This window comes from Amblyraja radiata, chromosome 41 (assembly GCF_010909765.2).
Source record: "Amblyraja radiata isolate CabotCenter1 chromosome 41, sAmbRad1.1.pri, whole genome shotgun sequence".
Taxonomy (NCBI): Eukaryota; Metazoa; Chordata; class Chondrichthyes; order Rajiformes; family Rajidae; genus Amblyraja; species Amblyraja radiata.
Window position 1 is genome coordinate 9,025,533 of NC_045996.1, and position 144,179 is coordinate 9,169,711.

Below are 144,179 nucleotides of genomic sequence, written 5' to 3' on the forward strand. Positions count from 1 at the left end.
CCTATTTCAACGCTGTATGACTCTACAGTATATACAGGGGATTATGGATCATGTTGACAGAGGTGTTTAGTTTAATCTGGCATCATGTTTGACACGGACATTCTGGGCCAAAAGGGCCTGTCCTATGCTGTACTGTTCCTATCTTTGAATGCTAAATGCAGATTACAATAACCATTGTGTTACTAAATAGCTGACAGACAGAAGGAAAGGAGTAGCCTGTTCCAGCTCTTCATTTGTAAATTCGGAAAACCCAGGGAGAGAAACTCTGCAACCTTAAAAAATGACCACTGAAATTAAAGTAAAAATAAACTTCTGAGGCACCATAAAATAAACGTTGAAATTCAGGATAATAAACACAATGGACGAAAAATAAACGGTGGAAATTTAGACACCATGCCTGGTTCCTCACACATCCCAATGCAGGTAATTCTGCAGGAGTTTTAGGGGAATGCAAGAACTATTCGACCTCAAAGTTTGAATGAAGTTGAAGAGTGCAAGGAGTGGGATGCGTTGGGAAGTCGGGGGGTGATAAAGTTGGTTGTGTGTGTGTCTGCCTCGCTGCTCTGTGCTAGCCAGAGCTACAGACACAATGCACCGACTCCTGCTATTCTCTGCAGACAGCAGGGACCTCGCGTTCCCGATGGTCCCGACAAAAGTGCCAACAGAACAGGGACTTGACTTTGAAGGCGGAGTGATCAGCCACTTTGCATGGAGGACCCAACCACCTTTGTTTCCAAATATGTAGCGCTCCTCGTCTCCTGATTATCTTTGTTCTGTTCATTGATGTTTTTGCATCTTTAACCTGTTCTGCAGGGCTATTCACTGCCCTAGGAGGATGCACAGGGCACAATGCACAGGCAGCGGCATAACCGGCCGCCTTTCCAACTATTTCTCACGGTGCATTCGTCAAGTTAATGTTTGTCCCCCAGATCTGACCTCACCTCTATTGGTGACGTCTCCATCAAGTAAATCTGCAGGAATTACGATTAACCCTTTGCACCCCGGGCACACCCCGGATTTAAAGCTGTACCCCCGCCACTCTTCCCCATCAAATGCAGAACTTCCAAACATGTCCCCCCTATTCACAACTTTGGAGCAAAGGCTTCCATTTGTTCCATTTTGCCTTCAGCACTCCAATCAAGATAATAGACAATAGAAAATAGATGCAGGAGTAGGTCATTCGGCCCTTCGAGCCAGCACCGCCATTCAATGTGATCATGGCTGATCATCCCCAATCAGTACCCCGTTCCTGCCTTCTCCCCATATCCCCCGACTCCGCTATTTTTAAGAGCCCTATCTAGCTCTCTCTTGAAAGCATCCAGAGACTCTGCCTCCACCGCCCTCTGAGGCAGAGAATTCCACAGACTCACCAGTCTTTGAGAAAAAGTGTTTCCTCATCTCCGTTCTAAATGGCTTACTCGTTATTCTTAAACTGTGTCCCCTGGTTCTGGTCTCCCCCAACATCGGGAACATGTTTCCTGTCTCTAGCATGTCCAAGCCCTTAACAATCTTATATGTTTCAATGAGATACCCTCTCATCCTTCTAAACTCCAGAGTGTACAAGCCCAGCTGCTCCATTCTCTCAGCATATGACAGTCCCGCCATCCCGGGAATTAACCTTGTAAACCTACGCTGCACTTCCTCAATAGCAAGAATGTCTTTCCTCAAATTAGGGGACCAAAACTCATAGATCATAGAAGGCTAGTATCTTTGCTTCCAATGTCTGCTTAGTTCTCTTTCAGTGAAAACATTCAGGGCATCTGGAAGAAGGGGTGCTCCTCATAAGCGAGGTGCGAGCCAGGCAACAGTGGCAAGGATTCAGAGTGCTTTATTGGTTGATATTCCAAAGTACAGGTGCGCCACCTTTTTTCCGGCACCCTTTCTGGATTAGAAAATAGGAACAAAAAGTTGGAGTAACTCAGCGGGTGACCCTTCTTGGTCTCGACCCGAAACGTCACCTATTCCCTTTCTCCTGAGATGCTGCCTGTCCCGCTGAGTTACTCCAACTTTTTGTGTCTATCTTCGGTTTAAACCAGCATCTGCAGTTCCTTCCTACACCTTTCCGTTTTGCTGTTTCACAGAGGTCACGGCCTCCGAGAGGAGTCCAACGGTAAGAATAAGGAGTAGGCCGTTTAGAACTGAGGTGAGGAAAAACTTTGTCACCCAGAGTTGTGAATCTGTGGAATTCTCTGCCACAGAAGGCAGGGGAAGCTAATTTACTGGATATATGCGAGGGAGTTAGATATGGTTCTTAGTGCTCATGGAATCAAGGGATATGGGGAGAAAGCAGGAACGGGGTACTGATTTTGGATGCTCAGCCATGATCATATTAGATGGCGGTACTCCTGCACCTATTTTCTATGTTTCTATGTATTCGGAACAGTCCACCTAAGGACACCGACAGTCCTTACAGGTGAGGAAGAGGTTCATTGGCACTTCCTCCAACCTCATCTGCTCAATCCAGTGCTCCCTGTGTGGGCTCCTGTATATCGGCGAGACCAAGCGTTGACTTGGCAATCGATCACTGAACACCAACACTCTGTCCACCTTGGACTATGTGATCACCCAGTTGCCAAATATTTTAACTCCTCTCCCATTCCCACACTGACCTTTCTGTCCTGAGCCTCCCCCACTGTCAGCTGTGGCTTTGATGAGCAATGTGGTGGGGACTGAGCATAAATCAAAGTGCAAAGACCTGACGTGTGTCAGAAAAGGCATATTTTGGTCACTTGATTGGAGACCTTCAGACTACCTTTAATTGTACTTTATTTAGCACTAAACATTATACCCTTTATCCTGTATCTGTACACTGTGGATGGCTGTGGACTGTAATCATTGCTGACTGGATAGCATGCAACAAAAAAGCTTTTCACTGTACCTCAGTACACGTGACCATAAACTAAAGTAAACTGACGAAGGGCTTCGACCCGAAACGTCACCTATTCCTTTTCTCCAGAGACGCTCTCTGACCCACTGAGTTACTCCAGCTTTTTGTGTCTGAACTAAAGCAAACTAAACTTCAGTGTGCTTCATCTGGAGCAGCTGAATGTTTTGTTGAACTGGATTGATAACGTGTTGTTGCAGCTACCGGAATCAGTCAGATAGGCAATTCTCTGAAAAAGGGTTCTGACTAGAAACGTCACCCATTCTTTTTCTCCAGAAATGCTGCCTGACCCGCTGATTTACTCCAGCACTTTGTGTATATCTTATGCAATCCTCGCAGACTGCAATATGCGCCCTGCGGAGAAGAATATTCTGTGAGACATCAGGAGGGGAGGCACCTGCCAGGATGCCAGGCCTCTGACCTGCTCTTACCAGCTGTGGCTCGGTTGGCAAAACTCAGGAAGGATATTCCTGCGACACGGGCACACGTGCAAACAAATCTGAGCTGCAAAATAGTGCAGGCATCATGCATTTCAGCAGTACAGACTTGTGGAGCAGCAGTGGGGGTCACCAACGGCTAAGTTTGACCAGGCCGACCCTGCAACGCAGCAAGGACAATGAGCCATCACGGTCAATTTAAGAATTGTACACCGATAACAACTGGGACTAGAAAATGGTGCAAAATCTGGACTCTCGACTCTGTATACTGTCTCATGCAACGTCGCCAGGACAACAGACCTTCATGGTCAGGTTAAGAACTCTATTCCTTTTACAACTGGGACTTGAAAATGATGCCGAATCTAGCAACTCTGTGTACTGTCTTAGTGTTCTACTTCCGTACACATGGTCTGTACCTGAGATGCTTATCTAAGATGTATCTAAGTGTTTATGTAGTGATATTTGTACTGAATTGTATTCAAAATGAATTTCACTGCACCTCGGTATGTGACAATAAAACACCCCTGAACTATTGTTGGGGTTGCAGTAGGTTGCATAAGATATGAGCTGATTTAGTTTCTAAACTAGTTTCGAGATACAGCGTGGAAACAGGCCCTTCGGCCCACCATGTCCGCGCTGACCAGCGATCCCCGCAGTTAAAACTATCCTACATATACAGGTAATAGGGACAATTTACGTTTATACAAAGCCAATTAACCTACAAACTTGTACCTCTTTGGAGTGTGGGAGGAAATCAAAGATCTCGGAGAAAGCCCACGCGGTTACAGGGAGAACATACAAACTCCATACACAGCACCCGTAGCCGGGATCGAACCTGGGGCTCTGACGCTGAAAGCGCTACAAGGCATCAATACCACTGCGCCACTGTGCTGCCTCAAAGAACCTGCAACTGTCCGTCAAAGATGAGCAGGGGAATTGTTCCCAATGCCCTGGCCAATATTTATGCCTCATTTCTGGAAAGCAAGCAGATTCTCTGGCCGTGATGAGATTGCCTGTTGTGGGAGCTTGCTGTGTGCACATTGCCTCTGCATGTTCTACATTACAAACCCAAAGTATTTCCTTGGCGGCAAAGTGCTTTGCAATGTTCTGACAGTGATCTGCGATATGCTATCTTGCAGAAGTCTCTCTTGCAGCCACAGCGTTTATGTGTCTGTTCCAGTTGAGTTCCAGATGAATACCAGCTCACAATTTGATACCGTAAAGTCGATTAATAGCATATAAACCGAGGAAGAATAGTGGCACAGCTAGTACCTCTTACTTCCAGTAATCTGGGTTCAGTACTGACCTCTGGTGCTGTCTGTGTGGAATTTAGTTTAGTTTATTATTGTCATCTGTACCAAAGGATCTGTACCGGGTGCAGTGTTTTGTGTGCTATCCAGTCATGTTGATTCACCCTGATTACCTGCAATTGATCTACTTACGTACTTACTGCCTATTCAGCCTCCTGGCATGTTATGGCAGCAACAAAGGTCCTCCCTCCTGTGTGTTCGGGCCAGCTTCTGGACACTACCCCAGGTCAGGTCCATTGCTTTCAGTTCCTCCTCTACAGTTCGACGCCAGGAGGTTTTGGGTCTCCCTCTTTTCCTTTTCCCTTCCGGTGTCCAGTGCAGGGCTATTCCTGGGATGCTGCCTGGTACATTCATCCAAGCATCTGTCGATAGCCCTGGAAGTCCATCACGCCCAGTAGTGTTGATTCCTTCAGTTGCTGTTTCCGTAACATATTTGTTTTACGCGACAGGGTTGTTAGCCCTGTGCTCAACCTCCAACCTGGAGGAACAGTAGATTGCTCTTCGTCTCGCCTCTACCCTTCGACCTGTCCAGCATGGGGGACCCTAACAGGAGGTGAATCTCCCGCTGGCATAGCTCTAGGGGTCACTGAGACACACAAGCTCTCTGACCACGACAAGGTTGCATTCCAAAGAGCAATTGTTCTAAGTCTCCTGTAATGCTGTTTTTAAACATTTTCTCTACCACTTCCTTCTGATAATCATTGAAATTTCTGGTTTGTGCTCTCCTGTTTTCTGGTTCCCACTCCCTGATTGAGAGGTGTTATATTTGCCATTTTCCAATCTCATGGAACTTCCACTGAATCTGAGACATTTTGTAGAATTCAAACCTAGGTTCCAGGGACTTTGCCAATGTGGGGCTCCAACAGTATGCTCAGTACCACGTCATTCTTAGGCCCCCCTCGGTCAAGGCTGACCATGGGTGTCTCCAGGGTTGGAGGATACCTTCAGGTGCGTGACTTTGTTTAACGTGGGGAGACTGGTGCACAGACAGCCGCCCCACGGTCCTTGACAGATCTGGGTCAGGATCCAGTGGCATGGAGTCCACGACGACCAGAGACCCTCTTCTACTGCAGCCTTCATCCGCCTTCCCAGCCGTTGTGACGCTCCACTAAGGTCAGCCATCATCCTCCGCCTGTTCCACCGTTGAGGTCTTGGTTGGTGAGGTCTTTGTCAGAGTCCTCCCCTTCGACTTTACTGCCATGGGTGGCCCTACCAGGAGCATAGCTCCAGACGGCATCGCTTTCAGGATCTCAGATCCACACAAGCTTCTCCACCACGACAAGGCGACAATCCACGGAGAAAGATTTATCCACCACTTCCTAGTGAGTGCCATTTTCTCCAGATCAGAGGGTTACACCATTGTCCATTCCATCAGTATCACACGGATACACATCGCTGATGAACTAGATACAAATGTCCTCACTTCTTCATAAGTCATAGGAGCACAATTGGGCCACTCAGCCCATGGAGTCTACTCCACCAGTCATGGCTGACCTATTTTTCCCTCTCCACCCCATTCTCCTGCCTTCTTCCCATAACCTTTGACACCCTTACAAATCAAGAACCTGTCAACCTGTCTGAAGAAGGGTCTCAACCCGAAACGTCACCCATTCCTTCTCCCCAGAGATGCTGCCTGTCCCCGCTGAGTTACTCCAGCGTTTTGTGTCTACCTTTGAAGAACCTGTCAACCTCTGCTTTAAAAATACCCAATGACTTGGCCTCTAAGCCAGCTTTTGCGACATAAATTAATTCTGGTGTTCTGTGAATTCCTATCTCCTTTCTGAATCCCATTTACAGTTGTTTTTCTCTGGGATGTTTGTTCTATCTTCTAGCTGACGAAAGACACTGTTAAATTTACCTGCCATTTTCTTCATTCCCATTATTCATTTCATTGGGTCATTTGTTGTCGAAATAGTTTTAGTAACATTTTATTTTTTTATGTACGCAGGGACAATGGCATGTATTATCCCAAATGTGGAAAAGAAGTGGTGGAAATATAATGTGCACAAAATGTAAGGTTATCTACCTTGGTCAAGAGTGGAAGAGCAACGTATGTTTAGATTGAAAGGAGTTGCTGTTCAGAGGGATCTGGGTGTTCTTCTGCATGGTGACCGTTGGTGCCATTGTGGGAACCATTGATATTTTGACAGATAGGATAGTAGGTAAGTGACAGGATGAGCGGGTAAATTATGAAATGGGGCTCTCATTTCCAGTATGTACTCTGGACTTGGGATAGCTCTTGATCCTGATGCATAGATTGAAGGTTTCCACTCTGTATGGTGATATCCAGGGATCCCCAAGATTCAGTGAGAATCGTGAACTTTTTCAGAGGCTTTGAGCACATCCTTAACCACATCCTTTGGCGGCATCGTGAGTGTTTCTGCTCTACAGCACCAGAGACCCGGGCTCAATCCTGACAAAAGGTGCTGTCTGTACGGAGTATGCAAGTTCTCCCTGTGACCGGGTGGGGTTTCTCGTTGTGCTCGGTTTCCTCCCACTCTCCAAAGACGTACATGTTTGAAGGTTTATTGTCTTCGGTAAAAATTGTAAATTGTCCCGAGTGTGCAGGATAGTGCTAGTGTGTGGGGTGATGATCGGCGTGGACTCAGTGGGATTGTTTACACGCTGTATCTCTAAAGTCTAAAGTACCTCTCTAACACCCCAGGAGGCTTGCTGCATGTAGCCCCGGTCTCAGAAGGCTGTAGCAGGGCAGGAATCCTGCTGTTTGGTAGACCATGTGTTTATGACAGGTCCAAAATCTTCAAACATCCTTCTCAGTTGGTTTGGGGCAGGAAAGTGGAAGCATAATGGCAAAGGTAGTGCAGGCAGAAGGGGCTGAATGGCCTGCTCCCACTTTTCTTTCTTATATATCCGGCACATATAGGTGGCACAGTTCACAGAGCCAGAGACTTGGGGTTGATTCTGACTTTGGCCGCTGTCTGTGTGGACATTGCACATTCTCCCTGTGAATGCTTGGGTTCCTCGGGGTGCTCCGGTTTACTCCCACATCCCAAAAGACATACGGGTTTGTCGGCCTCTGTAAATTGCCCCTAATGTGGATGAGAAAGTGGAATTACACAGAACTCCTGTGAAGAGGTGATCGATGGTCAGCATGAACTTGGCAGGCCGAAGGGCCTATTTCCATGCCTTGCCTTTAAACTATAGCGCAGAGGAGTTTTGCCAGAATGATGCCTGGATTAGTGCGTTTCAGCTATGGGAAGAGGCTGGACAGACTTGGATTATTTTCTTGGGCACACTGAATGTTGTGGGGAGACCTAATAGAAGTATATTACATTATGAGAGGCATAGATAGGGTAGACAGTCAGACTTTTTTTCCCAGGATGGAAATATCAAATACTGGAGGGCATAGGTTTAAGGTGAGATTGGGAATATTTAAAGGGGATATGTGGGCTTGTTTTTTCTACACAGGGGGTGGTGAATGCTTGGAATACATTGTTGGGTGTGACGGTAGAGGCAGATAAAATGGTGGCATTAATAGACATTTGTGATGTGTATGGAATGGTGGGATATAGATCAGATGCAGGCAGATAAGGATTGGGCTTTGCATCAAGATCGGCAGACTTTGTGCTGTGCTTTGTGTTCTACTCACGTCAGGGGGGCACAATGGTGCAGCAGGTAGAGCTGCTGTCTCAGTGTCATAGAGACCCAGCTTCAACTCTGACCTCCGGCAATGACCGTGTGGAGTTTGCACTTTCTGCTTGTGTTTCCTCCGGATGCCCTGGTTCTCTCCCACATCCCAACGATTAGCCTCTGTAAAATTGACCCAAGTGTGTTAGGAGCAGATGAGAAAATGGGATAACACAGAACTAGTGTGAACGAATGATCGATGGTCACGTAGACTCGGTGGGCCGAAGGGCCTGTTTCTATGCTGTATCTTTCAATCAATCTGTCTGAAGAAGGCGTAGAAACAAGGAGTTACAGATGCTGGTTTACAAAAAAGCCATAAGGTGCTGGGGTAACTCAGCGGGTCTGGCAACATCTCTGGAGACATTTTAGGTTTGGTCTGAAGAAGGGTGCTGACCTGAAGCGACACCTATCCATGTTCTCCATGGATGCTGAATTACTCCAGCACCTTGTGTTTTTTTTTTGTAAACCAGCATCTGCAGTTCCTTGTTTGCATTTTGTGTATATTTTGGGTCTGAAGAAGCAAAGGTCCTGACCCGAAGCAGATTCTGCCTGACCCTCTGTTACTCCAGCACTTTGAGGTTGGCTCAAGGTTTCAGCACCTGCAGTTCTTTGCCTCCCCATTTTTCATCTGTGCAGCATCTGCAGTTCCTTGTTTGCATTTTGTGTATATTTTGGTCTGAAGAACCAAAGGTCCTGACCTGAAGCAGATGCTGCCTGACCCTCTGTTACTCCAGCACTTTGTGGTTTGCTCATAGTTTCAACCCCTGCAGTTCTTTGCCTCCCCATTTTTCATCTGTGCAGCATCTGCACAGTTCCTTGTTTGCATTTTGTGTATATTTTGGTCTGAAGAACCAAAGGTCCTGACCCTCTGTTACTCCAGCACGTTGTGCTTGGCTCAAGGTTTCACTTCAGCACCTGCAGTTCTTTGCCTCCCCGTTTTTCATCTGTGCTTGGAGTTCATTCGCAGTTCTTTGTGTCTCCATCTTTTATTTCCCCAGTCATTCCTTGCAATGGTTCGAATCGAAGACCCTATAGCTTGGGATCTTTGGTTCGAATTGAGGTTGTGCACCCATTGATGGGACGTGGGACAGGCCGGCTTTAAGGCGTCCGCCGGGCGGGGTTTCCATGGAGACGGGAAGCGCTCGGCGGGAGAGGCGCTGACTGACTGACTGAGGGACACGGACGAGGGAGGAAGGCCGCGGCCACCGCCACCGCCACAACGCGGCCATCGCGCCGCCGGGAACCGAGCCTGAGCGGCCCGGACCGATCCCAGGCCCCGGGGGCGGAGCCTGGCGACGATCCCAACTTTCCCTCCCTCCCCCCTCCCTCACAACTCAACACCATCACCTCCTCCTCCTCCTCCTCCTCCTTCTCCCCGGAGTCGAGCGCACACGGAGATTGCCGAGCGGCGGCGGAGACGGCGACGGCGGTGGCGGGGCGGCCTACTCACTCAGCCACACCGAGTAGCCGAGCCGGAGCGCCAGGCCGCGGGAGCTCTTCCCTCCTCGCACCGCCCAGGGCACGCAGCGAGATGGCAGCCAACATGTACCGGGTCGGAGGTGGGTGCCGAGACGGCTCGCTAGGCCTCCGAGTCTCACATATACATATATACACACACACACACACACGCTGCGGGCGGCCGGGAGAATGGCGCCCGGCTCTGACCCCGGAGGCGGGCCTGTGTGAGGGTCGCGGCCCGGAGCTGGGCCCGGTGGTGAAGCCTGGTCGTCGGTGTCTGAGGAGAGGGACCGGACCGGCAGCGGTTCTTGCCTCTCTCCCCCCCCCCCTCCGCCGGCCAGAGTCCGTTCTCCTTTCATTCACTGCTCCGGCGCCGCTCTTCCCCTTCCCTCTCCATGCCCCGCACTCTCCCTTTCTCTAGGAACTGTGTACTTGTACTTACTGCCCGCTTTAGCACCACAGCCACCACAATCCCATCACATGGGGCCATACCCCCTCTGCTTGACACGCTTCTCTCCCCTCTCTACTCCCAACCCAGCCCCGCCATCCCCCCCCAGAGACATTTTGCCCCTTTCTTGTCCCCCTCCCCTCTCTATACCTGGGCTCAGGGCCATCCCGCGCTTTCCCTTACACACCTGATCGTGTCCACTTTCTCCACACCCCCCCCCCCCCCCGGGAGCCCATGTCCACTATCCCTTCCATTCTCCACCGCCATCCCCTGCTCTTTCTCCCAGTTCACAATTCCTGACTGTACTTTGTGAAGTTTTTGTGCACTTGAATGAAGTATTCAGCTCATGCACTCTGCCTGCTCGTGAGATGTGACGGTTGTGTTTAACGTTGATCCCAGAGAGGATGATGCTGAGCAAAAGGACTGCTACCCTTTCTTGAAAGCAGAGCGATATGTTGTAGCAGACACTACACAATGCAGTCGGGTATTAGTCAAATTACCCTGGCGATAGATATCATCAACAGTTATCTGTGCAAAGAGGTGCATATTGATCTAATCAGGTCTCGTGTGTGCTTCGGAAGAAAGGGATATATTGTCATTTATGAAATAATTTAATATAACTATAATTAGAAGTGTTAGTCATATATGAGTGGCAGTAGTGGGTTCTCTAGTAAAGGATATATGAATTTAGAACAACTGGCAGTGGTCAGAAGTTCACATACATCACATCTGTACTTTGCATCTAATTTCTTTGTAAGTTCAAATGCCATCCCTCTTTCTGAGTTCCCTGGGCCATAGTATGAATAGTGTGCCCACTATTGACTTGAAGTGCTATGCTGAGAACGATATTCTGCACTCTGTACCTTCCCCTTTGCTCTATTTTATTACACGCGAGTGATTGTGCTTATTTGTAGTATTAACTGATTGCATGGCATGCAAAACAAACGTTTCACTGTACCTCAGCATAGGTGACAACAATAAGCCTAAACATATTTCCGGGAAATGCAAGGCTTATACATTGTTATTGCTTATATTTGACACAGTATTTGATTTCGGAATGATAAATAATAAATTCGTTTTTCCTTTTGCTCATTGACATAAGAATGCAAGTAGAAGGAATAGGTTTTTCTTGCAGATCTGCCATTCAATGTGATAGCTTTTACCTCAATGCCACTTTCCTGAACTGACCCTATATTTCTTGGTTCCCTTCCCTTAATATCAAGTAGTCAAGACGCCTCTGTCTTTTGCATATTCAGTGACGAAACCTTCACAACTTTTGTGATGGAGAATCCCGAAGGTCTACAAGCTCTGGGTGAAGAAATTTGCTCTTGTCTATCCTGAAAAGTCGCCATTCACTTTGAGGCTGACTCCAGAATCTAGCTAGGGGAAAACATTATATTTTGCTTGGGTAGCTTACAACCTAATGGTAGTCATGGTGGCGCAGCGGTAGACTTGCTGCCTTACGGCAAAATGCAGTGTCGGAGATCCGGGTTCGCCCCCCGACTATGTGCGCTGTCTGTACGGAGTTTGTACGATCTCCCCGTAACTTCCGTGGGTTTTCTCCGAGATCTTCGGTTTCCTCCCACACTCCAAAGACGTACAGGTTTGTAGGTTAATTGGCTTGATAAATGTAAAAATTGTCCAACTTCCAGTATAGTCCCTGGTGGACTCTTTGGAAGGTACAAGGTATGAACATTGAATTCTCTAGTTTTATGTAACCAACCTAAAAATACTGCTGCCCACTTTCCCCACCCCACATTTTTCCTCTTCTCTTCCATGTGCCCTACCAGGATGTGCACACATTATTTCCCTTCCACCTGACTTTGTTATTCGTGCTCCTTCTATCCTGGTCTCCTTTATTGCACATTTTGTCTTTTCATCTCTGGCTTTTGTCCAACTGTCTGCCAATCAAAACACCCCTCACCTCTATCCAACTATCACTTACCAGACTTAGTCTTGCCTCCATCTTTCTTCCAGCTTTTTCCACCCCCCATTACAATCTGTCTGAAGAAGGGTCCCGACCCGTAACGTCTCCTATCCATGCCTCCAGAGATGCTGCCTGACCTGCTGAGTTACTACTGCACTTTGCATTTATTTTTTGTGAACCAGCGTCTGCAGTTCGCTTGTGGCTACATAGTTGCACCTCCTCTGTCTAGCCCAATAAGAATTTGAAATCCTTTAATTACATAATTTATAATTTCCAAAACTCTGAAGAGTTTGTGGCCCCATCTGCTTTCTCTCATCTTGTAGGAACAAAATCTTCAATCCAGTGAAGCGTTGTACACTTTTTATTTGCAAATATATTCTTCTTTTGCAAGGGACACCAGTTCTGTACACAATACTTTGGTACTGCATCACCTGGCCCTTTCATAATTGCAGTACGATGCATACTCAACTCTTGTTATGAAAAACCATCATGCTGTTCACTTTCCTAATTACTCCATGTTCCGTAGCTTTCCGTGACCTGTGCATGAAGATGTTTGAGCCCCTCTGAATACCTTTCTATCACCCTCCAGTTAAAAAGAAAACTCAATTTTTCTATTTTTTTCCTACCAAGATTGAACTTTCTCACCCGTGAAAAATTCTGCTCAGTTAAATTGGGAAATTGTGATAAAATACAAAAGAGCCAAAGGCTCAACAATAGTCAATAGGTGCACGAGTAGGCCATTCGGCCCTTCGAGCCAGCACCGACCGCCATTCATTGTGATCAAAGGTTCAAAGGTTGATTTATTGTCACATACACCTAGATGTAGTGAAATTCTTTTTGCCAATGCAGCACATTAAAAAAGGAATACAAACATAACAATAATAAATAGCTTTAACATAAAAAACATCCCCCCACAATGGTACCCATTATGGGGGAAGGCACAAAGTCCAGTCCCATCCCCAATGTCCACCCATAGTCGGGCCTATTGAGGCCTCCACAGTTGCCTCTACGGAGGCCCGATGTTCCAGGCCGTCCTCGCCGGGTGATGATGTTCCGGCGTCGGGAGAGTCCTCCCAGCGGCCTGGGAACCCTGGAATGGCCGCCTCCCTACTCGAGACCGTGGCTTCCGGAGCCGACAAGGCCGCGCCGAATGGAGCTCAACTGGCGATCTCGGCGCGAGATCCCAGGCTCCCGATGTAAAGTTTCAGCGCCGCCGCCCGCAGCTCCGCGATGTTTTTAACGCCGGTCCCAGCTCACCGGAGTTCCAGCGCGGTGACCCAGGCAAGGCACCGCCCGCCCCGCAATGGCGCTCCAGCGCTGCACCGCCGTCCTCAGACCCGCAGCTCCGCCGCCGATGCCGCCGCCGATGCCGAGGCTCCGGACGGCCCCGTCGCTCCTCGGACCCGCAGTTCCGCAGCCGCCGCCGAGGCTCCGGGCGGTCCCCTCAGGAAATGCCGCTCCAGGCCCGCTGGTAGGCCGCGAGGACGGGTCGAAAGTGCAGCCCGGAGAAAAGCTGCATCTCCGACCAGGTAGGGACCCTGAAAATTAGTTTCCCCCTTCCCCCCCCCCCCCCCCTCCCCACACATAAAAAAGCTAGAACTCCTTAAAAACAAAACACTAAACTAACTAAAAATAAGAAAAAAGAAATGAAAAACAGACAGCTGCAGGCTAGGCAGCCATACCCCCTACAGGTCGGCGCCAGTTCTGATGGCTGATCATCTCCAATCAGTACCACGATCCTGCCTTCTCCCCATATCCCCTGACTCCGCTATCTTTAAGAGCCCTATCTAGCTCTCTCTTGAAAGCATCCAGAGAACCTGCCGCCACCGCCCTCTGAGGCAGAGAATTCCACAGACTCGGTGGGTATAGTTTCCTGGGTGGTTTGCCTCCGATTGAAGAGTCAGCGATCCTCTTGGTGGTAATAACCTTCTCCATCAGTATGAGCGCTTCTATTCTGAACCATTTCCTTCACGTTTGCAACCCGTAAAACATGCTCATGAGAGATACAAGTTGGACCTCTGTTGAACACTGCTTGGCATTTTATCTTAAAATAATTTTGGATGTGAATGTTATTGGAAAGGCTGATCCTTGAGGCCCATCCAAGTTATGCCTATAAAGATTATAATAGGTTGACACCTTAAATCGTAATAGCTTAAGAAATGTGTAAGAAGGAACTGCAGATGCTGGTTTACACTGCAGATGGACACAAAATGCTGGAGTAACTCTGGAGCATCTCTGGAGAGAAGGAATAGGTGACGTTTCGAGTCGAAATGGGTGATGTTTTGGTCTGAAGAGGGTCTCAACCCGAATCAGCACCCATTCCTTCTCTCCAGAGATGCTGCCTGTCCCGCCGAGTTACTCCAGCATTTTGTGTCTACCATAGTAGCGCATGTGGTTAAATAATGTTCGGAAAATAATATGGCAGTGAAAGAATGCCAATATATAGTAATTTAGGGAGGTTTCCTTGCCGACTGGACCCATATCATCCATCCTTCTTAAGGTTGCTGGTGCTTGTGAAGATGTTTTGACGGGCTTCTGTGGTGCCTCTTGTAAGGATACTACACTGAAACCACAGTGTGTGGGCAGTGGAAGATATAGAAGGGGTGCAGACCAAGTGATAATTTGTCCTGTTCTGTGCCAAGCTATTGGATGGTGTAGCTATGCCTATCCATGCAGTCGCAGAGTATTCCATTACATATCCTTGGCACTGATCCAGATCCTGCTGCCTGTGGGCAAGGACTATTTCTTTATCTGAAAAATTGCAAATGGAGTTGAAGACTGCAGCTGTCAGTGCTCAATCCTATTTCTGATCTCATAGTGGAGCGAAAGTTAGTACTGATTCAGCTGAAGACTGTTGCTTTAGATGCAAGACGTCAGTGCAAACTAGAATTAGGGGGAAAAAAGCAAATTCTTGCTGGTGCAAGAGGTCTATAGTGTTGTGTTGCCGACGTAGTATTCAGGTTGTGTAAGTTAGTTCAAGAACCTGATAATTTTAGGAATGTAGCTGTTCGTGACCCTGGTGCTGTGGGACTTCAGACTTCTGTACCTCCAGCCTGACAGTAGCAGTAAGAAGAAGGCATGACCTGGATGGTGGGGACCGTTGATGATAGATGCTCTTGTTTTAATTTGGATTTTAATCAGATACTAGACCAAGTGCTCCCCCAACGCACCCGTTCCCTACCCGTAGCCCCCACGGGAGACGTGGTCCTCCAACTCAAGCCGTTCCCGAACATAAGATTCCAACACTCAGCAGTGCGGCTGTTTTTAAATGGCGTCTTTGAGGCGAGAGGTGGGCGCCAGCAGCCGTTATGGTCGCTGGCCAGCAGGAGGCGACAAAATGAGTGAGTTGGGGGTGTATGATTTTATTTTTAAAATGGGTACATAAAAAGAAAAAAAGTTTTGAGGAGTGCAAAATCGGATGTAAAATGAATGAGCTAGCGACATAGAAAAAATGACAGAGTTTAATGACGGAGTGCTGGCATAGCATGGAATCAAAGGCCGAATGTGGCAGAAACACACACAGCCAGATACGCACACACAGTTTTAAATATAGATAGATATTAGGATGGAAAATGCTGTTGGGGATGAAATGATTGTCAAACAGTAACCTCCGCCATATTATTTTTGTGCTGACTGTACCCCAGTCATTCGAGATATCCCCCTGTTTCTCATGGACCTAGAATACCAAAAAATAATGGGAGCAAGTGTGGGCCAGCTGACTTCTCGAGCATGTCCTTCCATTCAGTATTACCATGGCAGTTCTATTCCAGACGCTAACTCTTCCTATGTGGAGGGCCTCCGTGGCCCTCAATCTCTTGATTTTTCAAACATTTATCTCCCTCTACTCTAAATACTTCTAATGAAGCAGCCTTCATAACTCTGGGGCGGGGAAATTTCAGGATTCACCACCTTCTGTGAGAAGGAGCTACGATGTCCATCTTTTTTTTAATAAACCGGTCTCTTTTACTGAAACTATATTCTACTCTTCAAGGCTCTTCCACTGATGAAAACATATTAACATTTCCCCTGTCATGCCCCCTAAATGAGGCGCTAGCTCCAGCTCATCTCTGCCTGTCCGAACTGGGAGCTTTGCCTGTCTGCCTCTGCCTGTTCCGCTGGGAGCTTTGGACTGGCGAGGCATCGGCGCGGAGGAGGGGGCACTGCTCCGGCTCCCGGGGGGGGGGCGTTCCCCGGTGGGTCGGGGACCGTTGGCTGCGCCTCTTGTATTGTCCAGTGGCTGTCAGTTGGCCTCCTCGGTGCGGGATTTTGTGTGTATCCCCGTTGATGGCTGGTGCTTGGCTTTTGCATGTGGTTAAATCACATGTGGTTAAAGTGCACATTGTCAGATTTTAATAAAGGCCATTTTTATACGTTTTGGTTTCACCATATAGAAATTACAGCTGTGTTTATACATAGTCTCCCCATTTCAGGGCACCATAATGTTTGGGACATGGCTTCACAGGTGTTTGTAATTACTCAGGTGTGTTTAAATGCCTCCTTAATGCAGGTATAAGAAAGCTCTCAGCACCTAGTCTTTCCTCCAGACTTTCCATCACCTTTGGAAACCTTTATTGCTGTTTATCAACATGAGGACTAAAGTTGTGCCAATGAAAGCCAAAGAAGCCATTATGAGACTGAGAAACAAGAATAAAACTGTTAGAGACATCAGCCAAACCGTAGGCTTACCAAAATCAACTGTTTGGAACATCATTAAGAATCGCAAAGGGACTGGCAGGTCAAGGAAGACCTCCACAGCTGATGACAGAAAACCCCTCAAACACCTGTCCGACAGATCAGAAACACTCTTCAGGAGTCAGGTGTGGATTTGTCAATGACCACTGTCTGCAGAAGACTTCATGAAAAGAAATACAGAGGCTACACTGCAAGATGCAAGCCACTGGTTAGCCGCAAAAATAGGATGGCCAGGTTACAGTTTGTCAATAAATACTTAAAAGAGCAACCACAGTTCTGGAAAATGGTCTCGTGGACAGATGAGACGAAGATTAACTTATATCAGAGTGATGGCAAGAGCAAAGTATGGAGGAGAGAAGGAACTGCCCAAGATCCAAAGCATACCACCTCATCTGTGAAACACTGTGGTGGGGATGTTATGGCCTGGGCATGTATGGCTGCTGAAGGCACTGGCTCACTTATCTTCATTGATGATACAACTGCTGATGGTAGTAGCATAATGAATTCTGAAGTGTATAGACACATCCTATCTGCTCAAGTTCAAACAAATACCTCAAAACTCATTGGCTGGCAGTTCATTCTACATCAAGACAATGATCCCAAACATACTGCTAAAGCAACAAAGGAGTTTTTCAAAGCTAAAAAAATGGTCAATTCTTGAGTGGCCAAATCAATTACCTGATCTGAACCCAATTGAGCATGCCTTTTATATGCTGAAGAGAAAACTGAAGGGGACTAGCCCCCAAAACAGGCATAAGCTAAAAATGGCTGTAATATAGGCCTGGCAGAGCATCACCAGAAAAGACACCCAGCAACTGGTGATGCCCATGAATCGCATACTTCAAGCAGTCATTGCGTGCAAAGGATATGCAACAAAATACTAAACATGACTACTTTCATTTACATGACATTGCTGTTTCCCAAACATTATGATGCCCTGAAATGGGGGGGGGGACTATGTATAAACACTGCTGTAATTTCTACATGGTGAAACCAAAATGTATAAAAATGGCCTTTATTAACATCTGACAATGTGCACTTTAACCACATGTGATTTTCTTTATTACAAATCTCAAATTGTGGAGTACAGAGGCAAATAAATAAATGACGAGTCTTTGTCCCAAACATTATGGAGGGCGCTGTACATACACCAACCTTGGCAAGAAGTAATTGGCCCTTAGGTCGCTTTTAAATCTTTCCCCATTCATCTTAAACATACATTCTATTCTGGATCAGTTTACTCTAGGGGAAAAAGATTGATAATTCACTTTACGTCTGCCTCTCATGGTTTTTAAACCTTAATAAAGGTCTGCATCCTTGCTCCAGCCTATCCACATAACTCCATTCTTTGAGTCCTGGTAATACCTTTTGTAAGTCTTTTTAGCTTTTTATTCGTACGGCTGTATGGTGACCCCATATTCCACTGTACCAATTTGACAATAAATGTCTCTTGAATCTTGAATCTCAGGCTCTGATTATCTTTCTACAGCTAGCTGACCAGAACTATAACATAGTTCTGGTCATTGGCCGATACATAGATAGGAAAGGTTTAAAGGGATATGGACCAAACGCAGGTGGGACTAGGATAGATGGGGCATCTTGGTCGGCATAGACAGTTTGGGCCGAAGGGCCTGTTTCGGTGCTTTAACAGATGTTAAATGTGTCATAACTGCACACAATACTTAAAATGTCCCATCAATGTCTTGCATGGTTATGGCACGGTGAGCCCAACCCCTGTACTCAATAATCTTCCTGATAAAACCCAGCGTACCAAATGTCATTTTTACCACCTGTGATCGTTTTCAGGGAACTGTGTACCTGTACCCCTCGATCTCTGCTCTACAATACCATGTACTGTGTCAGTCCTGCCTTGCTTTAATGTATCAAAATGCATCACCTCGCACTCATCAGAGTCAAATTTATTCATTCGCCCACTTCACTAGTTGATCAGATTTCCTTGGTGACTTTTATGGTGAGACCTGATTTATTTGTTGAAGAGACCAGAACTACGTAGTACTCCAGGTGTGGCCTCGTCTGCATCCTGTGCAATTGAAATAAACCCCCCCCCCCCCCCCCCCCCCCCCCCCCCTCTGAATTCCATCTCTTTGCAATAAATTCCAAAATGACATTTGCCCTCTTAAAGACTTGCTGCAATTACCTACTAACATATTGTAATTCAGATATACCGTACATAAATACAATCACTTCAAACTCAAGTATATAGTTTCCTACCTTTTGACTTATTCCCTTCTTGAAGAAGTCATATTTGCCGTTTCGAGTATTGAAAAATTTCAACAGTGCATCCACTGTCTCTTTAAAACCTATGGATGTACGCCTATAGGTCCCGGCAAGGTATCTATTGTAAGTCCAGTCAGTGTTTCTAATGACATGACCCTCATGATTGGAGTTTTCCTGTTCTTTCATACTCTTTGAAACTAGCTCGTCTGTTATTGAGTTTATTGCAGTATCTTCCACCATAAAGACCGTTGCAAATGAAAATGTTTCATGTATCATCCATTTTCTTGTTTCCGGCTACTAACTATCCAGCCTCATTCATCGGAAGTCCCACTATAGCTTTTGCAAAAGTTTTCATACCCCTTGAACTTTTCCACATTTTGTCACGTTACAACCACAAACGTAAATGTATTTTATTGGGATTTTATGTGATAGACCAACACAAAGTGGTGCATAATTGTGAAGTGGAAGGAAAATGATACATGGTTTTCAAATTTTTTTACAAATAAAAAACTGAAAAGTGTGGCGTGCAAAAGTATTCAGCCCCCCCTGAGTCAATACTTCTTTGTAGAACCACCTTTCGCTGCAATTACAGCTGCAAGTCTTTTGGGGTATGTCTCTACCAGCTTTGCACATCTAGAGACTGAAACTTTTGCCCATTCTTCTTTGCAAAATAGCTCAAGCTCAGTCAGATTGGATGGAGAGCGTCTGTGAACAGCAATTTTCAACTCTTGCCAGAGATTCTCAATTGGATTTAGGTCTGGACTTTGACTGGGCCATTCTAACACATGAATATGCTTTGATCTAAACCATTCCATTGTAGCTCTGGCTGTATGTTTAGGGTCGTCGTCCTGCTGGAAGGTGAACCTCCGCCCCAGTCTCAAGTCTTTTGCAGACTCTAACAGGTTTTCTTCCAAGATTGCCCAGTATTTGGCTCCATCCATCTTCCCATCAACTCTGACCAGCTTCCCTGTCCCTGCTGAAGAAAAGCATCCCCACAGCATGATGCTGCCACCACCATGTTTCACAGTGGGGATGGTATGTTCAGGGTGATGTGCAGTGTTAGTTTTCCGCCACACATAGCATTTTGCATTTAGGCCAAAAACTTCAATTTTGGTCTCATCTGACCAGAGCACCTTCCTCCACATGTTTGCTGTGTCCCCCACATGGCTTGTGGCAAACTGCAAACGGGACTTCTTATGGCTTTTTTTCAACAATGGCTTTTTTTCAACAATGGCTTTCTTCTTGCCACTCTTCCATAAAGGCCTGATTTGTGGAGTGCACGACTAATAGTTGTCCTGTGGACAGATTCTCCCACCTGAGCTGTGGATCTCTGCAGCTCCTCCAGAGTTACCATGGGCCTCTTGGCTGCTTCTCTGATCAATGCTCTCCTTGCCCGGCCTGTCAGTTTAGGTGGACGGCCATGTCTTGGTAGGTTTGCAGTTGTGCCATATTTCCATTTTCGGATGATGGATTGAACAGTGGCTCCGTGAGATGTTCAAAGCTTGGGATATTGTTTATAACCTAACCCTGCTTTAAACTTCTCCACAACTTTATCCCTGACCTGTCTGGTGTGTTCCTTGGGCTTCATGATGCTGTTTGTTCACTAATGTTCTCTAACAAACCTCTGAGGCCTTCACAGAACAGCTGTATTTATACTGAGATTAGATTACACACAAGTGGACTCTATTTACTAATTAGGTGACTTCTGAAGGCAATTGGTTGCACTGGATTTTATTTAGGGGTATCAGAGTAAAGGGGGCTGAATACTTTTGCACGCCACACTTTTCAGTTTTTTATTTGTAAAAAAATTTGAAAACCATGTATCATTTTCCTTCCACTTCACAATTATGCGCCACTTTGTGTTGGCCTATCACATAAAATCCCAATAAAATACATTTACGTTTGTGGTTGTAACGTGACAAAATGTGGGAAAGTTCAAGGGGTATGAATACTTTTGCAAGCCACTGTATATATCTGTAGAAACGTTTATTGTTTCTTTGGACATTGCATGCAAGTTTTCTCTCAGTCAATTTTCCCCTTCACAATTTTTTTAAAACTCTTTCTCTTCTAAAAAAATATTCCAATCCTGTGTTCTACCTGAAGCCCTGCTGCTTCTCGATTTAATGTTATCCTCAACCTTTATTAACCATAGATGGTTGCCTTTTCTCATGGAATCTCTTCAATTTGGGATAGGTTTCTGCTGAGAATTAGTTGTTTAAATATCTCACTGGCCTATTTCTTAGCTTACTAACCCTGTTCACCTACTCTACTTTCACAAGATTGTAATTGCCCTTATTTGAGTTGAAGATACGGGTTGTAGACTTGGGGCATTCACTCTCCAACTGTGTCTGAAATTCTACCGTGCTTTTGTCACTACTTCATAGGGGATCCTTAAACACAACATTTCGTATTAATCCTTTCTTGTTACACATGAATAAATCCAAAATAGCCGATTTCTAGGTAGGTTTGTAATATACTGCTCTCCGAAGCAACCCCTGGCATATTCTTCAAATTCTTCCGAGTACCCTGCCAGTTTTATTTACCCAATCAATATGCAAATTAAATTCTTCCATCCTTACTGCAATTCTCTTCATGCATGACTTTGATATTCCATTATTTTATCCTTTGTCCCTTGGAGAGGCTGGCGTATGGATTATTCCTCCCTGTCTTCTTTCCTTTGCTGTTCAAAACCTCCACTCAAATAATTTCACTTTCATTATCCACCTGTCTCCGTTCCCTTTTGGGCTATTCGTTTGAAATATTTAAAACCTGGATTATTGAGCACCTCGCCCTGATCACCCTGCAAACATGTCTCCATTACAGCTATTCGATCATATTCCTGTCTATTTCTTCTGTCAACTCATCTATCTAATTATTAATGCTGCGTATATTCAAATGAAGAGACCTAAGCTTTACTTGTTTTCTTACAATTGTTTCTTGTGCCATATTAAATATGCTACATACTTTTACTTATGTGTTTTGCTTCATTCCAACACACTTTGTCATTCTCCCCATCATTATCCTGTTCTACATTCCCATTTATTTTTGACTTGTTAAGTATCCAGTCACCGCACCCCCAACCCTCTAGTTAGTTTAAAGCCCTATCTGCAAATTTGTTTTGGTAGTTCTCCCAGCTTGGCCATCATATCTGGCTACCTGACTTGAACCTGGCTTTGACTACTCAAAATGTACCATGTTTAGGCCGAATATGCAACAAAGTGCTCATTTTGGAACAGGCCAGCTCATAATAAATAATTGTATAATTTCCAGAATCCATAGCATGGTTTCTTCAAATAAGACAGAAATGGACAGTGTATTGCATATCCAGCTCTACTGTTTAAAACATTGACTTCAGTTAAAAGTGGAAGCAAAATAAGAGCTGCATCATATTCTCGGCCCTTCTTGCCCTCACTCACTGCTGAATTTGTTGTGCATTTTATAAAGCTGCTTTACAATGTAGCAAGATTCTGACTGGGTAAGAATTGTTGATAAATTGTTCTCTTTTACAGCAATGGTGAGACTTGGTGGAATTGACTAATAGCCCTGTCCCACTGTACGAGTTCATTCAAGAGTTCTCCCAAGTTTGCCCTGATTCGAACTTGGAGATTTACGGTAATGCAGGGCTCGAAATTAGCGGTTGCCCGGGTGCCACTGACCACTCAAAGCGCCGCCGGGCAACCCAAACACCGAGTCATTTTGCCCGGCTTGGCAACCAGATACTGGTTTGTACCGAAGATGGACCCAAAAAACTGGAGTAACTCCGCGGGTCAGGCAGCATCTCTAGAGAAAAGGAACGTGACGTTTTGTGTCGGCGGTGACAGCTGTATTGCGTGGGAAAGATACTAGGTGCGGGGTGAGGAAGGGTCGGAGCAAATGATGGGGCCCGAACAGCGGCGGCAGCGGCCGCGATAGCGGCTCCATCTCCTCCTCCTCCCGCACCCCGCCCGCCATGACAGCGGCTGCTGCTTGCAAACCCGCTAACGGCGCTTTCAAAACAAACCCTCCCGCACGCCGAGGCCGGGAGGAGGGAGGGAGGGGGAGATGGAGCCGCTATCGCAGCCGTTCCCCCCCCCCTCATCCTGCGCTGATCCCCCCCCCCCATCCATCCTCTACTGATCCTCCCATTCAAGAAGAATGGGGGGAACAGTCTGAAGAACGTCTAAACCCAAAACGTTGCCTATTTCCTTCGCTCCAGAGATGCTGCCTCACCCGCTGAGTTTCTCCAGCACTTTTGTCTACCCCCATCCATCCCGTACTGAACCCCCCTATTCAACACCACTGACATCCCCCGTGCTCTCCCCTCACAATTTTATCCAACCAACACATACTAATTCACCTGCCTCGATCTATCCATTCTGCACCGACTGCCTTCTAACCCCCCCCCCCCCCCCGCCATCTATCCACCCCGCACTGATTCACACACACACACCCCTCCCTGACCCAATTGTGCTGGAAATGTCTTCAGAGCGAACATTGACATGTTTGATAATGGAATGCAATCAAATGTGTTTTAATTCCCAATGTTATTATTTGTTTTAATCCATAAAGATGGATTAATTAAATTGTGAACACGTGAAACATTAAAACCGCAGTGTTCGATTGTCACTGCTACCATTAACACATTATTACAGAATTTATTTTAACGGCAAATCAATGCTCTTAATATGGAGTATCAGTACTGTAGTTATTTAATGAGCAACATTCACAACTATACGTACGCATATATGTTACCATGGTCCAGGATTTATTGACACAGGTTGATCATACGCTGAATAATCCAACCACATTTTAGTTTGGAAGTGGAAAGAACTAATAGAAATTGCATTAATTGCAATGTGTAGAAAGAGTTGAGATACCGTCTTATAATTTTGCTGCATGTCATTGTGGGATATATCATGTCTTGATTGGTGAATATGTTTAGTTTGTGACTTTATTTGAAGCAGAAATAATATGTGAATGCTTCATTGAGTAGAATTCCGACTGGTAACTACGCACTTCGTCTGACACATTATCGCACGCGTCATGCAAGCCATCTTAAATGACATCCTAAACTGTAATTTGGCAACCTAAAAAGCTGCCAAGGTTGCCCAGCTGGCAACAGGGAAAAAAGCTAAGCGAGAGCCCTGTAATGGCCGCTCGCAGGTACAACATGTTGAAAAATCTTCACGAGTCTTCCCGAGCTTACCGCGTTTCCCGAGTACCTGCCGTTAGCGTTACGAGCCGCTAAGAGACGTCCCCGAGCTCCGACGTACCCTCTACGTTCATTCTACGTGCTTACCACGAGCTTGATTTTTTTTAAACTCGGGAGAGCTCTTGAATGAACTCGTAGAGTGGGACAGGGCTTTTAGTCTTAACAAATTGAATCAAGACCATGGCATGTGGTTCAGGATAGAATGTTCCCTGAGGGTGGGCATGTGAGCCCTGTAGGCAAACTGTAGTAGTGTGACATTAAACGTTTGCATGGTTGCTGGGGGTTGGTCGCGTTTCATTTAAATTTTGTTGTGCAAGCTACCACATAGCTTTGTGGGTGCCGTTCTGTATTTGTTTAAAGCTCACCTTTGCTGCTTTGCTCTAATGTGAATCTATTCATCTGTGCTCGCCCTCCTTGTGTTACAAAACAAGGCCAGTGATGTTCATTGTATTTGATTTCCTAACTTCAGTGATGAGGTTGAAAATACACTTCTAGCTTCTCGATGTCAAGGTACTCATGAGTGGAGCCTAGTATTGATGCAAGCCTACTAGTATTGGGAGACTAATTGCTCCAATTGGAATTTAATCTTATTCCCAAATAGAGCTCTGCATGGCCATTGGTAAGCCTACTGACCCTACTGGTCGACAACGATTTTTCCCCCTTGCTTCCCCCTAGTGTGTTCAGTATGAAGTCATAGAGTTATGGAGTCGTAGAGTGAAATAGTGTGGAAACAGGCCCTTCGGCCCAACTCGCCCACACCGGCCAACAATGTCCCAGCTACACTAGTCCCACTTGCCTGCGCTTGGTCCATAACCCTCCAAACCTGTCCTATCCATGTGCCTGTCTAACTGTTTCTTAAGCGATGGGATAGTCCCAGCCTCAACTACCTCCTCTGGCAGCTTGTTCCATACACCCACCATCTCTCTGTGTGAAAATGTTACTGCTTTGATTCCTATTAAATCTTTTCCCCTTCACCTTGAACATTTGTACTCTGGTCCTCGATTCCCCTACTCTGGGTAAAAGACTCTGTGCATCTACCCGATCTATTCCTCTCATGATTTTGTATACAAAAATCATCATGATACAACAACTGGTAGGGCATCAAGTTGTAAGTTCCAAGCCAATTCCAGATATTGAACCACCGGGTGGCGCCCGTAATGACCGCCTCGCCAGCAGTCTGTCTTGTCCCTTCCCTGTTTTATTATTTTAAGTATGTCTTGAATGTTTGTTTTAATGTCTCTTGGTATGTTTTATGTGGGGTGGGGGGGGGGGGGGGATCGGGGGAAACATTTTTCAGTCACTTGCCTCGATGGACATGCGATTTTTCTCCGTGTCGCATTTCCGCCCCCCTTTGTGGCCTACAATGTGGAGTGGTGCGGCCTTTCCTGGAGTCCGGCCCGGAGCTTCAAGCCGCGGGTGCGGCGCCGACTTACCATCGCGGAGCCTGGGATCTTTTGCCGAGGATCGCCAGTGTTGGAGCTCTGACCGCGGAGCCTGTGGACTTTAACACCGTGAAGCCCGTGGCCGACTCGGGAGCTCCATGCTCCAAAAAGTGTTCCAATCCGTCCCGATACTGGAGTTTCGATCATCCCGACGAGAGGGCTTGAACAGTGGACCGTCGGCAACAGCCCTGTACAAAGGCCCTGACCACGGGTGAACAAAGGAGGAAGGTGACTGAACTTTATTGCCTTCCATCACAGTGAGGAATGATTCCACTGTGGTGGATGTTTATGCTAAACTTTATTTTATGTGCTGTGTGTATTTTTGCTTTTTACTTAGTATGGCTGTACGGTAACTCAAATTTCACTGTACCTTAATTGGTACATGTGACAATTAAATTGAATCTTGAATAAATGTTTGGTTTCTTTTGGATGCTCTGTCGAAAATAATTTGATCGAAGTGGGATGGGAAATAAATCCAGGATTTGCTGGAAGAGTATGTTTGGAGATGCATCTTGAGTTGAGGAGTTTATTGTTGCGAGGTAAAGTTAAAAACTTTTGTTATGTGATGATCAGTCAGTGGAGAGACAATACATGATTACATCCACCGTGTACAATTATATGATAATGGGAATAATATGAATAATGTTCAATGCATGGTAAAGTCTGATCAAAGTTAGTCTGAGAGTCTCCAATTAGGTAGATAATAACTCAGCACTGCTCTCTCTGAAGAAGGGTTTCGGCCCGAAACGTCACCTATTTCTTTCGCTCCATAGATGCTGCTGCACCCGCTGAGTTTCTCCAGTAATTTTGTGTACCTTCCTGCTCTCTCTTTGTTGGGAAGATGATTCAATTGCCTGATAACTGCTGGGGAAAAAAAGTCCCTGAATCTTCGGCAGGCGTGTAGACCAATGGGAGCATCCACTATCTACCCAAGATTACAAATAATCATTATCCCTTTATTGTAATTAGCTCAAGATTCTTGAACTTCCTACGATTTGCAAATTTGATCCACAAGTTCACTTTATAATTGGTGACACAGGGTGGTATGAAGGATATCCTCTGTGGTGGGAAGCCTGTGACCAGCACTGTACCACATCGGCACGGACCCCTGCTGTTTATCATATGTTAATAGTTTGGATAAAAATGTAGCAGGTATGATTAGGAAGTTGGCAGATGACTAAAACAAATATTGGTGTTTATCCTGAGAAGGATAGTCCTTCTGTAAGGTGTCCACTTCCTTTACAGTTGACCTAGACCTAACTTTAGTTTACTGTAACTTTATACAATTACTTTGAAAATGCCTTAAATTGGATGGTTAGAAGTCGAGAATTGGCTTGCAGGTACAATTCTAATTATTTTAGGAGCTAAAGGTATATTGACCATTAATCGTGGGATGTGCAGTATATATTGGCACGTGGGTTATGCTGAGAGTGAGTGGAAAGGGTGGATTATTACAAATGGTGAAAGTGTTTTGTAACTGTCAGAGGCCCAGTAAAGATGCATAATGGCTGATTCTAAGAATATTTGTATTTGCATACAGTTTTCCCAATAACATTTCCTGCTGAATACTATCAACTACATTATGCATCACTCTTTTCTGTTGTTCATTTTAGCTCTTCTGACAACTCTGGACTCCATTGCTGGTCCAGTTGTGGATCTCTGCTACATCACTATATTAAAAAAAAAAAATTTCCTCATGGGCTTTATATGTTCCAAGCAAGATCAGTGTCCTCAGAACAGAGTGGTTTGTTTTCAGAAACAGTTGGGCAGAGAAATGGCAGGTAGAGTTTAATTTGGGGAAGTGCGAAATGTTGCACATTGGAAGGACAAATGTAGGGGTCAAGTATACAGTTAATAACATGCCCCTTAACAGTATTGATGTATGGAGTGATCTTGGGGACCATGTCCGTAGCTCTCTGACAGCAGCAGCACAAGTGTATGGAGTGGTAAAGAAGGCTTATGGTATGCATGCCTTTATCAGACTGGATAAATCAGGAAGTCATGTTGCAGCTTTAAAAAAAGTTTGATGCTCTGGACTGGAACAGTTCATGGTGAGATCAGGGAAGCGGCTATGTGTCTGTGAATTTACACATTGTTAAAGGCCGGAGATGAAAAGAAGACAAAAGAGTATCTGATGAGGAGAGGTGAAATGTAAAGCCAGAGGGTGGGATATAGGTGAAAGGGGACGGGTGGAGGGGGGGGGGGGAAATAAAAGGGAAAGGATGGGGAATAAAAGGGAAATGGAGGGCACTGAGATGGGAATAAGTGTACGGAGGAGGGGATAGGAGTAGGATGACTAGTTGGTGGGAAATGAAGAGAGAAATGTGTGCACACCAGGTGGGGAGAAAGGGGGGGTATGACTTCAATTTGGAGAATTGTTCATACCATCGGATAGTACACTATCCAAGTGGACATTCACAAAAAGCTGGAGGAACTCAGCGGAACTGGAGAGGAATGGGTGACGTTTCAGGTTGAGTTCTGTACCTGTAACCCACATGTGCTTGGTTTACGAGTGCTCTTGACAGCATTGAAGAATCAACACCATTATCAGCAAGTTGCTGGATCGACTTATTTTCTTTTCACTCACCGTCTATTCTTTATGTGAAGAGTCTACTTTGCGACTGGTTGGCTATTACTGGTGGAATTTGACAAAGTATTGAGCTGTCATTCTTGATCCTTTGCGCCCTGTCGTTGAATCAATCCAATTTATCACTTTCTCTTGAATTCAAAGAGTTTTCACTTTATGGCCAGCCTGCCAATGTAGCACTCGTGTACAGGTCGTTCTGCCATAATGTGTGTTTCCATAAGGGTAATTAGATATAATGCAGTTGAACAATAATACAATAAACAATAATTTAACAATAACACAATAAATTATCTGGTTACCTAGTATAACTGATAATTTATTGCAATATTGTTTATTGTACTATTATTTGTTGTGTTGTCATGTTAATGTGACTGCAAAGCTGCAGCAAGTAAGAATTTCATGGTTCCTGCTTATTACAATTAAATACTCTTCACTTGATTAATTTGGGAATGTTATTTGTATTAAGTGGGCTGAATTATTCATAACTATTTTTATCGGGAAGTAGAAAGCCACTTAAAAGTTACTTTGGAAATTGTCAAGCTGTATTTTTTTTTATGGAAAAAAGCTGTTGTGGGGAGTGTCTAGGGTGCAAAAAACCTTTCCATGTAGCCTCCATGCAGCAATCAGTAAGTAATGTCCTTTAAGAACACAGCCTGCCATTTTCACCCTGGGTAGCCATTAAAATTATCAAGCTATTACTTCCATTGACACTTGTACTGTATTAAACAGAGTAACATTCAGCATTTAGTATTTTTAGCTTGCAACAAAAATAAACTTGTAGCTATTAAAAGACCGTTGTTTTTGAAAATCCCGCAGGGAAAAGTAACCTTGTTATTGTAAAGTTTAAAACACTATCGACCCTAACCCCTCTTTCCTCATTGACATTGTTTTTATCATACGATTTTATATAACGTGAGAAATGCAATTATTGGGAATGCAATTATTATGATATAACAAAATTACCTGTTTGTAACATATTATCACTAGTAACTTGCAAAAATGTGCCATGAATATGGTCCAATGTGCGAGTCATATCCAAATATTTCTTCTTTAAAAAAGGAAAATGGAAAAACATGAATGGTATTGAGGAAAGGGCAATGTTGTAGAGATGAAGGAAAGTAGGTTTGGAAATGGAGAAAGAAAGTGTGGGAACTGAGTTTGGTTGAGTCTTGTGCAGATATTTGGCAGGTCCTGGGAAATTTGAAAATTCAATCCACAGAGCAATGACCACTATAAGTTGCCAATGTTTAGGTGAGTTTTAGATTCTTGGAGAGTTGATACAAATCTATGGAGATTAAAATGGGATTCATGTTCATGCTTGTTGGTTTTCGAGGATGGTGGGCCAAAGCACCTCTTTCTGTGCTGCATGACTTTAAGGTAAGTAAGTAAGTAAGTTTTATTTATATAGCACGTTTTAAGTCAACTCGCATTGACACCAAAGTGCTTTACATAAATTAAATAATAAGTTTCCATACAAACCATAGAAAAAGGTTAAAAAAAAAAAAGGTGGCACCTACCTGTTAATGGTAGTTAATTTAACTTATGGCTGCCTCAAAATTAGAAGTTATGGGTTCACATCCTATCATGGAGACCTAACCATGACCTAACCCAATAGAAGAAGTGACCTGAAGCTGAAGAAGTGCTGCACTTTTTGAAGTGATGAGGTACATTTTTTTTTAAATGGGTGGAGTCAAATGGAAAGTTGTTAAGGGTTAGGACCAGCTCCGCTAGGCGTAGGAGAGTATAAGTAGACGGGGTTCTGCGGTCAAGGAACAAACGGAGGGCTTTAAGACCCTTCTGGTGGGGGATGGAGGTGTACCATGTCTGAAAGACCCTCCTGTTGGGGGTGGAGGTGTGACCCAGTCTGAAGAAGGGTCTCGACCCGAAACGTCGTCTATTTCCTTCGCTCCGTAGATGCTGGCTCACCCGCTGAGTTTCTCCAGCATTTTTGTCCACACACTTTTTGAAGTGTTAAGTCATCTGTGTTCAATGATATTGTAAACATTTCTAGGATGCTCTTTTAAAGGAGAGTAGGCAATCTATCCATCTTGTGGCAGCATGAGAGTGACGGTTGTAAAACAAAACACTTGATTGGGTATAAAACATTTTTAGGTGGGGGGGGCGTCTTCCTGAATGGTGCCCTATAAATGCAAATCTTTTAATGCAACTGATTCTATTCTCAGAATCCACAAACTGCTTGTCGTGCTGAAGGAGGCCATTGAGTCTCTACTGTTTCTACAATGTAGCCAGTTAGACCCATCTTCCATCTGCCCTACAGAGCTGTAGATTGTTTCCTTTTAGATATTTAATCGGGCTTCCTTTTAAATGCTACAATTGAATCTCCCTGTACCACTACATTTGTGTTTCCTCCTGGACCCTAACCAATTGTCATGTCAAAACAAAGAGGGGAAAAACAAGTCCTCTTGTTAGATGAAAATGTTTAAGTCTTCATGTCTGGGCAAATTTTGAACAGTAGTGAGCAGCTTGTTTTGTGAATAGGCATGTGTCTTGTAGATAGCACCTTTAATTTAGTCATAAGATGCCCTTTTCTAATCAGTGCTGTGGAAACTGTATTTTGTGAACTTCTGACACCAGTGGAATTGAAAGGATTGACTGATCTGGTGGGTAGATGGAGGGTAAAAGCCTTTTCCTGAATCAGAAAATCTGGTGTTTTCTAACAATTTGTTAGAATTGACACTGAGTTCCATGGCTTTGGCACAGATTCATTCTTAAACACTGCTGTGCTGTCTCTGAAAGCACCGTTTCAAATCAGTACACAGTTTCATCTCTACCTGTTTGGAGTTAAGTCAGTTGGAGATTTATTTTGTTAAGTAGGAGCTATACAGATGGATGTGACACAGCTGATATTCTTTTGAGGACTACAAAGGAAGATGAACATTTGCAATGCATCTGTCAATCTAGATCATGAAATTGAGCTGTGGTCACTTGTAAGCAAATGAAACCTGTGTGCACAGAAAAATAATCAAGTGGCAGCGACCAGGCTATTCTGCTTAACTGATTGGTGTGAAAGGAGGAATATTGGAAAAGACATAGAAACATAGAAAATAGGTGCAGGAGTAGGCCATTCGGCCCTTCAAGCCGATGGAGGGTCATTGACATGTAGTCAGCAGATTGGGATGGAGAGTAAATGTTTCATCTGCATCACTGCACATGTCTGAGGAAGGGTCTCGACCTGAAACATCACCCATTCCTTCCCTCCACAGATGCTGCCTGTCCCGCTGAGTTACTCCAGCGTTTTGTGTCTTCTTCTTGCGTATGGCGTGCACAGCCTAAAGTTGCAGGACAACATGTTCTATTTGACCTTATTTGTTTGTGTACGCCGGGTTGATTGCATTCGTCGAAACAGAGCGAAGGTTGCAATCTACCACCCCATTTTGTGTCTTTTTCACTGTACGTGCAACAGGGCAGCAATACAGTATTGAAGAGAGACATCATATTGCCAATCATTGGGTTCAAATTCCCAAGCAACTGGCTTCTGGTTTAGAGATTGTGATTTGCTGTCTTTGCCCGTGCTCATGTCGTGCAACGTTACTTGTCCTGTACTCATTGCCAGCTTTCCCATACAAATCTACAATTGTAACATTCATCATTGTGGAGACTCCACTTCTTGGTTCAGGGAGTTCATGTTTGATATTTGTTTTTTTATGCATGTTATTTTCTATCTGTGGATAATTGCCCAGGAATTGCCGGCTCTCTGGTACTGTACCTAACTGGCCCTTTTTTCATGTTGGTATACGCAGATCCATTCAGTTAATTGACTTAACTGACATTGCAGCTGCGTCAGTCTTGTTCAGGTCATTTGACACAAAAAGTTGGAATAACTCACCAGGCCAAATAGCATCTCTGGAGAAAAGGAATAGGTAATGTTTCTAAACGCTGAGTTATGCCCCTGTCCCACTTAGGAAACCCGAATGGAAACCTCTGGAGACTTTGCGCCCCACCCAAGGTTTCCGTGAGGTTCCCGGAGGTTTTTGTCAGTCTCCCTACCTGCTTCCACTACCTGCAACCTCCGGCAACCACCTGCAACCTCCGTGAACCACACTGAAACCTTGGGTGGGGCGCAAAGTCTCCAGAGGTTTCCGTTCAGGTTTCCTAAGTGGGACAGCGGCATTACTTCAGCTTTTTGTATCTATCTTCGGTTTAAACCAGCACCTGCAGTTCCTTCCTACACATTGTCCACATCGATGTTCATGGGCATGCACTGTCCAGAAACAATCAGCTATAGCTGTAGTTATTCTCCCTAAACCAAAAGATTTGACACAAAAAGCCTTGATTTCATGCTGCTTCTGACTTGTTTCTTAATTTGCAGTGTTTTTAGATCGGGTTGAATGTGGAATGAATCTTTAGTTTGCCCAATCTTTACACTGCATGTCGTTTTGAATGTTGAGGGTGTTCTTTTAATTTGGGTATTGATGGTTTTGTTTCAGCAGTATCTTCCTCTTTGATTATCCGCTATAACGTTGACAGGGCCAGACCTTGTGCATCTCGTTTGTATTCAATCTCCCTCTTGCTAAATTAAAGAAAAAACAATTGTTTCTATTGACTGCTTTGATCATTTGTATTTCTGGCAGATGATGTTAAACGTACAGATGGAACATCCTGTTATCTGCTGATTTTGTTCACTCAGCAGTGTGGCAGGATTTGGAGGTTTTGCTGTTTGGTGCATTATTAATAACAGTGACTTATATTGTTTACGGAGTACCCTCTTCAAAAATTAAAGTGTTAGTATTTTTCAAAGCAAACTACAAGCTGCCGACTCCCCCTTTGCTTGGTTACAAACTACGACGCTCTTCGATTCAGTGAACTCGTTAACATAAAGCAATCAGTCTGAGGAAGGGTATCGGCCCGAAACGTTGCCGATTTCCTTCGCTCCATAGATGCTGCCTCACCCGCTGAGTTGCTCCAGAATTGTTGTCTACCTTCGATTGTCTAGCATCTGCAGTTCCTTCTTAAACAAGCAATCAATGGGGTTGAGACCTGTGCAGCTCTGGAAGACGATATTGCACAGGTTTCTCTGCCACAGAAGGTAGTTGAGGCCAGTTCATTGGCTATATTTAAGAGGGAGTTAGATGTGGCCCTTGAGGCTAAAGAGACCAGGGTGTATGGAGAGAAGGCAGGTACAGGATACTGCGTTGGATGATCAGCCATGATCATATTGAATGGCGGTGCAGGCTTGAAGGGCCGAATGGCCTACTCCTGCACCTATTTTCTATGTTTCAAATCCAGATATAAATTTATGTAACCGGATCGTATAGTTTACATCACTTGCAACAAAAGGCGATGAGGTAAACTGTAGGATTTGGACAGTCTGTCAACAGATGGATACCACAGTTCCAGGAAATGGCCCTCCAAAGACCTAGATTCAAACTTGATCTCCAAGATTCAAGATTCAAGAGAGTTTATTGTCACGTGTCCCTGATAGGACAATGAAATTGTCCAGGACTGTTCATATGGAGTTTGTATATTCTCCTTGTAACTGTGGGTTTCCCCCCAGGTCCTCGAGTTTCCGCTGGCATCCCGAATATGTGAGGGTGGCTATCATAGTTTGCTATTGCAAATTGTATTATGTGCAACTGAGTGATACAATCTGAGAAGATGAGAATACGGGGAGAAAGAAATTGTAGGATTAGTGTAAATTGTTTTTTGATGTTCAGTGTGGATTAGACTTAGTTCCTCTCACACTGTTGAGTGCATTGGGCATCAAGCATTCGCCATTCTGTTTAGTTATGTGCTACGTCTTCCACCCTCGATAGGCTTGCCTTCCGGAATGTTCGCCTCCATGTGAGTTTTGGTCGGCCTCTTTTCCTTCTTCCGTCAGGTTGCCATGTCATTGCTATCTTAGGTGCACGCTCTGATGACATTCCGAGTACATGTCCTGCAAATTTCATCCTCGGTGTGGATTAGAGGGCCAATTATAATTGGTTCTGTGAAGCATCACTGTATTAATTCCTTTAGTGAAGACAAAAGCAGAACCTTCACCGTGGTTGAAAACAGTAATGGCTCTTTCCTGATGAACTCAAAAATTCGGATATTTCTTGAATAATTGTTTGTAGTTACTTTTTCATTATGGAAACACAAATTAACTTATGGGAAACAATGAAGAGTAGTGTATTAGACCTGTGTAACATCAAGGTCATTGATCAGTAACGTTGTATGCTGCCTGCCCTTTCCTGAGTTGAGTTTAGTTTATTGTCATGTGTACCGGGGTGCAGTGAAAAGCTTTTGCTGCGTGCTAACCAGTCAGCTGAATGACAATACATAATTCCTGATATGGTACTCAGCAGAAATAACGTTGTAATTGCATCAGATCATTGTTGCTCAGCTGAGAGTTCAAAATTGATGGGAGCTGAAGATGCTGAATTCTTTATTTAAGCACTGTCGCAGGAATGGTTATTTTCCTCAGCGTGATTGTGTATTCTCTGAAAACAAGATCAAGATATTAGACCTAGCACAAAACATATGGTCTACCAAGCAGCAATGATCCTTGTTCTTCTGAATAGTTTTGTTTTAATGTGGACTACCTCCAAAGCATTTGAAAGGTGCTATCAAGGCTGTCTCCAGAAAATTCTTCAAATCTTCTTGAAGAAATAGCAAACCAACAAGAGTGTTCCTCTCTCAGGCCAATATCCCCAGCAGTTAGGCCCTAGTGCAGGGGTGGGGAATCTTTTCATGTTGGAAGGCCCATTAAGTTAGCTGTAATCTAATAAGGCCTCATCCAAGAAACTTCAATTAGATATAGGATTATTTTGTTGAATCTTCTTGTACTCTTTGGTATTTTAAATACGTTCATTTTACGATTAAAATAAAAATAATAAAAGACGAACAAAAACATATTACTAAAAATAAAAGGATTTGTTCTACAAAATTTGGATTCATTCAAAAGGCCGCACTTAATGGCCTAGAAGGACGCATGTGGCCTTAAGGCAGCGGGTTCCCCACCCCTGCCCTAGTGTCATTCAAATATCTGACATCAGATTTCAAAAGTAGGAATGCTGTTCATAGTTCTGAAAAGATTGTCAGGTGAACAGAAGAAAAAAATTCAAGGGATCAAAAGACAAAGTGCTGGTGTAACTCAGCGGGCCAGGAAATATGGATGTTTTGGGCCAGGACCCTTCTTCAGACCTTCAGGAAACATTCAAGGGTGCACTCGGAGCTAGTTGAGGAGTGGGGAGGAGGGTGGAATTGCAAAATGGCTTCTGATACCTGGAAATCCACAACTGTTCTTTGCTGAAAGTGGTGAAGGATCGTACAAGATCATATCGAGAAGCTCTGATCAATGTTTAGGGAGCACACAGATGCCTCGCCTCTTCACCACCTCAAACTACCCAGCCATCTATCCTGTTGACCACTTCCTACCCCAATTGTTGAAGAATCTGGCCTCTTTTTGGCTTCATCACACACTTTAGATTTGCAAAGCTAAATTCTGAGGGGCTCGTGGGGAAAAAGGGGATCAAAAAGTGCATTTTAACAAATTATATTCTGAGGGAGTGTTTCCATTATTGCAATGTGAAAAATAAAGCAGTTAATTCTTACATGGGTTGATACACAGCCCACGTGTGATGTGTAACAGATAATCTAATTATCAGGTCTATTGATTAGGCAGTAATTATCGGTCGGATCATTGATTCATTGGAAGTAGATTCTCTTCATAAAACAAAATCTATTGTATCCATTTCGTAGTTCCATTCTGTTCTCTGCACCTGGAATTCTATGCCTCTTTGTTTTGAATCTTGTTAACACTTTTCAGAATAGTGTTAGATGTATTTCCTGCTTTATTTCTGTGAAATTTCCATTGTTCAGTTCAAAATAGTAGATTACAGATATGTTGCATAATTAGCATACTAATGGTGTGAATAATGCATTTGAGTTTATTCACAATTGTTATTGGACTTTTGGGATTAAACGATGGCCATATAATCCGTATGGGAATGTTGAAAGGAAGGTGAGATGTCCTAAAACCAGATGCTCAAGATGGCTAGTCTAACAAGTAAAAAAAGTGTAGATGCTCAAAGAAATAGTCACCTTGCCTCTTGTCCCAACTATGGATGTCTGCTCAGGGCAATAAGTAGGTTTCAAAGTCACATGCTAGGGACTTCCAGTATATTCCTGGATATCATTGGTCCTTATCATTAAAACAATGTAACTCCTAAGGGCGGCACTGTGGTGAACCACAGTGTTGCCTCACAGCACCAGAGACCTGGGTTAGATCCTGACCTCGGGTGCTGTTTGTGTGGCGTTTGCACATTCCCCTATGCCATGTGTATTTCCTCTGGGTGCTCTGGTTTCCTCCCACATCCCAAAGACCTGTAGGCTAGTTGGCCTCTGTAAATTGTCCATAATGTGTATGGAGTGGGTGAGAAAGCGGGATAACTAAACTAGTGTGAATGGATAATCGATGATTGGCATTTACTCAGTGGGCCAAAGGGAATGTTTCCATGCTGTATCTCTAAACTAAATCCCCAACACTCTCAAATCCATCCCCCTCAAAATCCAATAACTGAGAACACACTGTTGATGCAGGTAGTGCAACTGTTTCACAGCTCCAGGGACAGGAGTTCAGCTGCGACACATCAAGTTATGACTGTGTGGCATTTGAATGTTTTCCTGAGATGCCGTAGTTTTCTCCTGTATGTCAAAGATATGATGATTGACGGGTGAATAGGCTGCTTGGGTCTCATTGGATGGATGGAAGGAGAATCGGGGGAGGAGCAGATTTAATAGGGAAATGTGATAGAAAGACATTGATTGGCAAAAGGTATTTCTCTGAGAACCAGCATAAACTCAATCGGACAAACGGCCACTCCCGCACAGTGAGGAGCTATGAACATCTAAAATTCTGAGCGCAGAGAAGCCAGGTTAAAACCTGTATCTTGATTCCTCACATATCCAGCACATTCTCAGCCCTGAGACTCTTCAAGCTTTGCTTGTTCCTCTAATGTATTTTTGTGATTTTCATCTTTGATTTTACAATCAAATCCTCACCAAATCTGCTCCTATGTAGTGCATTGGGTTTTTGGTGAGAAGTGCTATATAAATGCCAAACAAAAGCCCAAATGGTCAGCCCTGGTCATACAATACTTGTGAATAGGAGGACCCTTCATCAGTAGCTAGACAAAAATGCTGGAGAAACTCAGCAGGTGAGGCAGCATCTATGGAGCGAAGGAAATAGGCAACGTTTTGGGCCAAAACCCTTCTTCGACCCGAAACGTTGCCTATTTCCTTCGCTCCGTAGATGCTGCCTCGTCCGCTGAGTTTCTCCAAGATTTTTGTCTACCTTCCAGCATCTGCAGTTCCTTCTTAAACAACCCTTCATCAGTACGTTAGGAGTCTGCTCTGTAGAAATGCCAGTTGTGTTGTTGACTGTAATTGACCTGCACATTGGGGTAAAGAGCAAATACTGAGGCGCACTCTGATATGAATTGCATTTTATTGGCTTTGATTGTCCGTTATGTCTCCTCTAATCACTTGGTGAATATTTGTGTGAAACGTGACTTGGGTGAAGTTTTGGCCACTGTTGCCAAAGAGCTTGTTTAGTATTTAATTTTTTATTGTCACGTGTACCGAGGTACAGTGAAAAGCTTTTGTTGCGTGCTAACCAGCCAGCAGAAAGACAATACATGATTACAATCGAGCCGTCTACAGTATACAGATACACGATAATGGGAATTATGTGAATAATGTTTAGTGCAAGGTAAAGTCCAATTAAAAATCGTCAGAAGGTCTCCAATGAGGTAGATGGTCACACAGGATGGTGCAGTTGCCTGACAGCTGCGAAGAAACTGTCCCTAACTCTGGAAGTGTGCTTGTAATTTGGTGGCTGCATTTTAAAGGGAAAGATCCATTTTATCAATTCTATTGGTCAAATTGCTGCTGAATAACATAGAAACGTTTTGTATGGTGAATTTCCTCAGAGCAGGCTGAGCCAAATTAATGGGGTACAAAATCTATTCACGTGGATTTATGCTATGAATTGTTCTTAGTGTTTTTAATGGGGAAAGTGATTTATGAAAGGGATGCATTCCTGGAAAACATGTTAAGTGAAATTTTATAAATTGCCAAGGCTTAGGGAAATACATTCTGGGAATTTTGGTACAATGCATTCCTATTCACAAAGAGTGCTGTGCTAGTCATTTTGGTGAAAAACAGCTCTGCAGATCATGGATATTTACCCTAAGGAGTCATTATTATTATAGCGAATGTTCATAAATCATGGAAAAGGAACTTTTTTTTTTTTAGCCTATTTGTTCTTGAGCTGTGTGAATCGGTTGCAAGCTCATTTATTGCCATTGCCATGTTCTATCCAAATGTTTTTTTTGTCGAAACGAGGAAGTGCTGGTTTGCCAAGGAAAGACACAGAATGCTGGAGTAACTGAGCAGGTCAGGCCGTATCACTGGAGAACAGGGATAGATGATGTTTCGGGTCGAGACCCTTCTTCGGTCTGATTGCAGTGGTTGGAGGAAAGAAAGCTAGACGTGAAGAGGGGCAGGATAAAGTATGGCAGGTCATAGATGAACACAGGACAATTCTCAGGAACAAAACCCTTGCCTAACCCATGAACTGTCTGTGTGCCTGAAAAGTGCTATCAGTATCATCTCAAGGCCAAAAGTAGTCCCAGTTTTATGCTGCACGGCTCCTTTGTACTCATCTTTTCCTTCTGTGTTTGAACTCAGAATTGAGGTTATGCTAAAGATAGACACAAAATGTGTCTGAGTAACTCAGCGGGTCATGCAGCATTTCTGGAGAGACAGAATGGGTGACGTTTAAGATTGAGACACTTCTTCAGACTTTAAGTCAACTTTGCCATCAGCTGCCAAATGTTGTGCCTATCTTCGGTGTAAACCAGCATCTGCAATTCCATCCTACACACTAAGGTTATGCTAGATGGCACAAGCATGATCGGCCAAGTATCTTCCTCCAGTGCTGTAACCTTCTGGTTCCGCAGTTAGGATTGTGGTCCACAATAACTGTGCCTGTCTAAATTCAGCATCCACCCGGCAGTGTAATTATTATATCCTTGGAAACTGCAGAGTTTATTTTGGGCTGTGTAATATTAGAATGAAGTACAAGTAGGTATGGCTGCGAATATTTTTGCAGGAGTAATGTAATGATGAACGTCCAAGAATCTAATTTGGAGGACATGACTGACATTTGTGCCTCTTAGAAGGTACTTACTGTAGCTTATTGTTAAATAACATTAGTAATGAAAGTAGTGCTGACCCTTCTCTCTTTTCACCTAACTCCAATCAGATGATTACTGTTACATTACATTAAGGACACGGAAAGAAGAAAATGAAGAGCTTAAGTATACTGTCAATAACTGAAGATCTTTTTCATTTCCAGATTACGTCTACTTTGAGAATTCATCAAGCAATCCTTTCTTAATCCGAAGAATCGAGGAACTTAATAAGGTATACAACTAGCATTTAAATGAAAATACAGTCATAAATAACAGCCAGTTTGACCGAGGCATGAGAAAGCAAGGCAGCAGCTGATTAACGCTTCACTCTGCAATTCGCCAATTTTTTGAGGTGCACTTATTTTCTGGGATTTCTATTGTCTCTTTGTTATTACTCAAGACCCTTTGATTACTCTGAGCAAAGAGTGCGCAACAAATCTCAGTACAGTTGCATTTTCCAATACCTTTAATGTAAATATTTTTATAGCAGTGATTTCCAGCGCAGGCGCTGTGGCGGTGGAGTGAATATTATGATATTAACATGCTCGGTTCCCTTAGCTCATTCATTGAAACTCTCAAGAGATGAGAAAAACATTTTTCACACAGAGAGTGGTGAATCTCTGGAATTCTCTGCCACAGAAGGTTGTTGAGGCCAGTTCATTGGCTATATTTAAGAGGGAGTTAGATGTGGCCCTTGTGGCTAAAGGGATCAGGGGGTATGGAGAGAAGGCAGGTACAGGATACTGAGTTGGATGATCAGCCATGATTATTTTGGTTCAAAGGGCCGAATGGCCTACTCCTGCACCTATTTACTATGTTTCTATGTTTCTATCCTATGTCTTTCATAACTCTAATCCCATCCTTCCATTGCTGTCCCGGACAGCTTCCGATAACCCATCCAATCCAAACTCAGGCGTCTATAGTTCCTTTATTAGCCATTCCTTTATTAGCAGTAGTGCTGATAACATTTGTATTTTTAAATCTCATCTTTCTAGATGGCCTTTAAAATGTCCTCTTTTGACAAGCTTTTGGTCATCCTCTCTGACAAAATCAAACCACAAATTTGACACTGAGTTTCCTATTAAATGTCTAGGACATTTCTTACAGTAGAGTCACGACAATTGCATAATTTTGTCGCCTCTGTCTTGTTAGCGTTCCTCTACCTTGCCTGATCTATTCTTAGTGATTCCTGCTCGTGTAATTTTATGTACATGTTGGGTTAGTTATTTCAGATTGGCTTTGGAGGCTCTGTTTGATGATTTGTGTGGAGTTTGCTAGCTGGAACTTACAGCATGTCCATTTGGATGAGGTACTCGAGAGAGCTAATGACCAACATCCCCATACAAATTGTCTGAAGAAGGGTCTCGACCCGAAACGTCGCCTATTTCCTTCGCTCCACAGATGCTGCCTCACCCGCTGAGTTTATCCAGCATTTTTGTCTACCTTCCCTGTACAAATTGGACAGACAGCTAATAACTTTATAATCACACACCTGCTGCTGTGAATGTTCTACATTTTAAATTGGATTTTAAATTTTAAAATGTTTCCCGCATTGGAATGTTTTTCCTCTGGTGGTGAAACCTAAGGGTGTGATGTATTTCCCATTTATCAACTTGTTATTTTTGAACTCTCTAAAGGATTGCTTAGTTTCAACCTAACCACCCTCTTATTGGACAGTTTTTGTGCCTGTTTGCTGAACAAGCTAAGTAGTCCCTCAGAATGCTGAAAGCATTGAGGAGTCCACAACAGGCTCTGGTAGTTACAAAAACAGACAATGCTGGAAGCATACTACAGATCGGACACATGTGAGGAGAAAGAATTAGAGTTAACGTTTCATCTTCTTTTACAATATCAATTTGAAGCATTGATTTCTGTTTCTCTCAGTAGTTACCACCTGTCCAGCTGAGTATTTCTAGCACTTATATTTTTATGTTTCTGGCATTGCAGCGTTTTGCCTGTGGTGATTAACCCATGATGATTTGCTACTTCTAATCCTCCCTGCTTAAAGCAGTTGCAAATCTTTATTGGGGGGTGTGTGCGTGTAATGGTGTGGGTGGGCGTGGGTGGGTGTCTGGGTGGGGGTGGGTGGTTGTGTAGGAGCGACCTGGTACATGTATGCAAAATCAAGAGGGGCATAAAAAGGCCCAAGTAGATGGTACATTTCCCCTTGTCAGAGTTATCTAAAAGTAGAGAGCACAGCTTTGAGTGAGGAAACATTTCTTACAATCTAAAAGTAGTTTAAGACAGATACTCTCAACATTTAAGAGGTATCGAGACAAGCAGTTGAATTGCTAATATGTGCATGGCCAAGTGCTGGGACATGGATTCAGTATCAGTGATGGCCAGCATGGAGATGGTGAGCCAAAGGACCCTATTCCGTGTTGTATATGGTCTTCAGTCATGCTGGTCTTCAAGACTCCCAAGAGTGCCATTGGCCATTGTATATCGACTCACCTTTGGGGATCCTTCTGTTAATGCTGATTCACTTTAACTGCTAGTTCTGAATTATGCAGTCTGCTACGTAAAGGAAGTTTCAGGCCTTTGCTTGGAATTCCATTTCTGCTTGTCCACCGAGGCAAGATTAAAATCAGGATTTCCTTGTGGAGAATTGCTAGGCCAGTCAGTGTTGCAGGATTCCCTACAATAACTCTCAAGTAAAAGTTCAGTTGTGATCATGGCCTCCTGTTTCCTTTAAGTAGCATTTTCTCCATTCTCCAAAAGACCACCAGGGGTGCCAGGGAGATGGCAGCCCTGCCAGCAGTCTGTTTGTCTTTTCACTCTTTTTGTTATTTTTTAGTTTGTTAAAAGTTTTGTTTCAATGTTCTTTGGTTTGTTTCATGTGGGGGGCGATGGGGGAGGGGATCGGGGAACCTGTGTTTTAATATAATGGAACATCTGCAACTTTGAGTGATTATCAGACAAGAATTGGCACAAACTGAGCCTCAATGTTTTATTGTGAGCAGTTAGCAGATGCCTTTGTTAACTTCTTCTTCCCCTTTTGTCACTTGTTACATGTTCAGTTGGCCTTCTGACCCTCCATTCCATGAACCTAAATGGTCAGATCTTACTAAAGAAGTGGCTTTATCCCTCGATAGTTTTAAATCTTCACAATTATCCAGATAATATTATTGATGATGCACAGTCTCAAATTGAAACATTGACTATCCCCTTGGCCCACAGATGCCACCTGACCCACTGAGATACTCCAACAATTTATTCTTTGCTTCAGATTACAGCAGCTGCAGTCTCTTGTGTTTCAATCTTGATAATATTAAGAACTGTCTATGAGAAATGTTTAAGAAAGAACTGCAGATGCTGGAAAAATCGAAGGTAGACAAATGCTGGAGAAACTCGGTGGGAGAGGCAGCATCTATGGAGAGAAGGAATAGGCGACGTTTCAGAGTCGAGACTCTTCAGACTGATGTCGGAGGGGGGGGGGTGGGGGAGAAGAAAGGAATTAGGCGGAGACAGTGGGACTGTGGGAGAACTGGGAAGGAGGGAGAAGTTTATCTAAAATGAGAGAAGTCAATGGTCATACCGCTGGGGTATAAACTGCCCAAGCAAAATATGAGGTGTTATTCCTCCAATATCGGCTAAGCCTCACTATGGCGATGGAGGAGGCCCAGGACAGAAAGGTCAGATTGGGAATGGGAGGCTGAGCAACCGGTCGATCGGGTTGGTTAACATGGACTGAGCGGAGGCGCTTCAGCGAAGCGATTGTCGAGCCTGTGCTTGGTCTCGACGATGTAGAGAAGTTGACAGCAGATGCAGTAGATGAGGTTGGAGGAGATGCAGGTGAACGTCTGCCTCACCTGGAAAGACTGATTGGGTCCTTGGATGGAGTCGAGGGGGGAGGTAAAGCAACAAGTGCTGCATTTCCTGCGGTTGCAGGGAAATGTGCCCTGGGAGGGGGTGGTTTGGGTAAGAAGGGACAAATTGACCAGGGAGTTATGGAGGGAACGGTCTATGCGGAAAGCAGAAAGGAGCGGAGATGGGAAGATGTGGCCAGTAGTAGGATCCCGTTGGAGGTGGCGAAAATGTTGGAGGATTATATGTTGTATGCGATGGCTGATGGGGTGGAAGGTGAGGACAAGAGGGACTCTGTCCTTGTTACGAATAGGGGGAGGGGGAGTAAGAGCGGAGCTGCGGGATATAGAGGAGACCCTGGTGAAAGCGTTATCTATAACAGATAAGGGGAACCCCGTTCCCAAAAGAATGAGGACATATATGAGAAATGTCAGTCCAACCAATTTCTCAAATCAATTGGATAAGGCACCATCTGTGGAAAGACAAGCAGAGTTACGATTTCAAGTCAAACTCAATTTATCAGTCTTTAATCTTGCAATCATTCTGTATCATGTGTTCAACCCAGCTGGCTGTTAAACCTGGTGAGTAAGGAATTTTGAAAAGCAAAAAAAAACTAGGTGCTGGAAATCGAATAAATGAAATGTTATAAATATGCAACAGGTCAGACAGCATTTATGTTCACATTATAAAAACAGTTAATGTTTCAGATAGATGCTTTGTACTTCAGGTCCGATTGTTTTATATTTATTGAAGCAGAATGTGTGGGCAAATCAGATTAGTTCATCGTGGCATCATGTTTGGCACCGACATTGTGGGCCAAAGAGCCTGTTCTTGTGCTGTACTGTTCTATGTTCCAATGTCAGTGCGCTGACAAGTCTTACCTTCCCTGAAATACAATTTTTCTACAAAGCAAATAGTCACCTTTCTGGCAGTATCTACCTGCAGCGTGTGGGGTTGGCTAGGGACTGGTAAGGGGAGAGAAGGGTTTCATTCTTTTTGATTCCGGTTCTCCAACCCCACCCCCACCCCCTCTAGTTTCTACATGGTGAAACCAAAATGTATAAAAATGGCCTTTATTAAAGTCTGACAATGTGCACTTTAACCACATGTGATTTTCTTTATTACAAATCTCAAATTGTGGAGGACAGAGGCAAATAAATAGATGATAGGTCTTTGTTCCAAACATTATGGGGGGCACTGTATAATGAACATTTCTGGTTGTTAAACTTTCATATGTTGAACGGTTATAATTCTGAAAGGACAACCCATTCTTTCCCCAACTGTAGCTTGTACTTTTAGCATCTTCTGTTTTCACTTGTTTTTTTTAGCAGTTAAGAAAAAGGTTCAACAGATAAAAGAGGCAGAGGCAAAGGTCTACTCTCTTTCCAACCTACTCTCTGTTTGCATTGACTTCTCATGCTGCTTCTGGCCTGACCCAGAGAACCATATTTAACTTGTTTCCAATGTTCTTTTCCGTTTCCAGCCTTAAACTTCTAATCTCCTCTTAAACCATGTCCCCGAGGCTATGATTCATTGACATCTGTCACATGCCCACTGAATCTCTTTTAACCTTGTACTATATACCCCACTGTTTATTTTTCCATCCTCTTAAATCCAGTTCCTTGTTTTCATTATCTGTCCTAGCTTCCTGAGCTGGACTTTCTGAATTATGTCCCCTTTGGGGGCATAAAGAGAACTGGCAGTTCAAACTGGGTATGTTTTTCAAACCCAGAGGAAGAGTGGGGGTAGAGAGGAGAATTAAATATTGAACTATTGTAACAAATTGGTGACTGACACAGAAATCAAGTTACCTTGTTATATCATTCAATATTGAGCCCCAAGTGCTGGTTCTCTGAGTAATCCCATTCCACTTATTTCCCAGCCACCTATTCATTCTTGCATATCAGCAAATTCTCCTGCCACTCATTTAAACGAGCAGTCTTGGGCAGCTTACACCCCGGCGGTATGAACATTGACTTCTCTAACTTCAAATAGCCCTTGCTTTCCCTCTCTCTCCATCCCCTCCCCCTTCCCAGTTCTCCCACCAGTCTTACTGTCTCCGACTACATTCTATGTCTGTCCCGCTCCCTCCCCTGACATCAGTCTGAAGAAGGGTCTCAGCCCGAAACGTCACCCATTCCTTCTCTCCAGAGATGCCCCCTGTCCCGCTGAGTTACTCCAGCATTTTGGGTCAACCAGCAATTTACAATTGCCAGTCAATCTACCAGCACGGTGGGAAGATGCTGGAGGAAACTCGACAATCAAAGGGAGAATGTCTAAAACCTGCACAAGATGGAACCTGAGGACTGGTTGCTGAAGCTGTGTAGCAGCAATGCCAAATGCTTGCCACTGTGTTATCCTTTTTGATTTCTTGCAATAATCAAGATGATTTTAATTTGAAAGCACAGTGAGCATTCCTTTGCATGTTGCAGTTTGGAGAGCAGAAATGGAAGGCTGGCACAAATCAGGTGGGCTGAGATGAGGCTTCAGTAGGTGATATTAATGGAATTGGTAATTGACGGGGGAGATTATGGTTATTAACGTGCAAGTTCAGCCTGGGATGGTGGCTGGGGAGGAGTTTGAAATTAAGTGCACATACTTCAAGATTTTCAATATTTAACTGGAGAAAATAGCAACTTTCAAGTTCTGAAACCTGGTCTCTTTTATGATTAGCAATAATCAAGGATTGAAGTTTTCTCCCTGTCTTAAAATGCCCTCTCAACTTTATTGCTCTTTCTACTCACTTAGAAAACTAAATATTAAAAGAGAAATCTGATGACATGATCCGTCGAGGATTGGGAGATTATGTAGTGGTAGTGCTGGGAGTTTTTTTTATTATTTTTTTTTAATCATTATCATTATCATCCTTTATTGTTATCTTGCAAAGCAACAGTTGTACAGTGCAAAATGAGAAGACGTTTCCCAGGGAATACCGGAGCATTGCACATGAAAATTTAAACATTTCACGCATAAAATAAAAACGATTTAAAAAAAACAATCCAGTTCCTGATAAAACAGTACGAATAGTTTAAAAAAGTGCAGGTAAAAACAGCAACATTAAAATACAAGTAAAAACAGTCATAAAATGTCCAGGGCAGCTGATTTAAGTGGCCTGAGCCAGTGCCAGAGTTATTATTATTGATAGAAGACTCTGATTAACAATATGATCTTGAAGGATGGATAGAAATTATGAGCATCTTGATGAAAGTCACCAGGATAGATCACAATCTGGTAGCAACACAGCTTAAAACCAACGTTGAGAGAAACGTTGGGAGAAGGAGATGGAGGAGAATTGAAATCAATACGACAGGCATAGAACACATATTTAATGAAAAGTGGAGAGCTACTGGAGGAATTGAAATTGATTGTTCGCACAGTTTGCCATGGAATAAGATTGATCTAGTCACTGCGTATTTCTTGAACAACAAACCGACAAGCTGAGGAATTGGGAAACATTGAAATCATCATCTGATTTGACCTAGACAACCCGTATTGTTGGTGCAGGAGAGTCCAGAACCAGAGGCCACAGTTTAAGAATAGGGAGTAAGCCATTTAGAACAGAGACGAGGAAACACTTTTTCTCACAGAGAGTGGTGTGTCTGTGGAATTCTCTGCCTCAGAGGGCGGTGGAGGCAGGTTCTCTGGATGCTTTCAAGAGAGAGCTAGATAGGGCTCTTAAAGATAGCGGAGTCAGGGGATATGGGGAGAAGGCTGGAACGGGGTACTGATTGGGGATGATCAGCCATGATCACATTGAATGGCGGTGCAGGCTCGAAGGGCCGAATGGCCTACTCCTGCACCTATTGTCTATTGTCTAAAAGTGGGTGAAGAATGGAATAGAAAGATATTTGAAAAACATCATGCCACCCTGATAAATAGCTAACTTTTAAGGATTTATAGAAATCTTAACTCTCATCAGCCAGGTTTAGTTAAGAGGTACCGCGCGGAAACAGGCCCTTCGGCCCACCGAGTCCGCACCGACCAGCGATCCCCGCACGTTAACACTATCCTACACACACGAGGGTCAATTTACACATTTACCAAGCCAATTAACCTACATATCTGTACGTCTTGGGAGTGGGGGAGGAAACTGAAGATCTCGGAGAAAACCCAAGCGGTCCCGGGGAGAACGTACAAACTCCGTACAGGGAGCACCCGTAGTTGGGATTGAACCCAGGTCTCCGGCGCTGCAAGCACTGTAAGGCAGCAACTACTGCTGCACCACAGTGGCCGCCCTTAGGTTAAGTTCTCTTAGTTGAAGTAGAGTCGGAAATGTTGGTGAGTATAGGCCTTGTGTCAGTGGCAATGACTTCAGATCAATTGGTGTTCAGATAAAGAATAAGGAATTCATCCACCTGACACATAAACTGCTGTACAGTCTCGCATTAAGAAAGTTAGAGATGTCTCATGGGTGTTGAAATGAAAGGTAGACAAATACTTAAACTGTGTGTGAAATATTGACACATCCAAATTCCACGTGACCCTGTCCCATTGAAAAACATTTTGTCATCTTGCTTTCTGCTAGTCTTTGATTTAGTAATTATATTCTAAATAACGGATCTGTTTTTATTTCACTAATTTTAGACTGCGAATGGCAATGTTGAAGCAAAAGTGGTTTGTTTCTACAGAAGACGAGATATACCAAGCACCCTTATTGGACTTGCAGACAAACATGCAAGTAAGTTTTCATTGTTGCCGTACTGGATCCTCCTTACCGTCTTTATTCGAATCAATTTGCAATGATTTTGATCCAGCTTCAACATGTGGACCAAATGATTAGATATCAATGCAGAGAAGTGAAATGTGTTGTGTTTGGGGGTGGCAGGAGGCATCTGGGCAGCCAAAAGCTGTGTGCAAATTGAGGCAAAGATGTTATACTGACGGTTTTAAATGTTAACATTCACTGTCAGGAAAGGTTTAGAGCTAAACACGGCATAAATGGGGCTAACTTTGGGCATCTCAGTTGTCATGTTGGGTCGAAGGGCCTGTTTCCATGCTGTATGACTAGATTGGCTGTTTAAAAAAAATCTCAATCTTGCTGTTGTGATTGGGAATAGACGATGACTTTGAATATCCACCCAGCAACAGATAGTGTGAAAGATGGAAAAGCTAGTATTCTCAAGAGAAAATGGCAAAAGCATCTGAGCTGGACAAGGGAGAGGATGTTAGGAGAGAAAAGCCTCCCACAGGCAATGAATGAAAAGATTTATTTTTGTGTTGCAGCTAGGAACATGCTGCTCATGAATGAATGTATAACTTTTAAGACAACTGATGTCTTGTATTCGATGTCTTGTATTAAAATTAAATTCTAGTTGCTTTTCTTGATAAACTGACCATTGCATGACCCTCCTTCACCCTTGCAGCAGGGTATGCTCCAAACAGTCCTGATACCTTCAATGTGAAATGCCTTTTTCTCATTGGAAGGGTCATAGCACTCCTTCAGTACTGCGTTAAAGATGTAATTACTCAGGAGGGAATTGTATTATTAAGTGAAGGGTGACATCTTGACAGCAACAAACATAAAGATTCACAAAAGTAATAATATAGATATTTCCATGCTTTGCTTTTGACAATGAAGGACACCACTGGGCCTACTGCTGTTAGTCAGAACAATTCCATTTCATTCCCCAAATTATTTTCCTACAACCAGGGGCGGCACAGTGCCGCAGCGGAGGAGTTGCTCGGGCTGAACTATCATTGCTTTCAATATGGGTTACTGACATAGACACAAAATGCTGGAGAAACTCAACAGACAATAGGTGCAGAAGTAGGCCATTCGGCCCTTCAAACCAGCAGCGCCATTCAATGTGATCGTGCTGATCATCCACAATCAGTACCCTGTTCCTGCCTTCTCCCCATATCCCCCGACTCCGCTATCTTAAAGAGCCCTATCTAGCTCTCTCTTGAAAGTATCCAGAGAACCGGCCTCCACTGCCCTCTGAGGCAGAGAATTTCACACTCACAACTATCTGTGTGAAAATGTTTCCTCATTCCCGTTCTAAATGGCTTACCCTTTATTCTTAAACTGTGGCCCCTGTTTCTGGACTCCCCCAACATCGGGAACATGTTTCCTGCCTCTAGTGTGTCCAAACCCTTAATAATCTTATATGTTTCAATAGGATGCCCTCTCATCCTTCTAAATTCCAGAGTATACAAGCCCAGCCTCTCCATTCTCTCAGCATATGACAGTCGCGCCATCCCGGGAATTAACCTTGTGAACTTGTGCTGCACTCCCTCAATAGCAAGAATGTCCTTCAAATTTGGAGACCAAAACTGCACACAATACTCCAGGTGTAGTCTCACTAGGGCCCTGTACAGGACCTCTTTGCTCCTATACTCAACTCCTCATGTTATGAAGGCCAACATGCCATTCGTTTGAACTCAGCAGGACAGGCAGCATCTCTGGAGAGAAGGAATGGGTGACGTTTCAGGTCAAGACCCTTCTTCAGACATGATGGGTTGACATGATTAGGCAATAGAGTCAGAGAGGACACTCTAGTGATGAAGGTTTATGGTAATGGAACAAGATTAAAAATTGGCAGCGCCAGCTACTGTTTGGAGTGTGTTTTCTTGCTTCTATCTGGAAAGATCTACACATAGTCCTACACTACATAAACACAAGAATTTCTGTCCACCCAGGAAAGTCTTCAACGCCATGACAATTTACATTTAAAAAAACTGAGCCAGTCAGTAAGATTATGAGCCACAGAGTACATTGAGGAAAATTATGAGGTTATCTAATTTGATAGAAGAAAAAAAATCAAAACTTTGTAGTGCAGGTCATCCCTACTTTACGCACACCATACAAACGCTACATGGGGAGATTAAAAAGATGGGAAATTGTGAGGGTCATTTAGTCCGTCCTGCCTCAGTTTTCTATGTTTCAATCCGAGAAGATGTGGTCACAAATTTGAAATGAAGTGGAAAGCCATTTAGGACTGAAATGTCTTCATTCAAAGGGCGGTAGATCTTTGGAATTCTCTATCACAGAAACCCTCGGAAGCTTTGCAATTGATTGTATTCGAAACAGTGGTTATGGGGATTACGCAGGTGAATGGTGTTGAACTAAACAATCGGTGTGATCTTGCTGGATGGGGATTGAGGGGCTGGATGGCCTACTCCTAGTTCTTATTTTCTTAAATCACTCTTCGCCTTCCGCATGCTAATTGCATAATTTCTCATTACTTTTGAAATTCGGTGTTATTAAGCATGTTACATATCTTTATGTAAGCATGAAGATTATCTTGATTTTACCTTGTGGCGTTTATTTTGTCAACACCTCTTTTGAAGCATCCTATAATGTATTACTACTGTGAAGATATTGCACAAGTTGAAGTGTTCTTTTAGCTTTATTTCCTCATTCAGCTCTTGGGCCTGGATGGTTTTGGGTTAAAGCTGTTATGTAATTAGTTGGTAATGTAACATCTTAACTAACTAGGGTGGCACAGCGGTAGAGTTGCTGCTTTTATAGTGCCAGAGACCCGGGTTCAATCCTGACCACGGGTGCTGTCTGTGACCCTAGGTGCTCTGTATTCTCCCACACTCCAAAGACGTACAGGTTTGAAGGTTAATTGGCATTGGTAAAAATTGTACTTTGTCCCTAGTGTGTAAGATAGTGTTAGTGTACGGGGATTGCTGGTGGACTCCGTGGGCTGAAGAGCCTGTTTCCGTGCTGTATCTCTAAACTAAACTAAACTAGATTTAGCCATAAATATCAAAGCCAGGCTGGTACCAAAGCATTGTGGCAGGAGAAGTAATTTTATGAACAGCTTCCGATACCATTAGTTTCATTGGTGATGAAGCGTTGAATTCTTGCTTTGTTTTACCCACAATTGCTGGGTTAAAAGGGTGGCAATTGGTGTTGCAGCTCTGCTATGTGTTCCTGCATCTAGATTATCTTTTATTAATAAACTAAAGAGTTAGTTTTGGTGTGGAGATCTGGAACTCGCTAGTCGCTTGTCAATTGTAAGCTTTTATCTATCTGGTTCTATCTGCTTAACATGGCTGCCTGCAGGACCGCTGGCAGCTGGTGCTGTTGTTCGGAGGGAACGCAGAAGCTTATTTTGTTGTTCTTATTGCATTCCCTTTGATTACACGGGCAGAGATCATGTGATAATGTCTCTGGAGTTTTGGGGATAGACCTGGCAGTTTGCCAACCAGTATGGTAGGACTGGCTTGGTTTCTGACAGATTACAAACTGCCAGAGAGAGAGAGAGAGAGAGATCTTACAAACCATCCTTGCCTTTTGTGAAAATAAGGCGTATAGTTTAGTGATGAAAGGGAGGAGTGAATGACTGCCAGAGCAACATGCACCAGTAAGCTTCTTTGAATGTCAGTTGAGTGGAGGACCTGAGGAAAGTTCAGTATTATTGCCACTAGTTCCTTGCATTGTACAAATCTAACTACACCACGGGTTAGCCACATGGTGTGATGTTTTTGGCACTCTTAAATATTACTGCTTCCAGCTAGGAGTAGATGGCTTCGAAGTCCTAGCGGAATGGACCACTTCCATTCAATAGATTGATCCATTTGAAAACACCTTCTGTACAAGCTGAAGCATAATTTGGCTTGATCCCATTTTTCTCTCTTTACGATGTCAAAGTCAAAGTAGCCTTTATTGTCATTCAAACTGTTTACATGTACTGTTTCATGACGCCTACTCTTTGGTAAAAGTTACACACACTCACTGGTAAAGGGTCCGCCCCACTTACGCAATTTTTTTCGGCGACTGCCGGACCCGTCATAGTCGCAGCAGGTGTCCGAAAATGTTCAACTTGTTGAAAATCCAGCGGCGACCAGAAAAAGGTACGACTCTTTGGGCGACTACTCCCGACCATACAGGCATCACGTGTCGACATGTCGCGGAGTGCCGCCTGTATGGTCGTGAGTAGTCGCCCAAAGAGTCGTACCTCTTTCTGGACGCCGCTGGATTTTCAACATGTTGGAAATTTTCGGACACCTGCTTGCGACTATGACGGGTGCCAGCAGTTGCCGAAAAAAATTGCGTAAGTGGGACGGGCCCTTAGGGGTCACACATAACAGTTGCTTGGTTAACTTACCAGTGAGTGTGTGTAACTTTTGCTGCCTTCAATTAAAACTCCGCATGCTACATAGGAACAGCAAACATGGTTACTCAGCTTATTTTTCTAAAACCCCCCCACCCCCATTAAACACAAACAGACTGAGAAGCTTTCTTGGTAGTGCCATCCATGTGGCAGCATGTTCTGAGGCCATCTTCAAGAACTTAACTAAGTTCTTCAAGTGAAAATTATTAACTTAGTTTTGAACCAGACTTTGTGCATTTTTTAAAAATCCTTCAGGTTCTTACTTTCAGGACCAACAGAGTAAGTTGAGGCTGTCCTGTTGAATTATTTGCACTTTGAAGACTGAGAGCACAATTTCAAGTTTGATTAAAGTACGAGACCAGACTTGCTGCAAAATAGCAAATAGTGTTTTGTGATTTGTTAATTGTTCATTTCCCACCGACTTGTGCAGGTCAAGAATTGGATAATTGTGATCCGACACTATCAGCTGAAGTCCCTGATGTTCCACAAGAAACGCTGCCTAAAGTCGGTGAGTATTGTCAGTATTGTCCTCGACAATTCTTGGTTTATGTGTAGATGGCGGCAACGTTTTCTTTTACTCTGAACCAAACGAGTAGACTGTGAGATGGGATCTACAAAAATTGCACAGTGTATCTATTGTGTATTTGGGTGTTTGGAACAGACTTAAAATAAGGCTCGGACATGGCAGTACACTAACAAGCTTCTTTATTCCAGGACGCCACCTTGAGTCTCCCTCGCGCATGCGTCCTTGCACAAGACATCACATATGATCATTATATCACATACCTAACACTCCTACCCCTTTAACTTGGAGGCAGGTAATACCATTTCTATTTACATACACCTCAGTATCTGACATAAAAGTCTGCACAATGGGATTCTGTTCTTGTCGAGATATGTGGGGAATTTGACTTGCTTTAGAATTAACCTGCAGCATGGATCAAGTAATCGGGTTCCCATGAGTAGCCCTTCTGGGTTTTCTGCACTTGCTTCTTTTTACTTCCTGTCAATCCACCTTGCACGTAATAATTCTGGCCTTTTCTGCTATTTGCCTGGTGTTTGCAAGAGTTGGTCATCTAATCGCGCACAATGTTGATATGCTTCCTTGTCCGATTGTGTCTTGTCCTCTTGTATACCTGCCTCAGTGTCAACACTACAGATTCCTTGTGCTTCTTTAATAACTGTCTTTACTCATGCAATCTGGCTCAAAGTGTAAAATTCAACTATTTTCTGTCATCCTGTCTTGTGCCGAATGGGCTCGAAGGGCCGAATGGCCTACTCCTGCACCTATATTCTATGTTTCTATGTGCCCCACCTTTCAATCGAAATAAACATCGACAGTTTTTAAAAAACCATTTGACCTGTTTTAAGCTTTGCTAAAGTCACCGTTGTCCTTACTTTCTTGATCGCATGCCGTATCTGAGATTTTTTCGATCAGTATTTTTACTGCTGGAATTAAAATTACATATTAGCAAAAATAAAAGCCTCTGAGCTATCAATATAAGTTGACCTTCATTTGATTTCTGGGTAACCAGAATGATGCTAATTTAAGAGTTACATTATGAAGGTAGATGACTGAAACCTGGCCTGTATTCACTTGAATTGAGAGGGTTGAGTAGTGATCAGGTAATGTGTTTAAAAGTTACAAAGATTCTTGAGAGTACCAATGGAAAAGTTTGTCCCCAGCAAGGAATCAAAACCAAGCAATTTTAAGAATGAAATCGGAAAGCACACTATTTGAAAGAAAAATTGGAAATCTTAACTGCTTCACAATGTTTCACTGTGTGTGGTGGATTTTTATTGGTTAAATATAGGAGTTAAAATTGCCTTCAGACACGATTTGTTTAAATCACAGATAGACTTCCAAGAACTGCGCAGCCACCTTCTGTTCCTTTCATTCTCTGAATTTCGGATTTTGTGTATACTCCAAAGTAGACAAAAATGCTGGAGAAACTCAGCGGGTGCAGCAGCATCTATGGAGCGAAGGAAATGGGCAACGTTTCAGGCCGAATCCCTTCTTCAGACATACTCCATCTCCCCATTCCTCAGTCTGATGCATCCTAATGGTGCAGCCAGGAATGGCTAAATTATCTCAAGGATGGACACAAAATGCTGGAGTAACTCACCAGGCCTGGCAGCATCTCTGAATAGAAGGAATTCTTCAGAAAGGTCTCAACCCGAAACGTCACCCATTCCTTCTATCCAGAGATGCTGCCTGTATTTTGTGTCTATCTTTGGTGTAGACCATCTTCTGCAGTTCCTTCCTACACAAATTATCTCTGTTCCGGATTCTAATTGGAGCTCCTAAATGTATTAGGGGGGCGGAGGGGTGGGTACAGAAGAAATATTGTGTGCTAGTCCCTACCACCACCAATATACACTGTATGCACAAGCATGGCAAAGGGGGTGGGTGGTGTTGGAAGGAATGGTCGTCTTAACTTCACTCCAAGCTGGTTGTGAGTGAATCAACATGAACCAAATCCAGGGGTAATATGATTTAGATGCAGATGAAAGTTTGCACAACCTCCAAGGCCAGCCCTTCCATACTTTATTTCCTGTATTATCCATACTGTTACATTGCCAAATGAAGCTTTGTGTGGTTGCGTATATTTAGGAAGTTTAATAATTAGAATCTAACAAAAAATAATGAATTCTGGAAGAATGAAAGGCTTAATTTTTTTGAATAGGATTTTAAACTCTAAAAGCTGGTGATAGCACTGAAAGCATTGCATCACCTACTTAGCTAATTTTAATTGAGTGTTTTCTATCTTAACTGAGCAATACAGGTTTCTCATCTAACGATGGACATCCATCAGAACATTGAAAATAGAGCTTTCAGTTAGACATGCGTTTTTAGGCTATTGAGGTCTTTTTTTGGTGGCTGCCTCTCGAGAACTATCACTTTCCCTAAAGTGAGCTCATCCTCATTTATTCCTGTACATGGTGCACATCACTTTTTTTTTTGTTGCAATCTTGGAGCTGTCATGCATGTCCAGCTTTATTTCCATGAATTATTGTGATGAATGCGTTCTGTCATCTATTCAAATCGATCCTCTAGTTAGTAAACTTTTAAAGTCTACCCATTCCTTCAAAATTATAAAACGGTTAATGAGCATCAGCGAACAGTGGAGGCATTTTCTCCTCCCCCCCCCCCCCCAGTGAAGGTACTTGTTGAAGCAAGCTTGCGCTTCTAGTCTAAAATTTCCCGTACTTGTATTGTGAGAAGTGCGTGATATTGTGAGCATGCCCTGGGTTGGTTTAATTTCAGTCTGTCCATCGTTCGTAGAAAACTAGCTGCCAAGAGATGGGAAGCGTTAAGGGCCTGTCCCACTAGGCGACTGCTGGCGACTGTCATGTTCGTAGCAGGTCGCCGAAAAACCAGCGACTGTACTTATGGACCTGTCACACTTAGGCGATTTTTTAGATGACTGCCGGCGACTACGACAATGGAATTCACCGAAGTCAGCACCGGCGACAACCTACGTCACGTGGCGACAATCTACGTCATCCTGGCAATATCCTACGACAGAACCTACGTCAGGAGAAGATAAGCCCCTGGTCGCTGACTGTCGCCGAAAAGTTTCGAACATTTCAAAATCCAGCGGCGACTAGAAAAACGCTACGACTCTTTGGGCGACTGAGGAGACGACTCACGACCATACAGGCGACACCCCGGTGATCATGTGGCGACAGCCTAGTCGCCTAAAAATTTGCCTAAGTGGGACAGGCCCTTTAATGGCCACTGGGAAGCTCCAAACATGACTGGGGATTTGCTCTTGTCTTTTGTTCCGTGCCCTGAAGTATTTTTCTCTGGTATCTTCCTCAGGTGCACACAGTATGTCATTGTCAAGCATTTTCAAGCACTTGGAGATAGACACAAAAAGCTGGAGTAACTCAGCGGGTCAGACAGCATCTCTGGAGAAAAGGTATAGGTGACGTTTCGGGTTGAGACCCTTCTTCAGAAGGCTTCTTCAGCTTTTTGTGTCTATCTTCAGTTCAAACTAGCATCTGCAGTTCCTTCCTACACTTTCAAGCACTCTATGTGCGGTAGCAGCCGATGTAACTTTTCTTTTAAACTGTAGAAGAGCTGGAGGAGGAAATGGAAACGGAAACAGAAACAGACACGGACAACCCACAGCATTTGACGGAAAAGCAGCAACACCAGTTGAAACATCGAGAGCTGTTTCTATCACGGCAACTTGAGTCTTTACCAGCAACGCACATAAGGTAACCAAATTCTTGTATAATTTTTACAAGAAAAATGCCAAACCTTGTTCATGAATACCACCTGCATGCTTCCTTTTGGAAGCCAAACTTAAATATCAAGTCCTTTTGATGTAGGCAGAAATTCTCGTTGCAGCTAGACTTTTATGTAAAATGATAAAACGTGAATTAGATGGCACAATGGGCTAAGTGTTCGGCTGTCAACCGGAAGGTAGCTGGTTCGAATCCTGCTTGGAGTGCATACTGTCGTTGTGTCCTTGGGCAAGACACTTCACCCACCTTTGCCTGTGTGTGTCCTTGGGCAAGACACTTCACCCACCTTTGCCTGTGTGTGTGGATGTAATTATGTGAAGCACTTTGGGGTCAATGCAAGTTGACTAAAAATGTGCTATATAAATAAAAAATAAAATAATAAAATAAATACTCCACTACTTTCCTGAGTCAATGCAAACTAAACTCTTGTTACCATTGTGTATAGCATTTACAGGACCAGTGTGGGCAGCCTCCCCCTTTGACTCTGGCATCTACAGATAACTATACCACAGCGGCATATCTAGTGGTGCACTAGTTTTGGAAAGCAAGTCTCTGTACTGCAGCTAGCTTATTGGCTGTCCCAGTAACTGTTGCTGCATCCAGTGTTCTCACCCTTGAATCAGATTGGCCGGCAAATGGCTTCTGTGATGCTGGGGTTCTCAGAAGGAAGTCAGGATAGTGAAAGGCCTGGATAGATTGGGCGTGGAGAGGATTTTTCCACTAGTGGGAGAGTCGGCTGGTTCCCCCGCTGCTTTTCACCATCCTCGCTGGCGGCCCGCAGGCTCACTCGGGATCACGCCTGCCCACTCCCCCCTCCCCCCCATTTGGTCTAGTGTTCCTTAAACATAAGATAGACCCAAAAAGCTGGAGTAACACAGCGGGATAGGCAGCATCTCTGGAGAGAAGGAATGGGTGACGTTTCGGGTCGAGACCCTTCCTCAGACTTTCTTTAATCTTTCTAATCTTTAAACTTAATCTTGTTTTACATTTCTTATATGGTTCTTGTTTCACTCTGAAACCATTCTTTGCAATTTTGTAATGTTATAACTGTTTTCCAACACACACACACACACACACACACACACACTTATTTATTTATAACATAGTTTGTCTTACTATGTGGTAAATGGTCTCAAATAACTATTTTATGTTTGTAGGAAACAGGTGAGACAATAAAAATATAGATTTTTTAAATATTATTTCCTAACTCAGATAAAGCCATATTTCACATCTTCTGTCCTTCTGGCAGATGATATATTGTTTATTATCATGGCCGTGAGCAACACAAGCATCAATTCTCTTGAACGTACCATAAAACAATAAGGTATCCCCTTGTAATGGCAGTATTTATAACATGGGTAAGATTTAACTCACTGTATTGACATATTTGACTGGGCCATTCATGATTTAGAGCAAAAGAACTTGCTGTATCCTAAAAGAGTCTTTTTTTTCTACTTCTCTGCTCGTAAATTTAACAAGTTGTCTGTCTCCTTGTTTCTTGGCAGAGGTAAATGCAGTGTGACTCTGCTAAATGAAACTGAAGCAGTCTTTTCATATCTGGAGAAAGAGGTGAGATTTATTGTTACTTCCATCTTTCGCACTTAGGAAGTCCAGAAGCTCAAACCATTTGCTGAATTCTCTCTATGCCCACCATGTGCCACACCCACGCCTGTTTTCGACGTTGAACTTGTGCACAATTACCTTAAACGTTATGCTCATGCATGTGAACCCGTGTGTGTGGGCCGTATATGTACATATGTGGCAATAATGTATATGTACATATGGTGCAATAATCATACGAGTTGGTGTTTCGTAATGAGACGTTATTAACAAATCTATTAGGGACTGCTGCAAAGAAGAAGCACAAGACCTGTCCCAAGTGTTGGCACATGCAAGCCTTCTGAAGGAGCTACAGTGCCCTCCATAATGTTTGGGACAAAGACCCATCATTTATTTATTTGCCTCTGGACTCCACAATTTGAGATTTGTAATTAAAAAATCGCGTGATTAAAGTGCACATTGTCAGATTTTAATTAAGGCCACTTTAACCGCATGTAATTTTTTTCTATTACAAATCTCAAATTGTGGAGTACAGAGGCAAATAAATAAATGATGGGTCTTTGTCCCAAACATTATGGAGGGCACTGTATGTGGCACGTGCAATAATCATACGAGTTGGTGTTTTGTAATGACACGTTATTAACAAATCTATTTGGGACTGTTGCAAAGCAGCACAAGACATGTCTCAAGTGTTGGCACGTGCAAGCCTTCTGGACGAGCAATTACTTGGTTCTTGGTTTCTTGGTCCTCCAAAATATTCCAAATGGAATTTAAACTGGAGGTGGTGAAGGGAGGACTTAAGCCAGAAAGGGTTATTGGGAAGAAAGAGCTACTTTAAATTTAGTTGCATCTGGTTGGGTAACTATAGTTGGGTGGAGATTATTCCATGCTTTAATTGTGCGGGGGAAGAACGAATTGCTGTATACATCTGTCTTTGTAGCTGCGCTGTACCTCGGGCTAACGTAGACAACTGCCATCAGCCTAACCCTATATCATCGCATGCTATTCCCACGTTCACTTCCTCATCTAGGCTACTTATTCATGTGGCTAAGTGCATGCACACACCACAATGAGACCATGGTAGGTAGTTGCTTCTGAATGGCTTTGCAGTCAGAGATCAGTTTTTGCCGATCACATTTAAGGACTTAAAACAAACTGTTCACAGAATGCCAGCTGAATATAGATAAAAAATCACTGTTGCAAACATGTTTAAAAATATTTGAACATTTACTCAGCATCTTGGTAGTTCTCTGTGGCAGGTGTATCTAAATGCAATACTGAGAGAAATAGAGGCTCCTTTCCTCTAGACGGAGAAAGAATGTTGGAGCTGATGAGCTTCATTCAGCAGAAGGAAGATTTTATCTTGACCTGCTGAGTATCACGAACAATGTGTTCTTGCTCACGATTCCAGCATCTGCAGTCTCTTGTTTCTCTGAGATATTCTGATGTTGGGCTTGCATTCTGAGTGACTGCTATTTTTTTTTTTTTTTTTTTTTTCCAGGATTCCTTTTTTTATTGCCTAGTTTATGATCCACAACAGAAAACTCTGCTTGCAGATAAAGGTGAGATCCGTGTTGGTCCCAGGTACCAAGCGGATATCCCTGATCTGCTCAAAGAAGGTGGGTATGACAATACATAGTTAAAGTTTTGCATTTATTCTGATGAGGATTCAAAGTTTAGTTTGACATCATTATTGCGTCCTTCGGGTATAGGATACCAGGAGTGAAATGGGATAAGGGAGACCAAACAGATGTGTGAGTGTAAGAATACACCATTCAATTGGTCCCATATATGGTTTCAGTCTGAAGAAAGGTCTTGACCTGAAACGTCACCCATTCTTTCTACCCAGAGTTGCTGCCTGTCCCACTGAGTTACTCCAGCACTTTGTGTCTATCTTCAGTTTAAACCAGCATCTGCAGTTCCTTCCTACAACATTTGTCTGCTCCACTGCGAATTCTCCTCAAGGTATGTCTACTTTGAAGAAGTTCTCCTCTTTTTGGCGGGGGTTCTACGAAAATCCTCTCTCGCAGCTCCCCCCCCCCCCCCCCCCCCCCTGTGATTCCTCCTGCTCTCCGACCACGTTTTATCCCAGACTCACTGCCACAGCCACGTTTGTTTTCACGGTGCTTGCCTGCGCCTCAATCTTCTACCTCGGGGATTCCAACGATTCAGTCTAAAGAAGGGTCTCGACCTGAAACATCACCCATTCCTTCTATCCAGAGATGCACCCTGTCCCACTGAGTTACTCCAGCATTTTGTGTCTATCTACATATACATAGTTAAATCTCAGTCAAGCTCACTTCCACGCCCAATGTTGTCTTTAATTTGTGTGGCTGAGGAAGGGAAGAATCCCAACTGGATTTTCAGATGTTTTTCTTGAATGCTGTTTTATTTAGAAGTAGAGGTCAGAATCCTCAATGAAACTAAGCAATCGTTACACCCAGCATCGGCTATTGAGTACTTTTGACTGAATAATAATGGTTTATTCAAATTCTTACACCCTGTTCATAAATCCAAGTGTTTGAGAATCGTATGTTGGACCTTGTCAAAGGCCTTACTGAAGTCCATATAGACTACTTCAACCACACTACCCTTGGCACACATTTAGCTACCTCTTCAAGAAATGCATTCAATTTATGTAGGCGGCTCGAAACAAAGGGGTGGCAGTTGATCAGCAACCCAAATAAACCACTTTTGGATAATGGGGAGTAGATTATGAAATAATTTGTTTGCATGCAGACCTCACCCGAGCACTGCTGTCACATCAGCAAGTTTTATCTTTCATCCCCATGTCCTAACTACTGTACCTTTGATAATGAAAGTTGCAGTCATGGGTCCTTAACCAGCAGTTGTTCCTTTGACAATTTTTACTCCCCTGCCACTCTTATATAGTACTGTAATTATTCAGCGAGCCAGGCAGCAACTGTGGAGAATAGGTTAAAGTTTCTGGTCGAAGGCTGGGATGATTGACCTCCATTAAGGACAACCACTGTCTTGGGTGTTGAGTTATGCCTCCAACAATTGGGACTTATTATCCACCCAGATACCTATTGACTTCATTTTGACCAAGACTCCTTGATGCCGCACATAATAAAATGCTGACCTTGTGGCAGTCCTTCTTTCCTCTACAGTTAAATTCTTTGGCCCAATTTGGTCTAAGACTACCATAATCATTGAACGGGGAAATTTTTGAACTCTGCCCTATTTTAAATTGCAAAGAAGAACAGGAATGCCTAAAATGGAGATGAAGATGTAAGTTTAGGTGATATGCACCCCTGTTTTTGTATCAATACAGCTGGTTTGCAGTAAGATGGAAGAAATGAAACACATTAGAGTAAATACCTTTGATGCCAGTGGTATGATTGAGCATTGCCATAAATTCAAAACCAGAGATTTTACTTTGGAGGAAATTAGAGACATACTCACTTCAGATCTCGCCACATTGGCACCTTTCGAAGTTTGTTAGCATTAACGATGCTACAGGTGAGGTATTACTTGTTTGAAAATTAAAAAAATGTATTCCTTTTTTGTTTCTCTGTTGCCCTTGCTACAAACCATCTGCACTTGTATTAAAGCAAAGAGCTGCACTTTCCAAACTCCTTGCTGGGTCTAATCCAGTTTGGCACTTTCCAAATATGATGTGGAGTTTAGTCCTGTTTGTGGCTTTCTGTCAACTCATGATCTTTCCTATTTTATTTCCTTAGATGAAGAAGATGAAAGAGACCATTTAAAACTTGAAGTAAAAATCTGGGACCCAGACAGTCCGCTGACTGACCGACAGATAGACCAGTTTTTAGTCCTCGCACGGTGAGCTGAATGGTTTTGCGGCACCCACCTTTTTTTCATTCATTGCTTTAACATAGAAAATAGGTGCAGGAGTAGGCCATTCGGCCCTTCGAGCCTGCACCACCATTCAATATGATCATGGCTGATCATCCAACTCAGTATCCTGTACCTGCCTTCTCTCCATACCCCCTGATCCCTTTAGCCACATGGGCCACATCTAACTCCCTCTTAAATATAGCCAATGAACTGGCCTCAACTACCTTCTGTGGGAAAGAATTCCAGAGATTCCAGATGTGTGAAAAATGTTTTTCTCATCTCGGTCATAAAAGACTTCCCCCTTATCCTTAAACTGTGACCCCCTTGTTCTGGACTTCCCCAACATCGGGAACAATTTTCCTGCATCTAGCCTGTCCAACCCCTTAAGAATTTTGTACGTTTCTATAAGATCCCCCTTCAATCATCTAAATTCCAGCGAGTACAAGCCGAGTCTATCCAGTCTTTCTTCATATGAAAGTCCTGCCATCACAGGAATCAGTCTGATGAACCTTCTCTGTACTCCCTCTATGGCAAGAATGTCTTTCCTCAGATTAGGAGACCAAAACTGTACACAATACTCCAGGTGTGGTCTCACCAAGTCCCTGTACAACTGCAGTAGAACCTCCCTGCTCCTATACTCAAATCCTTTTGCTTTGGTGCTGAAGATTTGAGATATGACCCCAATTAAAAATTAGTGGCAAGGAAACAAAGTGTAATATATCCAAGCTTGTTGAGTGAAGGATTTAAAGAGGTTTCAGAAGGATACGGACAAGCTCAGTGAATAGGTGATGGCATGAAAGAGAAAATAAAATGTAGTGAAGTAATTAGAGATCATCACATTGGTACCAGAAATACAAATCTTCGATTTCTTTAAAAATGATTGTAGATTGAAGTATGTTGGTGTTTGCAGGGATCCAAGTACCATTATACTTGTTAATTATGCAGATAGTGCAAGCAATTATCAAGGTATCCTGTGACAGACAGATTTGATTACAAGAGTAAAGAACTCTTGCCATCGAGCTCTCGTGAGATTGTATCTGTGACAGAAAGATTTGATTACGAGAGTAAAGAAATCTTGTCATCGAGCTCTCGTGAGACTTTATCTGAATATTGTGCGCATGTGTGGTCTTGTTTGAGAAAGAATGTGATCATGATGGAGTGTTTAAGAAGGAACTGCAGATGCTGGAAAAATCGAAGGTAGATAAAAATGCTGGAGAAACTCAGCGGGTGAGGCAGCATCTATGGAGCGAAGGAATAAGTGACGTATCGGGTCAAGACCCTTCTTCAAGCGAAGGGTCTCAACCCAAAACGTCACCTATTCCTTCGTTCCATAGATGCTGCCTCACCCCTGAGTTTCTCCAACATTTTTATCTACCTGCTCATGATGGAGGGTCTGTTTGCTGGCTTGATTTGTGTTAGGGAATTATTTGATGGGGAGAGATTAAACAGACTAGGCCCACATTCTTATGAGTTTTGAAGAATGAGAGGTGATCTCATTGAACTGTATGGGACTTGATAGGATAGATGCTTGAATAATGGTTCCACTGCAGTGTGGGGAAGAGTAGGGGAGAGGATGAAGAGTCAGGAATCAGTTGAGTAGAAATTTAATCACCCTAAGGTCTGTAAGTGTTATTGACCAGAGAAGTAGGTAGGCATGAGGAACAATTGGACTGCCTCTATTATTTCTTGTTAATGGCTTAATTTGGCACTGACACCTATGTGGGCTTGTGTTGGCCTGGGTGAATTGATATGAATAAGACAAGAGCCTGTGCCCATAATCACAGTTTGTTGGGGGAACTGCACTGTCGCCTCCAATTGCAAGGTCTATAAATTGATGATGATATTTTGTATCAGTTGCCATTTGGAAGCTGGTACACCAATGATGGTGCTTTTAGCGAAGGAGCATCCTCCTGCAAAAGTGGGGCTTGTAGCTGCATGACCATATAACCATATAACAATTACAGCACGGAAACAGGCCATCTCGGCCCTTCTAGTCCGTGCCGAACACTTACTCTCACCACGAGCGGAGACGGCGTTCCGGCTTTCGGCGGCGGCGACATCACCACGGAGGTCCGCTGGACTGGAGGGCGGCATCTTCGGCCTGGATCGATCGCCTCAGCGCAGAGGGAGAACAAGGAGGGAAGAGACGGAGACTAAGACTTTGCCTCCATCACAGTGAGGATGTGCTTGGTGAACTCACTGTGGTGGATGTTTAATTTGTGTTTATTGTATGTTTTGTTATTATTGATTCTGTGTATGACTGCAGGCAACATAATTTCGTTCAGACCGAAAGGTCTGAATGACAATAAAGGATCTATCTATCTATCTATCTATCTATCTATCTATCTATCTAGTCCCATCTACCTGCACTAAGACCATAACCCTCCATTCCTTTCCCGTCCATATACCTATCCAGACCCTTCCCTAACCTGCTGCTTCTTTTGGGAAGCCAATGTAAACCCTGAAAGAAAAATTCTATCTGACCATAATATGTCCTGCATTTAAAATGGCTTAATTAGCAAATGTCAGTACAGATACAATCATTTCCCATTTAGCTCGGCTTTCCAGCAGCGCATGATGTACTCAGCAAATAATGCAGCTAATTTAATTATTTTATCAAGGATAACATCACTGTCTCCTGCAGTGTTACCCTATGTTAGTGGAATGGTCATCTTCATATCGTAGGCCCCCCTCGGTCATGACTGACCATGGTGAAGCATCCTAGTTGTTGGCTGCTTGCTCCAAACCTTGGTTGGAGCAGCGTCGCTTGTGGCTGAAGAGACCAATGCGGGCGGGAGTGACAGTCTCTGTGGCAAGGGTCACATTTGTGTGTGTGGTCTCTGGTTTGTTGAAGTTGCTGCGCTCCTTTCTGCGTGCCCGCTTGTCTGCCGCTGCGTTCAACAGTTTCTCTTCCCCCCGTTTTGAGATGTTGGTTCAGGGTACCTCTCCACCTCGTGCAGTCAGCTTCATATTTTGCGTGAGTTATCACTCACTTGCTTGGGTGGAGTTGTGTTGCTTTAAAGGAGAGATTTAATAGCTGTTTGTATTAGACGTGCAGTCTGTTTGATTACTATCTCACTCCCTCCATCTTTTGCAGATCTGTTGGGACGTTTGCTCGGGCCTTAGACTGCAGTAGCTCTATACGACAACCAAGTTTACACATGAGTGCCGCTGCTGCCTCCAGAGATATCACGTTGGTAAGAATGGAAACATTCATGGATTTCCACTGTTTTGTGGCAGCACACTTAAACTGTTAATTTATCAAGTAGTTTTTATGTGATAATGTAAGAAGTAAGTCTAAAGGCTATTTAAAAACGAGTGAATACTTACCACCATGCCCGCTCTAACCGTGACATCCACTGACCCGCTTTGTGTCTCAACATACTGCCATTGTGCTTTTTTCGGTACCTTCGATCCACTGAATTTTTGTCAAAATCCCTGATAAGCTAACAGTCCCTTTACCAATGTTCCTTAAAGTCATGATCCAGTGAGAATCAGATCTCATGAGCTCCATAAAAATAACTCAATGATACTTTATAGTCGCATGTCCCTAGTTACAGAGAAATGCATTGTTGAATAAAAAAAATAACTGCAGGCTATAGATATCAGAAATGAAAACTAGATAATTCTCAAAACACACAGAAGACCAGGCAGCAACGGTGATTATTTCGCGTTGGGATCCTTTCTCTGTTCTGGGAAATGGAGGTCACAGAAATGGGCTTATCACACTCTACCCATTGCGATGTCACACCGCTTGCGAGGCCTGTACATCTTTGAAGGTTGACGCGGACAATTTTTTTTATTTGCTACTAGTTGTTGTCAAATTGACTTTGTGGAAAAATTCTCCTGCTGGAATTAAGAAAATGAATTCTCCAGTAAAGACACTTTTGATTATGGAATGCTTTGTTTTGGACGTCAGAGCCTTTCTGAAGGGACTTGTATAAACATCAATCGCCAGTCCATCTGTTAGCTCCAGAAATCCAATTCTTCAGCTCATATCATTTGCCGCTTGCACGATCCTACTTTGCACAAATTGTCTTGTGTTGTGTTTTCCCTGTGAAACTTCAGCCAAGTCAAGTTTGTCATATGCACAAGTACAGGGAAGTAATGAATGTTGCCAAATCCTGAGTGCCAAAACGCGGCGTAATATTATTTATTAAGGGCCTGTCCCACTTACGTGATTTTTTTCGGCGACTTGCCGGCACCTGTCATATTTGCAGTAGGCTGCCGAAAATGTTCATGTTGAAAATTCAGCGGTGATCATGTTGAAAATTCAGCAGCGACCAGAAACAGGTACGACTCTTTGGGCGACCACTCACGACCATACAGGAGTCACCCCGTGACATGTCGCAGGGTGACTCCTGTATTGTTGTGAGTAGTCGCCCAAAGAGTTGTACCTTTTTCTGGTTGCCGCTGGATTTTCAACATATTGAAAATTTTCGGTCACCTGCTGCGACTATGACGGGTGCCGGCAGTGGCCGAAAAAGTCATGTAAGTGCGACAGGCCCTTTATGAGCACTTTCTAACTATATTTCTCTGCCCTCCATTCCTTATTCTTTTATGTAAGTATTCACATTCGAGATGGTCAGAGCACTCTCAATCCTGAAAAAAAAGGTTTTCTATTTTTGCTCCCATTGGTTTACCAAATGTATGTTTACTTTACACAAGGGTTTACCAAATGGTTGCATCCTCTTGCTTTTATTCCTGTTTTGGAAGAATCACTGAAGATTGCAAAGGACTCACTGCGCAAACACAAGATTTCTATGAAATGTGTTTGTATTTTGATGTCAGTATGGTATCCTACAAATGATTAATTTAAGCCTGAAGACACAAAAGTCAGTCTTAACTTTTGATTCAAGTGTAAATGGTTTTATAAAGTTAAATCTCCTCAACATTTGGTCCATTTTTCTGGTCTTGTAGAAAATTAGTTCATTATCATTTCACTTTGTTATGTTTTTGTTTCTACTACTGTTATACCTGGATTACACGCTTGACATTGTGTTGCTAATTTTGTGTGTGGAAATATGATGTCCCTGTGTTTTGCTGGTCCAGGATATAGGCTTATGCACCCCAGTTACCAAGGCTTGTGTGTGGTGGGTGTGACTGACTGCTTAAGTGCCTGTCTTATGTTTAAGAGAGTACAATGCTTGTCCAGTTTGGACGGGCGCTCTGATATTTACTTCACCTGTGTCTCCTTGCAGTTTCACTCCATGGATACATTACATAAAAATAACTATGATGTGTCAAAGGCAATTTCGGCCTTGGTACCTCAGGGAGGGCCCGTGCTTTGTCGGGATGAAATGGAAGAGTGGTCGGCCTCTGAAGCAAACCTGTTTGAGGAAGCTCTGGAAAAATATGGCAAGGATTTTAGTGACATTCGACAAGACTTTGTGAGTATCAATTTCCATTTCGTTTATTGTCACGTGTACCAAGGTACAGTGAAAAGCTTTTGCGGCGTGATAACCAGTCAGTGGAAACACAATACATAGGTAGATAAAAATGCTGGAGAAACTCAGCGGGTGCGGCAGCATCTATGGAGCGAAGGAAATAGGTAAGGTTTCTGGCCAAAACTTTACCTATTTCCTTCGCTCCATAGATGCTGCCGCACCCGCTGAGTTTCTCCAGCATTTTTATCTACCTTCGATTTTCCAGCATCTGCAGTTCCTTCTTATACAGAAAGACATTACATAGTTTAGTTCAGAGATACAGCGTGGAAACAGGCACTTTGGCCGACCGAGTCCGGACTGACCAGCGATCCCAGCACATTAACACTACCCTACACAAACGAGGGACAATTTTTACATTTATGCCAAGTCAATTAACCTACAAAACAGCACGTCTTTGGAGTGTGGGAGGAAACCGAAGATCTCGGAGAAAATCCACGTGGTCACTTCGGTCCAACTTGCCCACACCAGCCAACATGTCCCAGCTACAGTAGTCCCACCTGCCCGCGTTTAGTCCATATCCCTCCAAACCTGTCATATCCATGTACGTGTCTAGCTGTTTCTTAAATGTTGGGATAATCCCAGCCTCAACTGCCTCCTCTGGCAACCTGTTCCATACATCCACCACCCTTTGTGTAAAAAAATTACCCCTTAGATTCCTATTAAATCTTTTCCCCTTCAACCTATGTCCTCTCGTCCTCGATTCACCTACTCTGGGCAAAAGACTGTGCATCTACCTGATTTATTCTTATGATTTTCTACTCCCTGTGGAGAAAAATGGATCACTCTCCTTTGTATTCTTAATACCTTGCCTACAACTGCGATAGTACTTTCCCAATCAACAGCAGAGGTCGAATAGCTGTTGTTTTTTTAACCTCTTTTCCCACCACAACTTTCCACCCCCACTCTTTTCCCCCTCACCTTCCCCCATCTAGGGAGCAGATCAGTCTTTTCAGGTAAGGCTGCAATTCACTTGCACTTCTTCCAATCTAGTGTGCTGCATTCGATGGCTGCCTGTACAGTGGAGAAACCAAATGCAGATTTGGTGATTGTTTTGCACTCAGTCCACAGGCGTAACCAGAGTCCCCATGGTTGTCTGTCATTTTAATTCACCAGCCAAGTCTTGCTCGAACTCTCAAGATTCAAGAGAGTTTATTGTCATGTGTCCCAGATAGGACAATGAAATTCTTGCTTTGCCAGGAATTTGAAGCTCTTGACCCTCTCCACCATCGACCCGTTGATATAAACGGGACTGTGTGTCTCTGGCCTCCTGCACTGTTACATGGTAGCCCGGTGTAAGATGATCCTTATCTTTGTCAAGGCACTGTGGGATACAATCTCGATGTTTCCAACTTTAGATAACTTGCTCTTTCTTCCTGCTTTTGGCCTTTTTTATATACCATTTTCACACCTTTTTCTTTCCATTCGATGGTCTGGCCTTTTAGCTGCGTTTTAACTGCGTGTTGTCCTTCAGCATAGCACAGAAATGGAGATTCTGCCAAAGACCAAAACAGCTCTATCTTCCATGGGCAAGAGGAAAGCCTATTATTAGAAACCAATATATACATTATAAAAATAGAATGCTGGAAAAACGCAGCCACTCTAGCAATGTGGAAAGAGAAACCGCTGTATCGCTTGCTAAGTTCTTCCACCTGTTTTTGTTTTTATTTCACATTTCCAGCAATTGCAGTTTTTTGTTTGGTTGCAGTATGCCTTTAAAATTTAAACTCAATTGGTTTTGAAAATGCATTGGCTTCTTGAGGCTCCTCATTCAACAAAACTAGTATGGACCTGGTGATTTTAAGGCAAACTAAAGGGTTGGGGTTACTGTTGGGGCAAACTAAAGGATGTCATCTTGGGGTTACTATTGGGGCAAACTAAAGGATGTCATCTTGGGGTTACTGTTGGGACGAAAAATTTGTAAAATTACTTAAATAATCTGGAGAAGACACGAGATCTGGAGTAACTCAGCATGTTTGGCAGCATTGCTTGAGAACGTGGATAGGTGACGCTTCGGGTCAGGATACTTCTCCAGAGTCTGAAGAAGGACTTTGTGTCTCTTCTAACAACCAGCATCTGCAGTTCCATCTTTCTTAAATAATCTGGACTTTATTTTGGAGGAATAATTAAACTTTTGCATATGGCACAAAAACACTGGAAGGTTTCAGATGCCCTATTGCTTGGCATAAAAACTTTCTATGATGATGAGCGCAAATAAGGGATGCAGGCAACTGACTCGTGTACATTCTGCCACAGCTCGCTACTTAGTGAACTTTAGCAACCTCTAGTGGTGGAGGACAGCTATAGGTATCCCCATCACTAAAAATATTTCAGCAATATGATTATATTCCAAAATGTTAATCTTTTAGCCTGTAGAGTGGTTTTGAGTATGTGAAGGGGTGCATTTAGATTCGGTTTATAATCCTCTGACATCAAAGTCAGATGGTCTGGTTTCATGTCGTAGTCTAAGACACTAGCACTCAGAATAGGTTAGCACCTCACTAATAGTGATGAAATGATGTGCTTTCAGAGCAGTTAGTTTAGGTTAGAGATACAGCGCGGAAACAGGCTCTAGCGCGCCGACCAGCGATCCCTGCATCTTAACACTATCCTACACACACACACACGCACACGCACACGCAGACACACACGCAGACACACACACAGACACAGACACACACACACACACACACACACACACGACAATTTTTACATTTACCAAGCCAATTTACCTCCAAACCTGTACGTCTTTGGAGTGTGGGAGGAAACCGAAGATTTCAGAGAAAACCCACGCGGTCATGGGGAGAACTTACAAACTCCTGTACAGACAGCACCTGTAGTCGGGATCGAACCCGGATCGCCGGCGCTGTGAGGCAGCAACTCTACCGCTGCACCACCGCGCACCCTCAAAACATGTCCTGCCGCAGTGATTAACTAGGTGGGATACAGCTATTGTTATTCAATCAAGATATTAAACTGAGGCCTAATTTTTGTCTCAAGGTGCTCAAAAATACGTGTTGACTTTTTTGGAACAGGGAGTCTGCTACATTTTATTTATTTGCTTAATGACCCCTGGCAAAACCACATTAGCCAGTCAATCATCCTAATGACATGCATTGACCGGTTGTTTGTGATGTTATCCTACAGTAAGTACTTAATTGGCCATGAGACACATTTGGATTGTGGACAGTGCAGAGTAAAGTCCCGCTTTAAATGGCCGCGGGACTTGTTAGCGCCCGCCGGGGGCTCCAACACCAAGACCCGGAGCGCGGCCTTGCATCACCCGGCGCGGCTTTAATGGCCGCGGGACACTTACCATCGCCCGCCGGGGGCTTTGACTCTGACATCGGGAGGAGAATGAGGAGTGCAGGGGAGAGATAAGACTTTGCCTTCCATCACAGTGAGGAGGAGATTCACTGTGATGGATGTTTGTGTAAATTGTGTTGTGTCTTGGTTCTTTTTCTTGTGTGTATGACTGCAGAAACCAAATTTCGTTTGAACCTCAATGAGGTTCAAATGACAACAAATAAATTGTATTGTATTGTCTTAAAGCCCGTCTTTAAACCTCCAGCACAGGCTTATTTTGTTTGTGGTCAGTTTTCGGAGATGACGAGTATTTTAGCAGCCAAAGGTGTCAGTGGTTGTGGTTCGGTAACGTCGTAGAACCTCTGTTGCCCTATAGTCAGGTTTGGCTCTTAAACCGAATGAAAGCTGAACAAAAGTAATATTTTCAGAATATGTCACATTTTTGTACAAGAAGCTAATGCACCAGGTCAGATGGTTCTCAGAGTCATTTATGGAGGCTGCATTAATTACCTGTATCTCTTATGACATTCATAGCCATTCGACCCATGGAGTCGATGCTGGTTTTAAAAGCAATTTACAGAACCAATTAATGTATCAATGTTTATTAATGGGGAAAAAGCAAGAGGATTCCAGGAAATTCACACCATCATAGAGAATTTGCAAACTCGACACAGAGTTGCTGAGTCAAGATCGAGCCCAGGCACCAGAGCTGTGAAACAGTTGTACTACCCGCTGTACAATTGTAATGTAGTAATCTCCCATAAAATGTATTTTGGGTGGGTGTTTCGTAGCAGTGAATGCAGCAGCATTTGGGACTCTAAATGTCTTCTCAATCTGTTTTGCAGCTTCCATGGAAATCGCTAACCAGTATAATCGAGTACTATTATATGTGGAAGACAACAGATAGATACGTACAGCAGGTAGACAAATGTGCTTCTGTTTCGTGGTCTGATGTTGGAACATTCAATGTTGTGATTTTTGAGCTAAGCAGAGACAAACCGTATTTGTAACAGGTCTTCAGCACAGATCAATATGCAGGATGTATGTAGCATGTAGAGTACGTAGTGGAAGAATCACCCAAGAGACGTTGAGAGACATAGAGTGATACAGTGTGGAAACAGGCCCATCTTGCCCACACGGGCCAACATGTCCCAGCTACACTAGTCCCACCTGCCCACGTTTGCTCCATATCCCTCCAAACCTGTCCAATCTGTGTACTTGTCTAACTGTTTCTTAAATGTTGGGATAGTCCCTGTCTCAACTACCTCCTCTGGCAGCTGGTTCCATACACCCACCACCCTTTATGTGGAAAAAGTTAACACTCAGATTTCTATTAAACCTTTTCTCCTTCACCTTAAACCGATGTCTTCTGGTCCTTGATTCACCTACTCTGGGCAAGAGACTGTGCATCTAACCAATCTATTCGTCTCATGATTTTATACACCTCAATAAGTACACCCCTCATCCTCCTGCATTCCAAACGTGGGCAGGTGAGTCCCAGCCTAGTCAACTTATAGCTCAGATCCACTAGCCCTGGCAACACCCTTGTAAATCTTCTCTGTACCCTTTCCAGCTTGACAACATCTTTTCTATAACATGGTGCCCAGAACTGAACACAATACTCTAAATGCAGCCTCACCAACGTCTTGTACAACCGCAACATGACCTCCCAACTTCTATACCCTGTCCTGAAAGACATTTAACTTTTTACAATAGAATTTCAATAGAAGTTACAATTTCATTGTTTACTTCAATATCCTGCGTGAACAAATGTTCTATTTAAATTCGGAGCACGACTTAAATGACAAGCTGAAGCCTGAATATTCAATCACCTATGGTGGGCTAAGGCATTTTATATGGATATTTTAAAAGCTTCTGATGCAAAACGCTAGACACCCACAATTTCCTTCATTCTTGGGGTAAAATCCCAGCTTCACTAATATCTTCATTTCAGTTACTTTTAATTTACAAACTTGTATTACTGAGCTACCAATGATAGACCTCTCCAACTAAAACCTTTACCTGGTATTTTGCTTCATGGTTTTGAAGATGTAGCAAGAGTTTGTAAAGGTGGTTTTGAATAGCATGCTTGTGCTTTTTCATTAGCTTGTTCATTAGAGAATATTTTACCCCAAGAATAAAGGAAACTGTGGATGCCTAGGGTTTTGCCTCAGAAGCTTTTAAAATATCCATATGAAATGCCTTAGCCCACCATAGGTGATTGAATATTCAGGCTTCAAGATTCTCTGAGACTATTACTCGAGCAAATAGTATAGCTGTCTCGAGTGTAAGTACATTGGCCTTTAGCAACGCCTTCAGATTAAGCCTTTTCAACCGGAGTAAGGGTGCAGTCAAACAGGATTTCCAGTCCAGTCGTTCACTGATGTGGTTCTGTGAAAAGCTGCTCACTTCCAGTTTCCAGGTCTCATATAATAGAAAGAGTAGGACAAATATTTTCAAAAATGCAGATAGATTTGATGCACAGAAGATTCTTGATGTTCTTGCTTAAAAATCAAATTGATTTGCGGGTATTACATGGAAGGTGAATTTTGTTAACATTTATTGCAAAGCTGTTGAAGTGAGAAGATTTTGCTGTAACTGGAGGACTTTGTTGAGCCACATCTGGACTAATTTTGATTTCCTTTTCTCAGGAAGAAATGCAGTGAGGATGAAGGGTTTGTTTTTTAGCATTTAGATTGTTGTTGAATGGGCCTGGACTCGCTGAATTTTTAGAAAGACGAGGGGTGATCCAAGAATTGGCAGAAACTTGAGGAAATACAGTCTTGTTCGGGTAGCTTGGTGTGTGCCTCGGCCACAGTTTCAATCACTTTACTGTGGAATGACTGTGGGAGTATTCTGATAGTCGTTGTCCAAGGTCATGGACGTGAGAACAGTAGAAGATGGTGAATCTCTGGTGTTCTCAACTTCAGAGTTTGCTGGACGCCAGATCATTGGTGATACTTAAAGAAGATCGGGGAATTGAGGGCTATAGGGAACTTGCATTAAAGAGGCGATGAGGTCTGGGGTTGATCAGCCATGATCACAATAAATGGCAGGGCTGAGAGGCCATACTCATTTTCATGCATCATTATGATCTAGCTGTTGAAAATTGATCTGCATTTAGTTTGTTTTTTCCTGTTTTAAATGACTTGGTATCAGGCTGCTGACATGTGAAAGAATGAGGCCAGTTCAGACATCGATATGCATGAAGACACTGGTGGGGCAGGCTTCATAACATTGTCCTTTTCCTCAGGAGATGGTTTTAATTGACGCGATTTGTTTTTTTCAGAAACGTTTGAAAGCAGCTGAAGCAGAGAGTCGATTAAAACAGGTGTACATCCCCAACTAGTGAGTACTTCCATGGATTTGTCTTGCCTGTGTAAATGAAATGTCTTGCCACCGTTCAGTTTTTATTGGATTAGTTTAGAGGTACAGGCCCTGTGGCCCACAGAGTGCGCACCAACCAGCGATCCCTGCACATTAACACAAGCCCACACATATTAGGGACAATTTACACAAACCCAAGCCAATTAACCTACAAACCTGTACGTCTTTGGAGTGTGGGAGGAAACTGAAGATCTCGGGGGGGGGGGGGGGGGGGGGTTTTGAACCCACGGAGTCACGGGAAGAACATACAAGCTCCATACAGCACCCGTCGGGATCGAACCTGGGTCTCCGGCGCTGTGAGGCAGCAACTCTACCGCCATGCCACCGTGCCGCTCCATGCTTCCAGAATGCATTATGCAGAATAACGATCGGTGTCTGTGACTGATCTTGGTGTGAAGCATATATAGATGGACAGACGCTATGCTTACGCACAGAAATGACAGACTCAATGCAGTTTAACATTGGGCTTAGCACCGAGTTATATGATAATATTTTGCAACATGGTAACATCTTGCAATATGATGGATGTTACACTGCATTTACCAATGATTTCATCAAAATGATTGTTCCCATTCTTGTAATTAAGGAGTGTGGCAATGGCAATAGTTACATCAGTAATCGTAGTGTTCAAGCTTATTTATCACACTCAACAATTTCAACTTAAAGCAAAATTCAGGATCAAAGGGCAGCAGGATGATGCAGTGGCATCCTGATGATCTTGAATTTTGCTGTACAAGGTTTGTACGTTCTCCCTGTGACTGCATGGCTTGTCTCCAGGTGCTCCCGTTTCCTCCCACACTTCAAAGACGTGCGGGCTTGTAGGTTAATTTGGCTTCGGTTAAAATTGTAAATTGTTCCTAGTGTGCGGGCTAGTCCTGGTGTATGGGGCGATCGCTGGTCGGCACGGACTCGGTGGGCCGAAGGGCCTGTTTCCGCACTGTATCTCTAAACAAAACTATTTTCCCCGCCCACAATTTTGAATTTCCGTCTCTTATTTTCCACAGCAACAAACCAAACCCCAACCAGATCAATGTGAATAACACAGTCAGCAAGCCAGGGATGGTGAATGGAGCAGGGTTCCAAGGGCAGAATGGTGGAGCTGGCAGGGCCTGTGAGAGCTGCTACAGTGAGTACAACATGTTTCTCCTGATGAACTTGCCATTGACTGCCTATAACATGCACTGTTAACATGCTGCATGCAGCATATTGCTTGCACCAGTCAGAGGGATCTCTTTGAGCATAACATGTCAGAGGTCGTAAGTGACAGGAGCTGAATTAGGCCATTCGGCCCACCAAGTCTACTCTGCGGAGTAGGTAGCGGAGTCAGGGGATATGGGGAGGAGGGGAGGAGGCAGGAACGGGGTACTGATTGGGGATGATCAGCCATGATCACATTGAATGGCGGTGCTGGCTCGAAGGGCCAAATGGCCTACTCCTGCACCTATTGTCTATTATCTATTGTCTGCCATTCAATTATTGCTGATCTATCTCTCCCCCCTAACCATATTCTCCTGCCTTCTCCCCATAACCCCTGACCCCCGTACTAATCAAGAATCTATTTATCTTTGCTTTAAAAATATCCATTGACGGCCTTCTGTGGCAAAGAATTCCACAGATTCATCACCCTCTGACTAAAGAAATTCCTCCTCATCTCCTTTCTAAAGAAACGTCCTTTAATTCTGAGGCTGTGACTTAGTCCAAATTCGCCCACTAGTGGAAACATCCCCTCCATGTCCACTCTATCCAAGCCTTTCACTATTCTGTACGTTTCAATGAGGTCCCCCCTCATTCTTCTAAACTCCAGCAAGTACAGGCCCAATGCTGTCAAACGCTCGCCGTTTACATTGCTTGTCTCATTCCTACATTTGGGGGAGTGTGCAACATCAACACTTGAATCAAGTATCGATTATTAGTGTAAAGGTATTCTGGCACTTTGTCATTTTTCCGATAGCCTAATATTAAATCCTGTTTAGATTCCCATTGCTACCTTTAAGGGATACATTGAATTGGGATTTTCTCAGACCAGCATGGGCTCCAAAACTCAGGTGCTATGAATAGGTTGCTAAATTCGAGCAACAAGGCAGCTGATTGGGGAATTCTTCTTCTTCTTTCGTGTGGCATGCACAGCCTAAAGTTGTAGGACAACTTGTTCTATTTGATCATCTGTTTGTGTACGTCAAGTTGATTGCATTAGTCGAAACAGGGCGCACCACGTGAAGGTTGTAATCTTCCACCCCGATTAGGGAATTGTAACAGCAGTATACCTAGCTAGGGGTATTTGATGCTGTAGCGTTTATCTGCATCTGACTGTACTTGCTCTGAGCACTTCTGTTTCTTTCCAAGAGCTCTGCAGCCTCAAATCTGCCTCCATAACGGTTCCTTTTCTCTGGTAACTGCTGGAGGAACTCAGTGGATCTGGCAGTTGGGACCCTTCTTCAGGCTGATGGAGAGGTGGGGAGAAATTGGAAAGGAGAGGTGGGATGGGGCAAAGTCTGGCAAGTGTACCAGTTAGGCGGCTGGTTAATGGCGATGACACTTTATTGTCATTTGTACCCATGTGCTAAACTGAGCATCACTATATATGCACACCGTATCTGATAATGGGATGGCATGTATTTCTTGCTCACAACGCTGACGAGGATACTCTTCTCTCTTTAGCAACTCAGTCATACCAGTGGTACTCCTGGGGCCCTCCTAATATGCAATGCAGACTTTGTGCAACTTGTTGGAATTACTGGAAGAAGTACGGTGGCCTGAAGATGCCAACAAGGCTCGAGGGCGAGAGACCCGGGCCTACCCGTAATAGCGCAGTAAGTGTTACCGTTTCACGATCCAAGAAGCGTTAGGAGGGGGGGGAGACTATTTTGGTTGAACGCCACAGGGTTTTGCTTATGTTGTTAAAGATAACTAGAACCCATTCCTTGATCAACTGGCAGTGAATTCATCTTGTGCCTTGGTTGCATGGATGCATGCAGGATAGGAGAACAGGAGAATAATCTAAGATAGACACAAAATGCTGTGGTAACTCAGCGGGTCAGGTAGCATCTCTGGTGAAAATGAATAGGTCACGAGAAGTGTCCCCCTACCTGACTCTCAGTCTGATGAAGGGTCAGGACCCGAAACGTCGCCGATTCCTTGTCTCCAGAGATGCTGTCGGACCCGCTGAGTTACCCCAGCGTCCTGTGTCTGTTTTGGGTGTAAACCAGCATCTGCAGTTCCTAGGTTACTCTCCTGTGTAACCTAGCTGCTTTGGAGAGGGGATGGCATATCACAATGAGAAGGTCCCCCAGCCCCGACGTCGGACTTGCATCACCCCGGCGAGCGGGCCTGAACATCGGGCTGTCCGTAGCGGCGACTGCGGAGGACGGGGAGGCCCCGACCATGGGTGAACATCAGTAACATTTGAGGAAGATGACTGACTTTGGTGCCTTCCCTCACAGTGGGAAACTTTGATTCTGCCTTGTGGGGGGGTTTTAAGTTGAATTCTATCGACTCTAAGTTGTGTTGTGTTCTTTACTTTATGGTGATTACATTTCACTGTGCCAACTGGCACATGTGATAAATAAATGTATCTTGATCTTCTTGATTACCAGTGGAATAGGTCAACGTGACAAGAAGCATCATATCCAAAGTCAAGTGAGTTTAATTGTCATATGCACAGGGATCGGAACAATGAAATTCTTTCTTGCTGCAGCTTTACAATCACATTAATGAAACAACAAAACTAATACACAATAAATAATACAATATATTATTCATTATGCCAGGTAATCAGACCATTCTAATTCAAGGTGAAGTACGTAGCACTGCTCATACAACATTCTTATTTATTCATTGCTGGGGTAGGGGCCTGGTTTAAGTCTGATAGTTGATGGGATGAAGTAAAAAAGACACAAAATGCTGTAGTAACTCAGCAGGTCAGGCAGCATCCCTGGAGAATATTAATAGGTGACGTTTCAGGCCAGGACTCTTTTTCAGACCAATTGGTCTGATGAAGGTTCCCGACTGCTCAATCAGTCTGATGAAGGGTCTCGACCTAAAACGTCACCTGTCCAAGTTCTCCAGGAACCTGCCTGACTCGCTCAGTTACTCCAGCATGAGGTGAAGAGCTTGTTAGGGTAAGGTGATTAAAATTAATGCCCCGATCCTGCTGTGGGTAGCAGGGGAGGGGACCCAAATGTTTAATGTAGTTTCTCAAACTCGACAGCTGAAACAAAAACTCGTTACAATGTAAGATAGACACAAAAAGCTGGAGGAACTCAGCGGGTCAGGTAGCACCTCTGGAGAAAAGGAATGGCTTACATTTCGGGTCGAGACCCTTCTTCAGAAGGCAGGCCAGGCCTTCCCTTCAGATGAAGTGCCTCGCCTCGAAATGCCACCTATTCCTTTTCACCAGAAATGCTGCCTGACCCGCTGAGTTTCTCCAGCTTTTTATCTTTATCTTCAGTGTAAACCAGCTTCTGCAGTTCCTTCCTGCACCAGATATAATGTGTTTTGTTCAGCATGCCTGCTAATTTATTTTATCTTTTAGAATCCACATGGCTACTGGGTGAAGAATGCCAACCCCAAGTTTACACTGAAGACTAGGCAGGCTTTCTGTCTTCAGACAACGAGATTAACCAAAATAGCCCGGTATTACTGTCGAAACCTGTTCCACCCACGGCAGGCAGCACGACGTCCCTTTTTGCCAATCAACAGTGCAGCTATCAAAGCCGAATGTGAGTGAGTTTTATTGCAGAATTGCAACGGACATATCGTCTCAATAACTTTCACCATCCTGTAATACCTGGCCGGTCTTCCACCATCCTCCATAAACAAACCCATTTAAAACTTGTACCAAGTCCTCTTCACTTACCATCTTGTTTTCTCTGTCTGTGTTGAATCTGTTGCATCAACACCTTTATTCCAAACCACCATCCATGTGTTCTGTTTTTATTCCGAGACCTTTCACCTTTCTATTTCTCAAACCTTGTTCATTCCCTCCAATATTAGTCTTTTTTTGAACAACATGGCTTTCCGTGTTTTTAAGCCATCATTCCTGGAATTCCTTGACCTATTTCTTGGTTACTGAAAAGCTATATCTCTTGGTGTCAAATGTTGTATGATTCCATAATAAATTCTTGGGACACCATCATAGATTTAGTTGCAACATAAATGCAATAAGTTTTGAAATCCATCAATGTGTTTTGTTCCAAAAATCAAACAGAACACGAAAATTGGTTGTATATTCATGACCATGCAACCATCGAGACCAAAAGGTAGACAAAAGTGCTGGAGAAACTCAGCGGGTGCAGCAGCATCTATGGAGCGAAGGAAATGGAACGGGTCTGAAGGAGGGTTTCGGCCCGAAACGTTGCCTATTTCCTTCGCTCCATAGATGCTGCTGCACCCGCTGAGTTTCTCCAGTATTTTTGTCTACCTTCGATTTTCCAGCATCTGCAGTTCCTTCTTAAACCACCACCGAGACCACTCTCTCTTGGCACTCTCAGATTCCAGTGTGCCTGTTTATACAGCAGATCATGCAAACCAAGCCTCAAATGTCTCTCAAATTGGTGCACTGTGTTGAGAGTGCTGATTGAAAGGTTAACTACAGTTACAAAGGCAGCAGTAATTACAGACCACAGACATGGTTTAATAGGATAGAGCATAGAACAGTACATCACAGAAAATGGCCCTTCCGCACAAAATTTCTGTGCCAAACATGAAGCCAAGCTCAAATAATTTCCTCGTCCTGCATGTGATCCACTCTTCTAAACTCGCCAATCAGGTCGCCCAAGTGGGACAGCCTCTTTACACTCCCCAGAGCCCTACCATACACTGTGAAAGTCCTGCCCTGGTTTGACTTCTCAAAATGCAACACCTCGCACTTATCAGTATTCAACTCCACTAACCATTCCTCGGCCCATCTGCCCAGCTGATCAAAATCCTGCTGCAATTTTTGATAACCTTCTTCACTATCTACGATGCCATCCACTTTCGAGTCATTTGCAAACTTGCTAATCATGCCTTTAGTTTCTCATCTAAAACATTGACATAAGCCACAAACAACAATGATCCCTGAGGGTGATTGAAATATTTTAAAAGCATAAAAACTGTTTACCTGGCTCAATTGGATAACTGCCACCCTCACCATCAGAAATTAATCTACAAATGATTGCAATTCATAATCTTTCACCACAATCTTATGTGTTAACAACTTGCAATTTTAGAAGTTCACCTTGCAGCTTTGGTAAGGCCTCATAATTGCATCAACAATTTGGGGCCAGAGTCAATGCCTTAAGTTTTGAAACGGGTCCACATTGGATTCTTTAAGCACAAATTGTGTTTTGCTGGAGTTCTTTGAGAATATCACGTAGAATAGATGATGAGAAACTGGGGGATGCAGTATATTTAGATTTTCAAAAGGTTATTGATAACAAGTCTGAAGAAGGGTCTCTGCCCAAAACGTCACCCATTTCTTCTCTCCAGAGATGTTGCCTGTCCTGCTGAGTTACTCTAGCATTTTGTGTCTATCTTCACGTTATTGATAATGTTCTACGTAGCTAGTTGGTCAAAACAATTAAGAGCAAATGGAATGGAGGTAATACACTGACATGGAGTCAATGGAATTGGGGGTTATCTACTAACATGGGGAGAGAATTGGTCATAGGACACTAAGCAAAAGGTGGAAATAAAAGGATCCTTCTGAAATTAACAGGCTGTGCCTCAGGTAGTGCAAGCATTGGTGCTTGGGCCTCAGAATCTGCGTCAAAGACTGAAGTCAGCACATCCTGATCTTGGGTGCTGCCGGTGTGGAGTTGCATCTTCCACCTATGACTGTGTGGTTTTCCTACTGCTGCTCTGGTTTCTTCCCACATCCAAAGACGTGCAGGCTTGTCGGTTAATTAACGTATAAATTGTAGACCGTGAATAAGAAAATGGGGAACATAGAACGGGTGATCGATGGTTGGTGTGCACTTGGTGAGCTGAAGGGCCTGTTTCCATAGTGTGTCTAAAACTAAAACTAAAATTCACCATTAACACCAAGCTTTGAGGATAGTGTTAATTGGTTTCAGGGGGATAAGGTAAGCTGAATTAATGGGCAAGGACATAGCAGATGGAATATAATGTGGAAAACCTGAATTCATCCACTTTGAACAAGATAGAAAATTGTGCATTTGGTAAACGGTGAGAGATTAGGTTGTGGAAGGGTCTCGACACAAAATGCCGCCCATTCCTTCTTTCCAGAGATGCTGTCTGTCCAGCTGAGTTAATCCAACATTTTGTGCCCGTGAGAGATTGGGTTGTGTTGACGTTCAAAGGACCTGGACGTGTACACCAGTCACTGAGTGTCAGCAGGAAATTAGGAAGGCAAGGGTCTGATTTTTGGAAGTCTTATTGCAATTATATAGTGTCTTGGTGAGACTGCACCTTGAATTTTGTGCTCCGTTTGGGTGTCCTTAACTAAGAAAGAGTGCAGATTTCATAAAGGGAGTACAGAATAAATTCACCAGACTGCTCCAGGGAAGATGAGTTTGGGAAGTGATTGAGTAGGCCAAGCATGTATTTAGAGTTTGGAAGGGGTTGGTGAATCTCTGAAACTTTTCATACCGGCAGACTGTGCAGGGTCGATCATTAGAAATATATTTTTTTAAGCGGGAGAGGGAATATATGCATTTTTGAAAGATCAAGAAATGGAGAGCTTTGGAAAACAGTCAGTCAAGAAGAGTTCAGGCACAGAAAAGATCAACCATGATATTGAACGCCAGGGCTGGTGAATGAATTGTACACAATGCAAAAAGGCATGAAGCTGGAGAATATTCCCTCCTGACTGGAGAGTCCAGGACTCAAGAGGACATAGATGAAGAAAAATATCTTTACTCTAAGGCAATGAACCTTTGAAATTCTCTTCCCATTGCAGCTCTGCAGGCTCAGTCAGTTCATTCATAATACATGGGTAGACTTCTGATCGTGAAGAGAATCGCGGGATGTGATGATATTGCTAGTAAATGGCACTGCGAGACAGATTGCCATGGTCGGTGGTGCAGGCTCAGAGCCAGATGGCCTGCTCCTGCTCCTATTGTGTTCTTGTACATACATGCATCCTATGCAGTGTCTCCTCATTGTGCAACCCTCTCATTCCAGGTATCAATCTGTTCAACGTTCGTTTTGCGCCTTCCAAAACAAGTACATCTTTCCTTCCATGAGGAGTCCAAAACTATATGCAGTACTCCTGGTGTGGCCTCACCAAAGTCCTGCATAATTGCAGCATAATGTTGATTTTGTTATACTTCAACTCCCAAATGGCAGTCCAGCAGAAAAGCACCTTTCTATTCACTTGATGTCACTTGCGTGTTTCTGTAATTCAAGCAAAGGGATCTCCAAATTCTTTGGCATAGCAAACTTTTCTCATCTCTAATATTTTTTAAATATTCTGATTTTCCCTACTTTCTATTAAAGTGGATAACTTCACATACTGCCCACTTGCAGCCTCTTTGCATTTTCCTCACCTTTTACTTCTCGTATTACCATCAAAGAGAAATGTGTGGTATCTGGACACCCTTCATTTGGGTTGTTGATAAATTGTAAATAGCTTTCATACAACAAGCACTTGTCATTCCAAAATGACCGATTGATTCCACCCTCTACCTTCTGTCCTTCAATCAATTTGTATTCTTTGTTTATATAAAATCATTAATCTGTTGAATTCCTATTGGGTGCAGAAATGTCTGTGACAAAGTGTCTGAGAAACCACTTAAAAATCCAGTATATTCTATTCACTGGTTAACAGTGGCTCTGTTCGCCTGCTAATTACATCCTCAAAACAAAACTGCAATAGTTTTGGTGAACATTATTTCACACTGTTTGGTCATGATCTATCTCTCAAGTAGCCTGTTATCATAACCTTTATGGAATCCTAGCCTTTTCTCAGCTGATTATCTGGCCTCTGGCTTCTTGCTTCTCCTTCCTACTCTTGCAGAACAGGACTTTGTCTTCCATGTCAAAGGGACCTCAAAGAATTTAGAAACCATAACCAGCTTTCAGAGTTCGATGGAATTTAGTGCCTTGTAATCTCAATCTCTGAAGTAATTTTCTTATTAGTCATCTCATTCATTTCATTCTGAAGAAGGGTCTCGACCCGAAACGTCACCCATTCCCTCGCTCCATAGATGCTGCCTCACCCGCTGAGTTTCTCCAGCATTTTTGTCTACCTTTCATTAATTTCTGAAGTACTTTTCTTATTTAAATCGATTTACTTTTAAGTTTCTCACTCACATGAGACGCTCAGTTCCCATAATTTGAGCTATGTTTTTTGTGTTTACTGTTGTGAAGGTAGACTCTTTGTCCAATGTCACTGTTGTAGCAACTATACAACCCCTTGTAGTTTTTTTTAATTGCTTGTTAAGTTATTCAGTCTGTTTTTCCAACAGATTATTGGACATCCTTTGATATTTTTTTAAACATGCACAACTTGGATTTAATCCTATTTATTACAATATGTATTGAAATGCCACCTCTTATGACAATACCATTCTTGAATTGGTGGCTGCTGTATATTCTCCCAGTGGAAAATTCATCCTTAACAGATTGTGCATTCTTTGTAAATTAATTTTTTTAATATTCGCTGTCATTTTTCTAATCCATTTTGTATCAAAAATATTTATCTGATTTTCTTTAAAATGAGGATTGTAGTTATAGGTTTACTCAAATCACTCTGAAACTATGAATGTTATAACATTCTTTCATAACACGGTCACACTTACCTACAGACTTTGAGAAGAGTGCCAATTTAAGACTCCACAATGGCGCCAAAATGCCCGATTCCATAGACGATTCCACGATGCACTGTTGCAGAAATCCACCTTGCATGAATCCCCCCTCAAGCTACTCATCAAATGTCATTGGGTTTTATATGGAGATTGTTTCCAAAATGTTTTGCATAACATTTGTTACATTCTTGCTCATGTAGCACATTTACTATCAGAGAACCTACAATCTTCACTCACTGTTTCTGCTCTTTGTCTCTTAGCCAGACTCATTTTCTGAACTAAGATTTATTCTCCCTGCTTTCCTCTCATTCTTTGATTTCAGGGTAGCTCTCCCTAGCTCTCTCTTGTGTACATTACCTCTCTGCTCTAAAAGTCATTGCCCGGCATTATTTAATTCCTACCATTGGTCAACATGCAGCCACTGTGTTATGCTCTGTACCGTATCATGGCAAATGGATAACTGTGGAAATAAAACTTGTCAAAATGACTATGTTTATTATGTGACTTCCTCTTTGCCTAAGTGGTCTACACTAGTTTAGTCTTAAGTTGTGTAGCTTCTTCGTAGGAAAATGAGTGGAATTTTATTTTCTCATCACCCCCTGATATTTATTGAAGTTGGGTAAAGTGAACCGGGCAAATATGTGTGCCGGATATTTTTCTGACCTAATTTGTTAAATATGGAGTATTTGTTAATGGGTCTAGTACTGAAGCATGAATATGGGTAATAATATTGGACAGCAGCTATAGACAAACATTTAAAATGTTTTCTATAGCTGTTTGCGCCATCATAGATTGTAAATTCCACTAAAAGAAAATACCAAATTAAACATTTATGAGGTTCCATGGATACAGAGACATAGAGGCGCCATTAAGCGCAAGGGTGAAATATGTCGAGAATACCACAGAATACACGATGAGAAGACCCGAAGGGGTGAGAATAATCTATAAAACAAAGAAAATGATGAAATTATTAATGAACATAAAACAAAACCATGAAATGGTTTCTAGCCACATAAATAAAATGCAGGACGTTGGGATGGGAATCCAGACATTAGAGATAGACTGAACAATACAATAGGGCATTGCCGAAATATTAAAGGTAGACAAAAATGCTGGAGAAACTCAGCGGGTGAGGCAGCATCTATGGAGTGAAGGAATAGGTGACGTTTAGGGTCGAGACCCTTGGTAATCGAAATGACCTAATATTTGGTAGGATTTTGGCTTGGCTAGCCTCTTTTGCCCACCCCCCTCCCCATCTTAATTTAATACCATCTTAGAATTTAACATCAAACTTTAATCCTGTGAATAGTGAACAGCTGTAATCCAGCACTGACCCATCTTCAACATGAAATCCAGTTGGGAATTCAAAAAAAAATGGGACCCTTGGCCTCGACCCGAAACGTCACCTATTCCTTCGCTCCACAGATGCTGCCCCACCCGCTGAGGTTCTCCAGCATTTTTATCTACCTTCGATTTTTTCCAACATCCACAGTTCTTTCTTAAACACGCCGAAATATTAAGTTATTTTGCACTGAGATTTACCAATGAATTAGATCAGGTAGACACTAATAGGTATATTAGTAGACAAAATTAATTTTAAATACAATAAATTAACTAATCTAAACTCAGGAAACCATCCCTGGCCCAGATGGATTACAAGAATCAATGGAAGAGGTAGTTGAAGCAATTTATTAGCTGTAATACCAGAGGACTGGCAGATAGCAGTTACAGACCCATGGTTAAGAATGGGCGCAGCCTGTAAATGAAATTATAGACCAGTCGGATTAATATCGGTAAAGAACAATAATGAAATTCTGACCAGAGATTGGAAGAATAACTGAAAACTGAAGGGCAATGATGAATAGTTAGCAAGGATAACCAAAGAAGGGGGGAAACGACTTTTCCTGACCCATTTGAATGTATGTAGATTGTAAAAGACTTTTTTGAAAAGACATGTTAGTATTGGATCATATCAGCAGAACGGATTGATAGCTGGCTTCAGCACAGATCGCCGAGCTTGGGAGGTGAGGAAAGTTATTCATGTGGAAGATGGGTCAGTGCTGGAGCACAGCTGTTCACTATTTACAGGATTAAAGTTTGAAATCGAAAATACAGATGTTAAATTCTCAGATGGTGTTAAATTAAGATTTGGGGGGGGGGGGGGGAAGACGCTAGCCAAGACAAAATCCTACCAGTTACTTAAGTGGAAGCTATTGGGGCATCAAGCCCGTAACAGCTCTGTAATCCCTCTAGTCCCACTCCTCTGCTCTCTCCCTGGTGTTATCTTTTGGGTACATAACCTGCCCCCTTGTACGTGCTGCAGTTGATTCTGTCTCCACTACTTCAGCAGCGCATCGCAAACCGTAACCATTTGTTGTGCAAAACACATTTTCTCTGCATGTCGCTGTTGGTTCTTTTGACAAGCACCATCTCCTGGTTCCTGCCCCCCGTGTCGACAGGAAACATTTCTCCCTCCGTTTTTACCCTTGTCTGTTTTCAATACCCCTATCCGATTCCCTCGCAGCCCTTTGTTCCTGGGGGAAGGAACAGTCCCATCTTCCGCAGACCCACACACTGAACTCTCTCACCTGGGAATGGAATTCTTTATTGTCACAAGTAGCGAGGTACAGTGAAAATTGTTGCTTGCAAACCCAATGTATACAAATAGCAGCCACCTACAGCATTGACAAAGTTACAAAGCACGCCAACTCCTTTTGTCGTACCCCCCCCACCCTACATCGATTCCCTTTGCATCCTGCCTTGTCTTCCACATTTTTTTTAAATTATAAGCAGTGTACAAAATTATAAACCGCGGCATATGACACAATACATTTATTGTACAGCTTCCATTTTAATTTTTAGCTAAAGATGAGAAAGAAGAAAGGAGAAGAAGCAAGAGAGAGAGAAAGTGAATGTGCAAGAATAGAACCCCAGACTACCAAATTGGTGTAGCCAAAGAGTGTAGTAAAAGAAATAAGAAAAACGTAAAGAAATAAAAAGACAAAAACAGAAAGAAAAACAAAAAGTGATGATATACCTGCTTCGTATCTCTTCCCACCAATCACCCAACACGTAATTCGATTTAATTTCAAAATTGGGTTGCACCATACTATCCTTGTAATGAATCAATCAATGGTGTCCATGACTTCGAAAACTGCTCTGGTTTTTCTGCTAAGACCAGTCTCATATTTTCAACATGTAGCATCTCAGACATGTTTGTAATCCACATTTTAAGAGTTGGGGCAGATGTATTTTTCCAGAATTTAAGTATTAGTTTTTTCGCCGTGTGTTCCACATCTTTAATCGTGGTGCTGAACTGGGCATAAAATTCCTGTTGTGTCGATTTGAGTCGACTTTTGTTTTTTAATAATCAAAAAAGCTTCTGCCACTGCTGCAAATCTGAAATAGAATGCCGGAAACATGCAGCAGAGTAACATCTCTGGGAAGATGCACAGTCAAAATGTTAGTGAAATTGTTTCTCTTTCCACGGATGCTGTTTGACCTGCTGAGTTTATAGTATTTTCTGCATTTAACCATTTTCTCATTCTGCCCGGCTACCTTCGATAAACTGTGCCCATGTACCCCTAGATTTCTTGTCTTAGGAAGGAACTGCCGATGCTGGTTTAAACCGAAGACAGACACAAAATGCTGGAGTAACTCAGCGGGACAGGCAGCATCTCTGGAGAGAAGGAATGGGTGATGTTTCGGGTCGAGTTGGCCTCTGAAGAAGGGTCTCGACCCGAAATGTCACCCATTCCTTCCACCCAGAGATGCTGCCTATCCCGCTGAGTTACTCCAGCATTATGTTTCTAATCCTAGATCTCTCTGTCCTTGAGCCCTCCAAGTTATATTGCTTCTTCTCATCCGACCAAAATGTAACACTTCACATTTTGCAGCATTAAATTTCAGGTGCGACCTGTCTGACCATTTCACCAGCCTCTTCACATTGCCATGAAGTCTCCTCACAATTCTCAATGCCTCCAGACTATGCGTCATCTGCAAATTAGGGAAATCTGCACTCAAGACCACATCATTGAAGTAGAGCGAAAAAAGCAGTGGTCTTATTTCTGACCCGGGGGAATTCCATGGTACATTTCTCATCACTCATAAACAACCTTTCCCAGATTCCCATTTATGGACTGAAGAAGGGTTTCGTCCCGGAACGTTGCCTATTTCCTTCGTTCCATAGATGCTGCCTCACCCGCTGAGTTTCTCCAGCACTTTTGTCTACCTTCGATTTCCCTGCTGCCCTGTTTTTGTTAACCATTCATTTTATCCATGCTACTGGCTGTTATACCATGGGCACATATTAGGGTTTTTATCATCTTGCCTTTTGAAGTCCATAAATATATCAACTATATTTGCTGTACAGCACTCTGTGACACAAGTCAGAGGATTGCAAGATTACAAGAGATGCTTAATAAGTTGCTGAATTGGCAAATAATCCATAAGTGATGAGTGAAACGTTACATTCTGTAGGAAGAATAGGAAAGTGCAAATCAAGGTGAATTAAAGGAACAAAGGGTTTCTGGAGTACAAAATAGTTGTGCCGCAGTTTACCAAGGACACTAAGAAATGAGAACTGAGCAACTCGTGAATTGAAAAGAAGGAAGGTTAAAATAAATCAGAATCCTGGCTTCATCAGACAACATTGGAGATCTGTGTTCCGTGCCAGTTGGTACTTTACAAAAAGAATATAGATGCACAGCAAAGATGCTAGAAATATGAGGGTTTACGTAACGGAAAGGATGAACAAAGTGGGTCTCTTATTTCGAGAAGAGAAGCCTGACAGTTTGAAATGATGTGAGGTTACAATAGTGTGGATACTCAATCCTAGTTGTGCAGAGGAGCCTAGCTAGAGGTTACTGTAGTGGAGCCATCAAGAAATCCAGTTGGGAATTCAGAAAAAGAATTCTCTACCCAAAGAGTGGTGTGAAAGTGGAACTTGGTTATACAGGAAGTGATTGAAGCAAATGGTTTAGGTACATTTGATCGGCAGCAAGAGAAGTTTGTGTTGGAGAAGGGAATAGAGGGACGCGCTGATCGGTTTAGATGGGAAAAGCTGAAAGAGAATCAGATGGAATACAAATACCATCATGAACTGTTTCTGTGCATTTAAACTATTCTAACGTCAAGCTATGTCTGGTTTCATGTTTGTCTTCCTACATGTTGAATGTGATCTCATCTTGTGGTTAGGTATTGGGCGGGGGATAAAATTAATTTAACAGTTGCTGATCCTTGGTTGTGCTAATGGTTCATTCTGATTCTCGTAGGCACTGCCAGGCTGCCAGAAATCGGAGAGAAATCGGTTAAACTCAAACCCATCATCAGGAAGTCCCTGGAAACTATAGTGAAATACTTGGGTAAGCAGTCGCGTCTGCACAGATTCACATTCTATTCCGTAATCACAGACAATCACTACAGACTTTCACATATGTTGTTATGTCTTGTTGGGGTGGAGGAGTGGGCGGCAGTGGTTGTGCGTATAGTTCTGGCACATTTAGGTGGTGATTAATCGCATCTGAGAGGCTGCTTCTGAACCGTTGAGGACTGATGAGATAAATGTGTTGTCTGTTAGCTGAAAATGTTCAAATTGCTATGAGATTGGTCATCACCGCCAATCAAATCACCAATGACCGAGTCTTTCCTACAGTTTCTTCTATTTCTGCGAACATCGACTGTTCATAAGTCATATGTGCAGAATTAGGCCATTCGGCCCATCAAGTCTATTCCACCATTCAATCAGGGCTGATCTATCTTACCCTCTCAACCCCATTCTCCTGCCTTCTTTCTCCCCATAACCTCTGGCACCCTTACTAATCAAGAATCTGTCAATCTATGCTTTGAAATTACCGAATGACTTGGCCTCCACAGCCGTCTGTGGCAATGAATTCTACGGATTCACCCCCATCCTTGGAAGGCAGCTGTGCTCACCATCTCTGGAGCATTGGAAGCTGAGTGGAGACCGGAGAAAAGTTTATAAAGTTATGAGAGGCATAGATCTGGTAGAGGGTCAGAATCGTTTTCCAAGGGTAAAAATGTCAAAGGGGTAAAGTTTATTAAAAAAGTTATTTAACACAAATGAAGGGTGGCTGAAAATGCTGCCAGTGATAGTGGTGGAGGCGGATATGATAGTGGCATATAAGAGGCTTTTGGATAGGCACGGACATGCAGAGAATGGAGGGATATGAATCATGTGCAGGCAGAGGAGATTATTTAACGGCGTCATGATCGGTCTGGGCAAGTTAGACCGAAGGGCCTGTTCTTGTGCTGTACTTTCTATGTACTGTTTCTGACGCCCAGCTTCCCATTTTATTTGCAATTATTCAAATTATTCAAAAAAATGAATTGGAATGTGGTTTTGAAAAAGGTAGCTTTCGGCAGATTTAGGGAACAAAGCTGGGGAGGATATGCTAGAGTGCAAAAAGCATGGGGGGGGGGAGTAATCAAGAAAGTAACAAGGAAAGTGAAGAGAATACATGACAGGATTAAGGAAGATCCCAAAGCATGTATGTACGTATATTAGGTTGTAAGTAAGTAACCAGGGAAAGGTCCATGGGGATCACTATGGAGAATGACTTTGCAGTTGCACAGTCGAGTTCCAGACTAATTTACCATCAGAGGAGAAGCTATTAAACGTCTCGGTAGGCTTGGAGGTGGTTAAATCTCCAGGACTTGATGAGATGTATCCCAGATACAAGGGAAATAGTTGGAGCTCTGGCAATTTTTTTTCAGACACCATTAACATCATTTAAAAGTCATGTGGGTACATGGATAGGAAAGATTTAGCGAGCTGTGAGCCAAACCCAGGCAAGTGGGACTAGTGTAGATGGAGCATCTTGGTTGGCACGGGCAATTTGGGATGAAGGGAATGTTTCCATGCTGTCTTACTCTGATGTACTGAGTTTTTCCAGCATTTGCTATTTCTGTTCAGATTTGCAGCATCTTTAGATTTCTTTAAAAATTTTCATTCACCAGGATGTTGCGTGGGCTAATTCTTTTCAGCTATGAGGAGAGATTGAATAGGCTGTAGTTTCGTTAAGTTTACTATTGTCACATGGAAAAGCTTTTGTTTGCCTGCTATCCAGTAAAAGAAAATACTGTATGTGATTAAATTCAAGCCGTCTACAGTGTACAGATAAAGGGTACAGCATTTAGTGGAGACCTTTGAACGATCAGCCATGATCACAATGAATAGCGGTGCTGGCTCGAAGGGCCGAATGGCCTCCTCCTGCACCTATTTTCTATGTTTTCTATGTAGTGCAAGATGAAGTCTGATTAAAGATCGTTCAATGGTCTCCCAAGTTCTGCATTTGTCTTCCTTGGAGCAGAGAAAGCTGAGTGGTATCTGATGGTGTAACATGATATTATGAGAGATTTAGATAGGGTAGGTTGAGAGACATGTTTCCCCTTAGCAGAGACGTCTATAGCATTGGCTTAAGATAAGGGGTAGGAGTTTTAGAGGGGATATGAGAGAATATTTGACTCATAGGGTGGTTGACATTTGGAAAGCATTCCGTGAAAGTAGTGGAGGCAGGTCCCCTCACAACGCTCCTTTAGATGATTACATGAGGCACTATGGCATAGAAGACTGCAGGCCAAATGCTGGAAAATAAGATGAATATAGATGGGAGGCGTGGAAATGGTGGTCAGACGGACCTGTTTCCATGTTCAATGACTAAACAAGGCGTTGATGAAAACCAACAAGCCTGCAAATGCTGGAAATCCAAAAGAAGAATCTAATACGCTGGAAGCACAGCAGATCAGATGGCATTTGTGGAAAGAAACCTGGCTCCTCTTTAGAACTTAGGAAGATTGATTAGTAAGGGTGTCAGAGGTTATGAGAGAAGGCAGAAGAATGGGGTTGGGGGGGGGGTGGGGAGATAGATCAGCCATAATTGAATTATGGAGTAGACTTGATGGGCCAAATGGCCTAATTTTGTTCCTATCCCTTATGACCGTATGATATGGAAGGTTAGACAAAAATGCTGGAAAAACTCAGTGGGTTCAAGTTCAAGTGAGTTTATTGTCATGTGTCCCTGTATAGGACAATGAAATTCTTGCTTTGCTTCAGCACACAGATCATAGTAGGCATTTACTACAAAACAGACAAGTGTGTCCATATACCATAATATAAATATATACACACATTAATAAATAAATTGATAAAGTGCAAATAACAGATAATGGGTTTTAATAATCAGAGTTTTGTCCGAGCCAGGTTTAATAGCCTGATGGCTGTGGGGAAGTAGCTATTCCTGAACCTGGTTGTTGCAGTCTTCTCTTCTTGCCTATGGCGTGCACAGCCTAAAGTTGTAGGACAACTTGTTCTATTTGATTGTGCACGCCGGGTTGATTGCATTCGTCGAAACAGGGCGGACCACGTGAAGGTTGCAATCTCCCACCCCACTCAGCGGGTGAGGCAGCATCTATGGAGCGAAGGAATAGATGGCTTTTCGGGTCGAGACCCTTCTTTATGATATGGATGTAGTGTGGGGTTTGTTGTACCACAGCAAACGTCTGTGGGTTTGTGCTGCAAGCAAGTTAAACATGTCACATTCTTCTATTCTGCAGAACTTCACCCACCTGTTAAGACGGCCCCTAGTCTTGCCATGCATGCAGGCAGTGTGACCCCTGCGAAGATGCCCCCTATCCTGAACCATGGCTCGCCAACAATTCTGGGCAAGCGTAGCTATGAGCAACACAACGGCATTGATGGTCAGTATATATCACACAGAATGATAACGCTCGATTACCCATCCAATAATCTGAGATCTGATTCCATGTTCTTCCCACTGTTACCTCAATCTGTAAAGTAGAAGAGGAAATGTATGCGCTTGAGATGTAACAAAAGTTGACATGGCCATAACCTGTTTATGCTGCCTTCAAATCAAGTCTTGAGACTATGTAAGAGTTCCTGCCTCAGTTGAGCTATGTACAACATAGCCTACAGTAATGGAGCATATTCTACTTGGGATATGCTTTTCCTCTTTGGCGACATATCATGTTGCCTTTTTTAACTGGTGTCCCGTTAAGTTGCTTGGTTTCCTGGGAACTCGAGGGACAAGACAGAGGACTCCTCCTTAACAATGGTGTGCTAAATGGTCCAGTCATGCCTACTGTAGTATGATCGTATCTCAGCTTAACTGAATGTGGTGTTCTATATTGTTCTTCATCACTGTCTGTTGGTCCTTGTTTACCAGGCACGATGAAGAAACGTCTATTGATGCCGTTTAGGGGTAAGACTATTGCGCAGTCGTGCTTACGGCTACACACTCATCGTGAGTGCTTTGTGTTGTCACTCCCCTTGCAAATCCCTTTTGCTTTGATAACCTCCAAAACAGCTTTCTCGTTGCATTTCAGTAAACAGTGCATTCAGAAAGTATTCAGACCCCTTCACTTTTTCCACATTTTGTTACGTTACAGCCTTATTCTAAAATGGATTAAATTCTTTTTTTTTTTATCATCAATCGACACACAATATCCCATAATTAAAAAAGCGAAACAGGTGTTTAGAAATTTTTGCAAAGTAATTAAAACGAAATAACTGAAATATCACATTTACATAAGTATTCAGACCCTTTGCTATGACACTCAAAATTGAGCTTAGGTTCATCCTGTTTTCATTGATTATCCTTGAGATGTTTCCACAACTTGATTGGAGTCCACCAGTGGTAAATCAAATTGATTGGACATGATTTGGAAAGGCATACATCTGTCTATATAAGGTCCCACAGTTGATAGTGCATGTCAGAGCAAAAACCAAGCCATGAAGGTGAAGGAATTGTCTGTAGACCTCCGAGACAGGATTGTGTCGAGGCACGGATCTGGGGAAGGGTATAAAACAATTTCTGCAGCATTGCGGGTCCCAAAGAGCACAGTGGCATCCGTCATTCTTAAATGGAAGAACTTTGGAACCACCAGGACTCTTCATAGAGCTGGCCGCCCGGCCAAACTGAGCAATCGGGGGAGAAGGGCCTTGGTCTTGGAGGTGACCAAGAACCCAATGATCAATCTGACAGAGCTCCAGAGTTCCTCTGTGAGATGGAAGAACCTTCCAGAAGGATAACTATATCTACAGCACTCCATCAATCAGGTCTTTATGGTAGAGTGGCCAGACGGAAGCCACTCCTCAGTAAAAGGCACATGACAGCCCGCTTGGAGTTTGCCAAACGACACCTAAAGGACTCTCAGACCATGAGAAACAAGATTCCTAGGTCTGATGGAACCAAGATTGAACTCTTTGGCCTGAATGCTAAGTGTCACGTCTTGAGGAAACCGGGCACCGCTCATCAGGGTAAAGCATGGTGGTGGCAGCATCATGCTGTGTGGATGTTTTTCAGCGGCAGGAACTGGGAGACTAGTCAGGATTGAGGGAAAGATGAATGGAGCTAAGTACAGAGAGATCCTTGATGAAAATCTGCTCCAGAGCATTCTGGACCTCAGACTGGGGGAGAGGTTCACCTTCCAACAGGACAACGACCCTAAGCACACACGCAAGACAACGTAGGAGTGGCTTTGTGACAAGTCTGTGAATGTCCTTGAATGGCCTAGCCAGAGCCCGGACTTGAACCCGATCAAGCATCTCTGGCGGGACCTGAAAATAGCTGTGCATCGACGCTCCCCATCCAACCTGACAGAGCTTGAGAGGATATGCAGAGAAGAATGGGAGAATTACCCAAATTCAGGTGTGCCAAGCTTGTAGCGTCATACCCAAGAAGACTTGAGGCTGTAATCGCTGCCAAAGGTGCCTCAACGAAGTACTGAGTAAAAGGTCTGAATACTTATGTCAATGTGATATTTCAGTTATTTATTTTTAATTACTTTGCAAAAATTTCTAAACACCTGTTTTCGCTTTTTTGTTATGAGGTATTGTGTGTAGATTGATGATTAAAAAAGTGAAGGGGTCTGAATACTTTCTGAATGCACTGTAGATCAGTTTCTGAACCAAAGCCCCAAAAGACGTAGGATTGCTTACTCATTTAATTGTTTGTGCACTGAGCACGATTTTGGTCTGGGAATAGGATCTCTCTTTGTTCCAGGGTTGAGTGAGTCTTCAGCTGGCATTACTGTTGCTCAGAAACTCTAAATTTGTACCTCCTTGCCTAAATTCTAGGCCTCATTGCACTTAGTTTGATTTATTATCACGTGTACCGAGGTACAGTGAAAATCTTCACTTGAGTCACTTGAGGTGGACTCAGTTTATTTCCCAATTTCCACCTTTCCAGGTGGATTTTACTGTGCTACTTCTGTTTGAGGCATGAAAGGGCAGAGAGAACAAGTGTAATGGGTGGGCTGCAGTGCCGTTTATTTCATGCAGGGACTTGGAATGAGATTGTGCAGTGAAATAGTTTCTTGCACCTTGGAAACAGCATTAAAGTTCTTATTCAGATTTGTCAGGTAAAGTTTGCTTTGGACGCCATGTCACTGTAAGAGCGTACACCACATTAAGAGGAAAAACTTTTCACGAGCGTAGAAGGTCGAGTGGTTATTCGGTTGCAGTGGAACAGTCCCGTGTGGATGTGGAAAGGAGAGGGCCAGGTTGACTGATATATTCAGGCTAGACACAAAAAGCTGGAGTATCTCAACGGGTCAGGCTGCATCTCTGGAGAAAAGGAATAGGTGATGTTTCGAGTCGAGATCCTTCTTCAGACTGAAGGGCCTGTCCCACTGTACGAGGTAATTCAAGAGTTCTCCCGAATTCTCCCCTGATTCGAGCTCGTGTGATGTAAGTAGCGGGTACGTAGGAGCTCGTGGATGTCACGTAGCGGCTTGTACAAGTAACGGTAGATACTCGGGAAAATCCAGTAAACTCGTGACGTGTTTTCAACACTGTAGAATGTCCACGAGTAAAAAAATACTTGTGATGAAAAAAATTGTTACTTTTTACTCGTACGAGCCGCTACGTACATTACACAAGCTCGAATCAGGGGAGAACTCGGGAGAACTCTTGAATGACCTCGTACAGTGGGACAGGCCCTTGAATCAGGGTCGAGACCCGAAACGTCATCTATTCCTTTTCTGCAGAGATGCTGCCTGACCCGCTGAGTTACTCCAGCTTTTTGTGTCTATCTTTGATTGAAACAAGCATTTGCAGTTCCTTCCTACATATGATATATTCAGGCATTGGCTTTGTGGTTATGTTGCTGTAGTGCTTTGAGGGACCGATTCTCTAGTTAATGCGCTGGCTGCAAAACAGGAAAGAACAAATCCTTTTATCGAGTTATGGACTCTGTGCTGAAATAGCTGACTGTCTGGGATGTGAAGTTGGGAATATGCAGCTGTTTTTAATTTTGGATAATATTAATGCGCTAACTAGCTTTTTGAGATGATGATTTGGAGTGTTATCATTTTGCTATTCTTCAGGCTTGTGCCTACTTGTTTTCATAAATTTGTGCCACAAAATTCTTACAGAACAATTGAAGCTGCAAGGCGTCATACTCTCCAGTGGCATGGTTCACGCAACTGATCTACACTCCCTTGCTGTTTTGTTATTGTCTGTATAATATATACCATGCAGTGACTTTACTCCTGTAGATTTCTTGCATCATACGATTAGTTTCCCCATCCTGTATCTTATGATTAGTTTCCCCATCTGGGTAGCACTTGTGTAAAAGGTGATCAGTTTGTAAATCGCAGAAACACACCAAGACAGTCACTGCATTGTATACATTGTTTACATATTCTTGCTTGAATGGTATCACTGTATGTACATTAGCTGCTCATTATCTAGTGAACCTGAATGAGATATACTGTCTAGATTTGGGAATCGCTTAACGCAATTTGCGATGTTGGTACCTCTGATAGTAGACATGAGGCAGGCCATCATAAATCCATCTGCCACCTCAGAAGTCCGGTACCTCGGCTTGAATGTCAGAAATATCTCTCTCATCAGAGATATTTCCTCCAAATCTGACACCAGTTCTGACAGTATTCTGGTTGAGGTCCAATCCTGATAGATGACCTAGTCTCAATCTCATTTTAGATGAGGCTTCGTAAAGGACCTGTCCCACTTACGTGATCTTTTTCGGCGACTGCCGGCATCCGTCATAGTCGCAGTAGGTCCCCGAAAATGTTCAACATGTTGAAAATCCAGTGGCGACCAGAAAAAGGTACGACTCTTTGGGCGACTACTCACAACCATACAGTCGACACGTGTGTTGACATGTCGCGGGGTGACGCCTGTATGGTCGTGAGTAGTCGCCTAAAGAGTCGTACCTTTTTCTGGTCGCCGCTGGATTTTCAACATGTTGAAAATTTTCGGCCATCTGCTGCGACTATGACGGGTGCCGGCAGTCGCTGAAAAAATCATGTAAGTGACACAGGCCCTTTATGATAGTCCAAGCTGGTTTAGAACCTAGTTCTGGGCTGATATGTCCAACCAATCATCTATCAACTAGCTCCCCGATTTGGTAGTTGATGCTATTAAAATTGCTTTTAAATAACAATTGACTACTGCTATAAATGGCTGTAAATCTGGATATCAGTGATAATTAGAATGAGTATAAAATGTTTGAAGCTTCTATTCAAATTTTTAATGAACTATTGCCGAACTATTATTGAATTGTTAATGTCTGTTTAAAATTAATGTTAAAATGTTTGCGTTTTTATTCTGATTTATAATGAACTTGTTGGGTAGAGAGATATCAGTGTGACCACTATGTCCATGTTTTTGCCATTCTGCATAAATGTTTCTCTTGCAGTGCAGTGGAGATGTAACGTACAGCACTTGATTTTACACTGTTCTCTATGTTGATGGGCCATAAAGGAGTCGGGATAATTCAGCCACCCAGGGGCTACTCTTAATTCTTCTCAGGAACATTTAGGGGGATTGTGAATGTTGATTTTTTAAATAACTACATGTGATGGGACTGGAAGATAAAGAGAGTCTGGTGAGACAGGAAAGATAGGAGGCACAGCTTTGAGGTAGAGAGTTAATTCGTATTAACAGCTGGCCATTGGTTTAAAGCCGAACATACGGCAGTAACCTCTTAATAAAGTTGTCATGTAAGGATGCATTTTGGGGTCCCGCATTATTTTTGTGCTTGGGTCTGGAATTGGCCATGTGCTGAGAGAGGGTAAGAAGGATCACATATATTTTGTTTGTATTAATTTCATAAGTTCATCCTGCTGCTATACCTAGGACCCATAAATGGATTGTGAGATTTTAAGGGCCTGTCCCACTTACGCGACTTTTTCGGCGACTTGCCGGCACCCGTCATAGTCGCAGCAGTTTGCCGAAAATTTTCAGCATGTTGAAAATCCAGCGGCGACCAGAAAAAGGTACGACTCTTTGGGCGACTACTCACGCGTGACATGTCGACATGTCGCAGGGTGATGCCTGTATGGTCGTGAGTAGTCGCCCAAAGAGTCGTACCTTTTTCTGGTCGCCGCTGGATTTTCAACATGTTGGAAATTTTCGGAGACCTGCTGCGACTATGACGGGTGTCGGCAAGTCGCCGAAAAAAATCACGTAAGTGGGACAGGCCCTTTAATTCATTGGAGCCATTGAAAGTAGTGGCCAGTGATGGAAGTTAATTTGTGAGATAAATAATATGCATTTTAGTCTCAAATCAAACTTTGATACAATAAAACATGGCAAGTTCCAGGCTGCCTTGAAAACCAGACTTTCTAGACCAAATTCCATCATCTCCTAAAGACTTGTGCATTTCTTTACATTCACTTAATTGGAGTAATGTATGAAATGCCCTGCAAAGGGGAAAGGATATGAATAACCACAGCTAGGGGGCATAGTTTGAAGGAGTGAGGGGCAAACTTTAGGGGAGATATAGAAACATAGAAAATAGGTGTAGGAGGAGGCCATTCGGCCCTTCGAGCCAGCACCGCCATTCATTGTGATCATGGCTGATCGCAGGGCAAGCTTTTTATTTTACAGAAGTTGGTGGCTGTCTAAAACACGCTGTCAGGGATTGTGTAGGAGGCAGGCACAAGTAATATTTTGGAGGTTTTTGGATAGGCACAAGGATATGGAGAGATATCGTTCATGTGCAGGCAGATGAGGTTAGTTTATCTGGCATCATGTTAGACACAGACATTGTGAACTGAAGGGCCCGCTCCTATGTTGCATTTATCTATGTTCTAAAAATTCTGAACAACTGCAACAAGTTCACTTGACAGGAGATATCCATGCCAACCTCCAGTTGTGCAATAAAAAAAGCCTAATGGCAACGGGGTGGATTAGGAATCCAGATGTGCTATACTGGTAAACTGAGTCCAAATCCAGGGTATGTCTGGCATAAATTGAACAAAATACAGCAGTTCGGAATTGATTCCAATTAAAATGAGTTGGCCATTCTTAATTGTTCAATAAGATCATAAGTGATCAGATCAGAATTAGATCATTCAATAGACAATAGGCCATTTGGCCCTTCGAGCCAGCACAGCCATTCATGGCTGATCATCCCCAATCAGTACCCCGTTCCTGCCTTCTCCCCATATCCCCTGACTCTGCTATTTTTAAGAGCCCTATCTAGCTCTCTCTTGAAAGCATCCAGAGAACCTGCCTCCACCGCCCACCGAGGCAGAGAATTCCACAGACATTCGGCCCATCAAGTCTACTCCGCCATTCAATCATGGCTGATCTATCTTTTCCTATCTTGACCCCATTCTCCTATCTTCTCCCCATAGCCCCTGGCACCCGTACTGATCAAAAATCAATCTATCTCTGCCTTAAAAATATCCACTGACGCTCTCCACAGCCTTTTGTGGCAGTGAATTCCACAGATTCACCACCTTCTGGCTAAATAGATTCCTCCTCATCTCCTTCCTAAAGGAACATCCTTTAATTCTGAGGCTGTGCCCTCTGGTCCTGGACTCTCCCACGAGTGAAAACATCCTCTCCACATCCACTCTATCCAGGCCTTTCACTATTCAATCCCCTTACCCATTACAGCTGGTGATGAATGTCTGACCCGCAAAGATTGACCAGACACCTTCATGAGGACCTTCTGAGTCTAGGGCTCGCTCTCCAGGATAGGTTCCCTTCCTGTCGCCTTCTTACAAATATCTGTTTAATTTCCTTTCCTTAATATAATTACTTCGGAAACTAAAATGCAGATGCTGGAAATCTGAAATTTCTAAAAACAAAAGAAAATGCTGGAAATATTTACCAGGTCAAACAATATCTGCAGAAAGAGGAACACCAGTATTTCCGATCGAAGATCCTTTGGCAGAACTCTCCCAATTTTGGTGAGGAGTTTTTGAACTGAAGCATTAGCTTAGGTTCTCTCTCCGTAGATGCTGCCTGACCTGCTGAGTGTTTCCGACACTTTTAAAAAGTTGGGGGGTTTTTTTCATCCTTTTTGCTCTGTTCAATGTCTAGCTGCATTTCTGATGCCACAGATAGAGTTTTAGTCATTCAAAGGTGAACCTTCATGAACAGAGTTTGTTCCTGATCATTATGTGGCCTGGCGGTCACAGTGGCACAGCGGTAGAGTTGCTGCCTTACAGCAAAATGCAGTGCCCGAGTCCGAGACCCAAAATGCAGTGCCTACGGGTGCTGTCTGTATGGAGTTTGTACGCCTCCCCGTGATCTGCGTGGGTTTTCTACGAGATCTTCGGTTTCCTCCCACACTCCAAAAACGGACAGGTTTGTAGGTTAATTGGTTTGATTAATTGGCTTGATAAAAATTGTCCAAGTTGGCGATATGCAGAGTAATGCCCTGCCGACTACAAAATTCAGGTTCAGAAGGGACCTGTAGTGGTTTAGATGGCAGGAGATTCCCCCATCTCTTCTGGGGTCTAATTTCACGGCTGCCAGTTGCTATCGGTTGCCTCTTTGTGCAAATGTGGGTCGATCAGTGTTAATCTTACCCTTGCCTGCAAGATAACTGAGAGAGGGTTCCTGCTCTGTAATCCCTGGCCACCAGGCCTCACCGGATCAACCTACCTTTCTTGACCTTTCTCTTCTAGTGCTTGTACAATATACATTTTGTCCCCCTGAGGCTGAAAACAATACAATACGACAATACAATACGGTTCTATTCGTCACATTGCACATAAAGTGCGAGTGAAATGAATTTGTCAGCAGCGGTACAATGATAAAGAACACACAATACACAATAAAAATGTAACACAAACATCCACCACATCATTCATCACTATGGTGGAAGGCACAAAATTTTGGCCAGTTCTCCTCCATTTTCCCCCGTGGTCGGGACCTCGGCAAATAGAGGCAGACCAGATCAAGGCTGTGTTGCAGTCGGGTTTGAGCATGCTGCCTGGGTCCTTGAATTTATTTTTTAAGCCGGCAATATCCCCGGTGCTTTTTCTTGGTGGGTGATGATGAGGTTTGTAGAGTTCCAATGTACACAAAAGCAGTAAGCTTGCAACATATCCAATATATTCACCTACTTTTAACTCTGGTGGGTTAGAAGCAGCCAGTGGTGAATTCTGAGCTCATTTTGGTGGGAGAAGGGGATTATTAAAAATAGTTTAAAAAACTACAAGAATATTTTTGCGAGAATATTTGCTTGGTGTCAAATAGCTGATGGTAAGGCGGTTTCATGTTATCATCATACGTAGTACTAATATTAATTTTTGCTTTTTAATTAGCTAATCATGGACAAGTTAGACAAATGGTAAGTTTCTGTCGCGTACATAGTGTATTTTAACAAGTTATGTTTCAAAGTGTGCTTATGTGAGAAGTCCTTCTTCAACCCTACCATTAAATCTCCTTAGGTAGACAAAAATGCTGGAGAAACTCAGCGGGTGCAGCAGCATCTATGGAGCGAAGGAAATAGGCAACGTTTCGGGACGAAACGTTGCCTATTTCCTTCGCTCCATAGATGCTGCTGCACCCGCTGAGTTTCTCCAGCATTTTTGCCTACCTTCGATTTTCCAGCATCTGCAGTTCCTTCTTAAACATTAAATCTCCTTAATTGGTTCCAGAGTTATTTAATAGAGTACAATTAAATTTGTAGGTTAATTGGTTTGGTAAATGTAAAAATTGGCCCTAGTGGGTGTGGGATAGTGTTAATATGGGGGAATCGCTGGTCGGTGTGGTCTCGGTGGGCCGAAGGGCCTGTTTCCGTGCTGTATCTCCATACAAAATTAAATGTAAAACCTCCTCTACGCTATTGCATTGAACATTCAGCACACATTACCTTTAAGTGTATAAATATATATACGTACATACTACTGTATGTACGTATATATATTTATTGCTCATTATTCTATGTTCGCTCTTCTGGGTGAGATGCTAACTGCATTTCGTTGTCCCTGTACTGTACACTGCACAATGACAATAAAGATTGAATCTGAACCTGATAGAATAAATTCTCCCAAGTTCGGTAGAGATGGGACCGATGCAGAGTAAATCTTCCATGCTGTGCCTTCAAGCACTTCCAACACAGATGCCACATATACCGGCCTCACAATGTATCTGACGATTGTCACATCACATTCTTTCACAACATGGGGTTTTTCCCGGGTGCTCCATCTGGGTTCCTCCCACACTCCAAAGACGTACAGGTTTGTAGGTTAATTGGCTTCGGTAAAAATTGAAAATTGTCGCGAGTGTGTGGGATAGTGCTAGTATACGGGGATCGCTGGTCGGCGCGGAGTCGGTGAGCCGAGGGGCCAGTTTCTGCATTCTATCTCTAAACTAAAAACTGATACAAGGGTTCAAATGTACTTTATTGTGACATGTACCCTAGATATAGAGCAACATTCTTGGTTTTGCATACAATTCAGTAAAATTGTACTATATACATAACTACAATCATATCTAAGTACAAGAGTGCAACTATTGTAGTGTAAGAATAACAGACATGTTTGGAACATAAGGATGGAAGAATTGTTTTTGAAGGTCTCGTACTTGTACTCCAGAGTAGTAATGGTTTGCTTCATATGACAGACTGCCATTAACCGAGGTTACATGATTAATGGGAAGCCATACTCAAGAAACCCTAAAGTGCTGAAGCCAGGCTCCCTTCCGCCAATGAAGGGGAGGAGAATGAACTGGATCGATGCACCTGATGATGTGCTTTTCATAGCAACAGACGAGACTCGGTAATTAATACATTATTCTATTTTAGATGACCTTTTTACCCTATATGGATCATGGCGTCTATTGAACCTGGTGATACATCTTTGTTAATACATCCTGTCAATTTGTATCGCGACATGAATTGTGAGCTGCAATTTGAATTAGCAACTCCCAAATCTCTTGATGATAGTTGCTTTTGTAGTAAAAATGTTAAAAGCACTTTACAAGATATGTGACTAGCGGAGTTCCGCAGGGGTCGGTGCTGGGGCTGCTACTCTTCATGTTGTATATTAATGGTTTGGACGAGGGGATTGTGGCCAAGTTTGCGGATGATATGGAGATAGGTGGAGGGGCAGGCAGTGTGGAGAAAGCAGGGACTCTGCAGAAGGACTTGGGCAGGGTGGGAGAGTGGGCAGAGAAGTGGCAGATGGAATATAGTGTAGCAAAGTGTGGAGTCGTGCATTTTGGTAATAGGAATAAAGGCGTAGAAGAAAGGAAGAGCCAGAGGGCTGAGGGAGAGCTGAGAAGTGATGAGCCACAGGGAGATCAGGTTAGGGAGAGAGGGAAAGCAAGGGTTACTTGAAGTTAGAGAAGTCAATGTTCATACCGCTGGAGTGGAATGTCATCTCATGAAGCTCAATCTGGAGAAGCAGAACTTTAATACATCAGAAAGGGGAAGGGGATAAAGAGTAGAAGGCAAGACATTGACAAGTGCAGAGGACCTTGCCGATTCACAGGCCCATGAAGTTGGCATGCCACTAGGTAGTTAAGAAGCATAAAGGACCTTCATTTACAGGCCGTATAGACAGACATGGCAGGAAGAAAGCTTTCAAACCTACACAAAATTTTATAGACATTATTATAATTCTACGAAAAATAAAGCAAGATCTTGATGTCTTATAACATGAGACTCAGCAATCTGAGGAAACCAGCAGGAGCAGATGGTGATTAATTTTAAGTGCGAGGATGGGAGGGGAGAATGAGAAGTGGAATATAAAAATAGAATGATTCCGTGGGTGGAACTTTGAGGCTTTAAATATAAATAGGAATTGTTTAAGTGCAGAATAGGCCAAAAACTTCAACAACCCCTTGGGAGTTATCAATGTACCAAAAAAACCACCAGTAAAGAAATTGGTGGCGCTGTACAACACGGGATGGCACGGTGGCGCAGCGGTAGAGTTGCTGCCTTACTGCGCCAGAGACCCGGGTTCGATCCTGACCACGGATGCTGTCTGTGTGGAGTGTGCACTTTCTCCCTGTGACCATCTGAGTTTCCTCTGGGTGCTCCAGTTTCCTCCCATATCCCAAAGATGTGCAGGTTTGTAAGTAAATTGACCTCCATAAATTGTCTCTGGTGTGTCGGGAGTGGATGTGAAAGCGGGATAACATAGAACTAGTGTGAACTGTCGGCATTTCACTAGAGCGACTGTCAGCATGGACTCGGTGGACTGAAGATGTCTGAAGAAGGGTCTCGACCCAAATTGTCACCCATTCCTTCTCTCCAGAGATGCAGCCTGTCCCGCTGATTTACTCCAGCCTTTTGAGTCTATCTTCGGTGGTCTGAAGTGCCTGTTTCCATGCTGTATTTCTAAACTCTACATTATAGAGATACAACATGGAGACGGGGCCCTTAGGCCTACCAAGTCCACGCCAACCGTCGATCACCTGTTTACACTAGTTCCATGTTATCCCACTTTCTCATCCACTCCCTGCACATTAGGGGCAATTTTCCTGAGGAGACTTAACTACAAACACACACTGTTTATAATGTGGACGGAAACGAGAGGAAACCGCCTCAGTTGCAGAGTGAACGTGCAAACTCCACGCAGACAGCACCCAAACTCAGGATCGACCCCGGGGTCTCTGGTGCTGCGAGGCAGCAGCTCTGCCTATTTGAAATGAGGCATTATACCTGCATTCCTGTAGCACTGCCATTCAATGTGATCGTGGCTGATCATCCAAAATCAGTACCCCGTTCCTGCTTTCTCCCTTGATGTTGTTAGCCCCAAGAGCTAAATCTCTCTCTTGAAAACATCCAGTGAATTGGCCTCCACTGCCTTCTGTGGCGGATAATTCCACAGATTCACAACCCTGTGGGTGAAAAAGTTTTTCCTTATCTCAGTCCTAAATGGCCGACCCCTTATTCTTAAATTGTCTCCCCTGGTTCTGGACTCCCCCAACGTTGGGAATATTTTTCCTGCATCTAGCCTGTCCAATCCCTTAAGAATTGTAGGTAGACAAAAATGCTGGAGAAACTCAGCGGGTGCGGCAGCATCTATGGAGCAAAGAAAATAGGCAACGTTTCGGGCCGAAACCCTTCTTCATCGACTTCGCCGCTAACTTCCATCCGGCACTCAAATACACCTGGACTATTTCCGACACTTCCCTACCATTTCTTGACCTCACTTTCCCCATCGCAGGTAACCGACATCCACTATAAACCCACTGAAAAAACTCCACCTTAAGAATTGTATATGTTATTCTACTTGGTAAGTCAGCGACATTATACCAGGCATTGTGGAGTTTTATTAAATATTCTCTCTCTCTCAACACCAGGAAGGTGCGTAAGATGCTGGGTCCGGTGGACATGAAGAGAGCAGCACGCCAGCCCTACAGGCAGATTCTGATCCGACAAGGACGTGCGTCGCAGCAGCCGAGGCAACCCATGAATGAAGAACCCATTGTCATTGAGGATTAATGCCAAGTGCAGTTTTAAATAAAGCAAGAGACTGTAGTCCCTGTTATACTTGAACCTTCAGAACGCATGAAGTAGAGCTTCTGAACTAGACTCCGAATCAAGTGCTTGTCAGCCTCGCGTTTAAGATCAAATTGAAGGATTATTATTTGTTAGATTCCCAGTGTCCGTGCAGAATGGATGATGGCAGCGGATGAACAGTGGCTACAATTCCAGGCAGCTCAAACAGCCTCTTCCACATTCACCATTGCCCTCGAGAATCAAGAGCTGCCAGGTGATGTTACTTGCAAACCTGAATGGCCTGCGGTTCCCTTGGTTCTTCTGAACTAGCCTCTGCTCCAGTTTGTGCTGAAGGGGGGGGGGGGGGGGGAGGGGGGACAGAACAGTGTGGTTGTCTTTGGTTTGGCAAAAGGTTTTTTTTAAGAAAAAAAAAAGAAAAGAAAAAAAAAAGTAAGAATTCCTTTTATTTTGAGAATTGTCTGTAATAGTTTAAGGAGGTGCCGTTTATCCTCGGTTTAAGAAGCAAGTTTTGTTTTTATGGACGGGTTGCGTGCAGTTAATGCAGTGCATTGTTTTTGCATGTTACACTGTATATTGTATCCTTGATCCCATTTAAAATGGTGCAGTTTTCCAATGGAGCAGAAGAGGAAAAAAAAACTTTCTTAAAGACTTTTTTTCATGTAATGACCTTGAATCTTTTCATCACTTGAGATTCGTTATTGCAAGTTTCACAGTGAATAATTATGTACAAAATATTTTTCCATGTTTCTGACTTGGGTTGTGTTTGAAGCACCCAGATTTTCACAGTGAGATATATTACTACGACAAGGTTCAATAGTTTAGTGTGCTGATATGTACATACACTGCAAATGTAGTTGGTAAGTTAGTGTTATTCAGTCATTCCATAGGATTCAGGGGAGGGACAGGGAGTGTAAAGTTTTACTGATTCTCTTTGTTACAGCGTAAGGTAGTACAGCATCTGCTGGAGCAACATGGGACAGTGCCCAGCGCAGAGCATTCAAATGAAGGTCATCCTTAGCCGTTCACAAATAAAGCATCAACTGAAATACTACTACAGTTACTTTATTTTACTCCAAACTCTTTTATTTTGTGAACTGTCGATGTAATGTTTTGATTTGACAAGTGCAGTAAGGTTATTTTTCAGATCTCTGTCAGCTCTTGTGCCTTTGTACGGACTTTGTATTTTCTGACACATTCTCTCTACTTTTTGGTCAAAGAAGCATTTTTCTCGTCTAGACGAGTCAGGAAGCATCCGTGCAGACAATAGGTAGGAGACCTTTTGGGCCACGACCCTCCGCCAGGCACTGTTCCCTCCATAAATGCTGCCTGACCCGCTGAGTTACTCCAGTGCTCTGTGTTTTGCTCAAGATTCCAGCGTCTGCAGTGCCTTGAGTCTCCATTTTCCCCGCCTAGTTCGGTAGCAAGAAATTAATGATGTGACATTAATTTTCACTCAGACCGCAGGCACGATTTGCAACTTGCTGAGAGCTGCCCGTTCTTCAAAGTTCTTCCCTCTACTTAAGGGCCTGTCCCACTGTACAAGGTAATTCAAGAGTTTCCCCTGATTCGAACTCGGAGAATTAAGGTAATAGCCGCTCGTAGGTACACAGAGCTCTCGTGGACTTTTTTCAACATGTTGAAAAAACTTCACGAACTTACCGCGTTTCCCGAGTACCTGACGTTAGCGTTACGAGAGACGTCCCGAGCTCCGACGTACCCATTACGTACATTCTACGTACCTACCACGAGTTTGATTTTTTTTTAAACTCGGGAGAGCTCTTGGGTAAACACGTATAGTGGGACAGGCCCTTAACACTCTCCTCCACCTCGTCCTCTGCTGGTCCTCACTCTTAACAACTTCTCCTTCGACGCCTCCTACTTCCTCCAATTCAAAGGCATAGCTATGGCCACTCGCATGGGACCTAGCTATCCCTGCCTCTTTGTAGGGTACATTGAACATTCCCTGTTCCAGGCGTTCACTGGCCCTATCCCCGAACTCTATCTCCATTACATTGATGACTGCATCAGTGCTACCTCCTGCACCCATGCAGAACTCGTGGATTTCACCAACTTCACCATCAATTTCCATCCTGCACCCTAATTCATTTGGACTATCTCCGGCACCTCCCTCCCCTTTCTTGATCTCACAGTCTCCATCACAGGAAATAGACCACCGACTGATGTCTATTAGAAACATAGAAAATAGGTGCAGGAGTAGGCCATTCGGCCCTTTGAGCCTGCACCGCCATTCAATATGATCATGGCTGATCATCCAACCTTTTATAAACCCTTTGACTCCCACAACTATCTCGACGACACTTCTTCCCACCTTGCTCCCTGCAAAGGCTCTATCCCCTACTCCCAATTCCTCCGTCTACACTGCATCTGCCCCCAAGATGAGGTGTTCCATACCAGCGCATCCAAGATGTCCTCATTCTTTAGGGAATGGGGTTCCCCTTTTCCATCATAAGCGAGGCCCTCACACGTATTTCCTCGGTGCTTCGCCCTTGCTCCCCCTTCCCTTAGTCGCAACAGAGACAGAGTCCCCCTGGTCCTCACCTTTCACCCCATCAGCCGTTGCATGCAACACATAATCCAACATTTTCGCCACCTCCAACGGGATCCCACCACTATTCACGTCTTCCCATCTCCAACCCTTTCCGCCTTCCGCAGAGACCATTCCCTCTGCAGCTCACTGGTTCACATCCCTTCCCACCCAAACCACCCCCTCCCCAGGTACCTGCAGGAGATGCAACACCTGTCGCTATACCTCCTCCCTCGACTCTGTCCAGGGACCCCGACAGTCCTTTCAGAGGTCACTTGCATCTCCTCCAACCTCATCTACTGTATCCGTTGTTCAAGGTGTGGACTCATATATCGGCGAGAATGGGTGATCATTTCACTGTACACCTTCGCTCAGTCCGCCTGGGCCAACCTGATCTCCCAGTTGCCAAACATTTTAATTCTCCTTCTCATTCCTACACGGACCTTTCTGTCCTAGGCCTCCTCCATTGTCAGAGTGAGGGAAAACACAAATTGGAGAAACAGCATCTCATATTTCGCTTGGGCAGCTTCCAGATTTCTCTAACTTCAAGTAACCTTTGCATTCCCTCTCTCTCCATCCCTCCCCCACCCAAGGCGTACCAGCTTCAAAGTCATCTTGCTGAATTTCATTGTCTGTACTTGTTCTCACCTACCAATGGCCTATGTTATAACCATATAACAATTACAGCACAGAAACAGGCCATCTCGGCCCTTCTAGTCCGTGCCGAACACGTATTCTCCCCTAGTCCCATCTACCTGCACTCAGACCATAACCCTCCATTCCTTTCCCATCCATATAACTATCCAATTTATTTTTAAATGATAAAATCGAAATGTTATATTCATTTGTTCTATCTCTCTACATTACCATCCATATCTCTCGATTCTCTTTCCCCTGACTCTCAGTCTGAAGAAGGTTTTTGACCTGAAACGTCACCTATTCCTTTTTCTCGTCTGGATGTGATGCTGCCTGACCCGCCGAGTTACTCCAGCTTTTTGTGTCTCTCTTCGAGAGCTGCCCGTTCGTTGGCCATTTGGCATCGCACTCTGCTGATGGTGTCGAGTCCCTGGGGATGCAATATTCAAAATGCTCACCTTCACTGAGTACACTTGCTGAAGGTGCTGATGTTTAGTTTAGAGATACAGTGCAGAAGCAGGCCCATTGGTCCACCAAGTCCACACCGACCAGCGACCACTGGCACTATCCTACGCACTAGGGACAATTTACAGAGGCTACTTCTTCTTCCGTGTGGCGTGCACAGCCTAAAGTTGTTGGACAGCTTGTTCTATTTGATCTTCCGTTTGTGCACGTCGAGTTGATTGCATTAGTCGAAACAGGGCGGACCACGTGCAGGTTGCAATCTTCCACCCCACAGAAGCTACAAATCTATACGTCTGGGGTGTGGGAGGAAAATGGAGCACCTGAAGAAAACCCACGCGGTCGAACTCGGGTCTCTGGCGCTATAAAGCAGCAACTCCTCTGCCTCACCACCATGCCATCCTTGTGCCATCGTACCACCCTATTCTCTCTTTCTCAGTTTCCAGGTCATTGTTGGTTCTGAGTGATTATTGCAACATTGTATAGTGTGTATACATGTGGTACAAATAAGCAACGACCTCCAGGCACCACCCAATCGTTTAACAAGACAATTTGAAGGCATCTGATATTACTGTGTATCCCTGGGTCGATGGGAATGCCGATTGTAACCTTTGCAATTGGATGTTGTGCTCTCGTTTCTTCCACTCCCCAACCAACTCCTATGTCGGAAGCTGAGGAAGGAAGCTTGTTTACCGTATTGAGAAAACTGACATTTGATAATATATATTGTTGAAACTTATCAAATTGTATCAGGCTGGAACAAATATTGGGTAACTGCAGTTGTCAGCAAACTTAAAACTCCAATACTGTAAATTATCTTTTTGCTTGTGATCGGTAAATATTTTAAATCTTTCTCCCCTAATTTCAAGCTTCTCTGTGAAGTGAATCTAATTTGCAGGGTGCGTTATTGATAAGATCGGGCGGCACGGTGGCGCAGCGGTAGAATTGGTGCCTTACAGCACTTGCAGCGCCGGAGACCCGGGTTCGATCTCGACTACAGGTGCTGTCTGTACGGAGTTTGTACGTTCTCCCCGTGACCGCATGGGTTTTCTCCAAGATCTTCGGTTTCCTCCCACACGTCAAAGACGTACAGGTATGTAGGTTAATTGGCTCAGTGTATGTGTAACATTGTCCGTGATGTGTATAGGTTAGTGTTAATGTGCGGGGATCGGCTGGTCGGTGTGGACTCGGTGGTCCGAAGTGCCTGTTACTGTGCTATATCTCTAAACGAAAATAAACTAGATGACACATACTGACCGGCATCTCCTCTCAAGAACCTCAACCGCAGAGCTGCAGTTCACAGAAAGCTTTCATCTGTCCACACTCAGAGACTGAGCTTGAAGCATAGAAGAGAATGGGCCTAACTCCAAAACAAAGAACCTCTACCAACCTCTCCTTACCGCTCATCAAGCCTTAGCGGTTTGTACACGCTAGAATTTAGAAGATTGAGGGGGGATCTTATAGAAACTTACAAAATTCTTAAGGGGTTGGACAGGCTAGATGCAGGAAGATTATTCCCGATGTTGGGGAAGTCCAGAACAAGGGGTCACAGTTTAAGGATAAGAGGGAAGTCTTTTAGGACCGAGATGAGAAAATCATTTTTTACACAGAGAGTGGTGAATCTGTGGAATTCTCTGCCACAGAAGGTAGTTGAGGCCAGTTCATTGGCTATATTTAAGAGGGAGTTAGATGTGGCCCTTGTGGCAAAAGGGATCAGGGGGTATGGAGAGAAGGTAAGTATGGGATATTGATTTGGATGATCAGCCATGATCATATTGAATGGCGGTGCAGGCTCGAAGGGCCGAATGGCCTACTCCTGCACCTATTTTCTATCTTTCTATCACTGCCCCTGCTGCTAAAGGTCTGACTAGATCCACAGCAGGATAAGGAGACCACCATTAACATGCTCTGCTAACCAGACGTCGCCTGAATTAAGGTTATAATTACACATGACCAACTCCAGTAGGCAGGCCATGCTTGCCAATTAGATTCTTTAAACAAGCTCTCCGAGCTCCAAGAGATTATCAGGAAATGCTTCAATGGGTTTTGTCAAATTTCCTTGGAGTAATGTAACATCCTCATTAACTTCCGGGAATCCCTGGCACCGAGGATCTGTGGCAGCCCAGATGAAGAAGCAGTAGGACTCCCCCACTGCCAGTACTGGCTGCCTCCTGCCCTACCAGAGCCAGAGGCTACAAATTGTACTCCGGCCCCTTCAGCTATGCATCCGAGACACTGTCTGTGGAGTGATTCAGTCAGATCTTGCAATTGTATGACCCCAGAAACCAGCACCAGCAGTTACTGGCTTATCTAATGCAGACTCATTTGAAGAACCGTGAATCTTGCTACCAAGATTCAAGGGCGGCACAGTGGGTATACCTGTTGCCTCGCAGCACCAGAGGCCCTTGTTTCATTCTGATCTCGGGTGCTGTCTGGAGTGGAGTTTGCACAAGTTCCATGTGAACCTGTGCGTTTCCTCTGGGTGCTCCAGTTTTAGAAACATAAAAATTAGGTGCAGGAGTAGGCCATTCGGCCCTTCGAGCCTGCACCGCCATTCAATATGATCATGGCTGATCATCCAACTCAGTATCCCGTACCTGCCTTCTTTCCATACCCTCTGATCCCCTTAGCCACAAGGGCCACATCTAACTCCCTCTTAAATATAGCCAATGAACTGGCCTCGACTACCCTCTGTGGCAGAGAGTTCCAGAGATTCACCACTCTCTGTGTGAAAACATTTCTTCTCATCTCGGTTTTAAAGGATTTCCCCCTTATCCTTAAGCTGTGACCCCTTGTCCTGGACTTCCCCAACATCGGGAGCAATCTTCCTGCATCTAGCCTGTCCAACCCCTTAAGATTTTCTCCCACATCCCAAAGACGTGCGAGTATGTAGGTTAAATGGCCTCTGTAAATTGCCCCTAGTGTCAAGCCAGCATTCGACAGAGTGTGGAAGCAAGATGTCTTGGTAAAACTGGAGTCATTGAACATTCAAGGGAAAACATTCCAACGGAGGGAAAATGATTGTGACTGTTTGAGATCACCTTCCCAACCCAGGACATCATTGTAAAGTGGAGACACAAGGAACTATAGATGCTGGAATCTTGTGCAAAAAACACAAAGTGTTGGAGAAACACGACCGGTCAGGCAGCATCTGTCGATGCTTCAGTATGAAGAAGGGTCCCGACCAAAAACGTCCCCTCATCCTTTTTCTCCAGAGATGCTGCCTGATCTGCTGAGTTACTCCAGCATTTTGTGTCTGTCTATGGATGGAAAATGGAGAGGTGAACTACAATACAATACCGTTTATTGTCATTTGAACCTCAAATGAAGTTCAAACGAAATTTGGTTTCTGCAGTCATGCAACAAGATAAAAAACCGAGACACACAATTTACACAATTTACACAAACATCCATCACAGTGAATCTCCTCCTCACTGTGATGGAAGGCAAAGTCATTGTCTCTCCCCTGTTTTCCATTCTTCTCCCGATGTTAAAGCCCCCGGCGGGCGATGGAGAGTCCCGTGGCCGATAAGGCCGCGCCGGGCGTTGTAAGGCCCTGCTCCGGGTCTTGATGTTGGAGCCCCCGGCGGTCGATGGCAAGTCCCGTGGCCGTTAAGGCCGCGCCGGGCGATGTAAGGCCCTGCTCCGGGTCTTGATCTTGATGTTGGGTGGGGTCCCTTCTTCAGCCTGTCATTCCCTCCACAGATGCTGCCTGACGCACCAAGTTACTCCAGCAGTTTGTTTTTGCACATTATTGTTAGAGTTCTTCAGGTCAGTGTGCTAGCCCCAACAATCTTCGGATTCTTCATCAATGACTTTCAATAATCTGAGGATGTCTGCTGCCGATTGCTCAAGCCAATTCCATTGTGAACTCCTCCGTAAATGAATCAGCCTATGTCTGCATACATCTAGACGTGCGCTAATATTTGCACCGCAAAAGTGTCAGACAATGAGCATCAACAACAGAAAGTTTGACATTCAATGACATTAGCTTTGCCAAGTTCCCCCACCATTAATATCCTGGAGGTCACCAGAAGCTCAACTGGATCACCCACTTAAATATCGTGGGTATAAGAACAGATCAGAGACTGGGTATACTCAGTAAATTACTCCTCTGATTTCCCCAAAGCCTTACCATCAGCTACAAGGTACAAGTCGGGTCTACAATGCTACTTGCTGAGATGATTGCAACATCATGAATACTCTTGGGGGGGGGGAAACGCAGCAGACTGGGGAAATTGAGGTGGTTCTTCCTGGAGCAGTGAGGATTGGAAAGAGATATGATGTTTTCAAAATCATTTACAAGGAGAATCCAGGTTAGAAAGAGATAGCTGGCGAAACTTGACTGAGCACCAGAAAGGGTTTCTGATGAAGAAAGAAGCAAGCCATTCAGAAAATGGCACTTGGAATTAATGGAATTTCCTAATTGGATATGGGATTATCTAATACAAGACAGAGCAATGTTGAAGGGATGTTTTGTGATTGTAATATATATATAAAAGATCTGGATGTGAATGTTGGAGACACGATTAGTAAGGTTGCCGATTACATGAAAATTAATGGTGTTACATAAGTAAGTAAGTTTATTGGCTAAGTATTCACATACAAGAAATTTGCCTTGGCGCTCCACCCACAAGTAACAACATGACATACAGTGACAGTTACGAATTAGTGAGAAGTGTAATCTTCAGTTACTATATTGATGAGATGATAAGGTGGGCAGACTGCTGGTAGATAGAGTTTAATCCTGAAATATATGAAGTGGAGGACTAATGAGGCTGGAATGAATGGTAGGACTCTTTAAAAAGTTCAGATGAAGAGGGATCCTGGTGTATATTTCCAAGATTCATGATACTGTGATTAAGGGATATGGTTTAGTTGCCTTCTTTAGGTGGGATATACAGTGGCTTGCAAAAGTTTTCATACCCCTTGAACTTTTCCACATTTTGTCACGTTACAACCACAAACGTAAATGTATTTTATTGGGATTTTATGTGATAGACCAACACAAAGTGGCGCATAATTGTGAAGTGGAAGGAAAATGATACATGGTTTTCAAATTTTTTTACAAATAAAAAACTGAAAAGTGTGGCGTGCAAAAGTATTCAGCCCCCCTGAGTCAATACTTTGTAGAACCACCTTTCGCTGCAATTACAGCTGCAAGTCTTTTAGGGTATGTCTCTACCAGCTTTGCACATCTAGAGACTGAAATTTTTGCCCATTCTTCTTTGCAAAATAGCTCAAGCTCAGTCAGATTGGATGGAGAGCGTCTGTGAACAGCAATTTTCAAGTTTTGCCAGAGATTCTCAATTGGATTTAGGTCTGGACTTTGACCGGGCCATTCTAACACATGAATATGCTTTGATCTAAACCATTCCATTGTAGCTCTGGCTGTACGTTTAGGGTCGTTGTCCTGCTGGAAGGTGAACCTCCGCCCCAGTCTCAAGTCTTTTGCAGACTCTAACAGGTTTTCTTCCAAGATTGCCCTGTATTTGGCTCCATCCATCTTCCCATCAACTCTGACCAGCTTCCCTGTCCCTGCTGAAGAAAAGCATCCCCACAGCATGATGCTGCCACCACCATGTTTCACAGTGGGGATGGTGTGTTCAGGGTGACGTGCAGTGTTAGTTTTCCGCCACACATAGCGTTTTGCATTTAGGCCAAAAACTTCAATTTTGGTCTCATCTGACCAGAGCACCTTCCTCCACATGTTTGCTGTGTCCCCCACATGGCTTGTGGCAAACTGCAAACGGGACTTCTTATGGTTTTTTTTCCAACAATGGCTTTCTTCTTGCCACTCTTCCATAAAGGCCCGATTTGTGGAGTGCACGACTAATAGTTGTCCTGTGGACAGATTCTCCCACCTGAGCTGTGGATCTCTGCAGCTCCTCCAGAGTTACTACGGGCCTCTTGGTTGCTTCTCTGATCAATGCTCTCCTTGCCCGGCCTGTCAGTTTAGGTGGACGGCTATGTCTTGGTAGGTTTGCAGTTGTGCCATACTCTTTCCATTTTCGGATGATGGATTGAACAGTGCTCCGTGAGATGTTCAAAGCTTGGGATATTTTTTATAACCTAACCCTGCTTTAAACTTCTCCACAACTTTATCCCTGACCTGTCTGGTGTGTTCCTTGGGCTTCATGATGCTGTTTGTTCACTAATGTTCTCTAACAAACCTCTGAGGCCTTCACAGAACAGCTGTATTTATACTGAGATTAGATTACACACAAGTGGACTCTATTTACTAATTAGGTGACTTCTGAAGGCAATTGGTTGCACTGGATTTTATTTAGGGGTATCAGAGTAAAGGGGGCTGAATACTTTTGCACGCCACACTTTTCAGTTTTTTATTTGTAAAAAAATTTGAGAACCATGTATCATTTTCCTTCCACTTCACAATTATGCGCCACTTTGTGTTGGCCTATCACATAAAATCCCAATAAAATACATTTACGTTTGTGGTTGTAACGTGACAAAATGTGGAAAAGTTCAAGGGGTATGAATACTTTTGCAAGCCACTGTATATATATATATACAAATATGGCTGAATGTACAGAATATATACAGCCATATAAAGCATGAGACACAAGAAGCTGGAGTAGCTCAGCGGGTCAGACAGCATCTCTGGAGTTATTCCACCTTAACCCGCTGAGTTATTGCAGCTTTTTGTGACTATCTTCAGTTTAAACCAGCATCTGCAGTTCCTTCCTACACATATGAAGCATTAGTTGGGCCACAGTTCAAATATTACATACAAGTCCATCCACCATATTATAGGAAGGGTGTGATACAGAGAAGGTTTAGTTTATTGTCACGTGTACCGAGGTACAGTGAAAACTGTTGTTGCATGCTAACCAGTCGGAGGAAAGACTACACATGATTACAGTTGAGCCATCCACAGTGTACAGTACCTGATAAAGGGCACATCGTTTAGTGCAAGTCTAGTAAAGTCCGGTTTAAAGATAGTCCGAGGGCTTCCAATAAAGTAGATGGTATCTCGGGACTGCTCTCTCAACGTTCAACAGGTGCTTCAGTTAAGAGCAGAGACCGTTAGGCTGTGTTTATTTTCCTTGGAGCTGAGAAAGCTGAGGGGGGAAGATGATTGAGCTGTACAAAATTATGACTTTAACACTGCGAAACCTTTCCCCACAGCAAGGGTATCCATAATCAAAGGCCATAGGTTTAAGGTAAGGGTTAGAGCTTTAGAGAGTAGTGAGGAAAGATTTTTTAAATGAAACCAGAGGTGGTTGAAATCTGCAATGCATTATCTGAAATTTAAATAAGCTCGTTCGTTCACTCGTGTGTCAGACGATGTAGTTCGCTGTTGGCTTCTGTTGGCGTCCAACATGTTGACTGAATTGTTTAAGAAGGAACTGCAGATGCTGGAAAATCGAAGGTACACAAAAATGCTGGAGAAACTCAGCGGGTGCAGCAGCATCAATGGAGCGAAGGAAATAGGCAACGTTTCGGACCGAAACCCTTCTTCATACTGATGGGGGGTGGCGGGGAGTAGAAAGGAAAAAGGAGAAGGAGGAGCCCGAGGGCTGAGGAAGGGGAGCAGACAGCAAGGGCTAACAAAATTGGGAGAATTCAATGTTCATGCCCGCAGGATGCAGACTCCCCAAGCGGAATATGAGGTGCTGTTCCTCCAATTTCCGGTGTTGCTCGCTCTGGCCATGGAGGAGACCCAGGACAGAGAGGTCGGATGGGGAATGGGAGGGGGAGTTGAAGTGCTGAGCCACCGGGAGGTCAGGTTGGTTAATGCGGACCGAGCGGAGGTGTTCGGCGAAATGATCGCCCAGCCTCCGCTTAGTCTCACCGATGTAGATCAGCTGACGTCTAGAGCAGCGGATGCAATAGATGAGGTTGGAGGAGATGCAGGTGAACCTCTGTCGTACCTGGAACGACTGCTAGGGTCCTTGAATGGAGTTGAGGGGGGAGGTAAAGGGACAGGTGTTGCATCTCTTGCGGTTGCAACGGAAAGTGCCCGGGGAGGGGGTGGTACGGGAGGGAAGGGAAGAATTGACAAGGGAGTTATGGACGTAGCGGTCTTTGTGGAAGGCACACGGGGGGGGGGGGGGGGGAGATGGGAAGATGTGGCGCGTGGTGGGGTCACGTTGGAGGTGGCGAAACTGACGGAGGATTACTTGTTGTATGTGACAGCTGGTGAGGACTAGGGGGACTCTGCCCATGTTGCGAGTGCGGGGAGGCAGAATTGGGTGCGAGTTGACAGAATTGTCCAATGCACCACAGAGTGCATTGTGCCGTCACTTCCAGGGATCGCCACCAGGAGGCTTCTGTCATGATCCCTGGAAGCGACGTGATTCTGTCATAAATGAGCTCTGAAACACCAATACATGGAAGGCTATAAAGTAGATGGTATCTCGGGACTGCTCTCTCAACGTTCAGCCTAAGGCTGTAATATAGGATTGGTATAGATTGGGATGGCTCTCAGCATATAAACTGGAGATCATCATTAAATGTTGGCCTGAGCAGTTCTAAGAATAAAACATAATTGGAAAGGTTGTATTGTTCTCAGTACCAACAGTCTTCTTCTTTCATGTCCCGTGCACAGCCTAAAGTTGTTGGACATCTTGTTCTATTTGATCTTCCGTTTGTGCACGTCGAGTTGATTGCATTAGTCGAAACAGGGCGGACCACGTGAAGGTTGCAATCTTCCACCCCAAGTACCAACAGTGCTGAGATAGAACAGGGATTTGTTGTTTTGTTGGACAAATTCCCCTCAGGATATTGCATGTTCCAACCAAGTTCGACTTCGATAGACAAGGTCACAATTTTCAGATGAGACAAACCCCGAAGGCAGGTTGGCTGTGATGATGGTTACAGACTGCGAGGAAAGATGATAGGCGCAAGGAAACACAGATGCTGGAATCTTGAGCTCAAAACAAAGTGCTGGAGAAACTCAACGGGTCAGGCAGCATCTGTGGAGGGAATGACAAGTGACCTTTCAGGTCTGCACCAATCTGAAGAAGCGTTCATACCCAAAATATCACCTGTCCACTCCGTCCACAGATGTTGGTTGACCCGCTGGAGTTACTCCTGCAAAGGCAGCGTCTCTGGAAGATATGGATAGGTGACGACACCTGTCTATCTTCTCTAGAGATGCTGCTTGACCCCTGAGTTATTCCAACCCTTAAGTTTGCTTATTATTATGGTATGTGTTGTATATGTTATACTCCCGAGGCAAAGCGAAAAGCTATTTGTTACGTGGTATCCAGTCAGTCAAAGGACTACATGATTCCAATCAAGTGGTCCACAATCTACAGATACAGGATAATATGAATAACATTTCATCTGAGAGTGGTCTGAGGGTCTCCAATGAGATGGCAGGTAGGTCAGGACCGCTCTCTAGTTGGTTATAGGATGGTTCAGTTGCCTGATAACAGCTGGGAAGAAATTATCCCTGAACCTGGAGGTGTGCGTTTTCACACTTCTGTCCCTCTTGCCTGATGAGAGAGGGGGCTTTGTGTCCTTTTGTGTGTTAACCACCATCTGCTGTTCTTTTCATGGAAGAATTTCAATGTTCTGCCTGGGGCATCTATCTATCTATATTACTAAAAGTCTGTTCTTGACCGGTATTGGCCATCTGTGCTGCGATTTCCGAGAGAACGCCGCCACCTACGGCCGTCATTTTTGGCCACCTTGCTCAGAGCCCCCCTCCGCTGTATGTGTGCCGAGGATTTTTCCCGTCGATGAAAAATGACAGAGATATTAATGATTTTACAAAATTCCCCATTCTCTCTGCTGCCCCTGCTGGCGGCAGAGAGGAGGGACTATAAAACCAGGAAGTGGTGTGCCTCAATCAGTCTCTGCAAGTGGTGTGCCTCAATCACTCTGCAACATGGAGGGCACTCTGAGCTCTGAGTGACACTGAACAAATTTCTTCACACCTGTGAGTAAGTACCGTTATGTGGTTTGAAAATAAAATATGGATAGTTTGAAATAAAAAAGCACTGCCTGCAAATGGTTGTTTGGGGGGTTTGGGTTACTCTCCCCACGACTCTCTCTCCCTATCCCTCTCTCTTTCTCTCTCTCCCCCCCCCTGTCTCTCTCCCTTTCTCTCTCTCTCTCTCTCCCCTCCTCTCTCCCCATCCCCCCTACTCCTCTCCTCTCCTCCCTCTCCTCTCCTCCCCTCTCCTCTCCACCCCCCTCTCCTCTCCACTCCCCCCTCACCCTCTTCCTCTCGTCCCCCCCCTCTCCTCGCCCCCCCCTCATCCTCTCCTCTCCCCTGCCTCTCCTCTTCCCCTCCTCTCCTCTCCCCTCTCCTCACCTCTCCTCCCCTCATCTCACCCTCTCTTACCCGCTCTCTCTCCCCCTCATCCTCTCCCCCTCTCAAGGATCCCTCTTCCCATCTCCCTCCCCCTCTCCTCTCCCCCTCTCCCTCTCCCCCATCTCCTCTCCTCTCCTCCCCTCTCCTCTCCCCCTCCCCTCTCCCTCCCCCCAGTCTCCCTCCACCCCCCTCTCCTCTACCCCCTCTCCTCTCTCTCTTGCTCCCCCTCTCTCCTCCCCCCCTCCTCTCCCCCCTCCCCCTCTCTCTCTCTCTCCTCTCCCCACCATCCCCTCTCCTCCCTCCCTCCCCTAAATCCCTCCCCTCCAAACCCCCTACCCTCTTCCCTCCACTCCCCCCTCCTCTCGCTCCACTTCTCCTCCCCCTCTCTCCTCCCCTCTCTCCCCCACTCTCTCCTCCCCTCTCCTCCTCCCCCCTCCCTCCTCTCCCTCTCCCTCCTCTCCCCCTGTCTCTCTCTCGCCCCTTCTCTCTCTCCCCCCTGTCTCCTCTCCCCCTCTCTCTCTCTCTCCCCCGCCCTCCCCTCCCATCGCCTCCCCTAAACCCCTCCCCTCCACACCCCCCTACCCTCATTTCCCTCCACCATCCTCCTCCTGCCCCTCCCCTGCTTCCCCACCCCTCTCCACCCCCCTCTCTCTCCCCCCCTCACTTTCACACCCTCTCTCTCTCCTCCCTGTCCCTCCCCCTACCTTTCCCCCCCCTCACCCACCCTTCCTCTTCTCCTCCTCTCCACCCCCCTCTCCCTCTTGCCCCTCTCTCTGTGTTTCTGTCTCTGCCCTCGCTCTCTACCCCCGCCCCCCTCTCTAGATGTGACTGCAAGTTGGGGGCCACGCAGAGGTGTAGTCTACGTGATACGCAGGTATACGCCGTATACCCACTAAGAAAGCTCCAGCATTTCCGTATGCCCACTTAGAAATGCGCAATGACACGTATCAACTTCGATAGTGACAGAAGTTCTGTTTATTTTATGAATGAAAGTATGACAGTTCTGTCACAGAACTGTCATACTTTCATTCATAAATTCAACCTGTGCGCTGTGTCTCTGTCAGAGTCGCACTTTTCCTTGTCGGAAGTCGGAAAGTCCCGAGTTCCGAGTACAATGGAACGCAGCATTATAATAGCCATACAGAGGCTTCCGGCCATGGCCCGTGACCGTGGTGACCGCCCGTGACCTAGACCTGACGTCACGTCACCTAGACGACAGCGATATCAACTCAGTCGGCGCCGAGGTGATGTCCAACGGCTCAACAGTAAATATGAAGCGGAAGCAACAAACTACCCTTAGCCGTTTTTTTAAAAAAAACAAGCCTGCTGCTGCCTCGGACGACACTCCAGCAGTCACTAGGACGTTAGATGAAGAAGAGGGAACTACAGCGGAGCCTGATGCCAGCAGTGTATCGGGTAAGTGAAAGTCGCATACAAGTGAACATTAGCAGATATTAGACTACTAGCTGCTAGCTTATAAGAGATTCCCAAACTGAATGAATACCACACATATATTCACTAAACGGCCTTGCTAGCTCAATCTTGTTGTCGTAAAGTAGTAAATAACGTAGTTATTACATATTTTACTGTGAGACTGTGAGTGTGTGTGTGCTGAATATCTCCTTGTTCCTTCTAGATGATAACTCCTGGCCAGCCCTATGGACTGAGAGTCAGGCTAGGGAGTTTAAAAGCAGGCATTCTTGGTTAGAATGGAAGGACAGAAAGTTAGGTAAATATCAGCCAACTTGTAAAGCTGGTATAAACACATGAAGTCAACTTTATGCAAATGTATGGGAAACATAATTCTAAAGAACATGTTTTTATTTTGTATTTTTGCATTTATTGTTTCTTATATAGGGTATTTTATTTTATTGAGTTGTAATTGTTTCTGACAAATGAATAACTCTGTTTTTTCTTGTCTCAAAACTCTAAACAGAGCATGCAGCAGCAGCAGCAATAAATGTCCTGTGCAAAAGACTCAAGTATCCTGTCGTTTCCTTAGCACATTAGTAGTGAGGCCAGGCCGGTTACATATACAGTAGTACAGTGTTTATATAGCCAACAGTTATTTATTTATTGATGCTTTATAGTTTATTTGATGCTAGTGCCTAATGGTGATTTTAATTTGACTGTTTATTGTCCTAGAAACTGATGACAATATCGAGTGTTGAATAATCTCAATTACTTATGGTGGTTGTAGGCTACTGTATGCGACAGTGAGTGTGGCGGTGTTTATAAGACGGGTGTGGAAGAGGCTAGGAGGGAATCATCACAGTATACCCACTACAAAAAAACTAGACTACACCACTGGGGCCATGCGTCAGTAGATAGGGTGGTTATGGGGTAAAAGGAGCAAATTAATAATATTAATATAATATCAAGGGGGGTAATTAGCGTGAGTGCGGGGGGGGGGGGGGGGATAGTTAGTGAGTGTGACGCTGCATGCCGCCTCCCCCCCCCCACAACCGCACGTTGGGGGAACAGACCCAACGGGTCTGCACTTGGTCTAGTATAACAATAAAACACTTGAGGCTTCTTTCTAAGAGTTACTTCTGCACTTTGTGTTAGGGGTATTCACAGTCGCCTACATAAAAAGACAGGCGGGGATGATTCACTGGCTGGGAGCGCTGATTAGCCACTAGGGAGATAAAATACAAGCTGCTGGAGGGCCTTGGGTCAAGACCGTTAAGACAGAGTCAGGGGAGATGGAAATTCGAGGTATGAAAAGGTTCAAGGCAGTGAGAGAGGAGAACTTCTTCTGCCAGTTGCTGCTGATTCCCTCTCCCCGGTTCCCTTTGTCTCACAGATCATCGCCTCTCAGTCTGGAAAAGGGTCTCAACCTGAAAAAAATCCACGTCTCCATGTTCCCCAGAGATGCTGCTTGCCCCCTGAGTTGCTGCTCCAGCGCTTTGTGAGTGTCTGGGCTGGAGCGACTCAGCGGGTCGGGCAGCGTCTGTGGAGGGCGGTGGAATGATGGATAGCCCCGCCCAGCGGGGTGATTGACGCGGCGGGAGGCCAATGGGAGAGCGAGGGCGGGGTTAGTTGAGCGCGGGGGCGGGGTTAGATGAGCGCATGGGCGGGACTAGTTGACCACGGGGGGCGGGGTTAGATGACCGCGGGGGCGGGGTTAGACGAGCGCGGGGGGCGGGGTTAGAAGAGCGCGGGGGGCGGGGTTAGATGAGCGCGGGGGCGGGGCTAGTTGGCAGAGAGGAGGCGGGGTTAGATGACCACGGGGGGCTAGTTGGCAGGGAGGAGGCGGGGCTAGATGAGCGCGGGGGCGGGGCTAGTTGGCAGGGAGGAGGCGGGGTTAGATGAGCGCGGGGGCGGGGCTAGATGAGCGCGGGGGGCGGGGCTTGGAGCTGGGGAAAATGGCGGCGCCGCTGAACCAACAACAGCAGCAGCTGCAGCAACTACAGCAGCAACTGGCGGCGGCACAGACTCAGGCACAGACCCAGGCACAGACTCAGGCCCAGACTCAGGCACAGACCCAGGCACAGGCCCAGACTCAGGCCCAGACCCAGGCACAGACTCAAGCCCAGGCCCAAAGTCAGGCCCAGCAGCAACTCGCCCAGGCCCAGCAACTGGCTGCAGCTCAGGCCCAGGCCGGGCAGCCGGCGCTCACACAGCAGCAACAGCAACAAGCCCAGCAACAGGACGACTCGGTGGCCAAGTTCAAGCTGCTGATCCCGCAGCTCAAGGACTCGCTCCAGGTACTGGCATCCGACTGTGTGTGTGGGAGGGGGGATCAGAGGTCAAGGGGATCCACTGTGTGGGATCAGAGGTCAAGGAGATCCACTGTGTAGGATCAGAGGTCAAGGGTCCACTGTGTGGGATCAGAGGTCACATGGATCCACTGGGTGGGATCAGAGGTCTAGGAGATCCACTGTGTAGGATCAGAGGTCAAGGGTCCACTGTGTGGGATCAGAGGTCACATGGATCCACTGTGTGGGATCAGAGGTCAAGGGGATCCACTGTGTGGAGCCAGAGGTCAAGCGGATCCACAGTGTGGCATCAGAGGTCACAGTGATCCACTGTGTGTGATCAGAGGTCACAGGGATCCACTGTGTGAGATCAGGGGCCACAGGGTTCGACTGTGGGAGCTCTGAGGGATCGACTGTATGAGATCATAGGTCAGAGGGATCGACTGTGGGATCAGAGGACTCATGGATTGACTGTGAGAATCAGATCTCAGGGGATCCACTGTGTGGGTTTAATGGATATTTATTGTCACATGTGCAATTAAATATTACATAGTGAATTGAATTGAATACCTTTATTGTCATTCAGACCTTACGGTCTGAACGAAACTTCGTGCCTGCAGTCATACATACAATCATACAATAATAAACAACAATAAACACAAATTAACATCCACCACAATGTATCCTCCAAGCACCTCCTCACTGTGGTGGAGGCAAAAAATCTTAGGGTTACTTAAGTTCGTTTTGCATATAATGCTGCCTGACTCATCTTCATCGAGTTCAAAGTCTGGATCCCCACGTGTTCGACCGATCCGTTCCATCAACCCAGTAGCCAGGTTCAAGCAGTCAAGGACTTGCTCCAGGTACTGGCCGTGGGTCGGAGGGAACGACCGTGTGGGAATCAAAGGTCAGGGGGGATGTGGAGGAAGGAACTACAGATTACACCAAAGATGGACACAAAATGCTGGAGTAACTCAGCAGGACTGGCACCATCTCTGGAGAGAAGGAATGGCTAACATTTCGGGTCAAGACCCGTCTTCAGACTGAGAGTCAGGGGTGAGGGAGACACATTTAAATAAGGAAGTGTAAGGTGTGAAAACAAGACATCAAAGGGGACGGGGTTCAAGGAAAATTATTGTTAGCTAGGAGAAGGTGATAAGGAAGCATACAGAGATAACATTTAATCAGGGGACGGGTCAGACTGGTCGGAGAACTGGGAAGGGGGAGGGATGGCGAGAGAGGGGTAAGCAAGGGTTACTTGAAGTTTGAGAAGTCAATATTCATACCGCTGGGGTGTAAGCTGCCCAAGCAAAATATGAAGGTTCGACTGTGTGGGATCAAAGGTTCAATGGACATTGTCACATATGCAATTAAACATTACACAGTGAAATTCCTTTTGCATATAATGCCACGCCGCTATGTGTGGGGCCATTTCACCGAGTTCAAAGTACGGATTGTTCAAGAAGGAACTGCAGATGCTGGAAGATCGAAGGTACACAAAGTACGAATCAAAGTACGGATTCCCGCGTGTTTGTTCTTCCGGAGCAGCTCTGTCGCCCACGACCGGCTCGGCTTGCAAATTATCATCTCTCTCCTCTCCTTGCTGGCCATTTTGTGTCCCGGGGTCAACCTCCTGCAGCCTACCTAAAGGCGCTAGAGGCATTACCCAGGTTCACCTTACTACCAGCCACTCCTCTCTACACTTGATATGGCCAAATGCAGGCAAAGACCCAGATCCTGTCTAATTGAATTTCTTGAAGAGGTAACAAAATGTATTGACAAGGACAGTGCAGTTGATGTTGTTTAAGTGGATTTCATGGAGGCCTTTGACAAGGTCCCACATGGGAACTTGATCCAAAAGGTTCCAGCCCTGAGATCCCAGGGCAAGTGGCAGATTGGATCTAAAATTGGCTTGGTAACACGAGGCAGAAAGTGATGGTGTGGGATTGTTTTTGCGTTTGGAAGCCATTTAATCAGTGGTGAACAAGAGGAATCAGTGGATAAAAATGTTGTATAAATAAACGCTCATACATAAAGGTGATGAGTTGTGAATTCCTTATGGGTGAATTTCCATACCCTGAACCGCTGTAATGTGTGGGGGGTGGGGGGTTCTCTGCACAGCACTTAACTGGTATCTGGACAAGTACTTGGATATGAAGGGCAGAGATAGATATGGGTCTAATGCAAGTAAATGGAGTTAGCATGTATAACTATCCTGATTATCATAGACAAGGGGCCAATGAGCCAGTTTCTGTGCTCAATACCTCTAATAGATCTGTAACACTTTATAATAAGATATTCTTTGTGAATGTGTCTCAGTGCAGCTTGGCCCTTGACATGAATGGAAAGTGTTTTCTCTAAGATACACAAGACGTTGTCTGGTTGGAAAGGGTACAGAGAAGATTTACGAGGATGTTGCCAGGACTCCACGGTCTGAGCTACAGGGAGAGATTGAATCAGCTGGGACACTGTGCATTGGAGCGCAGGAGGATGAGGGGTCATCTTAGAGAGGTGTATAAAACCATAAGAGGAATAGATCGGGTATTCGCACAGAGTCTCTTGCCCAGAGTAGGGGAATCGAGAACTGGAGGACATCGGTTTATGGTGAAGGGGAAAAGATTAAATAGGAAACTGAGGGATAACATTTTTCACACAAAGGGTGGTGGGTGTATGGAGCGAGCTGCCAGTGGAGGGAATTGAGGCTGGGACTATTGCAACGTTTAAGAAACAATTAGACCGGATAGAACAGGTTTAGAGGGATATGGACCAAACGCAGATCGGTGGGACTAGTGTAGATGGGACATGTTGGTCCGATGGGCCTGTTTGCACTCTGTATTTCCAATGGATGAGTGGGTGATGCTTCATGTCATGGGCATGTCAGTAAGATAGATCCCGTATTTGCAGGCAGGAGATGCCTGTCACCGTGTTCTGTAAAAGCTGTGTCTCATGCTGTATCTGGACCTGTCTACTTTACAGAGGAGTTTGTGTTTACCTTCTAGAATCTGATGAGGATTGCGGCCCAAAACCTGTCCCAGAACACTACAATTGACAATGGACAGTGAGTATCCCTCTTTAGATAAACGAGTGGTCCCGTTTATTTGTGGAATAATGTGTAGGAAAGTTGCAGATGCTGGTTTAAACCAAAGATAGACATAAAAAGCTGTAGTAACTCAGCGGGTCAGACGGCATCTCTCTCTGGAGAAAAGGAATAGGTGACGTTTCGGTTCGAGACCCGAAGACCAAGTCTGAAGAAAGATCTTGACCCAAAGTGACACCTATTCCTTTTCTCCAGAGATGCTGTCTGACCCGCTGAGTTACTTGTGACAACAAAGTATCTTTGAATCATTGGAAGCAATTAACCTCGCCCCTGTTAACTGTCTGCTGCATGGCTGCCCTAAGTTAACGATATTCCAAAGACGCTTCCTGACTACGGTTTAATAACTGCGAAAAAACTTATACTTAAATTCCGGAAAAAGATAACAGTCCCCACAGTGAAGATGTGGATCACAGAAATGACCGAGACACTACATTTAGAAAGAATAAGGCTTGTTTTGTCTGACAAATCTCAATTTTCCAAAATATGGTCTCCTTTCATTGAATTTCTTCAACAACAGAATGGTTGAACACAAATGCAAAACCGATGCTGGGGTCAGGTGAGCAGGTGTAGGGAAGGGTAGTGGGATATATCTCCGCTTTTTTTCTTTCACTTCTTCGTTCATTCAGGGATTTTTCTTCTTTCTTTTTTTCGTATCTTTTTCGAAATTCTTTCTTTTCTTTTTCCTTTTTTCTTTCTTTCCCTTTTCTCCTTTTTCCGATTCACTTATTAGTTTATAAAATGTTAAAACTGAAGCAGTACGAAAATTGTATAATTGTTATGTCGATTACTTTCTCCTTGTGCAATTGCTTCTAATAAAATACATTTTTTTTTTTTTAAACTGTCTGCTGCATATATTCTATATTCTGATTCAAACTTTACCCTGCAGGAAGAGCAATGATACCGCATTACAACGCTTCGATAAGAGTCTAGAGGAATTCTATGCTCTGTGTGACCAGGTGGAACTGTGTCTGGTGAGTGGAATTGAAATTCAATACCTGGATTGTCATTGTATATATTTTATTTCAAACGTGTAAATGAAAAAAAGTTAAAAACAAAGCAAAATAACAATTAAATTAAATGAACAATAAACCTATACACAACTCATTGAATATCTTTTCATCAACATCACAGATTAAATCTTACATGTTCGAAAAGGAGTAGGAGGAAGTATATACTTATTTATTCCTACCCCTTCTCCGCTACATCAATTAATTCATAAACTTTCATCTCATCTACATATATATACACACATACACAAATACATACATACATATATCCATACATAAGCTACATACATATATACACGCATGTGCACGCATACATACATGTATACAGTTTTTAAACAATTATCATAATTCTATGTACAACACAAATATCACACTATGTCGATAAGCTAAAACGTAACCGTCATCACAGCCCTTCCTCATTCTGATACCTCTGGAAAATATTTTTTTTGCACTTCTTCTTAAACTGAGTACCACATCCAAATCATTCCACAATTTCACAATAGAACAGGCTCTGCTCATACCCAAAGCGTCACGGATCCGTGTGCTCCAGAGAAGCTGCGTGACCCTCCCAGTTGCTCCAGCACTCTCCACCAGCAGTGCAGCACTCGCTCGGTACAAACCCGCCAGCAATGCAGCACTCACCAATTCAGCTGTACCAGTGGCGCAGCACTCAGTGTGGATACACCAGTGGTGCAACACTTACTTGGTGCTGATCTGTCAACAGAAGGACATTCTTGCCATAGAGGGAGTACAGAGAAGGTTCACCAGACTGATTCCTGGGATGTCAGGACTTTCATATGAAGAACGACTGGATAGACTCGGCTTGTACTCGCTAGAATTTAAAAGATTGAGGGGGGATCTTATAGAAACTTACAAAATTCTTAAGCGGTTGGACAGGCTAGATGCAGGAAGTTTGTTCCCGATGTTGGGGAAGTCCAGAACAAGGGGTCACAGTTTAAGGATAAAGGGGAAATCTTTTAGGACTGAGATGAGAAAAACATTTTTTACACAGAGAGTGATGAATCTCTGGAATTCTCTGCCACAGAATGTAGTTGAGGCCAGTTCATTGGCTATATTTAAGAGGGAGTTGGATGTGGCCCTTGTGGCTAAAGGGATCAGGGGGTATGGAGAGAAGGCAGGTACAGGATACTGAGTTGGATGATCAGCCATGATCATATTGAATGGCGGTGCAGGCTCGAAGGGCCGAATGGCCTACTCCTGCACCTATTTTCTATGTTTCTAACAGTGCAAGTCTGAAGAAGGGTCTCGACCCAAAACGTCACCTATTCCTTTTTTCTCCGATCCACAAGTTATTCCAGCTTTTTGGGTCTATCCTTGGTTTAAATCAGTATCTGCAGTTCCTTCCTACACAAACAGTGTAAAACCTGCTCCATGCAGCTTCACCAGTGGTGCAGAGCTTGCTCCATGCAGCTCCACATGCAGCACAGCGCTGGCATTATGCAGCTACGCCAGTAGTGCAGCTACTCACTCAGTGCCGGATTCTGTCCTGTTTTATAATTGTAGTTCTGAAGGTTTAAAGAGAAGCCAAAGTGGTGAACGAAGAAAAATTGTGTCCACCTCCAGCAAGTGTAGCGATAAGAGGCAGGACCATCAGCGATAACATCAGGAAACTCTCCAACATGTGGAGGACGCTAAAGGTTGCAATGCACTTCCACCTCTGGCAATGGACATTGTGTTTATTTTAATTTTATGTATGTGAGATTGACATATCCAACAAAGAACTTCTGGTGGCATATAAAATGGAGTTAGTTCCCAGATTAATCCAGTCGTCGTTGATTCCCGGAGTGTGTCCCGAGGTGTAATGTCTTACTCTCGTTGCTGTTTCGTCATGAGTGGAGGGAGAAGAATGTGTTGAGTTCCTACTCCTCCCATTGATTTCTGCACGTACAGGATTAGACTCGACTGCACAGTTTAGATTTTAGTTTATAGTTGATTGCAGAAACAGGCCCTTCGGCCCACCGAGTCCGTGCCGACACTAACACTATCCGACACACAAGCGACAATTTCCAATTTTTACCAAAGCCAATTAACCGACTAAACATGTATGTCTTTGGAGTGGGAGGAAACCGGAGCACCCAGGAAAAACCCACACTGATTACAGAGAGAACGTGCAAACTCCGTACAGACAGCACCCGTAGTCAGGATCGAACCCGGGTCTCTGGCGCTGTAAGGCAACAACTCTACTGCTGCGCTGCCCAGAATGCTGTAGCCTGTGGCCTTTGTCAATCAATCAATCAATCAATCAGTTTTATTCGTGACTTGCACATAAAGTGCAAGTGAAATGAATTTGCCAGCAGCAGTACAATGAAAAAGAACACACAAAAATGCAACAAAATCTTTTTAACACAAACATCCACAAACAGCATTCATCACTGTGGTGGAAGGCACAAAATTTGGCCGGTCCTCCGTGTCGTCTCTGTTCCCACTGTCGCTGACCGTGTCCCTTCCTTTGCAGAGGCTGGCGTTCGAATGTCTATCCCAGAGCATTGACAGCGCGAAGCACTCGCCAAACCTGGTTCCCACGGCGACCAAGCCCGACACGGTGCAGACCGAGAGCTTGTCCTACGCCCAGTACCTCAGCATGATCAAGTCACAGATCTCCTGTGCTAAAGACATTCACAACGCCCTCCTGGAGTGTTCGAAGAGGATCGCCAGCAAGGGGCAAATCTGACCGGCAATGCTTTTACAGTCCACAGTCCGACTCTGGAATCTCTCGAGTTGGCATTTCCATGGACCTCTGCCATATCAATGCGGGTGTTGTGTGAGTGCTGGGATGTTCAGGCATCCCCCATTCCGTTGTCTACCTGTTTGGTGTATCGGTTCTCTGAACCTCCACCCGTCTATGGTTAACATCCCGTGCTATGATCAGTTCCTGTTTTCCCAGCGGGGTTAGGGTCATCAGTGCCATAAGCAGTCCTGTTTCTTCTTGGTTTCTTGGTCCTCCAAAATATTCCAAATGGAATTTAAACTGGAGGTGGCGGAGGGAGGACTTAAGCCAGAAAGTGTTTTTGGGAAGAAAGAGCTACCTTAAATGTAGTTGCACCTGGTTGGGTAAATATAGTTGGGTGAAGACTATTCCATGCTTTAATTGTGCGGGGGAAGATTGTTCCATCATTCAGAGTGATGCTGCATGTTCTTCAACTTTAACAAGCTCCGCTTGCCTCTGACTCTAAGTGGCGATGCCTGACATGGCAAATTCCAGCTCACCTATCTGCGTGTACATTGTGGTTCGTTGAGGATGACGGCACAGCTAAATGATTTCTTCTCCGCTCACAGTAAGGAGTGTTGGCCTCACAACCCCTTGAGTCTTTTCCACGATTTACCTCTGGATCACAGCTGTTCTGCATCTTAGGTGGACACAAAATGCTGGAGTAACTCAGCGGGTGAGGCAGCATCTATGAAGAAAAGGAATGGGTAACGTTTCGGAGACCCGAAACGTTACCAATTCCTTCTCTCCATAGATGCTGCCTCACCCGCTGAGTTCCTCCAGCATTTTGTGTCTACCTTCGATTTTATCCGGCATCTGCAGTTCTTTCTCACACATTTTGGCCTGCATCTTAATTCTGTTTGCTGCATATCAAATTCTACCCTGACCTAATAAACACACCATTGGGTTGAACAGCATCCACGGTCTTTGGGGGAATAGACAATAGGTGCAGGAGTAGGCCATTCGGCCCTTCGAGCCAGCACCGCCATCCAATGTGATCATGGCTGATCATCCCCAATCAGTACCCCGTTCCTGCCTTCTCCCCATATCCCCTGACTCAGCGTTTCCGCTGACTCCGGAAGGTGGTTACTTGCATGAATTAACGATCTGACGAGCCAAGCTCGGAGGCCCTAGTTCTCCACCATCCACAGTCAATAACTTGTTATATTATAAAAAACTTTGTTCAGCTCACCTTCAGTTTCTACAATGTGATTTAATCTCTCCACAGATAGACACAAAATACTGGAGTAACTCAGCGGGACAGGCAGCATCTCTGGAGAGAAGGAATGGATGACATTTCGGGTCGAGACCCTTCGAAGAAACGTTGCCCATTCCTTCTCTTCAGAGATGCTGCCTGTCCCGCTGAGTTACTCCAGCTTTTTGGGTCTATCTTTGGTTTAAACCAGCATCTGCAGTTCCTTCCCTACATATTTATCCTCTCCACACCTGTTGTCCTGATCGCAATGCTAATCCTAGCTGCAGCAAGGCTCTCTGACACGGCGGCTGTAGAGGTTGATAGCTGGGACATCCCGGGACCTCGGTGGTACAGTGCATTTGTTTGTCTGACTTGATGCCGACAACGGGTTCACAGGGTGTAACGATGTCTCGCTGTTGTGGAACAAAGTGACTCAAGGCTCTGAATCCTTCAGCAAACACCAGCGTGATCTCCATGTTAATCCCAGGACTGCTGTTGACATTCTCTGCTGACATTCTCTGACATTGACATGGTTGCTGACTGATTCACACTTGAACATTGTACGAGAGAGACAGACTGATATAGACGGTGACAGGTCTCAGTTAGCCTGATTACAGACAGCAGCCCATGTTTCGGGCTAATTTCTGTAATAAAGTGACTTGTGAACCTTAAGAGCCTGTCCCACTTACGCGATTTTTTCCGGCGACTTGTCATAGTCGCAGCAGGTGGCCGAAATTTTTCAACATGTTGAAAATCCAGCGGCGACCATAAAAAAGGTACAACTCTATGGGCGACTACTCACGACCATACAGGAGTCACCCCGCGACAAGTTGCGTAAGTGAGACAGGCCCTTAAGGCAGCAACTCTACCACTACGCCTGATATGGATCTGTCTGCACGTATGGTTGTGAGTAGTCGCCTAAAGAGTCCTACCTTTTTCTGGTCGCCGCTGGATTTTCAACATGTTGAAAATTTTCAGCCACCTGCTGCGACTATGATGGGTGCCGCCGAAAAAAATTGTGTAAGTGGCACAGGCCCTTTAGTATTTATACTAAATGCTTTGTGCAAGTTGCCTACTGCTCTTTTACGCTGGTGATATCGTAATATATTTGAAGAGGGTTTGAAAGCAGTGTGGAGGACAGGGTTGAGGAAAATTCATGTTATTTACATCATCTATACATGACTGTGACCATTTATCCCATCACTCCCTCCTTGATGTTCTTGTGTATGGTCCGATTTACCTCGATAGCATGCAAAATAAAGTTTTTAATTGCATCTGTGACAATAATAATAATAAACCAAGCCAGATGCTCCACGTCAATGCCATTCACACAGTGGTTTTCATGAAATCAGAACTGTTTCTACCAGCCGACTCTATTGTCTCTCCAAGCCCCCAGGTTACAGAGGCAGGAAGGAAGCAGAAATGTGATACGCCTGTTCAGTGTAATCTTTGTGATTGCAAGGTGAATGTAACAGGTAAACCAACTGATACCGATGCATGAGAAACAGGGACAAACTGGATCTAAAGATAGACACAAAGTTCTGGAGTAACTCAGCGGGTTAAGGGGCTGTCCCACTTGGACGTCATTTGCGCCTCATTTACGCGTCAGCACAGCCGTCTGGTGCGCGTGATGTCATTAGAATACACTGCGGCGCGCGGCAGGACGTTGTCGCACAGTGACGTAACCATGCGTCACCACGCGATACACATGAGACGTCGGGTTTCCAGCGTACGACGCAAATCCGTCAGCGTGCGTACGCAATACGTCACGCAGGTGTCACGCAAGGATTTCGTTCCTGTACTAAATCCTGGAGCACCGCGCGCCACCCCATACGATTCCACGTCTCACCATGCACAATGAATGGGCGACCTAATTTACATATAACACGTAAATGGGCTGCAAATGACGGCCAAGTGGGACCGGCCCTTAAGGCAGCACTGAAGAAGAGTTCCGACCCTAAACGTCACCTATTTTTCTCCAGAGATGCTGTCTGACCCGCTGAGTTACTCCAGCACTTTGTGTCTATCTACGGTATAAACCAGCAGTAGGCATTTTCTTCCTACACAAACTGGATCTAACATTGGCTTGGTAACAAGAGGCAGAGAGGGTAATGATAGGGTTCTTTGTCTTGGGACGACAGATGGCACAATGGGCTAAGTGTTCGGCTGGCAACCGGAAGGTAGCCGGTTTGAATCCCGCTTGGAGTGCATACTGTCGTTGTGCCCTTGGGCAAGACACTTCACCCACCTTTGCCTGTGTGTGAATGTGTGTGAGTGATTGGTGGTGGTCGGAGGGGCCGTAGGCGCAGATTGGCAGCCACGCTTCCGTCAGTCTGCCCCAGGACAGCTGTGGCTACAGAAGTAGCTTACCACCACCAAGTGTGACTGAGGAGTGAATGAATAATGCGATGTAAAGCGCCTTGAGTATTAGAAAGGCGCTATATAAATCCCATCCATTATTATTATTATTTGTCTGCAGAGCTGTACATCACGTCGACATGGATCATCAGCACAACAGACCGTTAGTGTTTATTATATACATTGGCAATTTGGATATGAATGTAGGAGATTGGATTTGTAAATTTTCAGCTGGCATGAAAATTAGATGGTGAGGAGAATAGTCTTCGATTACAGAGAAGATTGGTTGATCTGATACGTCACGAGGCACGGAAATGTGTTCTTTCAGCAACTTCCTGTCTTAACTGTTACTCAAAACAATGTTGTTTTTCTTTCTCATTTCTGCCTCAGGATCCTTGACCTGAAACATTAGCTGTATCCCTGTGAATGTGTATGTCTGAGCATGATGCCATTCTGGTATGTGCTTGTTTGTAAGAATGATCCTATTTCTGAATGAGTGTTAGCGTGGGCAAGTTTCCCAGTGAACATGTTTCTATTTCCCTCTGTGTGTGTGTGTGTGTGTGTGTTCCGTTTCAGTTACGTGCCTTCCGAGCTTGTTTCCATTTCTGTTTGTGTCAGTGCACAAGTATGTTCCATTTGTGTATTAAGCAACTTGTCAGTTCTCTGCCCATCATTGTGTCAGAATGACCACGTTTCTATTTGCGCGACTGTGAGTCAGTTTGTGTGAGTGTTTTCATTTCAGAGCGTGCAATTCTGTGTTTCTGTTCCTGTGTGTATGCGATTCCGTTCCGTGTGAGTGCGAGCGTGTGTTTCAAAGGTCTTTATTGTCACGTGGACCAATTAAGGTACAGTGCTATGCGATTTACCATACAGCCATACTAAAAAAACAACAAGACACACAACTACATAAAAGTTAACGTAAACATCCACCACACTGGATTCCCCACATTCCTCACCAATAAAGTCTAATTTTCCCTCATTTTTCTCCCGTGGTCGGAGCAGTCAAACCATCCGTCAGGTGATCGAAGCTCCCGTGTCTGGGCGATCGAAGCTGCTGCGGCTTGGAGTTCCCGAAGTCGGTCTCTGATCAGGGACCGTGAGCTCCGCGATGTTAAAGTCTGTAGGCCCCCACGGTTGGAGCCCCAAAGTCGATCCCGACAGGGGTGGCGAGCTCCGCGATGTTAAGACCGCAGGCTCCCGAGGTGGAGCTCTCAAAGCTGGTCTCCAGCAAAGGCCACCAATTCCACGATGTTGGGCCGCAGTGTGGACGGAGATACGATACGGAAAAAAAATCACATCTCCGTCGAGGTAAGAGATGAGAAAATGTTTCCCCCAACCTCCCACCCCCCACATAAAACAAGCTAAAGAACACTAGAAACATACATTTAACACATACTAAAAAAACAACCAAGAAGGAAGAGACAGACAGACTGTTGGCGAGGCTGGTGTGTGTGTGTGTGTGAGCAAGTGTGTGTGCCAGCGTGTGTAAGCTTGTATGTGAATGTGACTCCGTTCAGTGTTGCGAGCGTGTGTGTGCATGCACATGTGTGTGAGCATGTGTTAACATGACTCCCAGTCCACTTGTGTGCACAGGTTAGCGTTTGTCTTGTTTCCCTTTCTCTGTCAGCGGCCACGTGATTGTATGTGTTCACTCTGCAATCTTGCCCTGAGCATCATATCTGTAGCTCAGCTGCTGCATGCCAGGGTGGGGAAGCTGTTGGTGGAACAGCACTGAAATCATTGACGCTTATGAATAGTTTGGGGTTTAGGGCGTTGCTCAGTTTGATGAGTCAGATTGCAGCAGTGGGTGGACTGGACAAAATGTTCTGTTCCTCATTCCCCCAGCAACCTCAGCATGAGGACAAATGCAAAATGTCAGCAGCAACAGAGCGTGTGGAGACATTACGCAGAGCTAACCCTCACAGCATGTGGCAATTCCACAAGCCTCTGTCTCCAGCCTGCACATTTGGGCTTTTCAGAGTTTCCACAATGCTGTCCTTTGCACTGCACTGTTTGTTTTTGGTTTAGAGATAAAGCGTGGAGACAGGTTCTTTGGCCCACCGAGTCCGCGCCGACCAGCGATCCCCACACACTAACACTATCCGACACACACTAGGGACAATTTACAATTTTACCAAAGCCAATTAGCCTACAAACACGTCTTTGGAGTGTGGGAGGAAACCAGAGCACCCGGAGAAAACACACGCAGATCACGGGGATAACAATTAGGAAAAGGGGAAATGCAACGAGACCTGGGTGTCATGGTACACCAGTCATTGAAAGTAGGCATGCAGGTGCAGCAGGCAGTGAAGAAAGCGAATGGTATGTTAGCATTCTTAGCAAAAGGATTTGAGTATAATAATAATAATAATGGATGGGATTTATATAGCGCCTTTCTAATACTCAAGGCGCTTTACATCGCATTATTCATTCACTCCTCAGTCACACTCGGTGGTGGTAAGCTACTTCTGTAGCCACAGCTGCCCTGGGGCAGACTGACGGAAGCGTGGCTGCCAATCTGCGCCTACGGCCCCTCCGACCACCACCAATCACTCACACACATTCACACACAGGCAAAGGTGGGTGAAGTGTCTTGCCCAAGGACACAACGACAGTATGCACTCCAAGCGGGAGTATAGAAGCAGGGAGGTTCTACTGCAGTTGTACAGGGTCTTGGTGAGACCACACCTGGAGTATTGTGTACAGTTTTGGTCTCCTAATCTGAGGAAAGACATTCTTGCCATAGAGGGAGTACAGAGAAGGTTCACCAGACTGATTCCTGGGATGTCAGGACTTTCATATGAAGAAAGACTGGATAGACTCGGCTTGTACTCGCTAGAATTTAGAAGATTGAGGGGGGATCTTATAGAAACTTACAAAATTCTTAAGGGGTTGGACAGGCTAGATGCAGGAAGATTGTTCCCGATGTTAGGGAAGTCCAGAACAAGGGGTCACAGTTTAAGGATAAGGGGGAAATCTTTTAGGACCGAGATGAGAAAAACATTTTTCACACAGAGAGTGGTGAATCTCTGGAATTCTCTGCCACAGAAGGTAGTTGAGGCCAGTTCATTGGCTATATTTAAGAGGGAGTTAGATGTGGCCCTTGTGGCTAAAGGGATCAGGGGGTATGGAGAGAAGGCAGGTACAGGAAATTCTGAGTTGGATGATCAGCCATGATCATATTGAATGGCGGTGCAGGCTCGAAGGGCCGAATGGCCTACTCCTGCACCTATTTTCTATGTTTCTTTTATGAGTAGCCAGTGAAGGAATAGGCTCTAGATAGACACAACAAGCTGGAGTAACTCAGCAGGTCAGGCAGTGGGTCGAGACCATTCTTCAGGCTGAAGAACTGAAGAAGGGTCTCGACCTGAAACATCACCTATTCATTCCTCTATTCATTCCTTTTCTCCTGAGATGCTGTCTGACCCGCTGAGTTACTCCAGCTTTTTTTTAAATCTATCTATCTTTGGTTTAAACCAGCATCTGCAGTTCCTCCCTACACAAGGAACAGGCTATTTCAAATCCAGCCATGTATAATGAGAAAGGGTTAAATGATTAAGAAGGAACTGCAGATGCTGGAAAATCGAAGGTACACAAAAATGCTGGAGAAACTCAGCGAGTGCAGCAGCATCTATGGAGCGAAGGAGATAGGCAACGTTTCGGGCCGAAACCCTTCTTCAGACTGATAGGGGGTGGGGGGGGGGGGGGGGAGAAGAAAGGAGGAGGAGGAGCCCGAGGGCTGAGGTAGGAAGGGGGGGGAGACAGCAAGGGTTAGCGGTATTGTGAGAAATCAATGTTCATGCCACCAGGATGCAGACTCCCCAAGCGGAATATGAGGTGCTGTTCCTCCAATTTCTATGTACAAACTCCGTATAGACAGCACCCGTAGTCAGGATTGAACCGGGGTCTCTCGCGCTGTGAGGAAGCAGCTCTACTGCTGCGCCACTGTGCTGCCCAGCTTTAGTTTCCTAACAGGATTTTGCAAAGTGTTACAGGCTTGTTGCAAATGGCAACCAGCCACGGTTTTACTGGAGACACTATCACGGAACCCATGCAACACCCTGTGGCCCAATGTGTCGAAGACAACATGACCTGGATGAGGGAATTGATGGCTTTGTGGCCAGGTTGGACGGATGATACGAAGATAGATGGGAGGGGCAAGTAGTGTTGAGGAAGCAGGGAGGCTGCAGAAGGACTTGGACAGGTTGGGAGAATGGGCAAAGGAGTGGCAAGTGGAATACAGCGCAGCAGAGTATACGGTCATGCACTTTGGTGGAACGAATAAAGGCGGAATGGACTTGATGGGCCGAATGGCCTAATTCTGCTACAGTGTTACCACCCCATTTTACAAATCCCATTTCCCAGCACTCTGCTTGGAGCCTTATCTGGCCTGGCCATTCAAGCCATACCATAAATTGATGCTATACAGAGAGTTAGATTGAAAACTTGTTATAGACTATAGTCACGTTTAAGAAAGAACTGCAGATGCTGGAAAAATCGAAGGTAGACAAAAATGCTGGAGAAACTCAGCGGGTGAGGCAGCATCTATGGAGCGAAGGAATAGGTGACGTTTCGGGTCTCGACCCGAAACGTCACCTATTCCTTCACTCCATAGATGCTGCCTCACCCGCTGAGTTTCTCCAGCATTTTTGTCTACTTCCAATTCATATTAAAAGCTAGAGTACTGTCAGGCGACAATTCATATTACAGGCCACAGTACTTTTGGACGACAATTCACACCTGCAGACGACATTAATGCAAGTAGAAATAGCTCAGGTGGACATCTTGGTCGGCAGGGACGAGTTGGGCCGAAGGGCCTGATTCTGTGCTGTTTGACTCTTATCGCTGTTCGTCAGGCAAGGATTCACACTGTTACAGGCACAGTCAAGTCTGAAGAAGGGTTTCGGCCGGAAACATTGCCTATTTCCTTCGCTCCATAGATGCTGCTGCACCCGCTGAGTTTCTCCAGCTTTTTTGTGTACCTTCGATTTTCCAGCATCTGCAGTTCCTTCTTAAACACTAGCCAAGGCTCACCTGTAGGTGGCAGTGGACCTCTGAGTTAGTGCAGCTCAGCACAGAGTGTGGGATTCAGGATGGAGCCTAGAACAGGGTTATTAAACCCACATCTCTAAACTAAACTAAATTAAACCGACTGGTGGCATCGTGGCCAGGATCGGCAACCCAAACACCCAGGAGATTACAAAAAGGGGTGGACACTGCACTGGTCCATCACAGGTACTGACCTCCACACCATTGAAAGGATCTATAAGGGGCACTGTCTCAAAAATAGACACAAAGTTTTGGAGCAACTCAGCGGGCCAGGCTGCATCTCTGGAGAAAACAGAACAGGTGATGTTTAGTGTTGGAACCATCCTTCAAACTGAGAGTAGAGATGGGGGAGCTGGAGGTAGCAAAGGCCAGAACAAATCAGAGCCGACAACAGATGACCTAGGAAGGTTGGAGCCTATAAGGGTCCATTGTTGGCTGGGGAGGAGGTGATAATGAAGGGATTGGGGGATGTGAACAGTGGAACTAGGAGGACGACTAGGTTGGGGGAGAGCGGGAATGTAGCGGTTACTTGAAATCAGAGAACTTAACCGTCATACCACTGACCATGCTGACCAGTAAACTGACCAAGCGAAATATGTGTTGATCCTCCAAGTTGCATTCCACACCGACTCAAAAAGGCAGCCAGCATCATCAGGGACCCACACAACCCTGGCCATGCTCTCATTCCACTCCTGACTTCAGGAAGAAGGTTTAGGAATCTGATAATTGCAACACGATCAGGCTATTGAACGCCACAAACGTAAACTAAACTCTGAACTACGAACTGCCTGGGTTGCACCTGGGACTTTGGTTTTTGCACTAAATTTGGTTTCATATTGGTGGCACGGGGGCTCAGCAGTAGAGTTGCTGCCTTGGAAGCGGTGACGTTTCAGGTCGAGGCCCATCTTCAGACTGAGGGTCAGGGGGAGAGGGAAACTAGAGGTATGAAAAGGTGCAAAGAACAAATGAATGAACCTTTGTGAATGCTCAGTTACACCAGCATTTTGTATCCCACCTAGTCGAACACAGGGGCGGCACGGTGGCGCAGCGGTAGAGTTGCTGCCTTACAGCGCATTCAGTGCCAGAGACCCAGGTTCGATCCCAAGTACGGGTTCTATATGTACACAGTTTGTACGTTCACCCCGTGACCTCGTGGGTTTTCTCTGAGATCTTCAGTTTGCTCCCAGACTCCAAAGACGTACATGTATGTGGGTAAATTGGCTTGGTAAATGTAAAAAGAATTGTCGCTAGTGTGTGTAGGATAGTGTTTATATGCGGGGATCGCTGGTCGGCACGGACTTGGTTGGCCGAAGGGCCTGTTTCTGCGCTGTATCTCTAAACTAAACCTCACGCTGCCTCGGCGAGACCACCAGCATAATCAAGGACTAGTCCCTCCCACCCCAACCACTCCCTCTTCTCCCCTCTCCCATCGGGCAAATGGTATAGAAGTGTGAAAATGCACAACTCCAGATGCTGGGACAGTATCTCCCCGTCTGTTATCAGACAATTACCAACAACTAGAGAGCGGTACTGATTGGAGACCCTTTGATCACCTTCATCTTGTACTAAACTGTATTCATGTTATTTCCTTTAGCAAGTATCCCTACACTGTGGACGGCTCGATTCGCTGACTGGTTAGCACGCAACAAAAGCATTTCACTATTAAACTCAATCCAAACTCAACTGAACTTAAAATGCTAATATCCTGACTTTGGTCCATTCCTTGCTGACATCCCGAATAAGATTCTTCCTCAACCTGTCCCGAATATGTTTCTAATGTCAGAGAGCCGTACAGCACAGAAACAGGCCATTCGGTCCAACTTGTACATGCCATCCAAGATGTCCATCTGAGCTAATCTCATTTGCATTACGAAAGCTTGTAACAGTGTGAATCATTGCCTGATAACATATCCTGAAGATGCTTCTGATGTGTGGTAACTTGTTCTTTGCATAGTTCTCCTGCTTGCTATCTTATCTTCAGTACATCATCAGTATGCAGAATGGAGCTGGGTATAATTCTAATCTATTCTAACTTGTGATAAGTGTAATTCTTTCGATGCTCCAATTCCCATCTATGCTGAAGAAGGGTTTCGGCCCGAAACGTTGCCTATTTCCTTCGCTCCATAGATGCTGCTGCACCCGCTGAGTATCTCCAGCATTTTTGTCTACCTCCCATCTATGCTATTTTGTTCTGACTACTGTTCCAGTGCATGCTAAAGCCCCTGTCCCACTTAGGAGACCGCTGGTGACCTTGCCCGCCACCCAAGGTTTCCATGAGGTCACCGGAGGTTTTGGTCACTCTCCCTAATGTGGTTTCAGCGTGGTCGAGGCTTCATCGAGGTTGCTGCTATTTTTTCATCATGATTAAAACCGGCCTCGACTAAAAATAGGTTGCAGCTTTTAAAATCAATCATTTTTTAGTCGCAGGTCTAGTCGAAGCCGGTTTTCTTCATAGTCGAGGAAGGTTTTCAACATGTGCGTGGGAGGTGGTAGGAGGTTGCAGGTCACCTCGACCTTGATTTTTTTTTTGGTGGCGGGCAAGGTCACCAGAGGTTGCTGTTTAGGTCTCCTAAGTGGGACAGGGGCTTAACTTTCCCTGAATAGAGAGACCCTGGTTCGATCTATGTGAACCAGGGTCTCCCTTTACGGAGTTTGTACGTTCTCCCCATGACCTGCATGGGTTTTCTCCGGTTTTCTCCCACACTCCAAAGTCGTCCAGGTTTGGAGGGCGATTGGCTTGGTATAATTGTAAATTGTCCCTAGTGTATAGGATAGTGCTAATGAGCGGGGTCGTATTCGATCATGTCTGACCTCTGCCTCCTAATCCCATTTTCCTGCCTTCTCCCCATAACCCTTGACACCCGTTCTAATTTGCCTTAAACTATCCACAGACTTGGCAATGAGTTCCACAGATTAACTACCCTCTGACTGAAGAAGTTCCTCCTCACCTTTCTAAAAGAGCGCCCTTTAACTCTGAGGCTATGTGGACTCTCCCACCAGTGGAAACATCCTTTCCACATCCACTCTATCTATGCCTGTCATTGCCAACACAAATGAGTAATCAATATTATCCCCCTTGCACAAGCACGCCTTTAATTTTCAATAGACTTTAACTCCTGTAGAATAGCTGCGATTTCAAACCAGATATTGTATTATTCTAAGATGGACACAAAAAGCTGGAGTAACTCAGCGGGACAGGCAGCATCTGAACCTTCTGATTTTGTAGTCGACAGGGCAGTACTGTGCATATCGCCAACTTGGATGTGTTGTGCATACTATCGTGCTGTTAGTGCCCGCTTAAAATCGAAGATCCTATAGCGGAGCAAGATAGACCACTCCTGCTAAATGCAATGGGCTGACGTGTAGTACGCAACGGAGCGGAACGTGGGCCTTTTTTTCATCCATTCCAGTAACCCGACCCGACCCGACTCGCAGTGTAATCAACGTTGCGGGGGAACAGTTTGAGTTAATAAATTTAAATTCTGAAAATGAGGAAAAGATTTTTACCAAAGAACTTTTATTTTTACGAGGATGTTTCCGTAACCGGCTTCCGTCTCCGCACTAGTATCTTTGCTCCGCTACGGGATCTTTGGTGCGGAGACGGAAGCCGGTTACGGAAATGGGGCCGAAAATTACCCACGAATCTGCCCATGACCGTACTACGTCTTTTTCGTCGAGTGGACTATCTTGCTCGCTGTAGGATCTTTGCTTAAAACTGTCTAGTGAAGATGATTTGACTATATTGTTGTCTAGTTTATTCCATTCCCTTAAGGTTCTTACAAAGAATGTGTTCTTATAAATATCTGTCCTGGCGAATGGGGTTTCTATTTGCATATCATTTCTCTTTCTTGTTCTCCTTTCTATTGAGTATGTTATGTATCTATCTGCAGTTATGCCCACTATCCCCTTTTGAATCTTGTACAACATGGCTAGTCTTGTTCCTTGCACTTCTTGTTTCCAGCCTTTCCAACTCCAGGTCAGACAGCATCTGGGTGACACTGCTACCTCTATTGTAGTTCCCGATGCAAAAGCATGCTGCTTTCCTCTGTACCCCTTCTAGTTTGATGACATGACCAGTTTTGTATGGGTCCCAGGCTCACAAAGCGTCTAACCAATGTTCTCTGGAGAGAAGGAATGGGTGACGTTTCGGGTCGAGACTGTCCGTCTGAAGTAGAGTCTCGACCCGAAAAGTCACCCATTCCTTCTCTCCAGAGATGCTGCCTGTCCCGCTGAGGTACTCCAGCTTTTTGGTCTATCTTCGGTTTAAACCAGCATCTGCAGTTATTTGTTTAAGAAGGAACTGCAGATGCTGGAAAATCGAAGGTACACAAAAATGCTGGAGAAACTCAGCGGGTGCAGCAGCATCTATGGAGCGAAGGAAATAGGCAACGTTTCGGGCCGAAACCCTTCAGTCGATCATTCTGAAGAAGGGTTTTGGCCCGAAACGTTGCCTACTTCCTTCGCTCCATAAATGCTGCTGCACCCGCTGAGTTTCTCCGGCATTTTTGTGTAACTGCAGTTACTTCCGACACACAGACGTTGGCTAATGTTAACACACCAGTCATCACTGCTGCTGAATGCTGTCCCTGGTCAAACAGGTTTCCCCACAGAAAGAAACTCTACGCACCTTTGACAATAATGACTGCAAATCTCCTCTCGATATTGGACGCACAATGCTAACAATGTGACCCCCCCCCAGTCTGATATTACACAGCTTACTTCGCCTATTGTGCAGTTTGCATTGCATGGAATTCACGCAGTTATGAAGATGTAAACTGCCAGCGGCCAGGTTGCAGAGACTGCATGCAACGTGGCTGCTGGTAGCAGGTGGGCTGGTGCCAGCAAAATGCATGCAGAGCCGAACTGTACGGTTATATGAGTAGTCTACATGGATTGGGCGATTGTCGTCATGGAGACACAGAGTGATAACAGTGTGTAAATGTAGCAGTTTTCAAGAGAGAGTTAGATTTAGCTCCTAGGGCTAGCGGAATCAAGGGATATGGGGGAAAAAGCAGGAATGGGCTACTGATTTTGGATGTTCATATTGAATGGTGGTGCTGGCTTGAAGGGCCGAATGGCCTACCCCTGCACCTATTTTCTATATTTCTAAGTAAACAGGCCCTCGGTCCAACTTGCCCAGACCTGCCAACATGTCCCAGCTACACTAGTCCCACCTGCCCGCGTTTGGCCCATATCCCTCTAAACCTGTCCTATCCATGTACTTGTCCAGTTTCTTAAATAGTCCTAGTCTCAACTACCTCCTCTGGCAGCTCGTTCCATACACCCATCACCCTTTGTGTGGAAAAGGTTACCCCTCAAATCCCTGTTAAATATTTTCCCCTTCACCATAAACCTATGTCCTCTGGTCCTTGATTCACCTACCTGATCTATTAACATTGTACTATCAGCAAGTTAACTCACATTCTGAATGCCACATTCTGAATGCCAAGACTCTTTGCCAGACCTGATATTCTTCTAGATCCGCCACCTGACATCGTGCCAATTCATTACACATGTTTTCCTTCCAGAAG

General features: G+C 44.3%; 2 protein-coding genes across 5 annotated transcripts; both read left to right on the top strand.

Moving 5' to 3' along the window:
- The first annotated feature begins 9,289 nt into the window (after positions 1–9,289).
- Positions 9,290–106,633, top strand: LOC116967852 (metastasis-associated protein MTA1-like). 3 transcript variants are annotated; one of them, XM_033014475.1, is made up of 21 exons: positions 9,290–9,838; positions 39,625–39,692; positions 47,852–47,945; positions 52,763–52,840; positions 56,415–56,559; positions 58,095–58,158; positions 59,651–59,768; positions 61,854–61,956; positions 65,069–65,168; positions 67,173–67,361; positions 71,567–71,641; positions 74,011–74,069; positions 75,113–75,234; positions 76,767–76,918; positions 78,640–78,826; positions 89,131–89,220; positions 92,432–92,575; positions 93,061–93,138; positions 101,432–101,457; positions 102,735–102,889; positions 105,423–106,633. In XM_033014475.1, the coding sequence occupies exons 1-21, from the start codon at positions 9,811–9,813 to the stop codon at positions 105,562–105,564; spliced, it is 2,217 nt and encodes a 738-aa protein (XP_032870366.1). In that variant the 5' UTR covers positions 9,290–9,810; the 3' UTR covers positions 105,565–106,633. The 3 variants fall into 3 exon arrangements, with proteins under 3 accessions (XP_032870366.1, XP_032870368.1, XP_032870367.1); XM_033014476.1 differs by having other exon boundaries at positions 9,408–9,838; positions 93,061–93,096; positions 105,423–105,981; XM_033014477.1 differs by lacking the exon at positions 93,061–93,138 and having other exon boundaries at positions 105,423–105,730.
- A 16,228-nt stretch (positions 106,634–122,861) lies between these two features.
- On the top strand, positions 122,862–130,759 carry med29 (mediator complex subunit 29). 2 transcript variants are annotated; one of them, XM_033014293.1, is made up of 5 exons: positions 122,862–122,945; positions 123,009–123,223; positions 126,214–126,272; positions 127,198–127,282; positions 129,795–130,759. In XM_033014293.1, the coding sequence occupies exons 1-5, from the start codon at positions 122,882–122,884 to the stop codon at positions 130,008–130,010; spliced, it is 639 nt and encodes a 212-aa protein (XP_032870184.1). In that variant the 5' UTR covers positions 122,862–122,881; the 3' UTR covers positions 130,011–130,759. The 2 variants fall into 2 exon arrangements, with proteins under 2 accessions (XP_032870184.1, XP_032870185.1); XM_033014294.1 differs by having other exon boundaries at positions 122,862–122,944; positions 123,023–123,223.
- The last annotated feature ends 13,420 nt before the right edge of the window (positions 130,760–144,179 follow it).

Coding starts and splice junctions, on each gene's coding strand:
- med29 (XM_033014293.1), top strand. CDS start 122,882: ATGGCGGCGCCGCTGAACCAACAACAGCAGCAGCTGCAGCAACTACAG. Junction 122,946..123,008: donor ACAGCAGCAACTGGCGGCGG/CACAGACTCAGG, acceptor AGACCCAGGCAC/AGGCCCAGACTCAGGCCCAG. Junction 126,273..127,197: donor ACTACAATTGACAATGGACA/GTGAGTATCCCT, acceptor TTTACCCTGCAG/GAAGAGCAATGATACCGCAT.
- LOC116967852 (XM_033014475.1), top strand. CDS start 9,811: ATGGCAGCCAACATGTACCGGGTCGGAG. Junction 56,560..58,094: donor TTACCAGCAACGCACATAAG/GTAACCAAATTC, acceptor GTTTCTTGGCAG/AGGTAAATGCAGTGTGACTC. Junction 65,169..67,172: donor CCTCCAGAGATATCACGTTG/GTAAGAATGGAA, acceptor GTCTCCTTGCAG/TTTCACTCCATGGATACATT.